Below are 144,179 nucleotides of genomic sequence, written 5' to 3'. Positions count from 1 at the left end.
TATTGATCCATTGCCAAGTCTCTCTACAAGCTTCTAGCCGTTATCAGTATCCGTTTCCTTCCGGCAGATCATCGATTTTCTGGGACTCACCTTCTTTTACTCTTCTCATCCTGGTGGCTTCCCCTTGAATCGGCTGAGAGGACAATCCGAATATCCAAAATAACCAAGGTAAGAGTTATCGTTTCCCACATTCTTTTGTTCCTATGTAAATTTTCCTTTGTTTACCACGTTTTCTATTTCATTCCTCTTCACTTTATTTGGTTTGAGCACAAAAGGGAAGGTCGACCTGCATATAGCAGAGCTGACTCACCTATTGCCACAGTAATGGAGTATTTTTACTCCTACATCCATTCTCACTTTATCTGTGATTTCTGCCTATGTAAAGGATATAATGCTTCATTTGCCATCATAATCTGGATGCATTATAATACCTCTGTTTTCATGGTATCTCTTTTTTTTTTTTTCATAACCCATGATTGATTCATTATAAGATCCTGAACAGTATTTACCATAGAAATGTTCTGTTCAAGCATAAAGCCAGATCCATAGTTGTTACGAGAAGAACTTTCCTATAAGTTTCTCAGTGATGATCTTCTGTGTTCTAACAATTCCATGTAAGGATCATTCATTTTTTTTTAATCTATTCTCTCTTGTTCTTCACTGGAACCTAGCATTTTATGGTCATATTTTGTTTAGAATACTTTCTTGTCGGATTTTAAGATTTGTAATAGCTATCATTACCTATAGTTCTGAATCAATTTCCTTCCCTTCTCCTTTGTAATTTTGTGTTATATACCTGTAAACCAATGCCGTCCAGCTCTTATCGCTGCTCATTAGGAGAGATCTAAGGATCTCTGGTGATATTGGGTATCAACCCATATGCCAATTGGGAGAGGTAAGAATTTGCATCATGACGTCTGCTGGATTCAGGTTTAAGCATCTTAGGCTGCTGCTGTAGCTCAAGTCCCAGAGATCGATAAGATCTGATTACGGTCTTGTGGGTATTACCTATTTTTGGGTATGACACCAGTTTTCAGCATGAGGGTGGTCTTTGAAGTCCACTCATTTCAACTATTACATCTTCACGCTCAACATACCCGTGCCTCAGCCGTATCCCCTCTTCACTTACCAGTGGCATTGTCTATATTCCAAGTCCTCCCATCTTTCATAATGTTACTTTCTTTTTTTTTTTTACTGAACTCGCCAAGCAGCCTCCCCTCTGTAATCACGTTTTCCTTTCCTGCAAAAGTAAACTAGCTTATCGACATGAGGAGGTGGCATGAATAACCAAGAGAGGTATGTTGAAAGGTAATAGAAGGATATTCGGATAACATTATTTGTTCAAGTGACTTGATTAGGGAAGCATATAAAGAACAGGATTTCATTGGCAAATTTGGACAAATAACACTTCTCAGGCTTCCTGGCTCATGCTTCTGAAGGTACAGTTTAACTAGGGTCGATCAAGGCTCTTTCCCCCAGTAATATTGCTGAAGATGCAACACTTACCATAACACATCCAATGAGTGTTTAAAGGGACTTTGCTGAAGATATTATTTCTAACACTTTCTGAGGATGCAACCCAAAACTTTGCAGGAGTTTTAAGAAGGCAGTGGCAATGGCTGTAAGAAGTTACTCAGGCAATTAACATTGCTATTTGTGATAAATTTTTTTTATATATATTTTGAAGGTGGTAAATTCAAAAGCAGTACCTACCGCAACAGCAGGATTTGTGTTCAGTACCTACAAAGACAACAAGATCAGATCAGCATCCAAATCCTCATTTAAACTTGTAGGTACATTTGTCCTTTCGGTGATTTCACACAAATAGGTGTTTTTCCATAATTTCAGGCTGGGAGTTGATGAAACCCCCAGTCATTGTAAGACATTGACAGATGATTCCATGAAAATTATTGCGGCAAGATGTTGTAAATTGTGTATTCTTAATCCCAAGAACTCATTGATATCAGCCACCTAGTTGATGGTTGTTTACCAATCCAAGTGCTTACAATCAACCACTGATCATTCAATGATTTTTTTTGTCACCATATTCTAATTTCCATCCTGTTTAGTTAATCTAATATATCCAGTTTTCATTCGTTTGTGTTACTTCGTGGTTAGTACCTGCCCTACAATAATGTTGTTATAACTGATTTGGCAACATTTGGTTTAGTCTTTTAGCAACATGATAGAGCCAAATAGGGTCTTACACCATCCCAAATTGATTTCTCTGATTATATTGAGTAGTCTTTTCACTTGTTTTCCTTACAGCATGTTTCTTTCCGGTTCAGGATAGTCTTTTATAATCTTGAGTGATAGGGCTTCATAGGGCCAGACGATTTAATCCCCTGGTACTATTTGAATCATTCTTGTTGAAGTTATACGTTAATAGAGTTGCTTTGTTATATTGACATTTAGCTGGGGTAGTCATCATGCACAGGTTGCTATATTTGTTTTGTGTGATTAGTCACTCACACCCTCGCCGCAAGCAGAATCCCCTACATGTCACAATCGATTAGTTTTTGCATTCAGTATTTACCCCTGCCATTTTCCGTGCCTACATCCACTGTTACTTACTTGCAACTCCATTCCCCTGTTGCCCCGTTGCAGTCACACTCAGTTACCATTGCGCATCCACAACCCTATGCACCACAACACATCTCCATGCCATCCATTAGCATATGTGGTATTAGTAAATGCCTCCCTTACCTACCGTTACACAGCATCCTCCCCCCTCATTACCCTTCATTCCCATTCAGCACAGTCATGATCTTGACTGTTGCAAGCATCCCTAATGATGCTTACAGCTGTCCAGCAGCCCATCATATGTGGCCATCTCCTGCTACAAGCCATCAATGTTCCATCATCACTAGCTATGACAGTGTCACCTCAATGCCCTGCATCATTGCATTTTCATTACAAACACAACGCCACTACCCCTCCACGGTTGCTGCAAAAATCACCCACCTTGCTCTAGACTTACAATAATGTTTTATTGTAAGATAGTCTCACTACCACATACATCTCACCAATGTGTATATATATCTTCAGCACGGTTTACACTCATTCACCACACTTATGTTTTTTTTTTTTAGCACCCTGCTGCATCTGTGATTAACATTTGTAGCTCATCTGATGCTCACAACCCCATTCTCTGTGCACATACATTCCCTGTGTATCACTTAGTGTATGCTAATTATATGTCAATCTCCTTGCATATATACACATGTCACTTTCCTTAACTACTGCATGTTATTTCCTCAGCCTATGTACATTTCCCATGATTTCTCAAGAAAAGCATTTTCACATACTTATAGCTACGTTTTGCATTGTCTTAATCCTCCACTATATCATCCCATCTCCCGGGCCATTGTATATTCCTTATACATGTGTATATATCTATATATGTATATATATATGTATATATACACATCCATGTATATATATATAGATATGTTTATACATATAAGAAAATACGTATACATATACTTATGTATATAAGTATGGGTATGAGTGTATACATCATTTTCTATCTTTCCACCATAAAAGCTCTGACTCATGGGTAATTTCTCTTGACATTAGCATCCTTTTGACATATGTAATTCTCTTCCATTTTTCATACTAACCAAGTTGTTTTGCAGGAAATATGTGGATAAAGTTGACATTTGAAGTTGTAAATTTGATTTTATCTATTTGTAATAGTTAGATTGGAATGAGAATTTACATTTCCTGCTTTAGGTAGAATGAATAAGCATTATAAAATATCATAAATTATTTATTCTCATGCATTTTTGCCTTTATTTCCCAAACTCTCACCATGGTGAAACACGGATGGCACGTGCACCATTTGGTAAGAGGTAATTGATACTAAGTTGACGATCCACATCAATGGCCATAGTCAGGGTGTGGACAAAACTTAGCATTTTTACCTTTTACAAAATAGCACTGGACCCCCACTGGATCCATTTTCAAAATTCATCACACTTTCCTTAAATATTTTCTTCTTTTACTAGAATTTAACTTAAAATTAATTCAATATATATACCAATGGCCATAGTCAGGGTATATTGAGGGTTAATTTCATTTTAAATTCTATAAAAGCACAAAATGTATTTTATTCTTCGCTTGAATTTAAATGTGGTTATTATATAATATATCCAATGACCATAGTCAATGATATATTATATCTTCAACCCCATTTTTAATTCATTTAAAGAATGAAATAGCTTTTCAAATTCCAACTTCAAACTTATTCAAATTCATTCATCATATAGGATAGAATTACATCATATTTTTCAAAATTCTTTTCCAAAATCCAAGTGATCTCAAATATCTTTCTTAAGTCTATAACTTAATTCATTCTTCTATCTTATTTCAAAGATTTAAATTCCAAGTCCAAAGTCCAATTTGACTTTGAAATTTCAAAATTCAATCTTTATATTCTTGATTCATTCCAAATTCAAGCTCCAAATTCAAAGTCCAAATTGACTTCGAAGTTCATTTATAAATTCAAATTCTCAAATCAATTTTAAAAATTCCAAAATTCCAACTCAATTTAAAATCCAATTTTAAAGTTCAATTTAACTTTGAAGTTTCTGATTCATCCTCTGATTCAAAATCAAGTTTTCTTCAAAGTTTTAAACCAAAGTTTTAAACCAAAGTTGAGATTGACTTTGAATCTCAAAATCCAAACATTCCTAAGTTCAATCTGGGTTTTCAAAACCTAGATCCATCTTCAAAAGTCCCATTTGGACTTTCAAAATCCAAATCAAAAGATCAACTTGGATCCAGTTTTCTGAATACAATTCTACTTTTGGATCTTAGACTTCCGATCCAAATTGCATCATGAATTCCTAACTTCAGGTCCAAATTCCATTTAGGATCTAGATCCTAATGCTACTTTGGATCTCAGACTTCAGATCCAAATCCTTCTTAGGATCCAGAATCCCATTCTACTATGGATCTCAGACTTCAGATCCAATTCCATCTTAGGATCCAGAATCCAACCCTATCTCGGATCTCAGATTTCAGATCCAAATATCATCTTGGATTCCAAATCTTGAATCTAATTACATTCCAAATCCAAAATTTTATTTTAAATTCCACTCCTTAAAACCAATTCCATTTCATTTCCAGATTTCAAATCAAGTTCCCATTTCAGATCCTAAATTCAAAATTCAACTTTGAACTCTATTCAGATCCAGACCTTGGATTCAGATTTCATCTTGAAAATTCCAGTTTTAAATCAATTCCATTTTCTCAATTTTATTCAAATTTTCCAATTCTATCTTTTCTTCTGATTCAATTCCATTTTCATTTTTATCCTGATTCAAAGTCCATTTTATGACTTTGAAAATTCCTTTTATCTCAAAAACTTCAAAAATCATTTTTTCCCAAAATCCAGATTCATTTTCCCAAGCTCTTGATTATTCTAAGACTTAGAACTTTAATCCTAAGTTCTAAGTTAGAAATCATTTCTTCACTTTATCAGATTTATCTAAGAAACACTTGGGAATTCTTCAAAATATCTTCAAAAGGAGCATACATTTTCACAAGCATGATTCTTTGTGCATTTAGACTTAGAATAGATTCTTAGATAATTTCTTAGCAAAGCAAAAGGCATGAATTCGATCCTTGGTTCGATTATCCTTGGTAAAGGCGCCAGGAACGATCGAACCTCGTACCGACGAGCGGATCCTGTCTCCCAATTTTCCCGCAAAAATTTTAAAAACGGAGGCGAGTTATTTCAAAAAATTTCAAAATTAAGGTCAAGTGAGACCCGTAAAAGAGTTCATCTTCTCTCCTTTTCTCTTCTCTCTTCTTTTTCTGTCTTTTATTCTTCTCCCTTCAAAAAATGAGGAAAATAGAGGTTAGAAAAGGAAAAGGGAAGGAAGAGAGAGAAAGATACAAGAGGAAAAATTTTGCGATGATCACAGTTTTTGCGACTGAGATGAGACCCGTCTCTGTCTGGTCGAATTGATGCCTTTGCTTTGCTTAGACATTATCTAAGCCTTTATTCTATAAATGTCTGCTACATTTCTATGCAAACCTTAGGAGCCTAGATTTTGTCCTAAGCTGACATCATTGCATATAAGATTTAAGTATGGTTTGGTAGGACCATATTGAGGAGATGATTCCATGTTCACATTAAACTTAGGTCTTAAATACAACTCTACTCAATTTTAGGGATTGAATGCAAAACAATGTATGCAAGTGTATGCTTCCCTTCATTTTAATCTATCTCTTTAGGACTTGCATTAGAGCCTTCTGATTTCTTGCATGTTGCACATATTTTGAAAACCTCCTTACCTATATTGCCCCGGTCTTCACGTTGCTGGGCTGTCTCACTGAACCATAGTTCGGGAAAGAGCCTCACAACTGGACCACTTATTTGGGTTCGCGCCCCCTTACCACGTACCTAAGGGCCATAGTCCGAGGTATATCGGTAGGTGCTCAAGGATGTTGGGAAGCCATTACCTTAGAACCGAAGAAGTATTTCTATGCCACGTACTTCGAGCTTCGGCTTGGGTATATCGGCGTATCTTGATTGGAATCAGATGATCTGAACCCTAAAGTTAGGATTAAGGTCCTACAAGTCATTTCAAATATTGCATTTAGAGTCAGCCTTTAGGGAGTGTTGTGTGCGCATCCTTGTTTGTGCAGCTTTAGTTATATGATAATTCTCTTATTCTCTCATATATATATGTATCAAACCTTTTTTCGAAAACCCTGGGTGTATTATTTAAAACTTACCCTTATTTTCAAAAACCCCAGGTGTATATTTCTATCTACCTATATTTCTTTTTTTTCTTTTTAGATCAAATTTTCTTCAAAAATCCTGGAAAATTCCTTTAAAAATTCATCAACATTTTCAAAATTTCCAGGTTTAATTCTTTAAGAAGTCTGTCCGTAAGTCCTGCATTCTATCTAACTCTCCTTATTTTCTTTACCCCAGTATCATTTCAAATGGCGTCAAACTCTCTCGATGATGTTTTCCCCCGAGATCATGTCTTCTATCAGATTCAGGATGGACCTCCGGATCTGCGGGTCATCCAGTCTCGTCCTTTCTTCCCTCGGTGGTATTATTCTTGGTTCGCCACCTTCTCACGTATGTTCCCAGACCACTTGGATGACTGTGGGTTGGAGATGGCGTCGGCGGCAGGCAAACGAATCATCAACGGAGCTCTGATTCAGGCTATGGCAGAACGGTGGAATCCACGTACCTGCACATTCTGGTTTCCTTGGGGAGAGATGACTCTACTGATGGATGAATTCAACGATATCATGGGATTGCCCGAACCAGCCGGTCAGCCAGACGATCCTGTCGAGCAACAATTTTTGATCAACATCAAAGGGGTGGATGTTCGAGAAGCCTTGGCCAGAGCAACAGGGAGCAGATCTTGGCCTCTCAATGAGATTGGTGGGAATCAGTTCATCGACCTATTCGAACTATTTCAAAAGTACGGAGCCTACAAAGAGGTTGACACTTTGTCTCGAGCGGCGAAAGACCGAATTCAGCATGCCATGATCTTGTGCACAGTGGGGTTAGCTTTCTTCTAAGATGGCCAGAATTTTATAGATATCAGAGTTGCTCAGCTCTTTCGAAGATGGGGAAGCAAGCAGACCTGTCAACTTTCAATCTCCATGGCCGCATTAGCCTTTCTTTACAGCGGCTTGGCTCGATTTACCCTCGGAGAGACCATTTTGGTAGAAGGGTGCACTTATGCCCTGTAGTCATGGTTCCTACGTCACGTTCCCTCGAAGGCCAGTTCTTTCAGGTTCAACAGTAAGCAGCCGAAGACAGTCATTCAATGCCGAGCTCTGATCGAGAAGCTACATCATGAGGAGATTACCTGGGATTTTTTTGACAAAAGAGAGACTGTTCCTCGATACACCTATGCACGTGACAAGCGCTACAAGTTGATGGTCCCTTTCTTTTGTGTTGATTATCAGCCGGAACGATGTCTGAGGCAGTTTTCGCAGTGGCAGGTTTGTGCCAACGCCCGTTTCTTGACAGGCAACATGCCAGAATTCAACCTGCAGTCGGATCAGTGGTCTGGGGCATATCATGTCGCCAAATATACCTGGGATTCCTTTATTTCTCTGTCTGTATTTCCTGGGCCAAATGTATCATCTGAATATCGAGAATGGTGGCAAACTGTCTGCCCACCCTCTCTTTGTCTTTGAATGTTAATATCAATAAAAATTACTTTTTGGCCAAAATTTTATTTCTTGTATTTTGTTTATAGCACAAATAGTCACAAATTTTGGGTGACGACCTTATCCCGGGTAAATGGGGCATTCCTTTCACATTTTCTCCAATATATTTCCTCATGGTTGACGACCTCGCCTAGGTAACAAGGCACATTTCTCTGTTATCATCAAATGGTAACACAATTATCACAAATCGTGTGATGACCCAATCCCGGGTAATGGGATAATATCTTGAAACTGTCTACCAAATCCCTTCATTTCTTGCTTTTTCTCAAAGAAAATGTGATTTAAAAAAAAAAAAAAAAAACTTCTCCATACTCTAACCATTCCCATATTCTACAGGAAAGCTTTGGCATCTGAAAATGGTTCAGACAAGGGCTGATAAGAGGGCTGCTCAACAACACAGTGACAGCGAATCAGAGGAGATGAATTCTCCTAGATTATCCAAGAAGAATAACTCCGGGGATGAAAGCGACGTTGATCCGGCCATGTACCGGATCTTCCAAAAACTGATGACCAAGATGATGGCTGAGCAGGCCAAAGTTGCTCCCAAGAAGGCAGCTTCTAAGAGCAAAGCTAAGAAAAAGCCCATGAAAAAGCCCGTCAGGATCAGCAAGCAGAAGAAACAACGTGACAGTACTTCTGAGGATTCCGGGTCAGCAGAAGAAGTCTCTGAAGAAGAAGAGCAGTTGATCTACATTCCGAAGCACCTGCGGCAGTCCAAGAGGCCAGTGGAAGAGCCAGTGTCAGTAAACAAGCCCAAGTATGGGGCCCCCGCAGAGGATTCAATTCAAGCTTTGACCAAGATAGTCAAGGATCTGCAAATCCGTGACAAAGGAAAGAGGTCATACACCAGGCAGAACTTCTATCTCGGCTTAGAAGGAGACAAGGATCTGGAGAACCTCCCCCGGAAATTCATCAAGTTTGATGGAACCGGCGATCCAAAAGCTCATTTGGCAATGTTCTTCGCAGAATGCGCCCGGTTCAGTGAGGATAACTGCGCCCTTTTCCTTTGTTTTCCCCGCAGCCTAGACGGGATAGCGGCCAAGTGGTACGCTGAGCATGTCAATCCCATCGAATTGAGGGATTTCGACAAAGTTGTTAATATGTTTGTTGAACGCTTCCTGTTCAACACAGAGGCTCTGTCTACCCTAAACCACTTATGCAACCTCAAACAAGAGCCCAATGAGAAGGCCAGAGATTTTATCCATAAGTGGAGGAGCATTTGTAATAAGATGAGGAATCCCATTTCTGAAGAGCATGCCCTTCAAGTCATCCTCAACAATTTTTGTCAGCCTCTAAAAAGTCTTCTTTTCCCATATCCCTCCAAGTCCTTTATTGAACTGATGGAGCGAGCAGAATGGCTCGAAATGGGGGTAGAGAATGTGATGTATGAAGGTGTTTCTTCGGCCAAGAACATCCTGGACCCAAAGAAAAAGGCCCATTTTACCTACTCAGCTGACATTCCTGAAGATAATCAGGGCAGTAGCAGCAGAAATGACAATGGTAGCGGGTCGAGGCCCGAGCAGAATAGAGGCAGAAAGGGGAAGTTCTTCAAAAATAATGACAAGTCTCTCCCAACCGGTCCTCAACAAAAAGGGGACTTTCAAGAAAAACCTAAACACATCAATTGGAGCAAAGATAGGAAGTTCACTCCTTTGGACCAGCCTCTGGAGAAGGTGCTGGAATACCTGTTGTCCCACGGGATGGTGAAATTGCCCAAAATTGCAGACCCTCCAGTATTCATGGGGAAGTACAGAGAGCAATACTGCAAATTCCATAGAGCCATGAGACATGATACAGAACACTGCTTCGTCTTAAAGCATTTGTTCCAGGACTGTATCGATAAAAGCATCCTCGTAGAAGATGAAGAGGAAGGCAAAATGAAAATTTTATCTGCTCCATTCCCGAAGCATTCAGCATCAACCATCTCCGAACACTCTTTCCTTCCACAGAGTCATATACATCCATGCTCTAGTGAAGAGCTAAAACTCCAGCATCAGGTAATGGTTCTACATCAGGATCAGCCTATGTCTCAGAAAATGGATATCTTCTCACTTCTAGACCAAGTAAGTGTACCAGTCAAGGATGAAAGAATTCCAATCTTCCCAAAGAGCTTTCTTAAGAAAGAAGCCTGCGCAGAGAAGGCAGAAACCTCTAAAGCAGCAGAGGAACAGGCTGATGATTTCCAGAAGCCAATTACGGCACTCTCCAACATTTCCATCTTCAAATTAACTCATGATTCTCCCAAGCATCAGGAAAAGTTGGATGATCTATTAAGAAAGATCAAGGTGAAGCCGGACACCACGCCCGAAGACATGGCACAGATTGTAAATCAGGCGATGACAAATGCGCCTATTACTTTCTCTGATGAGGACCTGCCGAAGCCTCATTCATTCCACAACAACGCGCTATACATCGTAGTCAGGACCAGGGGCATGACTGTCCCGCACGTACTGGTTGATGGAGGTAGTAGCCTCAATATTTGCCCAGAAATGACATCAAAAGCCTTGGGATTTAAGGAAGAGGAATACGTGCCTGACCCCATCACCATCTACGACTTTGATAATCACGGGCAGACTGCAAAAGGCAAAGTCTTTTAGAGATTTTTATCAACTACTCAATGCATACGGTGCTATTCCATGTCGTCAATGTGCCGCCAACTTATAATCTTTTGTTGGGACGAACATGGATCCATAACGCCAATGTCGTTCCATCAACTCTCCACCAGTGCATCAAGTGGTCCAAGGGTGGAATGATCACTACCATTTTGGGTGAAGATCCTGAAGAAAGGCTGCCACAACCTATGATCCCTCGTCCGACTTTTACAGCAGATATTCCCAGCATCCGGGAGGCAGACGAGATCAATCTCAGTGACAGCCTAGAGATGCTGAAGTTAAAAGATATCATGGAAGAAGAGAACGTTGCAGCCACGGTCCAATGACAGGGACCTTGTTTCTTCAAGTTAGGAGGACACATTAATTACACCTCCTTCAAAGATCATCCCCTATTTCCCCAGTTCTCTAAAGCAAGAAAGGGATTCGATCTGTTGATCAAACATGGATATCAGTCATTCCGAGGCATGGGGAAAGATGAAGACGGCATGATAGAGCCCATCATTCCAGTTCGGCATGCGGACAGTTCAGGGTTGGGGTTCACCGGCCAGGATTCCAGCAAAAAGACAGTTTTCGTCAGGGGAAACAAGTGAAGATGATGCCTTAGTTTTCCTGCTTTCTTTTCTTATCTCTTGTTTAAATCTTGTAGGGACAACACAATCTCATCTTTCGTCAGAGTCTTGTAAATACTTTACTTCAATCAATGAAAGATCAATCTTTTTTTCCTCATATTCGGGCATCTATCATTTTCTTCTTATACTTTGTTTATGTCATTGTTCTTTACTTTATACAAAAATTTGATTTGGCTCGTACTTTCTCTCAAAACAACCTTTATTACATTTTCAGGACTTTTAACTTCTGAATCAATGACAAGATTTATTATCAATCCCAAGTATCTAAAATTGGCAAGGTTTTCTGAGATAAAAGACAGAGCAGAAGTCAGTCAGGCAGCAGAGCAGACTGAAGAGCCAACCGAGTTTGATTCCACCATTCAGGATTTGCCAGAATTTGCTCACATTCAGAAGCAGGATGAACCTTCATCTTTGGTTCAGGATCCCACTGAGGATATCAACATTGGGTCAGAAGATGATCCAAAAATTCTCAAAATAGGGTCGAGTCTAAGCGAAATTGAAAAAGCTAGACTCATCCAATTCCTCGAAAAGCATCAGGAAGTATTTGCCTGGACTTACGAAGATATGCCAGGATTGGATATCAAGCTGGTTGAGCATCGACTCAAGTTGAAGCCAGAAGCCAGACCAATCAAGCAGAAATTGAGGAAATTAGACCCTCGAATTGAGCAACAAGTCAACGAAGGACTTGAAGATTTACTGAAGGCAGGTTTCATCCGGGCCATCGATTATCCAGACTGGTTAGCAAATATCATGGCAGTCCCTAAAAAGAACGGAAAAGTTCGGATTTGCATTGATTTCAGGGATCTCAATAAGGCCACCCCAAAAGATGATTATCCGCTTCCTAACATTGACCTATTGATCGATAGCACAGCAGGTCATGCCATGTTTTCCTTTATGGATGGATATTCAGGATATAATCAGATCAAGTTGGCCGTTCGTGATCAGTCGAAAACTTCATTTACTACACCATGGGGAACTTTCTGCTATACTGTAATGCCATTTGGGCTCAAGAATGCCGGGACAACCTATCAAAGGGCAATGGCCGTTATTTTTTATGATCAAATGCACAAGAATATGGATGCATATGTGGATGACATTTTGGTTAAGTCTAAAGAAGAAGAGGATCACCTTGATGCTCTTAGTCAAGTTTTTGAAAGACTCATTCTTTACAAGTTAAGACTTAATCCTTAGAAGTGTGTTTTTGGAGTAGAGTCCGGCAAACTGCTCGGCTTCATAATCAGTAAGAAAGGGATCGAGGTGGATCCGGCCAAGGCAAAAGCCATTATTGACATGCCGCCTCCAACTAATCTCAGGGAACTGCGAAGCCTTCAAGGGCGTATTCAGTCTATTCGCAGGTTCATCTCTAATTTGGCTATGAGATGCGAGCCTTTCAACCATTTGCTAAGAAAAGGAGTTAAATTTGAATGGGGATCAGAATGCCAACTCTCGTTTGAGCGTATCAAGCAGTATCCCCTTAATCTGCCAGTCTTGAAGCCGCCAAAGCTGGGAAAACCTCTTCTACTATACATTTCTGTCAATCAGAATGCCTGTGGTGGATTCCTCGCACAGTATGAAGAGGGTAGCCTGATAGAGCACGCCATCTACTACGTGAGCAAAACTTTCATTGATTATGAAAAGAAGTATTCCCAGATGGAGAAAACTTGTCTAGCTCTGGTTTGGATGTGCCAGAAATTAAGACATTACCTATTGGCTTCTAAAATCAAATTCCTATCGAAACTTAATCCTCTCAAATACATTTTGGAACAACCCTTTCTCACTGGACGGATTGCAAAGTGTCAAGTCCTTCTAATGCAATATGACTTAGAATATGTTTCTCAAAAGTCGATTAAAGGCCAAGCGATCGCAGATCAGTTGGCAGATTTCCCCCTGACAGAAGAGATTAAAGCAGAAGATGATTTTTCTGATGAGCACATCTGTAATGTCCAACAGCCCCCAGTTTAGAACATGTTCTTCGATGGCTCTAAAAACATGTTTGGCATAGGGATTGGAGTTTTGTTAATCACTTCAGAAAAAGAAATGATCCCTTATTCCCTCAAGCTTGGTTTTCAATGCACTCATAATATGGCCGAGTATGAAGCTTTAATACAAGGCCTCAAAATCTTGCAAAATTTTGATGTCAAGAGAGTGCACGCCTTTGGCGACTCTTTACTTGTTGTCAGTCAAGTTAACACTGAATGGCAAGTGAAAGATTCCAAATTGATTCCGTATCAGAAGATCGTCTTAGCTCTTGTGGACAGCTTCGAAGAATTTCAGCTCAGTCACATCAGAAGAGAGCATAATCAGATAGCTGATGGTTTAGCCAGTCTGAGCTCCATTCTATCCTTTAAAGATGGTGAGTCATGTCGTTCTTTCGAAGTTGGCAGACTTGAGCAATCTGCTTTCGATTCAATTATGCAAGTAAACCAGGTCAATCAGAAGGAGAAGCCTTGGTATCAAAATATCAAGAATTTCATTGAGACTGGTGAATTTCCACCAGAGATGCCAAAAAGGGAGCAACGTGCAATTCAGCGTATGTCTACCCAATATTTCATTCTTGCCAATGTCCTCTACTGCCGTGGGTTCAGTTCTGAGTATTCAAGGTGCTTAGACAAAGAAGAGGCTATGGAAGTTATCCAAGAGGCGCATGAAGTGATTTGTGGTGGCCATGTCGGCTATCAAACTCTCGTCAAACAGATCGTCCGAGCAGGATACTACTGGAACACCATGCAACAGGACTGTCATCGATTTGTGAAGAAGTGCGTCAAGTGCCAATTACACCCGCCTTACATTCATGCTCCGGCCGCATATCTACAATCAGTTGTTTCTCCTTGGCCATTTTCTATGTGGGCCTTTGACGTCGTCGGCCCGATTACTCCTCCTGCTTCCAACGACCACAAATACTTCCTGGCTGCGACAGAGTATTTCACGAAATGGGTTGAAGCTGTTACTCTACGCACAGTAGAAGGCCGCCATGTGGTTTCTTTCATTCATAAGAACATTCTTTGCCGCTTCGGCATACCACATGACATTGTTTCAGACAATGGAACCCATTTCAAAAATGAGAGGATGAAAATATTTGGTTCTAAATTCAGAATTTCCTATCACTTCTCAGCACCTTATTATCCTCAAGGGAACGGCCAAGCAGAGGCTACCAATAAGATTTTGATTCGTATTCTGGAAAGGACTGTGAAGACAGGTCGAGATTGGCATGAGCAAATTCATGACGCACTTTGGGCATACCGAACCACCATTCGGACCCCGACTAATGTCACTCCTTCAGAACTTGTTTACGGAACTGAAGTGGTGTTACCTCTCCATGTCCAGAAGCCCGCTCTCAAATTTGCTTCTCTTATAGAATTGCCACTTGATCAGTACCAGCAACAGAGATTGGTACAGCTAGATTTACTGGATGAAAAGAGGCTCAAAGCAGCAGAACACGCTCAAGCTTATCGGCAGAGGATAGCTCGACATTATGCCAAGTCTGTCATTGAGAGAAAATTTCGAGTTAACGATTTGGTACTCAGATCAACGGCTCATCTCAAGCATCGACCACGGGGCAAGTGGTCACCCAATTGGGAAGGCCCTTATGTGGTTAAGGAAGCACTGTCTCGCAATTCATATCGTTTAATCAATGCAGACGGAGTGGAAATGCCAGACCCTATCAACGCTCTGCATCTGAAGAAGTTTTACACCTGAAATGTTCATTTTAAAGCCTGTGTACTCTTCAAAGAGTCATTTTCAATAAAATAATGATCTTCTATCAATTCTTACATTCCTCTCTATGATACTGGGGCATTTTATTTTAATTTTAATCCATGATCATCTTCTTTCATCATATGCAGGCAGGATTAGACAAAAGTTTCTTTTTCTCAAATTTTGTTAATTCTCATTTGATCTTATGATCTTTATTTTCATTTCATTTGATTTACTTTTTAGAAAAAATTTCTTCAAGCTATATTGCTCATCTCTGTCAAGTTTTAACAAATTTTTCAATCTTATTAAAATTTTCATCTACCTTTATCTTAAAAATATACCCCTTCAGGTTAAGGGATAAACCTGATGCCTCCTTTCAATGAGGTATTCTTTTTATTATTTCCCCCGTTCAGGACAAGGGGACAAAATCCTGAAAGTCGACCACACGCAATTAAACTATGATGGCCCATTAATTTTTACCAAAGAATCTTTATTCCCTGAAAAATTTACTTTGTTTAGCTCATCTTTACAACCCAGTCCTCGCACTAGGGTATTTTCTTCAAATACACATTGAGCTCATTTAGAGGATCCGACCCTCGCACCAATAACTTTCTACATTCAATCTTCTGATCAAAATCCTTTCTTCTACAAAATTCAAGTTCTGATTTAAAATCTCCCAAAAGTTGATGTATTTCAAACGTCCCAGTTTTACTGGTCAGGTATTTCAAACGTTCCAGCTTCTTGCTGGTCAGGTATTTCAAACGTTCCAGCTTTTTACTGATCAGGTATTTCCGAAAAGATCCAACACTCGTTGGTTATATATTTCAAACGTTCCAGCTTCTCGCTGGTCAGGTATTTCAAATGTCCCAGCTTCTGCTGGTCAGGTATTTCAAAAGATCCAACACTCGTTGGGCATGTATTTCAAACGTTTCAGCTTCTTGCTGGTCAGGTATTTCAAACGTTCCAGCTTTTTGCTGGTCAGATCCAACACTCGTTGGTTATATATTTCAAACGTTCTAGCTTCTCGTTGGTCAGGTATTTCAAATGTCCCAGCTTCTGCTGGTCAGGTATTTCAAAAGATCCAACACTCGTTGGGCATGTATTTCAAACGTTCCAGCTTCTTGTTGGTCAGGTATTTCAAACGTTCCAGCTTTTTGCTGGTCAGATCCAACACTCGTTGGTTATATATTTCAAACATTCCAGCTTCTCGTTGGTCAGGTATTTCAAACATCCCAGCTTCTGCTGGTCAGGTATTTCAAAAGATCCAACACTCGTTGGACATGTATTTCAAACGTTCCAGCATTTCGCTGGTCATGTATTTCGAACGTTCCAGCTTTCGCTGGTCAGGTATTTCAAAAAAAAAAAAGATCCAACAACTCTTTGGTCATGTATTTCAAATGTTTCAGCTTTGTCGCTGGTCAGGTATTTCAAACGTTCCAGCTTTTTGCTGGTCACGCATTTCAAACGTTCCAGCTTTGCTGGTCATGCATTCCCAAAAAAAGAGACTCAGCTTTTGGTCGTGTATTTCAAAAGGTCCCAGTTCACAATTATCGAGCTCCCAAAATCAACCTATTCCATAAATCAAACCTTCAGGTTGCGATTTTCTCCATTCTCTCATTACTAAACCTTCGGGTTTTCAATCTCCAAAAATCTATCATTTCCAAAACCTTCATATCTCCAAATTTATCAAATTTATCAATTCTCCAACCTCTGGGTACAATGTTTTCAAAAAATTCACAATTTTCTCAACCCTCGGGTTATAATCTCCCAATTTCAATCATTCTCAACCTTTTTATTAAAACCCAGTGTTTCATAACCATTCGTGTATTTCCCAAAAGACCCAACACTCGTTGGTCATGTATTTCCAAAATGTTCGAGCATTATTGTTGGTCATGTATTTTAAATGTTTCAGTTTTACTGGTCAAGTATTTCAAAAGGTTCCAGCTTCTCGTTGGTCGCGTATTTCAAAAGGTTTCAGCTTTCGCTGGACAGGTATTTTAAAAGATCTCAACGTCTATTTGTCATGTATTCCAAGAGGTTCCAGCTTTCGCTGGTCATGTATTTCGAAAAGATTCCAGCTTTCGCTGATCACGTATTTCAAAGGTTTCAGCTTTCGCTGGTCATGTATTTCAAAAGTCCCAGCTTTTTGCTGGTCATGTATTCCCAAAAATCGAAGATAGAACTCAAGTTCTCATCAAAATCTATATTGAGTGATTATTTCACAAAGAATTCGTGAAAACTTTGCCAACTTGCTAAAAGCACTTGTTGATTCTAATATTCTTACTGTACAAAGAGAATTTCCTCATACTACCTCTAGTATTTCTTTCCAAAAAGGTAAAACTTTTTTGCAAAAAAGAGGCAAAATTCAAATATTTTCCTGTTGATCAACCAAAAGGATGTGAGAAATGTCCTCGATATGATCAATGAAAGAAATCTTCAATGATGTTGAAAAGCCGGAAGCAAATTGATATTGATCTTGGCTATGGCGCATGTTTAAAATGACTTTCTGGCAATCAAGCAGTGGAAATATCTTGAGCTATAAAAAGAATCCACTCAACCCATCTCTTCTCATTTTCGTTTAAAAGTTGCAATCAAATATCCGCAAAAGGGATCTCTCAATTGTCGTCAAGATGAAGGCGAATTAAGCGAGTAGATCCCCGAGGCTAAAGAAGATTTGAAACATCTCCAAGATGACGGAGTTTGTGACGGATCCTTCCAGGGAAAGTTCGGATCACTGTCAAGATGAAGACAGATGCGATGAACCTACCGACAAACCCTAAAAGATATTTGATTTCAGCTACATCTAAAGACCTTTTTGAGCCAATATCATATAGAATCCCTGAGATAAAAGAAGGATCAGAACATCTCCAAGATGAAGGAGTTTGTAACGTACCCTTCCCTGAAAAAGAGAAAAAAGGTCAGAACATCCAAATGAAGGATGATGTGAAAAACCAAGAAAGCCCAATGACTCAAAAAGAGTGCAAAAAGATCATCGTGGGAAAACACCCAGATATCAAACTGCCAAAGTAGCCGAAAGTCATCTTTTCTCATGCAAAATTCTTTTATCAATATCTCTTCATTTCCTGCTTTTATGAAATTAAGAATATTTCTTCTATTCTCATATCAAGGAAATAAAAAGCTTCCTTGAAGAAAATCATCAGCGTTAAAATTTTGAATTTAACTCTTAAAACTGAGGAGTTAACCTCATTGGAGGAAATACTCTAGGTAAAAGAGGGAATATCTTCGCACATACGTGCACATTTTCAAGCATTCGAATCAACTATAATTTTATCTTATTGACAAAAACTTTCTAGCTATTCCAAGAATGAAATAAACATTCGATATCTATTCTGATGCAACCTAGCGTTGTTTATATCTTCCAGAAGAGTTGTCTCATCCAGTTGAAGTATCTCTTCCTGTCCCATCGTGGTTTCTTCAGTCAAGGATTCTGTATGGTATTCCCACTCAGGTTAAGGGTCAAAACCTGAATTCTCTGCGAGAGGTCATTGATTTCAAAAAGCTATTTCAGTCTCAGCAAATGAGACACCCAAAATCATTCCTTTTTCCAAGCTTTAAAGAACCCTATATTTTTTCCAACTTTCACAAACCCCTTTCGGATTTGTTCATCCAAATTCCGAAGGTCCCATTATGGTTTCTCCATTTGAGAAATCTGTATGGTAGATTTCCTATCCAGGTTAAAAGTTAACCCGGAACCTCGCTTCGCGAGGTATCTTCCTTGCAGGTTTGGGTTAAACCTGAGTCTCGTTCCAACGAGATTCCTCGTTTGGATGAGATGATTTCTTCTAGTCCCATCATGGCTTTTCCCATCAAGGAATCCATGCTTTGTGTATCCATCCAGGATAGGATCCTACTTAAGCTTCATTTCACGAGGTATTTTTCCAAAAATGTCCCATCAAGGTTCTCATGTATTCCTTTCCTCATTCAAAACACTTTTTGATATATCTTCGTCCCATCCAGGTTAAATGCTAAACCTGAATCATTCTGATAAGAGTATCTGGTCTCACCCATAAGACTTGATCAAAATTCTTATTTCCCACCATTTCAGAATTTCCATCTAAAGTCCCATCACGATTTCCTCATCTTTTACTCAATCATATCATTTTGAGGATTTCGTCTCCCCAAAACCATTCAGGATAAGGTCTTAAGCCTGAAGAGCCATATTTCCAAAATAATTCTTCCACACCCAGTTCAGATCTGCTGATTGGGGCATTTTCAAAATTTGAAGTGTTATCTTTGCCACTAAGCTCGGCTTTCAACCGGCTTAGTAGCAAAGAGGGGCATCTGTAAACACCCCAAATTTTTCAAAGTTTTGTAAAAATAACCCTTTTGCCCCTAACCCCATTTTCTGAGAAAATCAAAGCAGTTTCAAAGCTCATTCTTCAGATTTTCTGAATTAAATTCCATATTGGTATATTCAAAGTTAATTTCGGATCCGAATCCAGGACTTTAAATCCATATTTCCTCAAAAACTGGATCAAACCCAGTTCTGAAGAAATTTTCTCAAAAATAGCTTTTAAAATTCTTAGAAAAATATTTTACAAAAACACAAAAAAATTAGTTTTAAATCTTTAATTTCTCGTAAAGCTTTAGGATTTTGTTCTAAAAATACAAAAAAAAATATATAATAGGAAAATAACATAAAAACCAAAAAATCGAGAAAAGCTACAAAAAATTCGGATGATTTTCAAGCTTTTTGAGACATTTTTACCAAGAACCTCATTCCTTAACCGTTTTTTTAGAAAATTCTTAAAAGGGAAACCACCTTTTTAAAAATTTGGGAAAAATTCTAACGAACTCTTCCCGTGCCCCTCCTCTCCTCTTTCCATCGCTGATCTCAAAACGGCCTTCTTCGCTCTTCACCCTCGATCTTCAACTGACCTTCCTCTCGAACCTTCGTTCTTCCCCTTTAAGAGCAGCACTCGGGGAAGAACGAGGGGATCCCCATTTTTTTTGTTTCCCGCATCATCATCCCTTCTCCCCCTGGTGAATATTGATCCATTGCCAAGTCTCTCTACAAGCTTCTAGCCGTTATCAGTATCCGTTTCCTTCCGGCAGATCATCGATTTTCTGGGACTCACCTTCTTTTACTCTTCTCATCCTGGTGGCTTCCCCTTGAATCGGCTGAGAGGACAATCCGAATATCCAAAATAACCAAGGTAAGAGTTATCGTTTCCCACATTCTTTTGTTCCTATGTAAATTTTCCTTTGTTTACCACGTTTTCTATTTCGTTCCTCTTCACTTTATTTGGTTTGAGCACAAAAGGGAAGGTCGACCTGCATATAGCAGAGCCGACTCACCTATTGCCACAGTAATGGAGTATTTTTACTCCTACATCCATTCTCACTTTATCTGTGATTTCTGCCTATGTAAAGGATATAATGCTTCATTTGCCATCATAATCTGGATGCATTATAATACCTCTGTTTTCATGGTATCTTTTTTTTTTTTTTTCATAACCCATGATTGATTCATTATAAGATCCTGAACAGTATTTACCATAGAAATGTTTTGTTCAAGCATAAAGCCAGATCCATAGTTGTTACGAGAAGAACTTTCCTATAAGTTTCTCAGTGATGATCTTCTGTGTTCTAACAATTCCATGTAAGGATCATTCATTTTTTTTTTAATCTATTCTCTCTTGTTCTTCACTGGAACCTAGCATTTTATGGTCATATTTTGTTTAGAATACTTTCTTGTCGGATTTTAAGATTTGTAATAGCTATCATTACCTATAGTTCTGAATCAATTTCCTTCCCTTCTCCTTTGTAATTTCGTGTTATATACCTGTAAACCAATGTCGTCCAGCTCTTATCGCTGCTCATTAGGAGAGATCTAAGGATCTCTGGTGATATTGGGTATCAACCCATATGCCAATTGGGAGAGGTAAGAATTTGCATCATGACGTCTGCTGGATTCAGGTTTAAGCATCTTAGGCTGCTGCTGTAGCTCAAGTCCCAAAGATCGATAAGATCTGGTTACGGTCTTGTGGGTATTACCTCTTTTTGGGTATGACACCAGTTTTCAGCATGAGGGTGGTCTTTGAAGTCCACTCATTTCAACTATTACATCTTCACGCTCAGCATACCCGTGCCTCAGCCGTATTCCCTCTTCACTTACCAGTGGCATTGTCTATATTCCAAGTCCTCCCATCTTTCATAATGTTACTTTCTTTTTTTTTTTACTGAACTCGCCAAGCAGCCTCCCCTCTGTAATCACGTTTTCCTTTCCTGCAAAAGTAAACTAGCTTATCGACATGAGGAGGTGGCATGAATAACCAAGAGAGGTATGTTGAAAGGTAATAGAAGGATATTCGGATAACATTATTTGTTCCAGTGACTTGATTAGGGAAGCATATAAAGAACAGGATTTCATTGGCAAATTTGGACAAATAACACTTCTCAGGCTTCCTGGCTCATGCTTCTGAAGGTACAGTTTAACTAGGGTCGATCAAGGCTCTTTCCCCCAGTAATATTGCTGAAGATGCAACACTTACCATAACACATCCAATGAGTGTTTAAAGGGACTTTGCTGAAGATATTATTTCTAACACTTTCTGAGGATGCAACCCAAAACTTTGCAGGAGTTTTAAGAAGGCAGTGGCAATGGCTGTAAGAAGTTACTCAGGCAATTAACATTGCTATTTGTGATAATTTTTTTTTATATATATTTTGAAGGTGGTAAATTCAAAAGCAGTACCTACCGCAACAGCAGGATTTGTGTTCAGTACCTACAAAGACAACAAGATCAGATCAGCATCCAAATCCTCATTTAAACTTGTAGGTACATTTGTCCTTTCGGTGATTTCACACAAATAGGTGTTTTTCCATAATTTCAGGCTGGGAGTTGATGAAACCCCCAGTCGTTGTAAGACATTGACAAATGATTCCATGAAAATTATTGCGGCAAGATGTTGTAAATTGTGTATTCTTAATCCCAAGAACTCATTGATATCAGCCACCTAGTTGATGGTTGTTTACCAATCCAAGTGCTTACAATCAACCACTGATCATTCAATGATTTTTTTTTGTCACCATATTCTAATTTCCATCCTGTTTAGTTAATCTAATATATCCAGTTTTCATTCGTTTGTGTTACTTCGTGGTTAGTACCTGCCCTACAATAATGTTGTTATAACTGATTTGGCAACATTTGGTTTAGTCTTTTAGCAACATGATAGAGCCAAATAGGGTCTTACACCATCCCAAATTGATTTCTCTGATTATATTGAGTAGTCTTTTCACTTGTTTTCCTTACAGCATGTTTCTTTCCGGTTCAGGATAGTCTTTTATAATCTTGAGTGATAGGGCTTCATAGGGCCAGACGATTTAATCCCCTGGTACTATTTGAATCATTCTTGTTGAAGTTATACGTTAATAGAGTTGCTTTGTTATATTGACATTTAGCTGGGGTAGTCATCATGCACAGGTTGCTATATTTGTTTTGTGTGATTAGTCACTCACACCCTCGCCGCAAGCAGAATCCCCTACATGTCACAATCGATTAGTTTTTGCATTCAGTATTTACCCCTGCCATTTCCCGTGCCTACATCCATTGTTACTTACTTGCAACTCCATTCCCCTGTTGCCCTGTTGCAGTCACACTCAGTTACCATTGCGCATCCACAGCCCTATGCACCACAACACATCTCCATGCCATCCATTAGCATATGTGGCATTAGTAAATGCCTCCCTTACCTACTGTTACACAGCATCCTCCCCCCTCATTACCCTTCATTCCCATACAGCACAGTCATGATCTTGACTGCTGCAAGCATCCCTAATGATGCTTACAGCTGTCCAGCAGCCCATCATATGTGGCCATCTCCTGCTACAAGCCATCAATGTTCCATCATCACTAGCTATGACAGTGTCACCTCAATGCCTTGCATCATTGCATTTTCATTACAAACACAACGCCACTACCCCTCCACGGTTGCTGCAAAAATCACCCACCTTGCTCTAGACTTACAATAATGTTTTATTGTAAGATAGTCTCACTACCACATACATCTCACCAATGTGTATATATATCTTCAGCACGGTTTACACTCATTCACCACACTTATGTTTTTTTTTAGCACCCTGCTGCATCTGTGATTAACATCTGTAGCTCATCCGATGCTCACAACCCCATTCTCTGTGCACATACATTCCCTGTGTATCACTTAGTGTATGCTAATTATATGTCAATCTCCTTGCATATATACACATGTCACTTTCCTTAACTACTGCATGTTATTTCCTCAGCATATGTACATTTCCCATGATTTCTCAAGAAAAGCATTTTCACATACTTATAGCTACGTTTTGCATTGTCTTAATCCTCCACTATATCATCCCATCTCTCGGGCTATTGTATATTCCTTATACATGTGTATATATCTATATATGTATATATATATGTGTGTATATATACACATCCATGTATATATATAGATATGTTTATACATATAAGAAAATACGTATACATATACTTATGTATATAAGTATGGGTATGAGTGTATACATCATTTTCTATCTTTCCACCATAAAAGCTCTGACTCATGGGTAATTTCTCTTGACATTAGCATCCTTTTGACATATGTAATTCTCTTCCATTTTTCATACTAACCAAGTTGTTTTGCAGGAAATATGTGGATAAAGTTGACATTTGAAGTTGTAAATTTGATTTTATCTATTTGTAATAGTTAGATTGGAATGAGAATTTACATTTCCTGCTTTAGGTAGAATGAATAAGCATTATAAAATATCATAAATTATTTATTCTCATGCATTTTTGCCTTTATTTCCCAAACTCTCACCATGGTGAAACACGGATGGCACGTGCACCATTTGGTAAGAGGTAATTGATACTAAGTTGACGATCCACATCAATGGCCATAGTCAGGGTGTGGACAAAACTTAGCATTTTTACCTTTTACAAAATAGCACTGGACCCCCACTGGATCCATTTTCAAAATTCATCACACTTTCTTTAAATATTTTCTTCTTTTACTAGAATTTAACTTAAAATTAATTCAATATATATACCAATGGCCATAGTCAGGGTATATTGAGGGTTAATTTCATTTTAAATTCTATAAAAGCACAAAATGTATTTTATTCTTCGCTTGAATTTAAATGTGGTTATTATATAATATATCCAATGACCATAGTCAATGATATATTATATCTTCAACCCCATTTTTAATTCATTTAAAGAATGAAATAGCTTTTCAAATTCCAACTTCAAACTTATTCAAATTCATTCATCATATAGGATAGAATTACATCATATTTTTCAAAATTCTTTTCCAAAATTCAAGTGATCTCAAATATCTTTCTTAAGTCTATAGCTTAATTCATTCTTCTATCTTATTTCAAAGATTTAAATTCCAAGTCCAAAGTCCAATTTGACTTTGAAATTTCAAAATTCAATCTTTATATTCTTGATTCATTCCAAATTCAAGCTCCAAATTCAAAGTCCAAATTGACTTCGAAGTTCATTTATAAATTCAAATTCTCAAATCAATTTTAAAAATTCCAAAATTCCAACTCAATTGAAAATCCAATTTTAAAGTTCAATTTAACTTTGAAGTTTCTGATTCATCCTCTGATTCAAAATCAAGTTTTCTTCAAAGTTTTAAACCAAAGTTTAGATTGACTTTGAATCTCAAAATCCAAACATTCCTAAGTTCAATCTGGGTTTTCAAAACCCAGATCCATCTTCAAAAGTCCCATTTGGACTTTCAAAATCCAAATCAAAAGATCAACTTGGATCCAGTTTTCTGAATACAATTCTACTTTTGGATCTTAGACTTCGGATCCAAATTGCATCATGAATTCCTAACTTCAGGTCCAAATTCCATTTAGGATCCAGATCCTAATGCTACTTTGGATCTCAGACTTCAGATCCAAATCCTCCTTAGGATCCAGAATCCCATTCTACTATGGATCTCAGACTTCAGATCCAATTCCATCTTAGGATCTAGAATCCAACCCTATCTCGGATCTCAGATTTCAGATCCAAATATCATCTTGGATTCCAAATCTTGAATCTAATTCTATTCTAAATTCTAAATCCAAAATTCCATTTTAAATTCCAATCCTTAAAACCAATTCCATTTCATTTCCAGATTTCAAATCAAGTTCCCATTTCAGATCCTAAATTCAAAATTCAACTTTGAACTCTATTCAGATCCAGACCTTGGATTCAGATTTCATCTTGAAAATTCCAGTTTTTAAATCAATTCCATTTTCTCAATTTTATTCAAATTTCCCAATTCTATCTTTTCTTCTGATTCAATTCCATTTTCATTTCTATCCTGATTCAAAGTCCATTTTATGACTTTGAAAATTCCTTTTATCTCAAAAACTTCAAAAATCATTTTTTCCCAAAATCCAGATTCATTTTCCCAAGCTCTTGATTATTCTAAGACTTAGAACTTTAATCCTAAGTTTTAAGTTAGAAATCATTTCTTCACTTTATCAGATTCATCTCAGAAACACTTGGGAATTCTTCAAAATATCTTCAAAAAGAGCATACATTTTCATAAGCATGATTCTTTGTGCATTTAGACTTAGAATAGATTCTTAGATAATTTCTTAGCAAAGCAAAAGGCATGAATTCGATCCTTGGTTCGATTACCCCTGGTAAAGGCGTCAGGAACGGTTGAACCTCGTACCGACGAGCGGATCCCGTCTTCCAATTTTCCCGCAAAAATTTTAAAAACGGAGGTGAGTTATTTCAAAAAATTTCAAAATTAAGGTCAAGTGAGACCCGTAAAAGAGTTCATCTTCTCTCCTTTTCTCTTCTTTTTCTGTCTTTTATTCTTCTCCCTTCAAAAAATGAGGAAAATAGAGGTTAGAAAAGGAAAAGGGAAGGAAGAGAGAGAAAGATACAAGAGGAAAAATTTTGCGATGATCACAACATGCTCGATTTTGGTTAGAATTTAAGGGGTTTTATTTTTTTCAATTAACATATATGTGAATGATTTTTATTATAATTTAGGGTTTTGATTTAGCTTTTTTATAATAACATAAATATTTGGTTTTAGTTTTAGAGCTTTTTAAAACTACCACTATGCATGAATCTATGAATCATAAATGCTTATTTTAGTAGAATATTAAGGGTTTTTTTATCAAACATTATAAATCCAAAATTTATGATGTGTATGAATTAGGTTTTGATTTTTTTTTTAAATTTTTATGAATATTTAATTATGGTTTTAAGGTTTTTATATATATTCTTTATTAATTAGCATGAATCCAAGAATAATGAATGTTTGATTTTGGTTAGAATATTAAGATTTTTATTTTTTTATTTTTATATCAATTAGAATAGATGAGAGGTCCATGATTTTTATCAATTGTTATTTTTTTTACAATTAATAATGAATCAATTATAAATTGCTTTTCAAATATTAAAAAAATTGATGATGTCAACTGGAAAAAGTATATTTTAGAACAATTGTTTTTTTTTAATATATTATTATTATTATTATTTATTAATAAAATTTTTTCTTTTTATTATATATTTGCGCCCACCCAAGTTTAAATTCCTGACTCCCCCTCAGACTACGACCACGTTTTTTGCTGAGGCCAAACCAAAACGGGTCTTCACTGAAACATCTTTCTCTCTCTCTCCTTCTTGCGGTGGCGGTGATCGGCCAACGTTTTCTTCATCGCCATGAAGGTCAAGGTCATCTCTCGGTCCACCGATGAATTCACCCGCGAACGAAGTCGAGATCTCCAGGTCCCATCCCATACCCTTCACTCCGTTCTTTCTTTTCTTGTTTAGCAATTGAATTTCCTCATGCCCTCCATGCTATTATTTCCATGTTTTTTTTTTCTCGTTTTCCCCTATTCTCCGTGGTCGATGGCTGCTTCTTGATGCGCGGAGGCTCGTTGTTTTTAGTGGTACCGTAAGATGTAGGGTTTAAGCCGATAGCCCGGTAGGTTAGTGTTCGTCGAGTGGTTTGTTAAGTTTGTAAATCAGGTTCTCGTTCGGCCGCGCCTCTTCGTTTGTTAGAATCCCTCTATTTTGATTTTCCCTTCCTTGGTTGGTTGATGTTTTTCATGCCCATAGGGGAAGAAGTTTCCATATATTGGACATTAGTTAAATCGAACAAGGCAGCTGGGGTGCCGAAACTGTGCTTTTTTAACCAAGGGATCTTGGATTACGGTTCAGCTAGTGGTTGTCTTCCTGTTGCGATAAATAGATAATTTAGTAATATGGTACCACAGAAAGCAAGCTTGGATGATTCCGTCTCCTTGATGAGTGATGCTGGGCCAGGCCCATCATATGGTGATGGTGGATTCAATAGCTTTGAATCTTTGTTACTTCTAGTTTCTTTCTTGATTGTGGTGTGAATTTCTTCGCTTCATCGTTACAGTTGTTCTTCTCAACAGAAAAACAACTTACTGATTGATAGAAGTGGTTATAGAATTCTATTCTATCCTCATTGAAGAGCACCAATGACAAAAAAAACTGATAAAAAAATTTAATACCAATTTATTGGGCTACTAATTGAATAATTTTGTTTGGCTCTACTATTCAGCAGATCCAATCGCTCCTTATTTGAAAACGTAGGGTGCATAATAAAAGGAAAAAGGAAAAGATCAGGACTACTTGTTAGGTATCTTTAATGACAACAGTCATTTTTTCTAGGAAATGAGTTGTATACTTAAATTATTGCCCATTTCTGTGATGCCTAAAAGAATCTTAAGATGCATTGAGCCAAATGTGGAACCCTTTTGTAAAAAGCTGATGGGGAGCGACACCATGATTTGTCCTGCTGGGGAACTTGTGATGCAACATACATTTGGAAACCTGTGATTCCAACTTGTTGTTCTCTCATGTGCATTACGTTCCTAATAACACCTGAATACCCTTAACTCAAACCAAAAAGAAAGCAATTTGATCTAGCATGTCCATTGCTTCCTTGCCCACAATGCTGATTTAGGAGCTCCTGTGGCTTGAACTCTTACATGGCTCTTTGCACCACCTTCGATCTCTCTGCTTTTGGATTCCTTCTTCCTATGTTTGCTTCCAATTCTCAACTCTCATTTGTTTCTATCTATTTCTCATTGAAGCTACTAGCTCTCTATAATCTTTTGTTAGTGACAACCACCTTTATTGTTCTACATTTAGGTTTTATCGTTCCTTTTTGTGCTAATAAAAGCTGTAACACATTTGACAGTTGAGTTTCTTATCAAGAAATACATGGTCTTGGTAACTTGAAAATATGGTTTTTGGTTAACTTCTTTAGATCATTTTAGGTGTTTGACAGTATACATTCTTTTATTGAGAAGATTGTGTCTTTAAGTTTGACAAGTGGTTTTGTAGGCTAATTGTTTAATTTGATTCATCTGATGCTTAAAATGTGCAAACTTTTTCAGGCTATTAGGAAATCTGGATATGTCTAACCTCTTTTTATCAATCTTTAGTACTGATTCCCTCTGTATGACTAAAATCTTGGGGTCACGTGGATAAACCATTTTTGCTCCCACACCATATCCCCTTATATACTAGTCATATTGGGAAGCTTCATAACATGGGCCATATCCCTGTATCCGCAGCCACATCTATGTCACATAGATCTTGTGTTTTCTCATAAGTGATTTTACTGAATATTTGACTATGGTGATCCATATGATGCATGAAACCTTTGGTATTTGTATGTTGGAATGATCTTTTTTGCATTGGTATGTAAAGTTTGGGTCATATTTAATCTTTATTGGTTCCTCTGTTTTTCTTAACAGAGAGTATTCCGAAATTTTGACCCCAGTCTTCATCCTCAAGAAAAGGAAGTTGAGTATGTCCGGGCTCTTAATGCAGCAAAGCTGGATAAGGTAATATCCCATATGAAAGTATGGCTCATTGCATGTTTGTGTATATTTCTTATTATGTTGTCATCTTGCTCTGGACATTAGATATTTGCAAAGCCTTTCATTGGAGCTATGGATGGGCATGCTGATGCTATCTCATGCATGGCAAAGAATCCAAATCTCTTGAAAGGAATCTTTTCAGGATCAATGGATGGAGGTACGACTTTTCACTTTTTATTACTGACTTAAAATATTTTATTTCTTGAAATGCTTTCCTTTTAAGAATTTTTAACGTCATCCAGCCTTCCTTAGGTGATTCATAATTCTTACATTTTTGTCTTATTAAATGAATTCATTTTTGCTGTAGCTGTTCTGCTATATTGATCTTCATATTTTAAAGAGTCCGCAATATGCATTCTCCAAATTGTTCTGTTTACATTGCATGTTTCAAAGCTATTCACTCAAGGTTGCGTCTTCATATCAACAAGATTATGTAAGTAGAGCTGTGGAGGTGCAGTCCTTTCTGCAATAGAAAAGTTTAACTGTAAAAGATTGCCATGAAACAAATTGTGTACTGTACAGAATGTGAAAGCACATATGATAAAAAAAATGCAAGTGCAAGATAAATGCAAGAACTGAGCAATAATATGATTGTGTCCAGAAAATAACAATAGAAAAGCTAAACAAATATATAAGAACAAGGAAGTCTGGAAAGATATGACAGTGTCAGGTATACAAGGGTTGTGGCATGACAGTACATGGGTAGAAGTCCTCAAGTCTCAACCAAAGAGGAGCACAAGGGGAAAAGGCAACCTATTGAAGAGGCTCTACCATGTGTGTAAGTAGTAGATGGGGTATATAATCATACAAAGCGAATGATGGGGCTAAGCCTGCTACAACATTTGCATATTTGAAGAATCTAACTTTGGCTTTCACTACTTCAATCCAATCCAGGTCATCATCTTCATTTGGTAAAATATCATAGTACCAATCCAGTTGTGAGTCAAACAACTTTGAACCTGAGAGTCTGGATATCCATCATGCTTGAGAAGTTTAAAGCTTAGTTACCAGAAGCATTTGCAAAAAATTTCCATGCTTCAGCAGCCAGAAGCACTTGCTTCCTATGGGAATGCCAAGGGGTTGTGCTTTCTGCATGTGAGAAGTGCAATTCCCATTATATAGGAATCATGGTTTTATTGGTATTCCTTTGAGTTGGTAACCTCGATCCCAGAACTAAAATTCCTAGTAAATCACCTTTTTCTAACATATAGCATGTGTGTGTCTATGAGCAAAATATAAGTGTCTAAGATTTATATTAGCATTTGTACATTTACTTTCTTGTCTAGACATGTTGAAAATAAGTGCCTTTTGCCAATTCAGAAAGAGGAATAAATTAACGAATAAAGGAGAACTGATGATTTCTTCTAATATGTTGGCATTGATAATGTTGATATAGGCAACTCACTTGTAAGAATTTTCTTTTCATTACTCTAATAAAATATCAAAGACTTGAATTTCAAATTTATGCAAAGGCGCTAAATTGGTTTTACTTGATTCTTGGTTGTCGAGTAGTTACCGCTATTTATCCAAGATTGGATTGATTTGGTCAAGCTTATATTTTGTCAGTAAAAATAGATACTTTCTTGGGCTTTCCATAGAGACAGGGACTTTAGTTTATATTCTTCATAAGTAATACGCCTCCCATTTTGAGTTTTTTTCCTTTTGTTTTATTTTCTTTTTCCTTGCAGATATTCGACTGTGGGATGTAGCTTCCAGGTAAATATCATAACTTGGCTTTTGCAAGCTTGTTTCCTCATACAAAGCAGCTTTGTGTCTGCATGATTTATTTATTTATTTTAATTGGGATCATCAGCTAGCAACATTAAAAGGGTAAGTCAAAACAGGAGTAGAATGTTGACAAATAGGAATGAATTTGGAAAATGCTATTATGCTTATATTGCACCACTGTTTGTTAGGTATCCATCACCATCAACTGAGATAAGAATGTTGAAGAGCATAACTCGCAATGTCCATAACAGCCATCCCAAGAAATATCATGTCATTAAATTTTAAGATACACCAGTATTATTTTGATAATGAGATCTCCCAATATGGTCTTTGAGAGAAAAATGAACCTGGAACATTTTACCCAAATATTAACATATGTGCCTCAAAATGCCCTATGTGTCCATGTTGAAATATGTACTGCTAGGTGCTTTTGCATACTGGGGGCATTGGTCCCATTTTTTTTAAAGTGCCATACAAAGACATATATAATATATAAGATGCATTATATACTTCTATTCACGTTTTGTACTTTTTACATCCTTGTTTGTTATCTCTCTCTCTCTCTCTCTCCACACACACACACACAAACCCACAATTTACATGTAATCCTCTTACTAATGGCAATTGCAAGCCGTGATATAGGGGATTGGCATTAATGATGACCAGCTGTGAAACTTGTCGCATCCTATGAAAATGAGTCCTAAGGTGTGTGTGCATGTGCATATGTGTGTGTGTGTGTGTGTGTGTGTGCGTTCATGTGCATCTGCATGTGTGTGTCTGGCATGCTCATACCTAGGGATGGGCATCAGGCCAGCTTGACTTGACCCATGTCTGATTAAGGGGTGCACATTAGGCCAAATAGAGTGACCCGCCCCGTTAATAGATAGTCTGAGTTTAGACCTTGGCTCCAAGGGGCAGCTCATAGCCCACCTGTTGGCCTATCCCAAGAGAGAGTAAGGCAAAGAAGGAGAGATAGAAAAAGAGGATGAACTGTAAGAGCAAACAGAAACCTCCAATGTCTGTCTACGTGCTGTTATCGCCTCACCGGTTGCTAATTGTTGGCTGCTGTAGATCCATAAAGAATAGGAAGAAGGAAAAGAAGGGAAGGGACTTAGAGGAAGAAAAAGAAGGGAAGGGGGAAGTAGAAGAGGAAGGAACGAGTAATTGCCGGTTGTTGTCACCTTGCTGGTGGCTGGTGGGTAGCAGTTGTGGAATAAAGAAATTCAATCCTGTTTCAAGTTGAAAAGAAGAAACCCAAATCATCATTGAAGCCAAAAAAAAAGATAAACAAGATCTAATTATTGGGTCAACCCAGTCAAGGAATCTGACCCCTTGGCTGAATTAGGCTTAACCCTAGTGGCTTAGGGCCTAAATCCTACCCAAACCCAATTAGGACAAATCCGATGGCCTACATGTTGCTTGCCCTTATCTGCATCCTTCTTTCAGAAAACAGCTGTACTGTACCATGTACGAGCACCCATACCTGTGTGGTGGAGGTACCTGTGTGTTTGATTCGAGCTACCAATGAAATTAGTCACTCTTACTCCTTGGATGAGTAGTTTCCTTAAAACTTAGGCACCCTTACTATCCATGTAAGGATTTGAGGTGGAGTTCACTTGGTCTGTCTTCATTTCAAATAATTCTCTTTGCATGCATTAAGCTTTGTTCACTAGCAAATAAAACCTATGTTCCTTATGACTTATCGGTTTTGTTGGTAAGTTTCTTATGTCTCATTAATAATGGCAGATTGGACGATGTAATTGATGGCCAAAATACTCCAGTTAAAGAGTGATTTGTTACTGAGGCAGTTCTTGAAGCCATTCATAATTTCGCCCTATAGTCTTGTGTAGTATATCTAACTGTTGCTTTTATGCTTGTTTTCTCTTTTGCTATATCTGATCTTTTCCTTTATTTTCTTTAATTCTGATTATCTATCGTATTTCTAAATGTTAATGTTCATGCTCTTAGAAAGAAAAAATAATAATTCATTTGTCCTTTTTTATGGATTGAGGTGTAGTTCTTTCCAGTATTGGTAGTTTGTCTTTGTTATGTATTGGTAGAAGTGACAATCAATCGGTTCATTTGTTTGAAAAAACCAGGCAGACAGTTTGTCAGTTCCCTGGTCACAATGGTGCTGTTCAGGGATTGACAGTATCTACTGATGGAAAAATACTTGTATCATGTGGAAACGATTGCACGTAAGGGTTATAATTTTTTGTTTACTTTTTGTCATAATCATTTCTTGTATATTAATTTTTGAGATCTTTAGAGGTTCAAATGTTACTACTATGGTTTGTATTTATTTGTTTTCGGTCTATTAACAGTGTTAGGCTTTGGAGAGTTCCTGTTGCAAGTCCTATGGAATCATATACTAAACCAGAAAGTGCCATAGAGGTCAGTTTGTCTTACAGATAAAAAAAGACCATCTTGAGTTTGAGTACCTTCTCTTAGTGCCAATTTGAAGTATACTGAATTGATAATTTTGTTTAGCAGCCTATCTCAGTATATTTATGGAAGAATGCCTTTAGGTAAGGTTTTAATGAATGTTTTCATAGTTTGGTTACTGTATTGTCAGTTTCTCTATTTGTTTAGTTATAATTATTGACCTCAACTGGCCGAAAAGTAAAAAAGTGTTCAGTTTTGATGCTGAAACTTGGCATCCAGTTGTCTTCATTTTTCGTATTGATTGTTTCACTATGTTTTAGAGGGGTTGATCATCAGTGGGATGGCAGTGTCTTTGCTACAGTTGGTGCTCAAGTTGATATATGGGACCAAAACAGGTGTTCATCTTGTACTTTCATCATTTTAGTAATCATGCATCTGATTTAACTCGCTTTTTCCCAAAAGGTCAGAGCCTATAAGCAGCTTTGCATGGGGGAGTGACACTGTGGTTTCTGTTCGGTTCAACCCTGCACATCAAAATTTGTTAGCAACATCAGCTAGGTATGAACTGAGTTGCTAAATTAGTATCCTATAATTTAGAATGAGGAATAGACTGAGTTCTTTGCACTGGATCCAATTTGTTCTGTTTCTTTGTCGATCGTTTGCCTGTTTATTTTTGTAATTTCTCTTTTTATGACAACTCATCACTTGTTAAATGAAAGTTCTTCAGTAAAATTATTCATATATTCTAACCTAGTGACATTGCCCTTCGGTCAAATTTTTAGTCTGTTTCCATATTTCTTTTGGTTTATACATTTGCTTACAAATTCACTGAACCCATTTGTCTGGCTTTTTGGGACCGTCTATACACACATGTGCATGCACATGCACACACATGTACGCATGAATGCATATATTTATGTATGTGCATGTAATTGATTATGTATGCATGTATTCACCTATGTATGTCCGATGACCTCTATCCCTAACATGTTAAAAATTTCATGCCCATATGTACTATGTCACTGTACAAGTCATGGTAACAAATACAAGAGAACCATTTGTTGATATATTGTGTTGCTCCATCAAAATGACATGCAACACATTGTTGTCATGTTTTAGTGGTGCACTCTCTACCTCTTGTAATTTGACATGGAACCATTGTAGTAGCTATCACATTTATAAAAACTTAACATTTTCATGATTTTAGTATAATCTGCATGCAAATGATAAATTGGACCACATTGTTGCTAAAACAATATGATAATGCCAATCTACTTTTGTTCTTTTCGCTTCATGCTTACTGAAAGGAATTTGATATATCTCTAACAAGATCCTTGAAGTGTCTTTGATATTTAGTGTTTTTTGTACATGAACCTTGATTATTTCTTCTTGCAGTGACCGTAGTATAACCTTGTATGACTTGCGCACTTCAACGCCATTGAAGAAAATTATAATGCAGGTATTGCAAGATATCAATTGGCATGCTTGCTATCTAGTTTACTGCATGCATGGCAGATCAACTGCCATTTTAGTTATGAATATAAATTTCAAAGAGTTCTCTTTTTATTTTTAATTTTTGTGACAGATTACATCACAAAATTTTATAAGAGAAAATAATCATTTTAGAGCTACTCTTTCCTTTTCACCTGCAAAAGTTTCACCATTTTTTCCAGAAACCAGTTCTATGATTATCATTTTCTATGGGTCACTTTTGCTTTTTACAATTATTTACCATTAAGTTCAATGATATTATTCAGAACCCCTTTAGAATATACACAAATTACATATTGCCATTGTTTATTTCTCATCTCACCTTTCAGCATGGAAAAAGAACTTAAAATGTTCCTTCTCACTTTCCAAACTCTTAAAACGTCCAAGCCCCTCTTTTAGTTGTTCATATTGTTTTTTATTTTAACCAAAGAAATCTCTACTTCCAGAATCCACTCTATTCAAAGACCTAAATTGAGTCGGAAAATATTCATATTATAATTCTGCTTGTTATCTCTCTTCATGAATCTCCAAGTTTTTGTATCTGATGTATGTTACATTTATATTAATTATTTATTGGTTACATTATTAACTACCTACATGATTTCTTTGACAACCTTATACTTGTATTTTCTTTTTTTTTATGTTCTTCGTAGAGATATAAAGTGTTTCATGCATGTTTTTTGTAACATAAATTGTATCTTTTTGCTGCAGACGAGGACTAATGCACTTTCTTGGAATCCAAGGGAACCAATGAATATTACAGCAGTAAGTTTTCCTCTGTTTGTGTGGTTTCTATAGAGAGCTCACCTTAGATTCACCCTCATTTTATGTATGTCAGGAAATTATCTATGTAATGTGGGTGCTTCGTGACGTTCAGTGTTCCATGAACACTAATACTTTTGGGTGCTGGTGCTGGGCTCATACACAGACGGAAACAACCAGCCCCACCCATGCCATACTATATAGCTGTACCGATGTCCATGTGATGTAGGAGATTATATGATTCGTTCAAAAAAAAGATTTGTAAAACTCAACCTGCTTGGATGTGTTAGCCATTTTTCAGTTCTGGATCAAACCTACTGTTCTAGAGCTGAAGCGCATCAATTTAGATTAAGGAACTCATTAGCCTGCTTGGACTCATTTGTATTGATATACTCTGAATGCAATCCGAGTATAATCAAGGTTCTTTTTGTTTTTGCCTTGAGATAATGTTGGTTCTGCAGGGTATCATCAACTGCTTTATTGAATTTCCATAATGAAGCATATTTTTCATTTCAGGCAAATGAAGATTGCAATTGTTATAGTTATGACATGAGAAAAATGGAAGAAGCAAAATGTGTGCACAAAGATCATGTTTCTGCAGTGTGAGTGGGATACCAGGGACCTAACAATCATTTTTTTGGTATCTACAAACTTATGGTGCACTCTACTTATCTGAGTTATACTATATTTCTTCAGGATGGATATTGATTATTCGCCAACTGGTAGGGAATTTGTGACTGGTTCTTATGATAGAACAGTGAGTCGATCTTCTGCCACATCACTTTGTCATTTGTTAAGTGTTCTTTTCTTCTATAGAAGAAGCGCAGCATTGGTACTATCACCATATCATGTTTAAACTTCACAACCAACAAAAAGTCTTCCCGTTTTTTTTGTCCAGGTGAGAATATTCCAATACAATGCCGGACACAGCAGGGAAATCTATCATACAAAGAGAATGCAAAGGTTTCTTTTATTTGAATGTTTCCTACTCATGCCAGCGGGGACCTGGTTATGTTCTTTTTTCTTTATTATTGTCAGTATACACTTTACTGGAGTTTTCTTGTTTCTTTCCTATGTAGAGTATTTTGTGTAAAGTTCAGCTGTGATGCTTCTTATATTCTGTCTGGAAGTGATGACACAAATATTCGTTTATGGAAGGCAAAAGCATCAGAACAACTAGGAGTGGTAGGATTTCTTGTTCCTCCTGTTAAAAATGAAATTCAAATTCATGAACAAACTCTGTTGCTTTTCATGCTTGTGGGATTGCCAATAACACTGTGGTGCAGTTTTATTCCATTTTATTTATTGTATTTCTGTGGCATATATGACAGATTTTGAAGGAGATTGTTGATGCTAGGCTTGCTTTTGTTCATACATGATTATTCTGATGACTGATGGCAATTGATATTCGTTCTTTGCTTTTTAAGTTTCATTAATAAGAGTGTTTAACTATCCGTTCAGTTTCCTTGTATTTTGCCATTTCCTCATGTGATCGAGTGGATTTTTGTGCACATGTATAAATTATTTGAAGTTGATATTGAAGTACAAAACCGTTATAAATCAATTCTATAGATAAGTTGTACTTCAGCTGCAAAATGCATTTTCTATTGAAATCCTCAAGTGCCCTTGTTTTGTTGCTTTGAAATATGTTTCACTTTTCTAAAGACTTTCATTTCGTGTATGTGTCCATAGTGTCTTCTTCAATGTTGAGAAGCATGTAATTTCTGGTTTAATTTAGGTAACGCTAGGTTACCTCTTCTGATATGCTAAAACGTTTGTGTTTCAGCTTCTTCCAAGAGAACGCAGAAAACAGGAATATCAAGATGCTGTGGTAGAGCGTTACAAACACCTGCCAGAGATTAAGCGAATTGTTAGGTAAGTAGACATTCCTGCATTACATTGGCCATCCTTTAATTACCTTAACAGTTGGTGCATGCGTTTTGCAGGCACAGGCATTTGCCAAAACCAATATACAAGGCTTCTTCTCTTAGGCGGACCATAAATGATGCTGAAAAGAAAAGCGAGGATAGGAGGAAAGCTCATAGTGCACCTGGAGCTGTCGTCACAGTTCCACTTCGTAAAAGAAAAATTGTGGCATCAATTGAATGAGAATGATCACAACCCTCTTAACAGCAGTTGTATATTCCCAGAAAAAATTCGATGCTTGGGATATGATGTATTTTCCTGTAGCAGTCACCAAGATATCAAAACTGGGATGCACAGAGGAGAAGTCTGCTGCCTGCGACAAGAATGTGTGGCACGATGGAGACTGTTGGCTAGCAATTATTATCTAATCTTTGAGCATAATGTTTTATTTTTAGATTAGCGTTGATCTTCTATAAGTTGCAACTTATTGTGTTATTTTGACCGTCATTAAATGACTTAGATGTCAAATTTTGGAAACTACAAAAATGGTCAGATGCTCGAAGTGCATATTACAACTTGTGTTATTTTGACCGTCATTCTACCGCAGTTTTAAGTCACGTTCTATTTTTCAGAGTTTTTCTTTCAACTTGTGTTATTGTTTTTGTGATCAAATGGCTTGGATGTGAACTTTGGAATTTATACAATAAAATTTGGATGCTCAAACCGTGTTATATTGCACTGCAGCTTTTAGGTATTTGTAACGTTCATGGTGATCAAATGGATTTTTTTTGGATAATCCAATGAGAAGACCCCTATCACGGACCACACATTGGCTGGTAAAAACCCTTGAGGTCACCCCTGCCCACCACAGATTACACCCATCTTCGAACTTGCGGCAAGGGACGCCACCTTCGAACTTGTGACATCCTGTTAACTTGGTGACATTCACAAGTTACCCCCCCTACATGATGGGCGGAGCCCTTGTGGTCGGCTTTCAATGTATTTTAACAAGTACACAAAAGCCTTTTTAGTCTTTGACCAATTTTGAAATACCACTATGGTTCTTGATATTCACTGTAACAATAGCAACGTTTTAGTAAATTTAACTAGAATTGATGCCTCACTAGAGTGCGAAGTGTGGCACTTATCATGTGTAGCTCTCATCCTTAGTAATAACTAACTACTAAATGAATATGATAAAAAATTTCAAGGGCAACCAGAAAGAGGATGGGGAATCTCGTCATCTGTTTTGGTTGTATTTTTTGTCCCAGCAAATGTCAGAATAAGGAGCCTTTAATTTTATATTCTTGATTAATGAAATATCACCATATTTCTGGCCATTCTCTGTGACGATGATCCATAGTACTGACAACTTAGACAATCATCGTGATGTTTTAACCGCTTATTGTGAGCGCAAGTTCAACCAATTTTTTGCTTGTAACACTGCAAAATGACATGTTGCTTACCACTTTATCAATTTGCACCTCTACCTAGTGGACCGCTTGTTATAAATTAACCTTTTCATAATAAGAAAAGGCTTCACCATTATAACTCCACACATACTGACGTCAAAGAATGGGTTTCACATTGTACAAAGTTGAGTTTGCTAACTGCTCTTTGGTAAGGCAATATGGCAGCTGGGCTCTTGTTGATCTTTGCCAGCTAGTTACCAATACATATGTGAGAAGGTAAAGATAAGCGTATTTTTTGTGAATCACACATCAGAACGAGTGGTGCGAGCACGTGTGCACAAAGTATGCACTCTTGCACATTTGTTAATCTACTTTGATGTTTTACTGCAGTGAAGATCTTCCTTTAGGAAATGGCGCAAAAATAGTATGTATGACAAGCAAATATAAACAACAAATCGACTGCCCAGATTAATTGCTAGGTCTTCCCTCGGGAGCATCAACAGCTTGTTGAAAAAACTCTTTTGAAGCATCTGCACATTTGACAAACACCAGCTTAAGTTATTAAATTATGCTAGAATATTTGTTAAAAATAGTTTTAGAGCGAAGCGCATTAAGTAATCATTAGAAACTTGTCAATGCTTAAACAATACCATGCTCCATTGTAAGTGATGGATCTCTTCCTTGTAGATATCCAATCACCTTCGCAGGGATGCCTGCAACTATGCTAAACCAACAGAAGTAAAGAACGTCAGACTAATTGATACCATCTTCTAAATGTGAATCAAATGTGCAGTCGATGTCACATGTTTCCAAGAATGAAAATTCTTCTAAATGCAATTCTATAATCCTGACAAAGTGCATTTTGCATGAAAGATGACCATGAATTATAGAAGCTTACAATATCTTCTGCACAGCAATACCTTCACTCGAAAGAAAAATGGTCATCCAAAATATGTCTTACTATTCTACAGAATTTTTTTGGGCTACATCTGGAAGCATACTTCACTTTCCAGGGTGGAAGTGCCACAAGCCTATAGGAACCTGGAAGTGTACTTCCTCTTTCCAGTGTGGAAGTGCCACAAGCCTATTGGAACCCAAACCTGTATGTTTTGCATCAGCAGAAGTGGGTAAGATCTATTTCTCTTGTTTCTTTTGAGATCAGAGAGATGTTTGTCATTTTCTATGAATGTGAAAGTGAGAGCATCTCATTGAGGCATTTCAAAATAGACATTATCATCACTACCTTTTACATGTAGGAAAGAAAGATTCGGGTTATCAACATGGATTCAAGAATATTTAAATTTCATTACAATAATTTCTAGCATTTATGCAGGAAAATGCAGATTGATACTGATGAAAATCAAGATTAATTTTTATTCTTAGTGCTGGTCATCATCATCAAGCCTTATCCAACCACATGAATTGGTTTTACAAGTTATCCTATTGTCAAGAAAATTTGATCAACAAAAAGCAATCCGAATTCAAGTAAACTTCAAAGGACAACTTTAAACCTTTCCATGTTTAACTCTACAAATGTGAGATTTTAAGAACTGAAGAAAAAAAAGGAACAAAATTTACAAACTTAAATGACATTAGGAGAGCTCTAACATAAAATTAAGTTGCATACAACTCAATCCAATGCACAATGATGCACGAGTCTTGGGCCAAACAAGAAACACAAGCATTCACAGATCTCTTTAGTGCAAAGATGGCAATCAAAAGTTAGACAGCCTTCACAAATGCAAGATAACTACATCTGAAACAAGGGAAAGACTTTATAATCTAAATTCTGGCGCAACTTTGTTGTTTGCAGGAATTGAATATCTTTCCCTTTTCATTCAACACATTGGCCACAAAACACGGGTAAGAATGAATAAGATATACTGTATTAATTGAGCAAAGCCTACATGGTAATTACATGTCTACTCTTAACATTTCTTTTATTTTTTATTAGAAGCCATGTGAAACTTTTCTAGGTTGGTTTTGTTTATTTGACACCATACCCTCAGTTCCAAGAACAATGTATATCTTTCCTAACTTACCCAAGCCAAAAAAAGAACAACAATGTGATAAATATTCAATGAAGTGATCCAAAGTATTAAGATAAAAGTCTACAAGAGACACTGTTTTACTATACTAGAAATACTGCCCATCTAACCTGTGTGCAGGAACATCCTTTAGCACCAGTGATCCAGCAGTCACCACAGCACATTTACCTACTCTGATATTACCAAGAATTGTAGCACTAGCTCCAATAAGAGAACCATGACCTATTTTAGGATGACGATCACCAATTTCTCTCCCAGTTCCTCCTAAAGTTACACCCTGCAAGAATAAGAGATGATAGCATAAATAGAAATCCACACAAAGAACAACATGCATTAGAGAAAACTGCTTAAATTACCATCAAAGAGAATATTCATTTTTGTTAAATGTTCAAGCCACCAGAATAAGGAACTCAAACCTATAATAGGGGTGAGGTCCAGCTAGCTTTGGTGTGTAATGAAATAGGCAAAGTAACACGAGAGTGCCTCTTATGGGCTTACAAGAACACAATAGCAAATAGCACAAAGACCTCTTATGAGTCAATACAAGATTACAATCACATAAGCCACTTAGGGGCCAAACAACAAACATAAAAATATAGGATTTTATTGAGAAATGCTCGAGAAAGCATTACATACAAGAGTGGATTTATCCCTTATTTATACACAAAAAGAAGCAACTAGAGCCATTGGGAGTACTCCCAATGGCTAGAAATATAGCCGATGGGAGAACTCCCAACAGCTCTATTTCAAGGGCATTATAAGGTCTATAATGCCATTGATAAAACGAATAAAATACAAAAATAAAAAAACCCTAAAGTGCCCCTAATGAGCATAACTAATTACATAAGGCAAATTGACTAAAATACCCTTAATGGGTTTTACTTATTACATTAAGATATATATATATATACACACACACACACATCATGGTCACCTGTATCGTTAAAGGTAATTTCTCGGCGAGGGTATTTCTCGAAGAGATTTTCAAAAGTTGATAAATCTCGAGAGTCTAAAAATTTTAAAAAAATATAAATAACAACAAAAAACCTAAGAAAATAATAAGTTTTGTATTATTTTTCTTTCAAGAATATAAAGAAACATGTTTTAAAGGTGCTAAAATATAAAAGAAACAAAAAAATAGGAAATGCAAACTTAAATTTAAAAAAAAATAAAAAAATATTGCAATATTTGTTAAATTATATGTATGTAATTTTTGTTTTTGAGTAAAGGGTATTTTGGTTTTTTCTTCCTGTAATAAAATATCTACTAGGGATAATAGTTTTTAGTATTTTTTTTCTTTTGTCTTTTATCTAAAGACTAGGGGCTCTTTGGGCATTGACCCAAAGAGCCGTCGGGGGTACCCAACGGTTATAAATATGACCGTTGGGAGCTCCCAACGACTCTTTGGAGCTCCCAATAGCCCCTCTTATATAGGTCTTTTTGTGTATAAATAGGGGTTAAAAATCCCTTGTTCTTTAATGCTTTTTGTTAAGCATTTTGGTGAATAATATCCTATATTTTTTCACTCTTGTTATTGCCTTATTAGCTTTTGTTTAGTTCCATAGTGAACTTATGTATGTGCACGTGTAAGTGTAATATTGTAAGCCCTTAGTGGCTAGCATTTGTGCTTCCACATATTTTATTACTGTAATGAAATGGTAGGCTCCACGAATGCACTTGAATCTACTCAAAAGGAAGTATCTAAAAGATACTTTAGATAAAGACCCATAAAAGGGTATAAATGGAAAAGCATAAAAATAAATAACACTTTATTTATGAGAGCAAAATGCTTAAAAAGCATTTAGAGGAATGATTTACACAAGGGGATGCACCCCTATTTATACAAGAGTATTAAGGAGAACTCATAAGGAGCTCTTCCTTTCTAGCTGTTGGAACTTCCAACAACTAGAATTCTAGCCATTGGACTAGTTCCAACAACTAGAAAGTTGGTCAAGTTCCAACTGGAACTTGACCAAACTAGATGTATCTAGTTCTAATAGAACTAGATACCAAAAACAAAAAGAAAAATTACAAAAAAATTAAAAAGTATAAATACAAAAATATATAATAATAATATTATTATATATGTGTTGTTTACATTTTAACACTCCCTCTCAAACTTACGGTACAATGAGTGAAAGTTTGTCTAAGAGGAAGTGAAATTTGGGAGCTGCGAGAAGCTTGGTGAAGAAGTCTCCTAAGGTAGATCAATGGTTTTATGCAAGTACTCTCTAACATAGTGACAATCCATCTCAATGTGTTTGGTGCGCTCATGAAAAGTCCGGTTGCTTGCGATGTAGATTGCACTCTTGTTGTCACAACACATTCGTGAGGCCTGTGTTGCTTCAGCTCCCATATCAGTGAGCAGTGGCCTGAGCCAAACAACTTCTATTGTGGTGGTTGCCATGACTCTATATTCAGCTTTAGTGGAGGAAAGAGAAACCTTCTGCTGCTTCTTACACCTCCATGATATTAGTGATTCACCTAAAAATACATATAAACCAGTGGTTGAGTGCCTATTATTAGGATCACATTCCCAGTCAACATCATTATAAGCAATTAAATCTAATGACGACAATGCAGACAAGAAGAGTCCTCGTGAGAGAGAGCTCTTTAAATATCTAATAATACGAAAAATCGCTCCCATGTGAACAGAAGTAGGAGCATGTTGAAACTGGCTAGCTGTGTGTACAACATGTGTTATGTCTGGCCGAGTGATGGAAAGATAGGAAAGTGCTCCAACAAGTTGTCTGAACGGAGTGGGATCATCAATACGCTCTCCATCATCAATTTTCATTTTAACATTAACCACTTCTGGAGTGTCCACCTTCTTATCATCTGTAACGCCAGACCTGAAAACAATATAAAAAACAAATTTAGATTGAGATATCAAATACCCACGAGGGGAATAAGCAACTTCTATTCCTAAAAAGTATCTCAATAATCCTAAATTAGACATTTCAAAATGAGTTTTAAGAAGAGTTTTGATATTGGTAACTCCCTTTTTGTCGTCTTCAGTGATGATCATATCATCCACATAAAGAAGAAGGATGATGATACCTGCATCGGATTGCTTAATAAACAAGGCAGTGTCAGTCAAACAAGAATGAAATCCAATATTAGTCATAACATGACTAAATCTGTCAACCAGGCTTTTGGTGCTTGTTTGAGGCCATAAAGGGCCTTCTCAAGACAAAGTGTTTTACCCTTAGAAATACTAATACCAGGCGGAGCTTCCATGTAGATTTCTTCAACAAGACTCCCATTTAAGAAAGCATTTTTTACATCCATTTGAAATATAGGTCATTTTTTGATAGAAGCTAAAGCAATTAAAGTTCTAAGAGTGGTCATATGGGCCACAGGGGCAAAGGTTTCTTCGTAGTCAATGCCATACTCTTGAGCATAACCTTTGGCAACGAGTCGTGCCTTATATCTTTGTAGGATCCCATCACTTTTGGTTTTGACTTTATAGACCCATCTACAACCTATACTTTTTTTTCCAAGAGGAAGGTCTTAAATGGACCAAGAGTTGGCCTTCTCTAATGCATCCAATTCTATTTTCATAGCTTCAACCCATTTTTCATGGTTGTTGGCTTCAGAATAGGAGGAAGGTTCAATATATGATTGGATTAATGCAAGGGCTGCCCTATACGAGGGTGAAAAAGATTCGCAAGAGACAAATTTTTTGGGAGGTCGAGAAATTCTAGAAGTCCTACGAGGGAGAACTTCAGAAAACCTTTCTGATGCACATGGTGGGTGTTGCTCTCCAACTCTTCGTCTTGAATATTGCAGACCAACATCCCTATTGGTTTGGTCTTCGCTATCATTTTCAAAAATAATAAGACTTTGATCATTGTCAAAGTTATATTCAAAATCCTCTTCATTGAATTTTGAAGTTAAATCGATTAAAAAAGAATATTCAGTAATATCTTTGGATTTTTCACTTTCAAAAGAACTTTCTTTTTCTAGAAAAGACACATTTCTTGATACATATAATTTGTCATTTTGAAGATCATAGCACCTGTAGCCTTTTTTATTTTCAGCATATCCTAAAAAGGCACATGGGATTGCACGAGGGGAGAATTTATCATTTTTGTTTGTAAATACAAAACATTTGCAACTAAAAACTCTTAATCTAGAGTAGTCTGAAGCTAAATCATAAAGTTTTTCAATTGGAGATATATTTTTTAATGAAGAGGATGGCATTCTATTGATGAAATAGATGGCAGTTAGAGCGGCTTCAGCCCAAAAACCTTTTGAAACTTGACTTGCAATTAGTAAAGTCTGAGTAGTTTCCATAATGTGGCGATACTTGTGTTCTGCAAGACCATTTTGTTGAGGGGTGTGTGGCATGATCGTTGATGGGTAATGTCATATAGATTAAAATAGTTTTTAAATTCTCCAGACATAAATTCTCTCCTTGAATCGGTGCGAAAAATGGAAATATTACTTTGAAATTTGTTTGTGACCATTTTATGAAATATTTGAAAGTGAGCAAAAACTTCAGATTTATGTTTAAGAAAATAAATCCAAGTGTGTCTAGAAAAATCATCAACAAAGATGACATAATACACATAACCACCCTTAGAGATAACTGGTGCGGGTCCCCAAATGTCTGAATGTATTAACCCAAGAGGTTTTATAGAGACAAAGGTTCTACTAGAAAAATGTAATATTTTCATTTTACCAAGAATGCAGTATTTACAAGCAAAATTTTCATATTTACAAAATTTTCACAAACTTAGAAAGTATTAGATTTTTGACATATGAGGATGGCCAAGTCTTTTATGCCATAATTCTTTTTCTAATTTCTGAACATTTAAACAAAATACATTCTTTGGTAGTTTCAAAAAGTCCATGTAGTCCTCCTTCTCTATGGCCTTCCCCAATAAGCTTCTCTGACTGACGATCATGTATCCAGCAACCATCAGAAGAGAAGGATATATTACATCCATAATCAAAATTTTGTGAAACAGATAAAAGGTTCAAATTTAATTTTGGGATATATCTAACTTCTGGAATACAAAAAGTTTTGGATTTTTGAAAACTTTCAAAACATCCTACTCCTTTTATTTCAAGAGATGTTTCATCTGCTATAAAGACTTTTGATATACTTGAGTTATTTTTAAGACATTCGGATAAACATTTAGCATTTGGGGTCATATGAAATGAAGCACCAGAATCTAAGAGCCAAGGAAAGTTACCTGGATCGGATACAGATGCAACTGCCGTTCCAATTGAGGCTTCAGTCGAAGAGGATACCCCTTTGAGAAGAGGTTGAAGAATCTCCATCAGTTGAGCCATGGAAACAGGTGCATCTTGATCTTTTGGCTCGGTTTCAACAGATGCTATCCTCTTTTCGTCTCTCCTTTTTAGCTTCGAACATTGAGGCTTATAGTGCCCCGGTTCATGACAGTGGTGACAAATAACTTTTCTTTTGTCAAACTCACCACTCTGTCTCCCAAAATGAGGTGATCTATAAGTGCGAGTATGATTCTCTGGTCTAGACACAGCTAGAACTGAATCATCAACTTTTGAAGTACTCTTCTAAGACGATTTTCCTCCATAGTTAGTTCTTCAATAGTATCCACAATAGTAGGGATTTTACCACGATGAAGTAGAGACGATTTGGTGGATTCAAATTTCGGCCTTAATCCATTCACAAATTGGTAAAAGTGTTCCATATCGAGTTGTTTTTGACGAAGCTCGATATCTTTGGCACAATGTCATTTTGGCTCTAGAATAGCCAACTCTTCCCAAAGTTCGGACAACTCATTATAATATTCATGAATAGTTTTGTCATTTTTAGTTAATGTCCGAACTTTTTCTTGAAGATTGCACACATGGGCAATATCTTTAAGGGAATACATATTTTTGAGGTATTCTCATGCCTTGTTGGCATGTTCAAATTTAGCGAGGCTAGAACATTTTTTAATGTCTATGCTATTAATAAGCCGTGACATTATCTTTGCATGCCCCATCCTCCACTGTTTTCATTTCTTTTCATAAGAGGCTAGAGCCTTAATCTTCTCCTCTTCCGTTAGAGGGACTTCCTTATCACCCTCTTTTTTGGTGAGAGATAGTTTAGGTTCCGAATAGGAACCATCCACTATTCCCCATAAGCCTTTTCCTCATATGTGGTGCTTCATAATTTAAGCCCACATCACATAATTAGTATCATTCAACTTCATGGGTACGATGGTAACCTTATCATGGTCATTCATCATTTACAAGGGTGTGAAGAAGACGGTACGGAGAAGAAAAAAAAAGGAAAATGGAGAAAAAGGGAGAAAGGGATACAATACAATGTTGTTGCTCAAGTCCTTTTCTCCAAATGGATCCTCTTGTAGTCGATAGAAGAGTGATAAAACACTCTTTTGGCAAGTGATGAAACACTCATTTGCAAGTGACGAAACACTTTTTGTAAGAACAAGGTAATAACACACCTTTACACAAAGGGCACAGAAATCGAGGCAAAAGTTTTTCAAGATCTAAGAGTTTCGTAGCTCTGATACCATGTAATGAAATGGTAGGCGCCACGAATGCACTTGAATCTACTCAAAAGGAAGTATCTAAAAGATATTTTAGACAAGACCCATAAAAGGGTATAAATGGAAAAGCATAAAAATAAATAACACTTTATTTATGAGAGCAAAATGCTTAAAAAGCATTTAGAGGAATGATTTACACAAGGGGATGCACCCCTATTTATACAAGAGTATTAAGAAGAGCTCATAAGGAGCTCTCCCTTTCTAGCTGTTGGAACTTCCAACAACTAGAATTCTAGTCGTTGGATAGGTTCCAACAGCTAGAAAGTTGGTCAAGTTCCAACTAGAACTTGACCAAACTAGATGTATCTAGTTCTAATAGAACTAGACACCAAAAACAAAAAGAAAAATTACAAAAGAATTAAAAAGTATAAATACAAAAATATATAATAATAATAATATTATTATATATGTGTTGTTTACATTTTAACAATTATATGGTATCAGAGTCATTGTGTTATTGGACTTGTGGAGGGTTGCTATCAAGTGTTTGTATTTGTGACAAAGTTTGTTAAAACTTTGTGCTCTCATTTCCTCTTTCGCTTCTTCTCATCAATGGAGACCAAAATTGATCTCTCGTTCAAACTCAAAGGAAAAAACTACATGATGTGGGCCTCTGCCATGGAGAATAATCTCAAGGAAAAAAAGCATTGGAGTTATGTGATGGGCACAATCCCCGAACCTTAACTCAAGCTCACCAAACTACGAGGTCAAGAGAAGGCTCTAGAGGGAAATGCTCATGTCAAAGCCATTGAGGATAATCATGAGCAAATGAAAGATTGGAAGAGCAACCATGCAAAAACTCTTGCATGGTTCATAAATAATGTCGAACTTAAGATATGTGTTAATATTGTTAAATTTCGAAAAGCGAACGAAGCTTGGTTTTTCATTAAGGGTATGTATACCCAAAAGGATCTTGCAAGAGCATATTTTTTGCAAGAAAATGTTAGGACTACCAAGCAAGGAGATTTAAGTATTCAAGATTTTTATAGTGCGTTGAATCCTTTATGGGATGAACTTACACTTTTGGAGCCTAAGTGGGTTGTCATTGAAGATGTGGAACTTACGCAAAAACAAATGGAACAAGAGAGATTCTTTCAATTTTTGTATGAGTTTCGTTTCAAATTTGAGCAAGTTAGATCTTCTCTTATACATAGATCTAATCCTCTCTCTCTTGATGATGCTATTGCTGAAATTGTCCAAGAAAAAACTCACCTTGGAATGAGTAAAAGTTGCGATGAAGTGTTAGTGGTATCTAAACTCGGTAACAATATTAAGGCTTATAAGCCTCCACACTTTGGGAGGCAAAACAACTATAGTAATAATAATAACTATAGTGGTGGAATAAGGATGAAGAAAGTAAAAGTGAGGGTAATCTTAAAAATACTCTTGCGCTTCAACAAATTCTTAAAGCCACATTATCTACATCGGGTGCCACCATTGCTTCTTCCTCTTTACCCGGTACGTATTATTGGATTCTAGATTCGAGAGCATTTTTTCATATGACCCTTCATGAGAATGTTTTATCCGATGTATGCACCAATTCAAACTTATCTTATGTTTCTACCACCTATGGAACCTCTTTGGAAATAAAAAATATAGGAACTTTTTAAAACTTTCAAAATTTTCTTGTTCCAAAAATTAGGGTTGTCCCCAAATTGAATTTAAACCTTTTTTTGGCCTCTCAAATTGCCAACTATGGGTCTAAAATATCTTTTTCATCTAAGGGTTGTGTCGTGCGAGATCTCTGATGCAGGAAGCGGATTGGGCAAGGCCATAAGAAGGGAGATCTTTATTTTATGGACTCTTTGTTTATTCCTCTAAAATCTTTTGATAACTATGTCCAAAATAAGATAATTAAAACTTAGCATAAAAGACTTGACATCCAAGCTACTCTAAAATGTATCTTTTCAATTTTAGAGAAAAAAATTGTAATGAAAAAGATATGAATTGCAAAGATTATATACTTGAAAAAATGAAATCCATTCTGTTTCCAAATAGAACCTTTGTTTTCACAAAACCCTCTGAATTGGTGCACTTGGATGTATGGGGTCCTTCTCCGGTCATATTTAAAGGCGCTTACTCATATTATGTTACTTTTATTGATGACTTTACTACATATGGGTGGATTTAATTTCATAATCAGAAATTTTCTTTTTCTTTAAAAACATTTACATCAAAGTTAAAAATCAATTCCAAAGCAATATAGCTACTCTTAGATCTGATTCAAGTGGTGAATATCTATCCAATGAATTTCAAAATTATTTAAAACAAAATGGGATTTGCCATCAAAGATCTTGTCCTAAGACACCTCAACAAAACGGACTATCGGAAAGGAAACATAGGCACATAATAGAAACCGTTAGAACTCTTCTTATTTCAAAAAATATTCCCAAAAATTTTTGTGTTGAAGTTGTTTTAACCTCTACTTATTTGATAAATAGAATGCCTTCTTCCATTTTAAAAATTGTTTTCCTTGTGAGAAATTGATCAAAATAACACTCAATTTTAATCGTTTACATATTTTTGGTTGCAAATGTTTTGTGCTTTTACACAAAAGAGACAAGTTATCTCATAAAGTTATTGAATGTGTTTCCATCGGGTATGGTGAAAATAAAAAAGGATATAGATGCTTTGATTCCAAAAATAATAAACTTTACATTTCTAAATATGTGACATTCTTGGAAGATGAAAATGGTTTTGAAGATAAATAATAAGAGGAAATAGACTATGTTTTTATATGATTTATCTCCAAAAGAAGATATACATACTAATGATGATTCTTGGAGTCATCATGAAAATATAGATGATAATGTTTTTGAAGATCCCAATATTGGGACATCACCAAGTAGTGATGACATCATTAGTAGTTCTAATAAAAATATTCATGTTTATACCTGACGTGAGCAAAAAAATCCTACTAGTGCCTTAGAAAATCTGGTTATAGTGAACCTATAGAAGAAACTTCAACTAGAAGGTCTAGTAGAGTGTCTATTCCACCAAATAGGTTTGTCTCTTATGAGTCACTATCTCCTAATTATAGGGCTTGCCTAATAGCATTAGGCTCATACCATGAGCCCTCACATTATAATAAAGTTAAAAATGTTTTTCATTGGATAGAAGCTGTAAAACCCGGGATTTCTTATTTGAAATATCTCAAAAAAAAAAAAATCAATTTGGGCATAGACCCACATTACGGATCCAGGACCCATAAAGGGGAGGGGGTAATTAGGATTGATTATTTGAAATCTTGATTTAAAGGGTAATAATAAATAAATGAAAAATTTTTCTAATTTAAAATTTTTATTTTAATTCGAGGATCCACAGTGGATCCATTTGGATCCACTTGTGGACCCATTTCGTTTTGGGGCTGGGTTGCGGGTCCCGGGTTCGGACCCGAGCCCCACCCCAAACTAATAGCCTTTTTAAAACAGAAAGGGGCAACCCGATAAGGGTTGCCCGATACGCCCTAGCAGGAAAGGAAAGGGGGGAAGGGGGGATTACGCAAGGCGTAACCGACCTCCCCCTTCCATCTCGGCGAGGAAGGAGGGGGCCTGGGGTCGATAAAAGGGGGGTGAAGAGAGGGTTATGCCCTCTTCACTCGGGCTCTCTCTTCCCCATCGTTCCCTATCTCTCTCTCTCTCTCTCGCTCGGTGTGCGCACGCCGGAGGGCAAAACCACCATCGTCAGGCAGCGTGGGCTACCGGCTGCCATTGAGGGTCGCGGCAAGCAGCATCCACCCTCCCTTCTTCACGACAGCAGCCTCCAGCCACCGGAAAACCACCGTGAAAAAGGTACAGGTACCTCTTTTTTATTTCAAATGGGGCATCGGTGGAGGTTTGATTCCATGTAGCAGTCGATGGAAAATCTTGGAGAACAGTTCCACTGTTGCTCCCTTGCACCTTCTGTGCTTTGTTGTATATAAGAACAAAAAAAAGAAAAAGAAAATTTAGTTGTGCAAATAGAGTATGCTGTTGATTGCTGGCAGCATACACAGGCCCACACTGGGCCTGTGTATATGCTGCTAAGCCCCAGCCAACAAGATCGGCTGGGCTGGGGCAGGTGTGTGTATGCTTTTGGACCCAGCCGACAGGGTCGGCTGGGTTGGGCTGGGTTTCTTCTCCTTTTCAAGAAAAAAAAAATCAGTTCCTTGTCGCAGCTATGCTGTTCTTTTTGACAGCACACACAAGCCCAAACTGGGCCTGTGCACATGCTGGTGGACCCAGCCGACAGGGTCGGCTGGGTTGGGCTGGGTGTTTTCATCTATATAAAAAAAAATATATATATAATAACAAAGATGCTTAAGCTGTTGGATTATGTTATGGTCAGTAAGAGAAGGATGGGATTTAAGTTATAAGCCCTTTTGGGCTTATTTGTGTTTTCATGTATCGATATGATAATCATGTTTAATCATGTTTTTTTTTTATATATAGATAACAAGTCTCAAGTTGTATTTTTCCTTATACATGAATATATCACTATGATGCATCTGTGAATCATACAGTGTATGTTCTCTTTCAAACCGAATCAAGTGAACTCTCTTTGTGATCCATCCTAATCTTCCATTATGAATATAAATATTTTCTTAGCTTCTGATCCATCCTTGTTGACCCATTTTGCGTTTTCATATATCGATATGAAATTTTATGGAAAAACATTTAGATTTATCATGCTGTTAGGCATTCTTATTTTAATTTGAATGGTTGGACAATATTAATATTGTTAAATGAATCGGCATCAGATTTATTATGCTGTTAGGCATTCCTACTTTAATTTGAATGATTGGAAAATATTGATGTTGTTTAAATGAATTGGCATCAGATTTATTATGCTGTTAGGCATTCCTACTTTAATTTGAATGATTGGAAAATATTGATGTTGTTTAAATGAATTGGCATCGGATTTATCATGCTGTTAGACATTCTTATTTTAATTTGAATGGTTGGAAAATATTGATATTGTTTAAATGAATTGGCATCAGATTTATCATGCTGTTAGGCATTCTTATTTTAATTTGAATGGTTAGAATGAGATGATAATCCATCCATGGTTTAATTCTCATATGTCTTAGAAATTAAAGATGGTATTGAATTTGTGATCCCTGTATTAGTGTTCCGGTGATCAAAATGAATCATCGAGGGTTTGGTAAACCCGAGTTGTGGGAATATTTTCCCTTACTCATTTCAATGCATTTCAAAGATCATGCTTCAAAAATATTTCAGCTTTATTGCACTGTTCTATATGTTTCCACAGGCCAGAGTCCTGTTATGGCTCTCGCGAGGTAGATGTGAGCTTTTATCTTTCCTTTTGCATATTATGTTGCAAAACTTAAGAAATTAAATTTTAAATAAAAGAAATAATAAAGCACAGTGTAATATACCTTCTGGGATCACCCATCTGGAGAATGGGGATCTTAGAAATCCGGTCTTGGGGAGACTGTGAGGATACAAAACTCCGTGTGCTTAATTTTGTTCCCCTGAACCCGATATTGAGGTTCCTTCTCATGGCCACGGTTTTAGGGAGAGTCCGCCACTTTACCCGGGAGTGGTGTGTTTGACACAGCTGTTGTTTTTTGTACCAAGGAAGTGGCACTTGTGGGCGTGGGGTGTCCCTTGTGTCCCCGACATTAGATGTGGAGGTCTAATGTTTCGAAGGCGATTCGGTCGAGGGCTAAGTTGGAACCCAGTAATAAAATATAAATTGTGTGCTAAGCTACCCTGGGAACGTAACTTAACCTCGGGGTTTGTACCCGTTTGGTGTATCCGCGGGCAACGGTAATTAAAAAGAGAAACTTAAAGTTGTATGCATTTAATAGGGCATGCATAAGGAAACAAAAGACTTAAATGGAAGAAAATAAAATGATTCATGCATTGCATAAAAGACATGCATTTTTCCTGTTATGCATTAGATCATGCATACTTTAATGGTTTCCTTACTCAGTACATGAGGGTAGATGTTGAATGTTAAATTCTTGTTGCATGCTGAAATTTAGTTAGATGCTACTGCTTTACTGTCTTTGCGTGCTTAGCAATTATGATTGTTGCATGAATAAATTCTCAATTACTATAAATTGTCTTGTATGTATTTCCATTAATTGTTGCATGATATCTCATATTCATTCTTTATCTCACTTGTTTCATTAAGAAGTAGCTGTGCTCGGGATTTCGATTCTGACACCCTACTTCGTTGGTTTTTCGCAGAAACAGGTGATCAGTGAAGTCGACAGCTACTGCGAGGGCGCGAGAGTCACAACGAGTTTTGACAGTCTTCTTTGTGGACAGAGTGGCTCTTTGTTTTGGTTTTTCAATCTAGTGTTCTTGTTATTTGTTTATTGTCATCAGTAGTTACTTGAGTCAGACACTTTATTTTTGAGATTAGTTTTTAATTCATGAATAAAGGTAATGGTTAGTTATGGATGTTAATTGCAAGTTCCTTTGTGGGTTGTGGCTATCCAGTTGGAATTGGAACTGTGAGGACCCCGGGTCTCTGGAAAGTTTTCCGCACTGTTTTAGAAAAAAAAATTCCGCATTTTCAAAGGGGATGAGTTGGGGTCGTTACAGGTTTGGTATCAGAGCCACCACAAATACTTGCAATTTTATCGTCTTTTAATGTTTAATTCTCATAATTGGTATGTGAGCCCTGTCCTGAAGCGTCAACAAGTTGTGACTCATCCTTCAGAGCAGTCTTCTTCACTGGTATGTTGCTTAATACTTTTGCTTACTTTATATAAGTCCTGTGTGATTATGTTACTTAAAATTTAATGTTCTTTGGTGTGAATTAAAAGTCTGATGTGATTCGGGAACGAATACTGTTCATGATCAACCCTAAAGGGGTAGTGTCAATAATAGTCTAATTTGAAAAAGGTGGTGCATTGTAGATGTTACACTATACCCGTAGAAGTGCTTCGTCTTCTACTGCTGCTCCCACGAACTGGCAGGAGGAAAGAGATTTCATGATGGAGACCATCCATACCCTAACAGAGACTACGGCGGCACAAGCTGCACAAACGGCCCAAGCAGCACAGGCAGCCGTGCAGGCAGCGACTCGTGACCCTCCGGTCAACATCGTTCCCAACGCAGGTGGCGTTTCGTTCGAGAGGTTTCTGAAGTTGGACCCGCCTTCCTTTTCAGGAAAGGCAGACCCGGAGGCTGCCGAGAGATGGGTCGAGGAGATTGAGCGGGTGTTTGACGTCTTACTTGTCCCTGAGGAGAGAAAGACACCTTTTGGCACGTACCGCTTAAAGGGCGATGCCATGAACTGGTGGGACACCCTGCGAAGGGTGAAATTTGCTGATTGGGATGAGATTCCTTGGGAGACGTTCAGGGAGGAGTTTCTGGACGCCTACTTTCCCCCTTACGCCGAGGAGCAGATGCAACAAAGGTTCCTCGATCTGACTCAGGGGACCATGAGTCTAGTGGAATACACTACTAAGTTCCGGAGTCTTGAGAAGTATAGCCCAAACCTCTTCAAGAATGAGAAGGCAAGGGCGGCTAGATTCGTGCGTGGACTGAAAGACGGGTTACGGACTCGTGTGCTCGGGGGTCGTCCTTCTACCCTGGCCGAGGCGATCGAGTCGGCCACCGTACTGACCGAGGACTGGGAACGATCCAAAGGTGTTTTTCAGAAGAAGGGTGGCAGCGGAGGAGGTTCTTCAGGCGGGACTAGGAAGAATCCTCCAACAGGAGAGGGAGTGCAGAACGGGAAGAAGCAGCGGACCTGGGACGGGCGACAGCAGGGCGCGCAACAGGGCCGACCTCAGCCGCGAAGACAACAGGGGAAGACCCAACCGGCATGTCGCAGATGTGGCAAGAATCATCCATTAGGTTTTTGCCCATCGTTTAAGGGGGTATGCTACCAGTGTCAGCAGCCAGGGCACATTGCCCCCTTCTGTCCGAACAAGCCTGCGGTTCCGGGTGGACAGCCGCAACAACCACAGCAGCAGAGGCCTCAACAGCAGCAGGGTCAGCACAAGACCAATGGACAGGTCTACGCAGCGACAGCAACCTCCCAGGATGATCAGGCTGATCTGATCGAAGGTATATTCTTAGTCGCCGAACACTTTGCACGTGTTATGTTTGATTCGGGTGCAACACACAGCTTTATTTCCTCTTCGTTTGCAAAGTTGCTTGATTTGGTTCCATCTAGCCTCGAAAGGGCTCTTGATGTGATGTCACCTATGGGTGCATCCTCTTCCTGCGGGAAGTATTTTCCGTCCGTAGGCGTGGTGATAGAAGGCCATGAGTTGTCGGCCGATTTGGTCATTTTGGATATGACATTCTATGATGTCATCTTGGGCATTGACTGGTTGTCCAAGCATAATGCGACCCTCCAGTGTCGAGGCAGGAAGGTAATCTTGGAGCACCCCAAATTGTCTGCATTGTTGTGCCATTCGACGAGACCAACCGATGGGGTGAAAATCGTGTCAGCTTTGAAGGTCTCCAAGTACCACAAGAAGGGTTGCATGGTATTCTTGGCTAGTGTTTCTGCTCAAGACAGTCAGGCACCGTCCTTGGAGCAGTTAGACGTTGTCCGCGAATTCCCGGATGTTTTTCCCGAGGATTTGTCGGGTTTGCCTCCGCATCGAGAAATTGAGTTCTCGATCGAGCTAGTGCCTGGTACAGCACCAGTTTCACGCGCTCCGTATCGCATGGCACCTGCTGAGTTAGGGGAACTGAAAAAGCAGTTGCAGGAGCTTCTTGACAAAGGATTTATTAGACCGAGTGTATCCCCTTGGGGTGCCCCGGTCCTCTTTGTTAAGAAGAAGGATGGTTCAATGCGACTTTGTATTGACTACCGCATGTTGAATCAAGTGACGGTGAAGAACAAATACCCTTTGCCTATGATCGATGATTTGTTTGATCAGTTGAGAAGGGCCAAGGTGTTCTCGAAAATCGATCTTCGTTCAGGATATCATCAGCTGAGGATTAAAACCGAAGATATTCCTAAGACAGCGTTCAGGTCCAGATATGGGCATTATGAATTTCTAGTGATGTCATTTGGACTTACAAATGCCCCTGCGGCATTTATGGATCTGATGAACCGGGTTTTCAGGTTGTGGCTGGATTCTTTTGTCATCGTGTTCATAGATGACATTCTGATATATTCGGAGTGTGGAAGATCACCGAGAGCATTTGCGACTCGTGCTGCAGACACTGAGAGAACATCAGCTTTATGCTAAATTCTCAAAGTGTGAGTTTTGGATCGATAGGGTGATGTTTCTTGGTCACGTGATATCCGAGAGAGGTGTAGAGGTTGATCCAGCCAAGGTGGAAGCCGTTTTGTCGTGGGAACAACCGAAGACGGTGACAGACATTAGGAGTTTCTTGGGATTGACGGGTTATTATCGTCGATTCATTCAAGATTTCTCGCGTATAGCTGCTCCGATGACTCGGTTGTTGCAAAAAGGAGTGAAGTTCGAGTGGTCCTCTCGCTGCGAAGACAGTTTTCAAGAGTTAAAGAAGAGGTTGACCACAGCGCCGGTTTTGACATTGCCTTCAGGTACAGGTGGTTTTGTGGTATACAGTGATGCGTCGGGGACTGGACTGGGTTGCGTTCTTATGCAGCATGGAAAGGTCATAGCATACGCTTCCCGACAGCTAAAGGTGCACGAGAAGAATTATCCCACGCATGACTTGGAGTTAGCGGCAGTAGTTTATGCGTTGAAGATTTGGCGCCACTACCTTTATGGGGAAACGTTTGAGGTCATGTCCGACCACAAGAGCCTCAAATATATCTTCACCCAGAGGGACTTGAATTTGAGGCAACGTAGGTGGTTGGAATTCCTAAAGGATTACGACTTCTCCATCGCTTACCATCCGGGTAAGGCGAATGTGGTGGCCGATGCACTTAGTAGGAAGGCGTCAGTCACAGCAGCTAGCTTGATTGGACGCAGTTGGGATCTGGTCGAGGAGTTCGTGCGATGGCAACCTTTTTCTGATGACTCTGAACGCATCCTTTGTGCCGGGATGCAGGCACGACCAGAGATCATAGATCGAATTGAGGAACTCCAATCAGAAGATCCGGACTTTGAGAAGTTATGCGATAGTGCTCAGAAACCAGAAGCGCAGTTTCGCCGGGAGGAGGGCGGAACCATTATGTTCGGGGACCGATGGTGGGTTCCAAAAGCGTTACGGGAGGAGTTGATGAGTGAAGCTCACAGGTCGAAGTATTCCGTTCACCCTGGTTCCACCAAGATGTTCAAAGATCTTCAGAGGACTTATTGGTGGAATGGGATGAAACGGGACATCGCGGAATTCGTATCTCGGTGTCTTACTTGCCAACAAGTGAAGATTGAACACCAGAGACCAGGGGGACTTTTGCAACCTCTTGAGATTCCAGAGTGGAAGTGGGATGATATCTCGATGGACTTCATCGTAGGGCTGCCTAAGACCCGACGACAACGAGATGCCATATGAGTGATTGTGGATCGTTTGACGAAGAGTGCTCATTTTCTTCCGATCAGGATTAGTCAAAGCTTGGAAAGCTTGGCCGATCTCTACGTAGAAGAGATTGTTAGGCTTCACGGAGTGCCTCGTTCGATAGTGTCCGATCGAGATCCGAGGTTCACATCTCGATTTTGGCGACAGCTTCAGAAAGCCCTTGGCACTACCTTGAAGTTTAGTACTGCTTTTCATCCGCAGACAGACGGGCAGTCAGAGCGAACGATTCAGACACTCGAGGACATGTTGAGAGCGTGCGCTTTGGATTGGGCCGGTGATTGGGACAAACATGTGAAGCTTGCAGAGTTTTCTTATAACAATAGCTTTCATGCTAGTATGGGCATAGCCCCGTATGAAGCACTGTATGGCCGACCGTGTAGATCACCGGTTTGTTGGGATGAGGTTGGAATGAGAGCAGTAGAGTCTCCAGAAATCGTTCAGCACTATGCGGATCAGGTGCGTTTAATTCGGCAAAGGTTGATTGCAGCTCAAAGTAGGCAAAAGAGTTATGCCGATCAGCGGCGTAGAGAGCTCAGTTTTGAGGTCGGCGATCACGTGTTTGTTCGAATCTCGCCTACTAAAAGTATCTTCCGGTTTGGGAAGAAAGGCAAGCTGAGTCCTAGGTATGTGGGACCCTTCAAAGTCCTTGGACGTGTCGGAGAAACTGCGTATCGAGTAGCCCTTCCTCCTCAGTTTTCGCAGATTCACGATGTTTTTCATGTCTCGATGTTGAGAAAGTACGTGCCTGACCCCTCACACGTAATTCACTATGAGGCGATCGAGGTACAACCTGACTTAACAACGGACGAGAAGCCGATAGAGATTGTGGAACGCCAGGAAAGGGTACTGCGCAGTAGGACGATTCCGTTTGTAAAGGTGCGTTGGCAGCATCATGGGCTAGATGAATGCACTTGGGAGCCTGAGGCGGATATGCGTCAACACTATCCTCTTTTATTTGGTACGTGCTAATTTCGCGGACGAAATTCTTTTAAGGGGGTAGAGATGTAAAACCCGAGATTTCTTATTTGAAATATCTCAAAAAAAAATATTCAATTTGGGCCTAGACCCACATTACGGATCCAGGACCCATAAAGGGGAGGGGGTAATTAGGATTGATTATTTGAAATCTTGATTTAAAGGGTAATAATAAATAAAAAAAAAATTCTAATTTAAAATTTTTATTTTAATTCGAGGATCCACACTTGTGGACCCATTTCGTTTTGGGGCTGGGTTGCGGGTCCCGGGTTCGGACCCGAGCCCCACCCCAAACTAATAGCCTTTTTAAAACAGAAAGGGGCAACCCGATAAGGGTTGCCCAATACGCCCTAGCAGGAAAGGAAAGGGGGGAAGGGGGGATTACGCAAGGCGTAACCGACCTCCCCCTTCCATCTCGGCGAGGAAGGAGGGGGCCTGGGGTCGATAAAAGGGGGGTGAAGAGAGGGTTATGCCCTCTTCACTCGGGCTCTCTCTCTCTCTCTCTCTCTCTCTCTCTCTCTCTCTCTCTCTCTCTCTCTCTCTCTCTCGCTCGGTGTGCGCACGCCGGAGGGCAAAACCACCATCGTCAGGCAACGTGGGCTACCGGCTGCCATTGAGGGTCGCGGCAAGCAGCATCCACCCTCCCTTCTTCACGACAGCAGCCTCCAGCCACCGGAAAACCACCGTGAAAAAGGTACGGGTACCTCTTTTTGATTTCAAATGGGGCATCGGTGGAGGTTTGATTCCATGTAGCAGTCGATGGAAAATCTTGGAGAACAGTTCCACTGTTGCTCCCTTGCACCTTCTGTGCTTTGTTGTATATAAGAACAAAAAAAAGAAAAAGAAAATTTAGTTGTGCAAATAGAGTATGCTGTTGATTGCTGGCAGCATACACAGGCCCACACTGGGCCTGTGTATATGCTGCTAAGCCCCAGCCAACAAGATCGGCTGGGCTGGGGCAGGTGTGTGTATGCTTTTGGACCCAGCCGACAGGGTCGGCTGGGTTGGGCTGGGTTTCTTCTCCTTTTCAAGAAAAAAAAAATCAGTTCCTTGTCGCAGGTATGCTGTTCTTTTTGACAACACACACAGGCCCAAACTGGGCCTGTGCACATGCTGGTGGACCCAGCCGACAGGGTCGGCTGGGTTGGGCTGGGTGTTTTTATCTATATAAAAAAAATATATATATATATAATAACAAAGATGCTTAAGCTGTTGGATTATGTTATAGTCATTAAGAGAAGGATGGGATTTAAGTTATAAGCCCTTTTGGGCTTATTTGTGTTTTCATGTATCGATATGATAATTATGTTTAATCATGTTTTTTTTTTATATAGATAACAAGTCTCAAGTTGTATTTTTCCTTATACATGAATATATCACTATGATGCATCTGTGAATCATACAGTGTATGTTCTCTTTCAAACCGAATCAAGTGAACTCTCTTTGTGATCCATCCTAATCTTCCATGAATATAAATATTTTCTTAGCTTCTGATCCATCCTTGTTGACCCATTGCGTTTTCATATATCGATATGAAATTTTATGGAAAAACATTTAGATTTATCATGCTGTTAGGCATTCTTATTTTGATTTGAATGGTTGGACAATATTAATATTGTTAAATGAATCGGCATCAGATTTATTATGCTGTTAGGCATTCCTACTTTAATTTGAATGATTGGAAAATATTGATGTTGTTTAAATGAATTGGCATCAGATTTATTATGCTGTTAGGCATTCCTACTTTAGTTTGAATGATTGGAAAATATTGATGTTGTTTAAATGAATTGGCATCGGATTTATCATGCTGTTAGGCATTCTTATTTTAATTTGAATGGTTGGAAAATATTGATATTGTTTAAATGAATTGGCATCAGATTTATCATGCTGTTAGGCATTCTTATTTTAATTTGAATGGTTAGAATGAGATGATAATCCATCCATGGTTTAATTCTGATATGTCTTAGAAATTAAAGATGGTATTGAATTTGTGATCCCTGTATTAGTGTTCCGGTGATCAAAATGAATCATCGAGGGTTTGGTAAACCCGAGTTGTGGGAATATTTTCCCTTACTCATTTCAATGCATTTCAAAGATCATGCTTCAAAAATATTTCAGCTTTATTGCACTGTTCTATATGTTTCCACAGGCCAGAGTCCTGTTATGGCTCTCGCGAGGTAGATGTGAGCTTTTATCTTTCCTTTTGCATATTATGTTGCAAAACTTAAGAAATTAAATTTTAAATAAAAGAAATAATAAAGCACAGTGTAATATACCTTCTAGGATCACCCATCTGGAGAATGGGGATCTTAGAAATCCGGTCTTGGGGAGACTGTGAGGATACAAAACTCCGTGTGCTTAATTTTGGTCCCCTGAACCCGATATTGAGGTTCCTTCTCCTGGCCACGGTTTTAGGGAGAGTCCGCCACTTTACCCGGGAGTGGTGTGTTTGACACAGCTGTTGTATTTTGTACCAAGGAAGTGGCACTTGTGGGCGTGGGGTGTCCCTTGTGTCCCCGACATTAGATGTGGAGGTCTAATGTTTCGAAGGCGATTCGGTCGAGGGCTAAGTTGGAACCCAGTAATAAAATATAAATTGTGTGCTAAGCTACCCTGGGAACGTAACTTAACCTCGGGGTTTGTACCCGTTTGGTGTATCCGCGGGCAACGGTAATTAAAAAGAGAAACTTAAAGTTGTATGCATTTAATAGGGCATGCATAAGGAAACAAAAGACTTAAATGGAAGAAAATAAAATGATTCATGCATTGCATAAAAGACATGCATTTTTCCTGTTATGCATTAGATCATGCATACTTTAATGGTTTCCTTACTCAGTACATGAGGGTAGATGTTGAATGTTAAATTCTTGTTGCATGCTGAAATTTAGTTAGATGCTACTGCTTTACTGTCTTTGCGTGCTTAGCAATTATGATTGTTGCATGAATAAATTCTCAATTACTATAAATTGTCTTGTATGTATTTCCATTAATTGTTGCATGATATCTCATATTCATTATTTATCTCACTTGTTTCATTAAGAAGTAGCTGTGCTCGGGATTTCGATTCTGACACCCTACTTCGTTGGTTTTTCGCAGAAACAGGTGATCAGTGAAGTCGACAGCTACTGCGAGGGCGCGAGAGTCACAACGAGTTTTGACGGTCTTCTTTGTGGACAGAGTGGCTCTTTGTTTTGGTTTTTCAATCTAGTGTTCTTGTTATTTGTTTATTGTCATCAGTAGTTACTTGAGTGAGACACTTTATTTTTTAGATTAGTTTTTAATTCATGAATAAAGGTAATGGTTAGTTATGGATGTTAATTGCAAGTTCCTTTGTGGGTTGTGGCTATCCAGTTGGAATTGGAACTGTGAGGACCCCGGGTCTCTGGAAAGTTTTCCGCACTGTTTTAGAAAAAAAAATTCTGCATTTTCAAAGGGGATGAGTTGGGGTCGTTACAGGTTTGGTATCAGAGCCACCACAAATACTTGCAATTTTATCGTCTTTTAATGTTTAATTCTCATAATTGGTATGTGAGCCCTGTCCTGAAGCGTCAACAAGTTGTGACTCATCCTCCAGAGCAGTCTTCTTCACTGGTATGTTGCTTAATACTTTTGCTTACTTTATATAAGTCCTGTGTGATTATGTTACTTAAAATTTAATGTTCTTTGGTGTGAATTAAAAGTCTGATGTGATTCGGGAACGAATACTGTTCATGATCAACCCTAAAGGGGTAGTGTCAATAATAGTCTAATTTGAAAAAGGTGGTGCATTGTAGATGTTACACTATACCCGTAGAAGTGCTTCGTCTTCTACTGCTGCTCCCACGAACTGGCAGGAGGAAAGAGATTTCATGATGGAGACCATCCATACCCTAACAGAGACTACGGCGGCACAAGCTGCACAAACGGCCCAAGCAGCACAGGCAGCCGTGCAGGCAGCGACTCGTGACCCTCCGGTCAACATCGTTCCCAACGCAGGTGGCGTTTCGTTCGAGAGGTTTCTGAAGTTGGACCCGCCTTCCTTTTCAGGAAAGGCAGACCCGGAGGCTGCCGAGAGATGGGTCGAGGAGATTGAGCGGGTGTTTGACGTCTTACTTGTCCCTGAGGAGAGAAAGACACCTTTTGGCACGTACCGCTTAAAGGGCGATGCCATGAACTGGTGGGACACCCTGCGAAGGGTGAAATTTGGTGATTGGGATGAGATTCCTTGGGAGACGTTTAGGGAGGAGTTTCTGGACGCCTACTTTCTCCCTTACGCCGAGGAGCAGATGCAACAAAGGTTCCTCGATCTGACTCAGGGGACCATGAGTCTAGTGGAATACACTACTAAGTTCTGGAGTCTTGAGAAGTATAGCCCAAACCTCTTCAAGAATGAGAAGGCAAGGGCGGCTAGATTCGTGCGTGGACTGAAAGACGGGTTACGGACTCATGTGCTCGGGGGTCGTCCTTCTACCCTGGCCGAGGCGATCGAGTCGGCCACCGTACTGACCGAGGACTGGGAACGATCCAAAGGTGGTTTTCAGAAGAAGGGTGGCAGCGGAGGAGGTTCTTCAAGCGGGACTAGGAAGAATCCTCCAACAGGAGAGGGAGTGCAGAACGGGAAGAAGCAGCGGACCTGGGACGGGCGACAGCAGGGCGCGCAACAGGGCCGACCTCAGCCGCGAAGACAACAGGGGAAGACCCAACCGGCATGTCGCAGATGTGGCAAGAATCATCCATTAGGTTTTTGCCCATCGTTTAAGGGGGTATGCTACCAGTGCCAGCAGCCAGGGCACATTGCCCCCTTCTGTCCAAACAAGCCTGCGGTTTCGGGTGGACAGCCGCAACAACCACAGCAGCAGAGGCCTCAACAGCAGCAGGGTCAGCACAAGACCAATGGACAGGTCTACGCAGCGACAGCAACCTCCCAGGATGATCAGGCTGATCTGATCGAAGGTATATTCTTAGTCGCCGAACACTTTGCACGTGTTATGTTTGATTCGGGTGCAACACACAGCTTTATTTCCTCTTCGTTTGCAAAGTTGCTTGATTTGGTTCCATCTAGCCTCGAAAGGGCTCTTGATGTGATGTCACCTATGGGTGCATCCTCTTCCTGCGGGAAGTATTTTCCGTCCGTAGGCGTGGTGATAGAAGGCCATGAGTTGTCGGCCGATTTGGTCATTTTGGATATAACATTCTATGATGTCATCTTGGGCATGGACTGGTTGTCCAAGCATAATGCGACCCTCCAGTGTCGGGGCAGGAAGGTAATCTTGGAGCACCCCAAATTGTCTGCATTGTTGTGCCATTCGACGAGACCAACCGATGGGGTGAAAATCGTGTCAGCTTTGAAGGTCTCCAAGTACCACAAGAAGGGTTGCATGGTATTCTTGGCTAGTGTTTCTGCTCAAGACAGTCAGGCACCGTTCTTGGAGCAGTTAGACGTTGTCCGCGAATTCCCGGATGTTTTTCCCGAGGATTTGCCGGGTTTGCCTCCGCATCGAGAAATTGAGTTCTCGATCGAGCTAGTGCCTGGTACAGCACCAGTTTCACGCGCTCCGTATCGCATGGCACCTGCTGAGTTAGGGGAACTGAAAAACAGTTGCAGGAGCTTCTTGACAAAGGATTTATTAGACCGAGTGTATCCCCTTGGGGTGCCCCGGTCCTCTTTGTTAAGAAGAAGGATGGTTCAATGCGACTTTGTATTGACTACCGCATGTTGAATCAAGTGACGGTGAAGAACAAATACCCTTTGCCTAGGATCGATGCTTTGTTTGATCAGTTGAGAAGGGCCAAGGTGTTCTCGAAAATCGATCTTCGTTCAGGATATCATCAGCTGAGGATTAAAACCGAAGATATTCCTAAGACAGCGTTCAGGTCCAGATATGGGCATTATGAATTTCTAGTGATGTCATTTGGACTTACAAATGCCCCTGCGACATTTATGGATCTGATGAACCGGGTTTTCAGGTTGTGGCTGGATTCTTTTGTCATCGTGTTCATAGATGACATTCTGATATATTCGGAGTGTGGAAGATCACCGAGAGCATTTGCGACTCGTGCTGCAGACACTGAGAGAACATCAGCTTTATGCTAAATTCTCAGTGTGAGTTTTGGATCGATAGGGTGATGTTTCTTGGTCACGTGATATCCGAGAGAGGTGTAGAGGTTGATCCAGCCAAGGTGGAAGCCGTTTTGTCGTGGGAACAACCGAAGACGGTGACAGACATTAGGAGTTTCTTGGGATTGACGGGTTATTATCGTCGATTCATTCAAGATTTCTCGCGTATAGCTGCTCCGATGACTCGGTTGTTGCAAAAAGGAGTGAAGTTCGAGTGGTCCTCTCGCTGCGAAGACAGTTTTCAAGAGTTAAAGAAGAGGTTGACCACAGCGCCGGTTTTGACATTGCCTTCAGGTACAGGTGGTTTTGTGGTATACAGTGATGCGTCGGGGACTGGACTGGGTTGCGTTCTTATGCAGCATGGAAAGGTCATAGCATACGCTTCCCGACAGCTAAAGGTGCACGAGAAGAATTATCCCACGCATGACTTGGAGTTAGCGGCAGTAGTTTATGCGTTGAAGATTTGGCGCCACTACCTTTATGGGGAAACGTTTGAGGTCATGTCCGACCACAAGAGCCTCAAATATATCTTCACCCAGAGGGACTTGAATTTGAGGCAACGTAGGTGGTTGGAATTCCTAAAGGATTACGACTTCTCCATCGCTTACCATCCGGGTAAGGCGAATGTGGTGGCCGATGCACTTAGTAGGAAGGCGTCAGTCACAGCAGCTAGCTTGATTGGACGCAGTTGGGATCTGGTCGAGGAGTTCGTGCGATGGCAACCTTTTTCTGATGACTCTGAACGCATCCTTTGTGCCGGGATGCAGGCACGACCAGAGATCATAGATCGAATTGAGGAACTCCAATCAGAAGATCCGGACTTTGAGAAGTTATGCGATAGTGCTCAGAAACCAGAAGCGCAGTTTCGCCGGGAGGAGGGCGGAACCATTATGTTCGGGGACCGATGGTGGGTTCCAAAAGCGTTACGGGAGGAGTTGATGAGTGAAGCTCACAGGTCGAAGTATTCCGTTCACCCTGGTTCCACCAAGATGTTCAAAGATCTTCAGAGGACTTATTGGTGGAATGGGATGAAACGGGACATCGCGGAATTCGTATCTCGGTGTCTTACTTGCCAACAAGTGAAGATTGAACACCAGAGACCAGGGGGACTTTTGCAACCTCTTGAGATTCCAGAGTGGAAGTGGGATGATATCTCGATGGACTTCATCGTAGGGCTGCCTAAGACCCGACGACAACGAGATGCCATATGAGTGATTGTGGATCGTTTGACGAAGAGTGCTCATTTTCTTCCGATCAGGATTAGTCAAAGCTTGGAAAGCTTGGCCGATCTCTACGTAGAAGAGATTGTTAGGCTTCACGGAGTGCCTCGTTCGATAGTGTCCGATCGAGATCCGAGGTTCACATCTCGATTTTGGCGACAGCTTCAGAAAGCCCTTGGCACTACCTTGAAGTTTAGTACTGCTTTTCATCCGCAGACAGACGGGCAGTCAGAGCGAACGATTCAGACACTCGAGGACATGTTGAGAGCGTGCGCTTTGGATTGGGCCGGTGATTGGGACAAACATGTGAAGCTTGCAGAGTTTTCTTATAACAATAGCTTTCATGCTAGTATGGGCATAGCCCCGTATGAAGCACTGTATGGCCGACCGTGTAGATCACCGGTTTGTTGGGATGAGGTTGGAATGAGAGCAGTAGAGTCTCCAGAAATCGTTCAGCACTATGCGGATCAGGTGCGTTTAATTCGGCAAAGGTTGATTGCAGCTCAAAGTAGGCAAAAGAGTTATGCCGATCAGCGGCGTAGAGAGCTCAGTTTTGAGGTCGGCGATCACGTGTTTGTTCGAATCTCGCCTACTAAAAGTATCTTCCGGTTTGGGAAGAAAGGCAAGCTGAGTCCTAGGTATGTGGGACCCTTCAAAGTCCTTGGACGTGTCGGAGAAACTGCGTATCGAGTAGCCCTTCCTCCTCAGTTTTCGCAGATTCACGATGTTTTTCATGTCTCGATGTTGAGAAAGTACGTGCCTGACCCCTCACACGTAATTCACTATGAGGCGATCGAGGTACAACCTGACTTAACAACGGACGAGAAGCCGATAGAGATTGTGGAACGCCAGGAAAGGGTACTGCGCAGTAGGACGATTCCGTTTGTAAAGGTGCGTTGGCAGCATCATGGGCTAGATGAATGCACTTGGGAGCCTGAGGCGGATATGCGTCAACACTATCCTCTTTTATTTGGTACGTGCTAATTTCGCGAACGAAATTCTTTTAAGGGGGTAGAGATGTAAAACCCGAGATTTCTTATTTGAAATATCTCAAAAAAAAAAAAATTCAATTTGGGCCTAGACTCACATTACGGATCCAGGACTCATAAAGGGGAGGGGGTAATTAGGATTGATTATTTGAAATCTTGATTTAAAGGGTAATAATAAATAAATGAAAAAAAATTCTAATTTAAAATTTTTATTTTAATTCGAGGATCCACACTTGTGGACCCATTTCGTTTTGGGGCTGGGTTGCGGGTCCCGGGTTCGAACCCGAACCCCACCCCAAACTAATAGCCTTTTTCAAACAGAAAGGGGCAACCCGATAAGGGTCGCCCGATACGCCCTAGCAGGAAAGGAAAGGGGGGAAGGGGGGATTACGCAAGGCGTAACCGACCTCCCCCTTAAATCTCGGCGAGGAAGGAGGGGGCCTGGGGTCGATAAAAGGGGGGTGAAGAGAGGGTTATGCCCTCTTCACTCGGGCTCTCTCTTCCCCATCGTTCCCTATCTCTCTCTCTCTCGCTCGGTGTGCGCACGCCGGAGGGCAAAACCACCATCGTCAGGCAGCGTGGGCTACCGGCTGCCATTGAGGGTCGCGGCAAGCAGCATCCACCCTCCCTTCTTCACGACAGCAGCATCCACCCTCCCTTCTTCACGACAGCAGCCTCCAGCCACCGGAAAACCACCGTGAAAAAGGTACGGGTACCTCTTTTTGATTTCAAATGGGGCATCGGTGGAGGTTTGATTCCATGTAGCAGTCGATGGAAAATCTTGGAGAACAGTTCCACTGTTGCTTCCTTGCACCTTCTGTGCTTTGTTGTATATAAGAACAAAAAAAAAAAAAGAAAACTTAGTTGTGCAAATAGAATGCTGTTGATTGCTGGCAGCATACACAGGCCCACACTGGGCCTGTGTATATGCTGCTAAGCCCCAGCCAACAAGATCGGCTGGGCTGGGGCAGGTGTGTGTATGCTTTTGGACCCAGCCGACAGGGTCGGCTGGGTTGGGCTGGGTTTCTTCTCCTTTTCAAGAAAAAAAAAATCAGTTCCTTGTCGCAGGTATGCTGTTCTTTTTGACAACACACACAGGCCCAAACTGGGCCTGTGCACATGCTGGTGGACCCAGCCGACAGGGTCGGCTGGGTTGGGCTGGGTGTTTTTATCTATATAAAAAAAATATATATATATATAATAACAAAGATGCTTAAGCTGTTGGATTATGTTATAGTCAGTAAGAGAAGGATGGGATTTAAGTTATAAGCCCTTTTGGGCTTATTTGTGTTTTCATGTATCGATATGATAATTATGTTTAATCATGTTTTTTTTTATATAGATAACAAGTCTCAAGTTGTATTTTTCCTTATACATGAATATATCACTATGATGCATCTGTGAATCATACAGTGTATGTTCTCTTTCAAACCGAATCAAGTGAACTCTCTTTGTGATCCATCCTAATCTTCCATTATGAATATAAATATTTTCTTAGCTTCTGATCCATCCTTGTTGACCCATTTTGCGTTTTCATATATCGATATGAAATTTTATGGAAAAACATTTAGATTTATCATGCTGTTAGGCATTCTTATTTTAATTTGAATGGTTGGACAATATTAATATTGTTAAATGAATCGGCATCAGATTTATTATGCTGTTAGGCATTCCTACTTTAATTTGAATGATTGGAAAATATTGATGTTGTTTAAATGAATTGGCATCAGATTTATTATGCTGTTAGGCATTCCTACTTTAGTTTGAATGATTGGAAAATATTGATGTTGTTTAAATGAATTGGCATCGGATTTATCATGCTGTTAGGCATTCTTATTTTAATTTGAATGGTTGGAAAATATTGATATTGTTTAAATGAATTGGCATCAGATTTATCATGCTGTTAGGCATTCTTATTTTAATTTGAATGGTTAGAATGAGATGATAATCCATCCATGGTTTAATTCTGATATGTCTTAGAAATTAAAGATGGTATTGAATTTGTGATCCCTGTATTAGTGTTCCGGTGATCAAAATGAATCATCGAGGGTTTGGTAAACCCGAGTTGTGGGAATATTTTCCCTTACTCATTTCAATGCATTTCAAAGATCATGCTTCAAAAATATTTCAGCTTTATTGCACTGTTCTATATGTTTCCACAGGCCAGAGTCCTGTTATGGCTCTCGCGAGGTAGATGTGAGCTTTTATCTTTCCTTTTGCATATTATGTTGCAAAACTTAAGAAATTAAATTTTAAATAAAAGAAATAATAAAGCACAGTGTAATATACCTTCTAGGATCACCCATCTGGAGAATGGGGATCTTAGAAATCCGGTCTTGGGGAGACTGTGAGGATACAAAACTCCGTGTGCTTAATTTTGGTCCCCTGAACCCGATATTGAGGTTCCTTCTCCTGGCCACGGTTTTAGGGAGAGTCCGCCACTTTACCCGGGAGTGGTGTGTTTGACACAACTGTTGTTTTTTGTACCAAGGAAGTGGCACTTGTGGGCGTGGGGTGTCCCTTGTGTCCCCGACATTAGATGTGGAGGTCTAATGTTTCGAAGGCGATTCGGTCGAGGGCTAAGTTGGAACCCAGTAATAAAATATAAATTGTGTGCTAAGCTACCCTGGGAACGTAACTTAACCTCGGGGTTTGTACCCGTTTGGTGTATCAGCGGGCAACGGTAATTAAAAAGAGAAACTTAAAGTTGTATGCATTTAATAGGGCATGCATAAGGAAACAAAAGACTTAAATGGAAGAAAATAAAATGATTCATGCATTGCATAAAAGACATGCATTTTTCCTGTTATGCATTAGATCATGCATACTTTAATGGTTTCCTTACTCAGTACATGAGGGTAGATGTTGAATGTTAAATTCTTGTTGCATGCTGAAATTTTAGTAGATGCTACTGCTTTATTGTCTTTGCGTGCTTAGCAATTATGATTGTTGCATGAATAAATTCTCAATTACTATAAACTGTCTTGTATGTATTTCCATTAATTGTTGCATGATATCTCATCTCCATTCTTTATCTCACTTGTTTCATTAAGAAGTAGTTGTGCTCAGGATTTCGATTCTGACACCCTACTTCGTTGGTTTTTCGCAGAAACAGGTGATCAGTGAAGTCGACAGCTACTGCGAGGGCGCGAGAGTCACAACGAGTTTTGACAGTCTTCTTTGTGGACAGAGTGGCTCTTTGTTTTGGTTTTTCAATCTAGTGTTCTTGTTATTTGCTTATTGTCATCAGTAGTTACTTGAGTCAGACACTTTATTTTTGAGATTAGTTTTTAATTCATGAATAAAGGTAATGGTTAGTTATAGATGTTAATTGCAAGTTCTTTTGTGGGTTGTGGCTATCCAGTTGGAATTGGAACTGTGAGGACCCCGGGTCTCTGGGAAGTTTTCCGCACTGTTTTAGAAAAAAAAAATCCGCATTTTCAAAGGGGATGAGTTGGGGTCGTTACAGAAGCTATAAACACAGAGCTAGATACTCTTAAGAAAGCAAAACCTTGAGAAATAGTTTTGTTACCTTTGAAAAAAAACCATTGGATATAGATAGGTCTTTAAGGTCAAAACCAAGAGTAATGAAACTCTAGAATGACATAAATCTAGGTTAGTAGCTAAAGGATACTCCCAAGAATACGGAATTGACTATGAGGAAACTTTTGCACCCATAGCTAAAATGACTAGTAGTAGAATTCTAATAGTTGTTACATCAACAAAAAAAATGGCCCATATATCATTTAAATGCTAAAAATGTCTTTCTTAATGGAGAACTAAATGAAGAAGTTTATATGGATCCTCCGCCGATATTTGTTATTGAAAAGAGAAAATCACTTAAACTTTTAAAAGCCTTGTATGGTCATAAACAGGCCCCTAAGGCCTAGTATAATAGATTCAATAATGTTATGATTAATTTGGATTTTCATTCCTGCTATATCGGCACTGCTCTTTTTGTTAAAAGTACAGGTACAGGCATTGTTATTCTTCTACTTTACGTAGATGATATGATAATAACAAGAAATGCCAAACAGGGAGTTAGTGATGTTAAAAATGTTTTGAAAGAAAATTTGGATATGATTGACCTAAGATTCTTAAGATATTTTTTAGGAATTGAAGTTGCTTATTCCCCAAGAAGGTACATACTTTCTCAAATAAAAGTGAATGCAGATGTTTGTGCTAAATTTGAAATTTCAGATGATAAGAAAGTAAAAACTTCTGAAGGGTGAATGCTAAATTAAGACTTGAAGATGGGAGTTTACTCTGCTAGTCAATTTTAACATGCTTCAACTATTGTGCACATGAGTGTTGTTCTAAGGATCGCCAGATACGTCAAGAACACCATAACTAAAGAGCTATTTCTATCATCATCCTCTCTTATATTTATGTTGATTGAGGATGAAATCCAAATGATAGAATCTCCACAAGTGGTTTCTATGATTGCCTGGAGATGCAATAAGCAACATAAGGTCTCATTATCTTTTATTGAAGTTGAATACAGAGCTATGGCAACAACAACTATGGGACTTTTGTGGCTACGAAATCTTCTCAGAGATATGGGCATCGACAACTCCAAACCCTCGAAGATGTGTTGTGAAAACAAAAGTGCAATATATATCGCCAGCAACCACACCTTCCATGAGCGCACCAAGCACATCGAAATGGACTGTCACTATGTTCGTGATGAATTCTTGAGAGAAACTATTGAGTTACTGTGAACACCCCAAATTTTTCAAAAAAATCAAAAATTCTCTTTTTGCCCTTTGCCTCCCATCTTCTGAATAATTGGGTCAACCTTTGATCAAATTCTAATCATTTTCATTTGAAGATCCGAAATCCAAAATTCAATTTCCATATCTGACCCAATCTCGGATCCTGATCAAATATCCAAATCCAGTTCTGAGCTTGATTCTCCGTTTTTCAAAATTCAAAAATACAAAATCAATTTTCTAATGGCTCAGACATTTCATCTAATATCCATTTGGATCCACTGTTCTCTTTTCCTCAATTCGAGATCCAAATGTTTTTCTCAAAATCTCAGATCCAGGTCCATTCTAAAAACTCAATTTTTAAATAAATTTCACAAACTCTCTTTTTACAAAAACCTCAAATTTTAAAAAGCAAATATTTTATAAAAATTTCTAAGAACCTTGTATGGACCCCATCTTCTTTAAGTCCCTCTTAAAATCCCTTGTAAAATTAGGCTTCTCTTTCAAAAATGCAAAAAAAAAAATTATAAATAGCTTCATCTCCTTTTCTGAAAAAACTTTGTAAGTAGAACTATCATTTTTAAAAACCTCTTTCAAAAATTGCCTTTCTGAAATTTCTTAAAAATAGAGGGACTACATTTGAAAAATCCTCAACGGCTTCTTGTTATAAAAGAAACCCCAGGGGTCGATCGAAAGACCACCCGTTCTCACCCCTCCATTTGCCTCATCCGGCTTCACCCCGCCAAGCTTCGATCATCCCCTTCTCCTCTTCTTCTTCTTCTTCTTCCCCTTCTCTTCTTACCCCTTCTGGTTTTCTTCCCAATCGATCGAAGGAGGTCAGACTTACAACAATAAACCACAGTAAGTAACTATTTCATCTCCTTCTTTATCGTTCTGTAAACTTGTGTCTTGAGCATTTTTTTTTATTTCCCGGATTTCCTCATTTTCTTTTTCTTTATATACGTTATTTTCTTCCTGTCATTTTCCATTATCATTAAAGCATGATATGCAACATCAATCTGCATATAGCAGTATTGATATGCATCGTGCAATAGAAATTTTAGCCCCTTTGTTGGCTACATCCCTTCCGTCGTTGTTTTTAGCCCCTTTGTTGGCATCCTTACATTTCATTTTTTTTCTGTTACTCATTATTTAGCAGTATGCAATTATAATTTTGTACACCTCTGCATTTGATTCCTGTAATCAACTAAAATAGAAAAACATTAAACCATTTCCGCATTCTATGCATTTTATTAGATCTTTGTAATTTGTCGATTTAACTGTTTCTTCTGTTTTAATCAGTTTTCCTGTTTTGAGTTATTTTGATCTGCACCATCTATACCTCACGCTCACCTATTCAACATACAACACTTCCAGGCTTTGCTGCCACTCCATGTGAATCCACAACACTCTTATGAGTTGACGTAACTTAGAAGTTCACAACACTCGTATGAGTTGTGATTTCGTATGTACCCACAGCCTCCCTATGGATTGTTGTAACTTGATATGTTCATAGCCTGCCACCTGGCCTCTCATGGCACATTACTTGATATGTTCACCTCGCCCTGTGTATATTCATTGTGGGTATATTTATTAAAGCATTTCATGGTTCACCATGTTACTGTAATGAAGTGTCAAACGAGAGAGGCGAAATCTCCAAGAGTAAGCACGGAAGCACGCACATACACAAGAGGCCACTAATGGGCAAAATAAACCACAAAAAGTGGTCAAACACACAAAGAGGTAAAAAAATATATTTCACTCATAAAATGCTTCATAAGAAGCTTGAAGAATACATGAGGCCATGCCCCTTATTTATACACAGCAAGGGACCCAAGGAGGGGCTCCCATAGAGTCGTTGGAGCCCCGCCAACGGTCATATTTATGACCGTTGGAGGGGTCCAACGACTCTATGTGGACCCCTCTCAAACAATAAAAAAGAAAAAGTAAAAAAGTAAAAAGGAAACAGAATAAAAGGAAAAAGTAAAAAGGAAGCATATCTAGGATATGCGTGTACAAGTGAAATGACAGAATTACCCCTATCGGGTATTACAAAATAAATATATATATTTATATATGTAGATAGACACATAGACATATATATGATAATATATATGTGTATGTGTCATAAGCAATATATATAGATATATATATACATCATATTTTAACACCCCCCTCAAACACACGGTGAAATCACCGAGAGTTTGCTAAGAAGGAAGTAGAAGCGAGGCGATGGCAAAGCTTTGGTGAAGAAGTCCGCCAACTGATATTCGGTATGAACATATGGGAGTTGAATGGTGCCCCGTAGGAACTCATCACGAACATAATGACAGTTCATCTCAATGTGCTTTGTTCGTTCATGAAAGGTGTGATTGCTAGCAATATAGATAGAGCTCTTGTTGTCGCAACACAGCTTTGAAGGAGTTGAGAATGAGACACCCATATCTTTAAGCAAGCTTCTTAACCATACAATCTCAGTTGTGGTAGTGGTCATCGCACGATATTCTGCTTCGGTAGACGAGAGAGAGACTTTATGTTGCTTCTTACACCTCCATGAGATAGGTGACTCACCAAGAAACACACAATAACCTGTAGTAAAAATACGATCATCGGAGTTACCCCCCCAATCAGAGTCAGTATACGCAAGTAAAGTAAGAGGTGAAGAAGAGGCTAAGAATACTCCCTTAGTTATGAAATTTTTCAAGTATCTGATAATCCTCATTACTACTGCCATGCGAATAGTAGAAGGAGCAGTCTGAAATTGACTTGCACTATGAACTGCATGTGAAATGTCGGGCCTGGTGATAGATAAATATGTTAGAGATCCAATCAATTGACGGTAAGGCATGGGGTCTGCTAAAGGAGTGTCATCACTGACTCTCATCTTGGCATTGATCACTTCTGGAGTCTCCCCCCTTTTGTCATCTGTCAGCCTAGACTTAGCAATAATGTCAGAGGCAAGCTTCATCTGAGATAGGACATACCCCTGGGGGGAGTATGCAACTTCAATTCCTAAAAAATACCTTAGAAAACCCAGGTCAGACATATCAATTTTTTTCTTAAGAATATTTTTAATAAGATCAATACCTTTCTTATCATTACCTGTGATAATCATGTCATCAACATATAGCAACAAAATTGTTATGTATTCATTAGAAGATTTAACAAACAAAGCAGTATCTGTGTAACATGAGGAAAAGCCATTATCAAGAACTACTTTGCTAAAAAGATCATACCAAGCTTTTGGTGCTTGTTTAAGACCATAGAGAGCTTTGTTCAACTTTAGAATATTTCTTTTCCCAATTTCAAGACCTGGCGGAGGGTCCATAAGAACTTCTTCACACAGAGTTTCATTTAGAAACACATTTTTAACATCAAGTTGATATATCGGTCATTGCTTGATGGAGGCTAAAGCAATTAAGGTTCGTACACTAGTCATTCTGGCTACAAGAGCAAAGGTTTCTTCATAATCAATCCCATATTCTTGGGCGTAGCCTTTTGCAACCAAGTGAGCTTTGTATCTTTCTAGAGACCCATCATATTTGGTTTTGACTTTATATACCCATCTACACCCAATTGCCTTTTTTCCTAATGGTTGAGGAATAATGCTCCAGGTTTGGGTTTGTTAAGAGCCTCTAATTCGATTTTCATAGCTTCAATCCAATGTGGATGATCTTTAGCTTCCTTGAAAGAGGTAGGCTCATGATACGAATGTATTAACATGAGACAAGTCCTATAATTCGGAGAAAAGGATTCATAAGACACAATTTTTTGTGGTGGCCTACTGGTACGAGAAGATCTCCTAGGTGGATTGTTGTCAATAGGTTCTTCTAAAGAGAAGTCTTGAGAGTATCTGTCAATAGCAGGTTGATGTTCATTTCCTAACCGCCGGGTATATACATTTATATCATTAAGGTTTTCATTTTGGGAAACATTATCATGTTGTGGTATATCATTATAATGTAAGATGCCATCACAAGTAGTATCACAAATAATTGCCTCAGGGGACTCAATTCTAGGAGCTAAGTCAAATAGAAAAGAATAATCGATGTTTTCCCTAGATGTGTGGATATCGAAACCATTTTGTTCTTCAATAAAGTTTACATTTCTTGACACATACAGTTTATTGTTTCGAACATCATAGCATCTATAGCCTTTTTTATTCTCACCATAGCCAATGAACACGCATTCAAGAGCTTTAGGTGATAATTTATTTTGTCCTTGACTAAGTACAAAGCATTTGCATCCAAAGATTCTTAGTGTATTAAAATCTGGAGTAATTTTAAATGATTTTTCAAAAGGTGAAACATTTTTTAAAGAAGAAGAGGGCATACGATTTATAAGATATGTTGCAGTAAGAAGAGCTTCGGCCCAAAAGTTTTTAGGAATATTTTTAGATACAAGAAGAGTTCTTGTGGTTTCGATTAAATGTATATGTTTCCTTTCCGCAAGACCATTTTGTTGCGGAGTTTTAGGACAAGATCGTTGGTGCAAAATTCCATTTGTTTTAAAATAATTTTGAAAATCTTTAGACATGTACTCACCTCTCGAGTCAGATCTAAATATAGCTATATTGTTTTAAATTGATTTTGAATAAGAACGTGAAATTCTTTAAAATTAGTGAAGACATCGGATTTATTCTTAATAATGTAAACTCATGTGTATCTAGTAAAGTCATCAATAAAAAAAACATAGTAACAATAGCCCCCTTTGGACATAACGGGTGTCGGTCCCCATACATCGTAATGCACAAGTTCAAAAGGCCTTTTTGACACGAAATTACTTTGTGAATATGAAAGAGAGTGAATTTTCCCAAGAATACAATCATTGCATGTAAATGTATTTGTATTACAAAATTTTTCCAAAAACGGAAAGAGGTATAACTTGGAAATACTAAGGTGTCCAAGTCTCTTATGTCAAGTCTCAATATCTTTAGATTGAACATGATTACAAAATGATTTGGATGGCAAAGACAAAAAATCCATATAATAAAGGTCCCCTCTTCTATGGCCTTGCCCAATATGCTTCCCGGACCGGAGATCCTGCACATAACAATGGATTAGTGAAAAAGAGACATTACACTCAAAATCGGTAATTTGAGAAACGGAAAAAAGATTTAGATTAAGTTTTGGAATAATTCGGATTTTGGGAACAAAAAATTCTTTGTTTTGGTCATAAGTTTTCTCAAGATTTCCAATGCCTTCAACATTCAAGGATGTTCCATCGGCGGTGGATACATATGATTTGAATTTATTGAGACTTGGTTTTGACAAAAGTGATGCATTTGGAGTCATATGGAAAGAGGCACCCGAGTCAAGAATCCAAGAAATCATACCTGGAAAGGAGAAGATGGCAGCACCGGAAGTGGAAGGTGAAGAGGATGATGTAGAGGAGTTCATCTTTATAAATTGTTGAAGAGTTTCGGTTAAATGAGCGATGGACTCCTTTATGTCACCATCCTTCTTTGAATCTTCATTGATGATTGTAGGAGTTTCACCCACGGAAGCCACCTTCCTTTTGAATTTAAGGCAATCCGGACGAATATGGCCCGGTTCATTACAATTATGACAAGTGATTTTTCTTCCTCCACTGCCATTATTCTTCCAAAAATGTGGTGGTTTATATGATCTTACATTGTTGCCGGGTCTAGACACGGCATGTACTTCATCAACATCTCTTTTCAAGGCCAAACAAGTTTCATCTTGACATAAGTCGGCCAAAATGTCACTTAGAGGAGTAGAGGCCCTATGAAGAAGAGATCCTCTAAGTTGCTCAAATTCGGGACGAAGCCCATGAATAAATTGAAAGAACCTCTCTTTTTTCATTTGCTCTTGTCTCATGACAATAGCACTTCCTTCCCATTGCGGTTCAAGAAGAACAAGCTCATCCCATAAAGAGGATAGAGCACTATAGTAGTCCCTAATACTCATATCACCTTGCTTGGTAGCTCTTACCTTTTCTTGTAGAAAAAAGTGCCTAGCAAGGTCTCTTTGGGTGTACATGCCTTTCATAAAAAACCAAGCTTCATTAGCCTTCTTGAATTTTGCAAGATTTGCACAAATCTTCAATTCGACATTATTCATGAACCATGCTAGAATTTTAGCATGCTCACTTTCTCAATCTTCCATTTTAGAAGCGTAATCAAGAATAATATTTTCTTTTTCTTCTTAGTTCAATGCTTTTTCCTCATCTCCTTCAAACTTAGTTAACTTCAATTGTGGTTCCGGAATGGTTTCACATACGTAACCCCAAAGTTTTTTACCTTTGAGATTATTTTCCATAGCGGCCGCCCACATGCGGTAATTGGTCCCATCCAATTTGAATGAGAGATCGATTTTTGCATCTTTGTTGGTCATTTGTAGAAAAAGAATTTTGAAGACAAGAGAGAGGAGAGATATTACTTGTCAAGAGAGGATCCGATGAAGCCTTCTCAACCAAGGCTCTGATACCATGTAATGAAGTGCCAAACGAGAGAGGCGAAATCTCCAAGAGTAAGCACGGAAGCACGCACATACACAAGAGGCCACTAATGGGCAAAATAAACCACAAAAAAGCGGTCAAACACACAAAGAGGTAAAAAAATATATTTCACTCATAAAATGCTTCATAAGAAGCTTGAAGAATACATGGGGTCATGCCTCTTATTTATACACAGCAAGGGACCCAAGGAGGGGCTCCCATAAAGTCGTTGGAGCCCCTCCAACGGTCATAAATTCATAAGAAGCTTGAAGAATACATGAGGCCATGCCCCTTATTTATACACAGCAAGGGACCCAAGGAGGGGCTCCCATAGAGTCGTTGGAGCCCCTCCAACGGTCATATTTATGACCGTTGGAGGGGTCCAACGACTCTATGTGGACCCCTCTCAAACAATAAAAAAGAAAAAGTAAAAAAGTAAAAAGGAAAAAGAATAAAAGGAAAAAGTAAAAAGGAAGCATATCTAGGATATGCGTGTACAAGTGAAATGACAGAATTACCCCTATCGGGTATTACAAAATAAATATATATATTTATATATATAGATAGACACAGACATATATATGATAATATATATGTGTATGTGTCATAATCTATATATATATATACATCATATTTTAACAGTTACTGCATACCATTCCTTATATTTTACTACATGCGCATAGCATATTAATTTTGCAGTTATGTGTTGATTTTCTGCATATTATCTTATCATGTTTAGTTTGATCTGCATCCTATCATATCACCCTCACTCCCTGTAATCCCATCCACCTGCTGCACACTCACTTCCCCACAAGCACAGCATCCAATCCACAATTGCAGCAACATCCCTTTGGGTTTTCAGTTATTCAGTCTCACAACAGCATTCTGCATCATCGCTGCATTCTCTAGATGCATTACCTTCATATGTGAATACCCCATTCCTAAGTCACATTGATAGTGAAGAACAAAACTCACCATTTGAAGCAAGAGTCACGACAGGAAATATGGTTTATAATCCTTGGTTATTGAAAGATCCTCTTCATGTTACGGATATCGACTATTTGCAATTATCCAGAAAAAATGAAAGGGTCAATTGAACTAACATATGCTATTTGGTGTTGTGAATTCAAAGAACAGGTAAAAATTTTCATATATCAAACTTCTGAATTTGATCTTGAACCAAGGTTGCATCAGCCATGTATATTATGGTACCACCACCCTTCAAATGATAGAGCTGCTGTGACTCAAGTGGTTTTCCATACTTTTGATCATTGCCAATGCCCTCAAATGTTGTTTGAGAAATCTACTGCATTTTCCTCTGATCATCAACAACTAGCATGATGGCAGCAAGCCTCAGCCACAATTTGATTTAACAGAACTTATGCCATCCTTACGTTTGTTTCATTTCCTGTTTTCATTCTCATTTGCATCTCTAGATTTTAACTTGCATCTTCTATATTTATGTTGTGGCTTCATCTACAACATCCCCAACTGATTGTTCTGCATATTGACACCCTGAGGTGCTGGGTGAAATCACCCTGTTTCCTGCATAATGCATCTTGATGATGTTGTGTCTTCACCTTCCCGCACCCTGCATATTGGTCCCCTACACCGTATGGCTTACATCACCTGCATTATGGGATTAGAATAAAGGGTCTGATGGAATTGCTGCACTGATAATGATTGACCCACGTTGTTCCTACCAAATTGGTGCTTCTGTACACTTGCACATCAGCCATACCCTTCCACTTCAGCACGTGTAACCAGAATCTGCATGTTCATTGTTTTAGGTTTCTGCCTTGCTTAAATTTGTCTAAGTGATTATTCTAAAATCCTAAAAATGCACATCGAATCATGGTTGTGCTTATGAAAATGCAAAGATGTATGCTTTTGAGAAATGCCTTAGAATGAATGGGGCTGTACAGTGAACATGCAGATTACTAGAGATGGGGCTGATATGAGATGGGGCTGTACAGTGAACATGCAGATTGTTCTACATTTGTGAAACTCTACCTAATATATAGGGATTCTAGAAGAGCCCAATATAGTAAAAAGTAAAAACAATAAAGTAATAAATTTGTTAAAAAGTAAAAAAGAAATCAGAGATAGAGTTCTACCATCTCCAAACCAAATGGGTGAGAAACTCAAGAAGGGACGTCACCTTCTCTCTATAAGACTAAAAAAAATTATAAAAGGGTCTAACTCGCCCCTCTCTCTAGATTTCGTTTTCTAGAGAGAGAGAGGAAGGAGGGAAAAGAAAAAAAAGAGAAGAGAGGAAAACGAAAGGAAAGAAGAAGGAGAAGGAGAGGATCACCTTCCGTTCATATTGTCTGACGTATGCTTCTGGTTCTTTTCCATTTCTCAACTAAGGTATGGGTTCTTTTATCGATTCGAACGGGGAGAAATAGCCTAAGTTAAGTTTATGTGATGTTTTTTGTGGAAAAAGAAAGAAAGAAATCTTATATTTTTATGAGTACCTAAGTTAAGTTTATGTGTGTGTGTGTGTGCAGATTTATTTTTATGGACGATTTTCTTTGTGCATCAAAAATATGATTTTTTCTCTTTGTATACCTATCGATTTTTCTATATATGCATAGCAAAAATACAAAAGGATCTAATGTACATGTTCTTAAGTTCGGATCTACCACATGTCCATGTGGACAGATCTGGACGACTATGCATATGGACAGATCTGAACAAATCTGTCAATTTTCACAAATGCGCAGATCTGGTCCAGATCTATTGATTTTAAATTGTTATCAGACTGTACTTAAAACTGCCATCAAAACAATCTTTATATAAATGCTAAAAAATCGTTGGCGGTTAACAGAATGGAGTTCTGATTTTCTATTAAAATGTATATACAGTTTCTGTTTAAGAAAGCATGTTTAGATTTAATGCATATGCAGTTTTTGATGTTTATCATGTATTGTTTTCATTAAGGAAACATGTTCCGATTTAAATGTATATGCAGTTTCTGTTTAAGGAAAGCATGTTCAAATTTAATGTACATGCAGTTTTTTTATGTTTATCATGTATCATTTTCATTAAGGAAACGTATTCAGATTTAAATGTATATGCAGTTTCTGTTTAAGAAAGCATGTTCTGATTTAATGCATATGTAGGTTTTGATTTTTATCATGTATCAATTCCATTAAGGAAACATGTTCAGCATTTTTTTTATTTTTATCATGTATTTCTTTTTACATGTTCAGATCGGTTAACTGTTACATAAATATGCAGCTGAAAAATAAAAATTGTATTTCTGTTGTTATCAGATTTGCCTGGCATATAAGCATGCAGATCTATCTATATATATAAATATATATATATATATATGTGTCACACGGACTCGGCTAAGGAGGTGCCGCACCCGAGTCGACACGCCCCGACACGGGTGCGGACTCGGGTGCGGCTTCGGACTCGACCCAGACTCGGTCAACGCCGAGTCGGACTCGATCAACGAATCCAGGCCGAGTCCGTCCACATTTTGGACTCGGTCAACTTTGACCGAGTACAAAAATGTTCCTAAAAAACCAATTTTTTATATTTTTTATTTAAAAATATATATATAAAAAGAGGCACAGTGTTGTGACAGTGATGCAGTCACAGACTATGACTGTGCTGCAGTCACAGACTGTGACTGTGCACAGTCACAGTGCTGTGGACTTTGCCTGTGACTGTGCACAGTCACAAAGACTGTGCTGTGGCATTTTAAAAATAAAATAAAATTATATATATATATATATATATATATATTTTGCCGAGTCCCCGTGTCCAAAAATTTTAAAATTGTGCCGCACCCGTGTCGCACCCGCACCCATGTGACATATATATATATATATATATATATATATATATATATACAGATCTGACCCAGCTCTGCCAAGACTCTAGCAAGTAGATCAGGTGCCCATTTGCCGAGCTTAGGCTCGCTATCCAGGTCAGATTTGTTGTGTTTTTTCACATGCAGATCTGATGTAGATCTGCCAGGGATTTTGCACATGCAGATCTGGTCTGATCTATCATGTACTTACCCCTCCCCTTTGGCCGGAGAAAGTAAAAATATCTTTAGAGCCGATTTTTCTATTATAATGCATGACAGCGATATTTTATATTTGTCAACCCTGCTAATGTTGCATAGTATAGCTACTTCGAGACTGTAAAAGTCGCTTTTATATCATAATTGCATTTGATGTCATTGGGTTGGTTAAAATTGTTTTTAATGTTGTTTTATGACCTGCTGTTTTATTGTCGAGCTCATAGCCGACCCCTATGAGGGTCATGAGCAAGATGCTTATGCTCGGTTTTGTCTATGATATGGCCATTATGAAGTTGTTTGATGTTGCCATGTGGGCTGGCATCGAAACAACCTTGAAATTTCGATTTTGATCTATGTTATTAGCATTATGTCAGAAAAATTTTCTGTATGTTGCCATGATTAGGCTGAATATTATATTGTTCTTATTGTTGTCATACGATCTGATATAATGTTGTTAAATGAATTGTAATTATGAATTTTGTGGGCTGCTGGGAGGCTGACCAGTGCTGCACATTTGTGTGCAAGATTGTTCATTGTCCACTGCTTTTGGCTGCATGCTAGTGTTGTCTTGTGCATAGAGGTAGCATAGCTTTGGCTCGGTAATTATGTTCGATATCCCGAGCAGGCCCGAATTGGCAAAGGTGTTTAATCATATGCATGTTTGCAACAAGCTGATCATTCACAAAAATTCGATCCTAAATAGATTAGTTTGTTGTCAGCTGATCATATGCATATAACTAACCAGAAATAGATATTTGCATGACTGCTGATCATATGCATAAACCTGATCATATACATAAATCTGATATTGAGTAGATCGTTTGCATGTTTGTTGATCATATGCATAAATCTTATCATGAATAGATAAGTCTGCAAGATTTTTATATGCATGTGTATGTACTTGACTAAATGTGCGTTCGTTTTGTGTTGTGAATGTGCATTGTGAACATAGATTTGTGAAACTGGGTATGTTTTATATTCACTGAAATTTTGTAATGGCATGAATCATTTTTTGAGATTATGTTAGTGGTCATGTGTGAACCACGGTGGGCCTATGTAGGTCAGGGGCATGTGTTGCACATATACTATTGAAATTGTTTATGCATTGCAAAATGATTTCTACAAATTATTGGTTTTTCAAATTAATTACACTATTAAATTGTTAGAGCAAGGGCCCAAAATTTGTTATTGCACGTGGATTTGCATAATTGTTCTTTTGTAAAGGTTTTTAATTTAATTAAATAGTAAAAGAGACAAACAGTGTAATAATACTCTTCCTAGATGTCTTTTCTATAGTGTAGGAATCTTTAATGACAGTCATAGGGTACCGTGAGGATACTAAAACTTTGTGTGCAATTTTGTCCCCAAGAACTCAACGTGAGGTTCATGTTCTCGAAAACGACCACGGTTTTAAAGAGTTTTTAGCTACCTTGCCTGTGAGTGGTGGTGTTGACTTAGCTGTAGTTATTGCTATACCAAGAAAGTGACATAAATGATTGAGGATTTTTATTGATGTCCCGACATTAAGTGAAGATTCCTAATGTTCCGATGAAAGGTGAGGATTCTTGATATCGGTTGATGAACAAGTGTGGAACCCGATAATTAAATTACAAATTGTGTATTAAGCTATAACTGAGAACTATCTTGAACCTCGAGAACTTTAGCCGTTTTGAGTGTGCGGGTTTTAAGAAAAAGTGAAAATTAAATTTATATGCATTTAATAGGGACATGTATGCAAAAGCAACTCTGATAAATAACTTAAGAAGTTATTCATGCATGTGCATTGAATCATGCATTCTTTACTGTTCAGCATTAGTTCCATGCATTTTTTAATATTTGAATTAGCATGATATTGTTGTATGTTTTAATGGTAAGTTAATTTTGATAAATTTGTGCATGATTTAATTTATGATATTTTCTTTACTGTTGGATTTTTAGAGGAATTTGTATGAGGACTTCGGTTCTTGTTTTCTAAAACTGTTTTTCAGGCACAGAGGCTCAGTGATATGTATGACTGGCTGGCTGGAGGACTCGAGGCTTGTAACTTGGTGGCTTGGGTTTTGACCTGTGTACAGGATTTAGATAGAAGCGATTTTACATTTTGAACTTTTAACTTATTGATCACTTAAATGAAGTTCAATTTATTATTTTTAATTGACTTTATGAACGGAATGGTTTATGGAATGGATATATTAAATTTGTGATGTACCTGGGGTCCTTGTGAGGTTTTCCGCAATTGTTTTGAAAAAAAAATCCACTATTTTTCGAGGGTCAGTTGGGTTCGTTACAAAGAAATGACAAAAGATAAGATATAGAGAGAGAAGAGAAAAAGAAGGGACAATGAAGATGAATGCCCACTTTTCAAGGCAATAAAATTCACGATCTCACGTTCCTCCTCCACGTATTCTTGAATGGATTCTCCTTCACTTCAAATGTACCTCTTATAGGCTTACAAGAACACAATAGCAAATAGCACAAAGACCTCTTATGGGCCAAATACAAGATTACAATCGCATAAGCCACTTAGGGGCCAAACAACAAACATAAAAATATAGGATTTTATTGAGAAAGCAATCCATACAAGAGGGGATTCATCCCCTATTTATACACAAAAAGGAGCAACTAAAGCCATTAGGAGTGCTCCCAACGACTAGAAATATAGTTGTTGGGCATTATAAAGTTTATAATACCCTTGATAAAAAGAATAAAATATAAAAATAAGAAAACCCTAAAGTGCCCCTAATGAATAGAACTAATTACATAAGGTGAAATGACTAAAATACCCCCAATGGGTTTTACTTATTTAATCAAGAAATATGTGTGTGTGTGTGTGTGTGTGTGTGTGTGTGTGGTGGTGGTGGTGGGGGGGGATACACAAAACTACAAGTATATATATATAGAGAGAGAGAGAGTAGAGTGAAGGAGCTTGATGAAATATGCTTAATGATACGTGATTAATGGGTTTTTCTGCTCTTTTGGTGTTTTTTTCGCAGTTCTGACCCCATAAATGTGTTGGGCATGGTCGATTTACGAGGAATCCACACCTGGATCATGTGTTTTCGATGAAAGAAATGATATTTGGAGCCTCGAAAATTTACAAAGATTTTAGACCATTGATTTTTCGAACCTTATAAAAACCCACCCATGTGTCAGAGTCAAACACTTCAAGAGCTGATCCCTATAAAATCAAGTACATAGATCACATCTGTACACTCAGAATTTAAAAATAAAACAAAAAAAACCTGAAAAACCCATTAAGCATGTATTATTAAGCACCTACCCTTCACTATATATATATATACTTTAACATGGTACACCCAAAGTTAGTCTGCAACATGAGCCACCAGTTCATTTAAATTAAGGGTGTCAATGGGTTGGGTTTGACTCGGACCCGACCCGTACCAAACCCTATAGGGTAAGGTTGGGTAATAAATGAGAAGGTCCAATTATTATATGGAGACTGGTATGGTTTGTGAAATTTCATACCAGACCCGGTCCCGACCAGACTTCCGACTAAGATTCACAATTTTTCAATGTAACAAAGACAAAAAAAATATTATTTTACCAGGTACAGTTCGGGTCTGGTTTATGTAATCCTTATAGTATCTGGGTATGGTTTCTCTTATGGTGGGTCCGATTGGACCCAGACCAGACCCGGTACCATCATCTTAAATCAGGCCTGGGTCTGGTTCCACCTGGGTCCGAACCAAACCTGACCTGTTGACAACTCCAATTTAAATGGCATGGAACCACAAACCGTTATGATCTATTCATCATTGTTCATATTGTAAATTTGTAATACTTATGTTGTTAGCTATGTCACGATTATTCAACTTGCCCTCGTGTTGTGTCCCTTTGTATACTATTTTTAATAGAAAATTGCAAAATTGGTGTCTTGTGTCCTTTTACCCATGTCCTTGTGACATAGGTTGTTAGGTTCAAACTTATTTTGGCTTAGTAGAGTTTGCTATCAAGGCTAACCATTTATCTCGCTGAAAGAAGACTTTAATAGCTCAAGTCCATAGTACTAGAAAAGGATATGTTGTTGCACATCAACCAAGGACAACTGTAAGTTGCTCACGCTTACATCTGGAGACTAAATATACATCAATACATAAAAACATGCATATATTACCAATTTTCAATTGGTTTGTCTGATGCCACACGGGTATCACATTATAGTTGCCAGGAACAAAAGTGTCGAAGGCTAACAGGGAATATGCACATGGAGAAAGAGGAGGAGATGAAGATGCAACCAACCATACATAGAGCATCTATGACAGCATTTGGGTTGTTCTGACAGACTCAATTAGATGGTTCATATTTAATCTTAAGATTTTCATAAATGGTAAGTTGGTAACCCATTCATGATTGTTATTTAATATTTCGGCCATGATTGGCACCACTCTTGTACCATCATTTGTAGACTACCATTTATGGTTAAAGAAGGCAGCAACATCAGGCCTCTCAACCCAGCACCTTTGGTAAAAAGAGAAGGGAAATAACTTGTTTTTGTTGTGGCTCTCTCATTTTTGTTGTGGCACTGCAGGCTGCAACAAATGTGATGTTTGACATGGCTGAAGCACAACCTTGTGAATAAGTCTTCAAAATTCTCTAACTACACGTGCATATTCTATTTAATATTGTATGTTTTTCATTTCAATGATGTAATGGATGCTCACATTTAATAGGGGTGAAGTCATGTAAATCTCAGTAAGCGACATGTATGTAGGTAGCACAAACGATTTCTTAGTTAATAGAATATCATTTATCTCAATCAGCAACAATTATCTTGAAAGAATACATTTTGGTCCAAACAATGATTTGCCACAAATGAAAGGTTTCCAAGAGGTGTGTCAAAACACGACTCTATGGCATTCATGCATATATAATTTTATATTAATTAGTAAGTCTATGGCATCTAAAGAAGTCTGTAATGGTGAAACCTTTATCCATAAAGAATCAGAAAATGGTAGGTGCTCTCCAATGATCTACACTAAAAAAATAGAGAACCTGCCTGCATTATTGAGACTCTGTTCCCAACAATAGCAGTTTCACCAATGACGACACCTGTTGCATGGTCTAACAAGACTCCTTTCCCAATTTTTGCAGCTGCAAGAATAATTAGGATGAATTTAAAGTAATGAAAAATATTTAAGAAAACATGGTTCTTTTAACAAATGAATTAAAGAAATTTGTTCATCTTCCCAACTGCCCGAGTATGGGAAACATAAGCATGGGCAACGATAAAAGTTAGGTCCAATTTTCCATCAAGGCATGATGACCAAAATAATTCATACACAATCACCAGATTATGTTGTCATGGTGAAAACTAGCATTCATATCATTAATTCATAGTCTTCATAAAAAACTTGCTTATGTAAGTGATAGGAAGCCAACCAAATGTAGAAACAACTTAACTGATCCAAGAAAATAAAAATACCTGGGTGTATATCCACTGCAAAAACCTGCAATACATTATGAACCGGTGCAACAAAGGTTAAAGGAGGAGCGGATTACCAGTCATAGACAATCAAATATTAAATTCTCACTCACATACATGTCACATGCAAAATATATTTAAGTTAAGAAATGGATAACACCTCACTTATTCGACTCTGAAATGCCAAAGCTAAAACTTTTTGCCCTCGAGCCCAAAGTGCATGTGCCACACGATAGGACTGAAGAGAATGGTAACCCTGAGGAAACAAGGAAAAAATTGATCACTTATGTACTTCATAACTTTATTATGAATATGATGGGCAATCATCTGATCAACTGGACCCTTTTATAGACCAGTCGACAATAGACCAATGAGAGTAGGCAACTGATTTGTTTCCCTAGTTGGTTCCTCAATGACCAGATCATCCGGTCCCCTGGATGATCCGAGATCCTCTTGACTCTAGACCCTAGATTTTCACTTGGAGGAAAAGGGAAAAAAAAGAAAGAAAAAGCAAGTCATGTTTTCGAGAATCTTATAAGACTTTCAATCTCCTGTACTTCTGTTTCTTTCTGTTATTCACCTTTTGGAAGACTGTTTTACAGCTATTTTAGTAACTTCAGCATTGATTCAAGGTTTCAAGGTAGTCTGCTTGGTCTATCATGGCACCACCACATACTAAGTATTAGTTTAGTGTTTCATAGTTTATACATAAGAATTCTTATTTACTCCTTAACATTCCTCCTTGGAGTCTCTTTGACTTTTCTTTAACGTTGCTTATGGTGTTAGAAGAAGAATGTTATGCTCAAAGCAGAAACCAAAATAATCCATTTGGCTGACATCATTATGTTTTTCATGCAATATGTAACAAGTAGTAGCATCTTAGAAATCGTTCTTTTTCAGTGAGTAAATGTGATATATCATATTACAAACTACAAAGCAGTGAAAACCTCATAAACAACATATGAAAGACATGAGAAAACATCTTCACTATTTGTTAGCTATCCATATCATTTTTAAAACTGGAAATTGTCTAATTAGGTACACAATGAAAAATAAAAAGACCATGTAACACAGCATTTTAAATGTTTTTAGCAGTTTCTAAACATCGCTTCTTCAATAAAGAGTATTTCTTGACAAGTGCAACGGTTAAATATCATAATGCTATAAAACTCACCTTAAGATACAACAGAGCCCAGCTATATGACCTACATGAAGGATCCCTATCTTTAACTGCCTGAGACAGTACAAAGACAAAAACCTTAAATGATAAAAGTCAAGAAAGAACATATATTATCACATAAACTGTCAAATATTGGATATAAACAAAAAGTCTATTTGACATGTATAAAAGGTCAACTATTAGGCATGAAAAGAATTCGTATTTTGACTCTTGAAAACATGATTACCTGGACATCCAATCGGATAGCGTGCCTAATACCTGCGTCATGGATCATTACATCATCAAAGATATCCATTAGCTGTGAAGCTAGGAGCGTTGGATTCTGGAGTCGATTTGCAAGGACAAACCCTAATGCTCTCTCAAAGCAAGAATGAGACAAGATACTTGCATACAGGAAGCTACTCAGCAGTGGCTCCTTCTCTGCCTGATAGAGTCACGAATAAACATACAAACACCCCGTTAGAGGATTATAATCATCATTTTCCACCTTCTTGCTTGAATATATCTCATTGATATAACAAGTTATAAAATGCATCAGGAAAAAATTACTTAAATTATCACAACATGCTATGGCCATGCTGAGAAGTGTAGGTAATATGGGGTTGTACCATACGTATTCCTAGCCTATTATGCTATTCTCACTTATGTTTGTACATATAATTATTTGAGGGGTAGTTTTGTATTTTTGTAGGAAGTTAAGGTAGTCAACTAATTTTGTCTTGTGTAACCAAGAGGGATAGTCCCCTAAAGTTTGATTGCTCTCTGATTTTGCAAACTAATGAAGCAAGGGTCTTCTCATTGTGCATCTTTTCATTCTTGAGCTATCTTCCTCTCCTTTTCCATATGGTATCATAGCCAAGAAGGGAGGAATAAGATCAGTGTGAGAGACTCATCAGCCTTCATTCAGTCATCTAAGGGTGTTACAACAGTGCTCTTGCAAGGAAGGTGATGTCAGCAGCCTCTGTATGGACTTTTTGTTTTCAGCAATCTAAGGCAACAGCATAGTAGTTCTTGATTTTAGAGAGATTTAGAATCAAGAACCGATATCATCAGGGATTCAGGATTATATTGGAATTTCTAGACATTTTATTGGATTTTTTGTTTTTGGGCGTGAACAGTGTCCAGATTTGTTTTCCTTGCTTGCTGAAAGCCCTATCAGTGGGTTTGGATACCTCTGTTAGGTATCTTTGAGGTTGTTTTTGTGTTTAAAGTGTCAGAAATATCGGAAATATCAGCCTGCAGGTGTTAGATATGAGGTAAAGAAAAAGAAGAGAGAGAAGAGTAGTCGGCGGCAATAGGGTTTTCCCTTTTTCTTAACATTTATAAGTGGTACAGTACAGGGCATAACTTTACACAGGTAATAAGAACTAATTACAAACATGCCACCGCTGTATCTCGAGGTGGATCGGGTCGGATCCATGATCCAAACTAACAGCCTCCCTCAAGTTGAGTATGGTCTTTGATCATGCTCAACTTGTCTTTGAGTGCCCAAAACTGATGAGTGGATAATCCCTTGGTAAAAATGTCAGCAACTTGCATATCTGACCTAACATATGCAGGTTCAATTTCTTTTTCTTCCACCTTTTGTCTAACAAAGTGTTGATCGATTTCGATATGCTTTGTGCGACAATGAAGAATGGGATTGAAGGCAATATTAATAGCACTCTGATTATCACAAAGAAGCATAGAGGACGAGATTGGTTCTTGTAATTCTTGCAGTAGATGTCTCACCCACGTAACATCGGTTGTTCCTGCTGCCATTGCACGATACTCGGCTTCAGTACTAGATCGCGCCACTGCCTTTTGCTTCTTGCTACTCCATGTTACAACATTATTGCCGATAAGGATGCAATACCCTGAAACTGATCTGCGCTCATCAGGATCACCAGCCCAGTCCGCATCTGTGTAGGTGAATAGTCGATGTCCTGACGTATAAGTTGTGTCTTTGTTATACATCAAACCATCTCCAATCGTACCCTTTAAATACCGAAGGATTCTTTTTACCGCTTCCATATGTGCATCTGTAGGAGCATGCATAAACTGAGAGGCCTGATTGACAGAGTATGCTATGTCAGGCCTAGTGAATGTTAAGTATTGTAACATTCCTACAACTCGACGATACAAAGTTGGATCATGATAAGTAGTGCCTTCTTTAGCACTTAACTTATGATTTAGAAGACAAGGTGTGCTAATCGGTTTACAATTCTCCATCCCCGTAGCGAGTAGAATATCAATAGTGTACTTATGTTGGCTCAATGTAATAGTCTCATGTCGACTATCAACTTCCACACCCAAAAAATATCTCAAGGAACCCAAGTCTTTCATCTTGAATTTAGCCATCAGCATAGACTTAACCCAAGATATGTGATCCTCATCACTCCCGGTAATAATGATATCATCAACATATATAAGCACCCAAACAATAGTTGAACCACTTTTGAAGATGAACAATGAATGGTCTAGAACACTTTTATTGAAACCATGACGCTGGATCTCTGTGGAAAAACTTTCAAACCAAGATCGAGAAGCTTGTTTTAATCCATAAAGAGAGCGTCGAAGTTTACATACCCAATTTGATGAATCATGCATGCTATATCCAGGTGGTTGCTCCATGTAAACTTCTTCCTTTAGTTCACCATGCAGAAAAGCATTTTTAACATCAAGTTGACTGAGTGACCATCCATGTTGTAATGCCAACGCAATGACAATCCTGATTGTGCCCAGTTTTACTACTGGGTTGAACGTTTCATCGTAGTCCTGCCCATATTGCTGTGTGAAGCCTCGTGTAACTAGACGAGCCTTATAGCGCTCAACACTGCCATCCGGTTTGTGCTTGATCTTGTACACCCATTTGGATCCTACAACATTCTTGTTATCTGGCCTTGGCACAATTTCCCATGTGTTGCATTCATGCAATGCTTTCATTTCCTCATTCATCGCCTCTACCCAGGCACGAGAATTTACAGCATCATGAAAAGAGGAAGGTTCTGTTTCTTTGGACACTCTGGTTAGAAATGTTTGAAAATCCAAAGAGAAATTGTTATAACTTACCCAGCGATCTATAGGATGTCTAACCCAAGTGGAATGTCGTAGAGGAGTCTCAGCATTGACTGGGTGAGTTCTACGAGAATAAACAAGACCAGAAAAACGTGAGGATGTTGTTGTAGGAGGAATGTCTTCCATATGTGGTTCCACATCAAAAGTATAGGGTTCATTGTCTGTCAATAAAGATGAATCCTCATGAGGCAACGAGTCATATAAAAGTGAGTCACTGAGCCAAGGATCATAACTGTCCTGTGTATCTGTGGAAGATGAACCCAGAGTGTCAAAATTTTCATCATCAAAAACAACATTTCTGGATACCCGAATTTTGCCTGTATGAGGATCATAACACCTGTATCCCTTATAGTCATCTGCATACCCAAGAAACTTGCACTGTACAGCTCTGTCTTGAAACTTATTCCTCAATGAATGATCAATATGAACATAACATACACAACCAAAAGGATGTAGTTCTTCACATGATGGATGACAATTATAAAGAACAAAATACGGAGAATTATCTTCAAGAATGGTCATGGGCAACCTGTTGATAACGTAAACAACTGTGTGGAAAGCCTCAGTCCAAAGGGAAAAAGAAATGCCCACAGTATGCATCATGCTCAAGGCTGTTTCAACAATATGCATGTGCTTTCTCTCAGCAACTCCATTTTGTTGAGGGGTATGAGGGCAAGAAATGTTACGTGTAATGCCATGCTCCTTCAAATATTCACTAAAATCATGGGATATGTATTCTCCCCCCATCACACTGAAAATATACAACATTGGTATTGAATTGGTTTTGGACTAGTGCATGAAACTGTTTGAACAACTTGAAAACTTCATGTTTGTTTTTCATGAAGTAAATCCAACTAAAACGAGTGTAAGAATCAAGAAAGAGTACATAGTATCGAGATCCAGAAAGAGAGGCAGTGGGTGCAGGACCCCAAACATCTGAGCATATAATCTCAAAAGGCTTTGTTGCTCTTTTATTGATACTATGAAAAGGAAGTACATGACTTTTGCATAAATGACAACTTGGACATTTTGACTCTAAACTGACTGCGGGTATTAGACCTTTAGCAGACAACTTGTCAAGAAAAACTTGACTACAATGACCCAAACGAAGATGCCATAAGTTTGGCTTATTAAGTTTCAAGACTCTAGATGAAGAACTATGATCTGTGGATCGACTCAAAAATGTTGGAAAGGAAGGAGCTGAAGAAGCCACGGCTACGGAAGACGACGTCTTCAAAGGCACATGAGATTCTTCAAAGACGTACATGTTCCCGCGCCGTTCACCTTTAGCAAGCGTCTTCTTGGTGTGAAGATCCTTAAGATAAACAGAAGGAGTAAATTCAACGGAAGAATTTGTTTCATCAACTAATTTAGACACAGATAGAATATTCTTTTGAATAGCAGGTGTGAGTAAGACATTTGACAAGGGTAATTGAGATTCAGGCAAAGAAAGTGAGACATTTCCAGTGTGAGAGATGGGGTGGTGAGATCCATCTCCTATGACTATAGTGCCATTTCCAGTGTAAGGAGTCAAGTGAGAAAATTTACCTGCATCAGAAGTAACGTGTGTTGCTGCCCCTGAATCAATATACCATATACCTTCCTCATTTTGGCGCAAATTCATCTGATTGAAAGTAGTCATAAGGATATTTTGTACGTCCTGTGGAAGAACCTGTCCCTGAGGAGTACGGGCAAACTGATGAGTTGCCTTCTGCCCTGGCCTACTATCTGGCCTCCCTGATTTGTTCTGGTTCTGAGGATTGTACCAGCAGTTTGCTTTAACATGTCCCCGTTTGTTGCATAGAAAACAAGTAGGAACACGTCCTCCTCGTGGTACACTGCTTGAACCAATACCTCCTCCACCTGGTGTAGGCAGTAATCCTCCTTTGTTCATAGGTGTTCCATTGTGGCGAGGGGGAGTAAATGAAACTCCTGTTTGAATAGGCGTATGTGTCATCATCACAGGATGAGCATCCTCTGACGCGTGTTCCTGATTTAAACTGACCTCATATTGCAAAAGCTTAGATTGAAGATCATCAAAACATGGAAGGACTGAGACAACCTGAAGTGTCGTGCAAAACATACGATATTCAAGTCCAAGACTACCTAATACTTGTTGTACCATATCCTTATCTGATACAGGACTTTCAATGGCAGCTAACTGATCTGTAATCACTCTGACATCCCCCATGAACTCTGTAATGGATTTGTTTTCTTTTCGCATGGATTGGAATTTCCACTTGAGTTGCAAAGCCCGAGATTCGGAAACCTGAGAAAAAGAATGAGCTAGTCCATTCCATAACTCGGCAGCGGATTGGTCATCAGAGATAGTTTGTAAAACACGATCAGAAAGTGTGGAGGTTATGTAAGCAACTAATGTCTGATCCCGTTGTACCCATATGTCATAAGCTGGATTGGTGCTTCGAAGTTGACTCACCTTCCCATCTTCACCTGTTATTTCCTGCATGATATGTGTAGGTGGGGCGGGTGATCGCCCATCTAGATGCCCATAAAGACCATGACTGCGAATAAAAGGCACAATTTGGCGTTTCCAAAGCAAATAGTTATCATGTGATAACTTGTGGATCATGAGGTGAGTAAGAAAACTAGGGTTCAATTTGGAATCCATAGATTTTATGAAGAATGAGAGAACAAACTGTATTTAACAGTGTATTAAGAGAAGAAGAACAACAATACTGTGTGCTGAAAATGATATCAGCAACACATTGCACAGAAATATAGTGACGTGTAACCCAAAAAATAATCTTCACACACACACGTTATTCAAAAAAAAAAAAAATTACAATGCTGTGTAACGTGTGAACCAGAAATAGCAATGCTGTGTGCACAGAGAAATAGCAATGTTGTGTAACGTGTGAGCCAGAAAAAGAATTGGAAAAGAAAAGGAATCGAAATAGAAATAAGGATGCGCAAAACTGGGATGCGTGAAATCAGATTAGGAAAAGGAGAAACTGGAGAAATCTGATTAAGGAAAAGAAACAGAGAAATAGGGATACGTGAAACTGGGATGATGATGCGTGAAATCAGATTAAAAAGAAAACTGGAGAAATCTGATTTGAGAAAAAAAAAACAGAGAAAAGATCAGAAGATCAGAAATAGATTTAAGGAAAAAAGGGATAGAGAAAGCCTACATCCTTTCACGCACTGGTCCTTATAGGCCTTCCAGATGATCGATTTCCGCGCCTGTGCTTTGATACCATGTCAGAAATATCAGAAATATCAGCCTGCAGGTGTTAGATATGAGGTAAAGAAAAAGAAGAAAGAGAAGAGTAGTCGGCGGCAATAGGGTTTTCCCTTTTTCTTAACATTTATAAGTGGTACAGTACAGGGCATAACTTTACACAGGTAATAAGAACTAATTACAAACATGCCACCGCTGTATCTCGAGGTGGATCGGGTCGGATCCATGATCCAAACTAACAAGAAGTGTGTCGTGGGTGGTTTTGTGATGAAAAAAAGCATATTAGGTGTGCTATGAAGAAGTTTAGTACTCTATGCATGTGGTGGTAAACTGAAATAGGGTACTCTTGCCATCGACTGCCTTTGTTTGTGCCTGGGTCAGCATGTTGATGTGTTATTGTGCCACCTCTATCTCAGTTTTATTGAGTTTTGTGTTTGCAGCACAGTGAATACTAATGTGTTTTCTCAGTTTATGGGTAGAAATTGGTGTATCAGCTGCTAGTTTTGTTTGTTACCTGGAGTCTTGTTGTGAAGAAGAGCCTATTTGAAGTGTGTTGCGGTTTCATTTTGGTGATTTAGCTTGTTGAATCGTCCTGTTACTATATCTTGGTGTTTCCATATTGTGTTCTCATGATTTTTGCAGCCTGATTTGTAGTTTGGGGGTTGGAAAGTATAGAGAAAGAAAATATTAAGATTATTCCCGTTAAATTTGATGGGACAAACTTTGCATATTGGGCAGAGTTTATGTGAATGGTTATAAAGAGGTATGGATATATTTGGTTCTTGGATGGCACCAAATCCAAGCCTAAGAAAGAAGATGCCAACTATGAGACGAGCAGAGTAGAATGGGAGAGGGACAATGCCAAAGTGAAGCCATGGCTCTTTGACTCAGTGGAGTAAAACATTTCAGTGAATATCATGATGTATGAAAATGTGAAGGATGCTTGGGCATATTTGAAGCAAGTGTATAAGCAATTTAATTGCCAAAGAGATACCAATTAGAATAAGAGTTGAAGTCTCTCAAGCAGGGTAATGAGTACTTGCTATTGTTGTTAGTTCTGGTTGGGTTATACACCAACAAGATGTCAATAATGCCTTCCTACACAGGTACCTCAAGGAAGAAGTTTACATGGCATAACCACCCGGTTTTGAAAGTAGACAAATTCCTTATTATGTGTGTAAGTTAAATCGAGCTCTCTATAGGTTAAAACAAGTCCCACAAGCATGGTTTGGAAAGCTGAAGCTCTATTTAGAAAACTTGGGTTTTGAGGAGTCTATTTCAGACACTTCCTTATTTATTCGTCTTAATCATGACGAAAATTTGTATGTGTTAATTTATGTTGATGATATCATAATAATCGAAAGTTCATGTGAAGAAATTAATTGAGTCTTTTGAAAAAGAGTTTTCTATAAAAGACCTGGGTTCTCTACATTATTTTTTGGGTGTTGAAGTCGTCCAAGAGTCTTCTGGAATATATTTGACGCAGAAGAAGTATATTATGGATTTGTAGATAAAAACAAGCATGGTTGAAAGTAAACTTGTTATTGCTCATGTTGCTGCTAATGTTTCTCTTTCTAAGTTTTCTAGTGAGTTAATGGATGATGCTACTCAGTACAGGAGTGTGGTTGGAGCATTGTAATATGCTACCTTTACCAGGCGAGACAAGCCTAGACTGTAAATAAGGCATGTCAATTTATGCACCAGCCAACTCATGATATTTGGGCCCATGTTAAACACATACTTCGATATCTAAAGGGAATGATTAATCTTGGTCTGCATATTAAGAAGTCAGAATTTCTCAGGCTTGCAGGGTTCACAAATGCTAATTGAGTTGGATTCCCGGATGACAGAAAGTCTACCAGCGGGTATCTTACCTTTTTGGGGTCAAATCTATTGTCATGGAGTTCCACTAAGCAACATATTGTTGCTTGTTCAAGCACTGGAGTTGAGTACAAGGCCATAGCAAGAGATGTTTCAGAGATGACGTTGATTAAATCATTAAACAGTTATTAAGAGAACTTGATGTTTGTTCTAATAAAACTCCTATCTTATGGTGTGATAATCTGAGAGCCACATACTTAACTGCTAATCCTGTATTTCATACTAGGATGAAGCACATCAAAATCGATTATCACTTTGTCAGAGAGAAAATTGCTAGAGGCGAGATTCATGTCCAATTTGTTTCTTCTCAAGATAAGGTAGCTGATATTCTTACAAAGGCCTTATCTGGACCTAAGTTTAATTTCTTCAAAAACAAGATCAATTTCTCAGAGATTGGCTTCAAGGGGAGTATGAAGGAACCGTATCCAATGACCATTCAAGGAAGAGAATCCACTGACCCACGACAACAATGCAAGTCTCCATGTCAAGATGGCAAGTCCAACTCTAAAGATGAATCTGGAAGAACTTCAGCAAGCATGGGAAACAGCCATGCCTGGTCGACCCATTGATATTGCTAAAGATATGGTTAAAGTTCCGAAAGAGAGTTTCCAAAATTGAATGTAACTATACAAGAGCAATGAGGGTTGGCCTTTCTTAATTGTAGCAGCTCTTCAAGGGCATGTAACTCTTAACAATTTAATAAAAAGAGAGGAGAAGAGGCTCATCCCTATCGTGAGTTAGAGAGAGAGCTAGAAAATCTTCATAGTGGACGTCTGTCTTGACCGAACCACTCTAAATATGTGTTCTTTAATTGTGTGTTTGTGTTTTGAGAGTTTTCAGATATGAAAAAAAAAACTTGATGGTGCTGTTTAGCGCCAAATCCTGAGGGGTTCTTTTTTTTAGAAGAAATAAAAATTTATTCGTATAAAATAAGGGTGACGAGTAGTCACCAAAGATCAAGGTACACAATCAATTAGTAAGAGAGAGGATCACGCCAGAGGCACCTCTGACGGTAACACCGTTCAGAGGTGCCTTGGATGTCGTTCACCTTAAAAATGGATGGCATCCACCAAAACAGTGAATAGGCTCATTCTGAGACGTTCATTTTAAAACCATTCTGATGCCGTCCATCTGAAACACGAACGGACACCGTAAAGGTTTTGGATGCCGTTCATCTTGAGATCAACAGCATCTAGAAGTGCTCTGACGGAATCTGATCCCATCTCAATTAGCAAGGGGAGAATTGATTCAGCGCACCCTAGATGGCCCGATTCTTGAGGTGGCTGTGTCAACTTAAGAGGTATGAAGCATGTATACTTGTGTCTACCAAGTGTTTGTTTAAACTCCTAAGAGGATCACATCAAGAAAGAGCTTTCCAAATTTCCACAACAAGTCCTTTCAAGAGATTATACTCACCAACCAAATTTAATTCAGCAAAATACCCTTTTCTTATCAAAATCCGAAACCACTACACTTTAACGTTTCTCATCCAAGAAAGCAACACCAGAATCTAAACCATCTTTTTTTATTTTATTTTTGAAAGAAAGAATCTAAACCATCTTTCGTGTTGCCAAAATGAATGATCGCAATCAAAAGCCTCTCGTATCATAACTCAACCGATTCTTTTGTTCCATTATTAAATCATAAAAACAAAACAAGAGTTGCAAGTAGTGACAAGGGAGTGGTGATGGCCGTAGAAACTACGCACCTCTAACCTCGCTTCGGCTCTCATGGCGGCCCATATCGGATCGACCAAAATGAGCTCACCCAGGCTCTTGGCCCCCTCTTCGAGAGGCTTCGCCGAAGAGCAAGGAGGGGCGGCGAGTGAACCAGAGACGGAGAAATCGACGGTGGACTCGAGCTCTCTGGCCAGCTTCTCCGCCGCGGCCGACGCTACCTCCTTGTAGAGCGGCACGGCGGAGCTGTTATCTTCGGAGCGCCAAGCGGCCGGCAACTCCTCGTCATCGTCTTCCTCTTCCTCCTCTTCGTGAGAAGAAGGAGCGGAAAACGAGCAGTTGCAGAGCGCCTCCGAGGGCGAAATCCTCGCGCCCGCCTCGCTGTCTCCCACCATCATTGCTCTCTCTCTCTCTCTCTCTCTCTCTCTCTCTCTCTCTCTCTCTCTCTCTCTCTCTCTTATCTCCCAAATCGGCAATCTACGGAGACGAAGGAATGAGTCGTTGCAGTGTTTAGGTTTGAGGCGGATGAATGATGATGGTTTCCCTTCCAGTGCAGTTCCACTTTGATAAGGCGGCAAGCTTGAGCGCCGGTGGCCACGATGATGATGAGTCCTCTCATTAGGGACTCCCTTTTGTGTTTTTGTGGTGTGTGTGTGTGTGTTTTCTCGAGATATGAGAGGGATCCGTGGACGGTCCCATGGATTTCTACTTTCTGCGGGCCTCACAAAAAAAACTTTTTCCGGGGGATTTTTTTTCTGCTTTTTGCGAGAAGACGTGGGCTTCACGTGGGGGCGGGAAGGAGATCAGGTCATGCTGAACATGAGCGTTTTTGCTCATGCAGACATCGTGGCCGTCTGTTTGCATTCTGGATGAATGCCACGTGGTTTTGTTGACTTTTGAGCTTTTTAAAATGCAAATCGGATGGCCACGATGTCAGCATGAGCACCTGATCTGCTTCCCGTGGGGCGGCCCATTTTTCTCATGGGCGCTGAAAACCTTTTAGGCCTAAACGGGACGATTAGTTTAAGAGCGTGTTTGCTTGCGTCTGGTGTGATTCAAAAATCATATGGTACCAAATCACAAGATGATAGGAAATGTGATTTGGAATCACACGAAGAAAATAGGCGCAAACGCGACTTCTCGCTCTTTTCATTGTTTTTTGTGTTTGCATGCATGTGAGAAATGAAAGAATGATTTTAGTTTTTTTTCTTTGAAAGGTTTAGACCGTCTAGAATGATTTTCGTTTGCTGTGAGCAAGCAAACTCTCTCTCTCTCTCTCTCTCTCTCTCTCTATATATATATATATATATATATATATGTGTGTGTGTGTGATAATACATATGTGAAAAATGGACACTGTGTTAAATGGAATATGCTATTAGATTTTCGGTGTTTTATGTTCACAATTTCAACACATAGATGTGTTAGGTGTGGTTGATTTACTAGAAATCCATACTTGAATCTTGCTTTTTGAATATAAATTTTTTTATTTAGAACCTTGAAAATTTATGAAAAATGTAGGCCATAGATTTTTTGAAACCTTATAAAAACATATACATGCATTATAATCAAATGTTCCAAGAACTTATTCTTATAGAAACAAGCATATTGATTACATTTTTACAGTCAGAATTTAGAAGAAAACTTGAAAAATCTAATAGCAGCATGTTTCATTTTGCACAGTGCCTATTTAGCCCAGATGTATTACTTTATATATATACTCAATCTAACATAGTAAATGTGTTCAGCATGCTCAATTTAATGGGAAACCACCCTTGGATCATGTTTTTCAATGATAAAAATATATTCAAATTTGATGCATTTACAACTGTCTATTTTTGCATTGCCAAAAAAACTTGCATTCATGTCATATTCGGGGATGCAAAAGCCAGTTTCCCAGTAAAAGCAACATGTAAATCACATCCATGGGGTCATTTGAACTAAAAATAACAAAAAAAAAGTTTACTAACTCATTTGCACATAAACTTATATTATAGAGAATATTGGCTATACTCTGGAATATCAGAGGTGCAAGTTTTGTTTGAATAACTTGACTTATAGACGTATTCAGCGTGATACATTTACTGGGGAATGCGCTTTTAGTAGAGTGGTTTTAACTTAAAAACATATTGTTTTTCAACCATGAAATTTTGACACATGGTGGAAGTTGAATTTTGAAGCCCTCGAAAGATCACTGAATAAACCATATTACATCATATTCATAAGGCTTGACCCTCATAAAAAATTCAAGAAAAAACATTGATACAGTCTAGGGGTGGCAAAACCTCACACGACCCGCCAACCCGCCTCTTAGGTGGGTTCGGGTTGGGCAAAAATAAACCCATTTAATAAACGGGTCGACCCGCCTAACCCGTTTATTAAACGGGTCAGGTTCGTGTTAGGGGTATGCCAACCCGCCAACTCGGCTGACTCGTTTAATAAACAGGTTAGGCGGGCCGGTCAACCCGCCAACTCGCCGACCCGCTAACCTGCCAACCCGTTTACCCGACCCAACCAGTTTATTAAGTGGGTTGGTGGGTTGTGTCGGGTTACCCGTTTAATAAACGGGTCGGGTTCGTGTTTGCCACAGTCGACCCGTTTAATAAACGGGTCAGGTTTGGGTTGAGGTATGCTGACCCGCCAACCCGACCCGATTGCCACCCCTAATACAGTCTATAGTAGTTTTAACGTATCCATAAAAAAGAAAATGCATAAAATCAATGGTTTGTACTTTGTGTTTGTGTTCTAAAGTTTTAAACTAGGCGACAAAACGTACACGGGTCCACATATGCTTTTTTAAGGGGATAATCAATTGGTGAGGAGAACGTACCTTTTTTTAAAGTCAACCTGGGGTTAGACACCCTTACCAGTTATACAACAATTCCATTGAGTTTTGAACATGCAGCATCCGGAACCTCAGTAGCAGCTCTTAAAGGCGAAGCTGGTTATATGTTTGCCCCAAAAAATGCAGGTGGATGTTCGGGGTCCGAATAAGCACCACGTATATAAGCATGTGGGGCATGTATCTGTGTGTGTGTCGGCATCACTTAGCATGGGAGTTCGGTGTGATTGCAAAGACTTAAGTACCCTTTCCCGCCATGAAACGATGATTCAAGAAAATGACAAAAATATCTTCCGTCTAGAAAAGTGAAATGCTTGTTCAAGAAAAGGATAAAAATGTTCATCCAGAAAAGAGAGGATGATGTTAACTCTTCAAAGTCCAAACGTTTCGTTTTCGCCCTAAGCAGTAAACGTTTGCACCATCTACTCTCTCTGACAACGTACCCATTGCCATCGTCTACTATCATCGAAGCACCTTTTACTATCGTTTATTGCCATCGGAGCACCCTTTACCGTCGTTTGTTGCCGCCGGAGCACCCTTTGTCATCGTCTGTTGTCATCGGAGCATCCTTTGCCGTCGTCTACATAGTAGAAGTATCGTTGCCACCATCAGGTGCATCTATCTTCTGGGTGTTTCTCCTCCATTGTCGGATTACCAAAAGTCATGTCATTTCGGTGAGTTTCGTCTAAGGTTTTGTTATGTAAATAAATTGATTTGTAAATATGAATGCTAAATCTTACAACTGGTTGTATTATTCATGCTAAATAACACCTATTTTCATACTAAAACAAATTGATTTGTACCTATCCACCTTCTGGGCGTCAAAAAATAATTAGCATGATCTGTTCTTATAAAGGCCAAACATTACAGCGATATGTACTTGTGAAGGCTAAATTTATACAAGGATTTGTATGTTTGAATGCAACAATGATTTATACATTTAATGCAGTAGTGATTTATACGTTTGATGCAGCAACGATTTATACGTGTGAAGCAGTAGCGATGTGTATTTATGATTTATGAAGTTACCACGATTTGTCCTTAAGTTCGCTAAATTATACAATGATGTTTACTTATGAAGCTCAATCGTTACGACGATATATATTTATGAAGGGTGGGATTTCTACAATGATTTATACGTTTGAAGCATGAATGATTTGTACATTTAAATCAGTAGTAATGTGTATTTATGAAGTTACCTCGATTTGTACTTAAGTTTGTTAAATCTTACAATGATGTTTACTTATGAAGCCAAATATTGCGACGAATTGTAATATTGGTGATTGTTTAACGAATGTGATCATTTATAATAATATGTACTTGGGGAGGTGGTTGTAACATATAATGATGCAGTTAAATGTATGTGTTGTGCAGGTTAGCAATGACTAAAGTTCATAAGACAAGAAAGCCCCTGTCGTTCGATGGGATGACTATTGAAGAAATTATCCACCAGTCCCATATATATGAGCGTTATGAAAGGTATCAAAATATAATGAAGATTGAGAATGATAAAGACAGGGACAAAGCATAGAAATTGTATAATACGGAGCATTATCCATCAGATATTGAGGCTGAAGAGCAAAGGAAGAAAGATGAGGAAGAACTAAAGATGAAGAAGAAGAAGGATGGCAAAAAGAAGAAAAAGCAAAGGAAGAAAAGGCAAATGAAGGAGGCGGAGGAGGAGAGGGAAAGGTAAAGGAAGAAGGAGGAGGAGAATGAAAAGCAAAGTAAGAAAAGGCAAATGAAGGAGGTTGAGGAGAGGAAAATAAGGAGAAGGAGGAAGAGAAGGAAAGGCAATTTAAGGAGGAAGAGAATGAAAGGCAAAAGAGGAAGAGAAGGAAGAAGTAGGAGGAGAAAGAGATGGAAAGAAAAAAGAAGGAATAAGTAGAAAAGTAGAAGAGGAAGGCAAAGGAGCGAAGGAAGGAAGAAGTAGAAAAGTAGAGGAGGGAGGCGGCAAAGCGAATGAGCAACAAGAAAGGCAGAGGAGAAGAGAAAGAGGAGAGAATGAATGGGGAACAAGAAAAGCAGAGGAGGAAGGAGGAGGAGCGAATGATGGAGAAACAAGAAAGGCAAATGATGGAGGGAGGGGATGAAGAGGAGAAAAGTATGACCACGGTACGTAAATCGCTCATGTCTGTTATGATTTACTGTGATAGGTATTATTATATATACTGATTACTGTGATAGCAATTACTATGTATAGTGATTAATATGATAGCGATTACTATATATAGCGATTACTATGATAGTGATTACTATGTATAGTGTTTACTGTGACCTATGTATAGTGATTACTATGATAGTAATTACTATGTATAGCGTTTACTGTGACCTATGTATAGTGATTATTGTAATAGCGATTATTGTAATAGCGATTACGTAATGAATTATTGTGATATGTATTATTATGTATAGCGATTACTGTGATAGCGATTACTATGTATAACGATTATTGTGATAGTGATTACTTTGTATAGCGATTATTGTGACTTATATATAACAATTAGTACATATAGCGATTACTTTGATATCGATTATTGTGTATACGATTACAGTAATAGCAAATGTGCAATGATTATTATATATAGCGATCACTGTGTACAACGACATCTAGAAGTACAAATTGAACTGATTTTGATTTGATATGAATAATATATTATTTTGTGTTATAGGGAGGTCAGAAGAGAAGTAGAGCACCAGGTGAAAAGCTCAGAGGGTGGTGTCAGTGGCCTGTAGTTTTGTCGTGGTATAGACAGCTGGGTGAATATCAGAAGGACCGATTATGAAATATCACTTCGGCGGCCTTCTGGACCAGCATTATTTTGAAATGTACTGAAACACCATGACCCACCTGGTTAATAAGTGGAATCATAAGACGAATACATTCCAGTTTGATTATTTTGAGATCACTATGACCTTAGAAGATGTGGCACACACTACAAGAAAATACGTTGTTAGCGACAGACTTTAGCGACAAAATATTTCCGTCGTTAGTTAGCGACGGATTAACGAGCGAAAAACATTCGTCGCTATAATGAACGAAGCTTACGAAAATAGTGACGGAATATAGTCCGTCGTCACGTCCATCGCTAATTAGCGACGGCTTTTGCGACATATTATTTTGTCATTACGACCGCACCATTTGGCGATGACGTTTGCGACAAAAGTTGTTCCGTCGCTAATTAGCGACAGACTTGGCGACGGAATATAGTTTGTCACTCGTTTCATAAATTTGATTCACGTTGGCTTAGCGACAGAATTAATCCGTCGCTAATTTTCGAATAACCCTAATCCCAGACAACTTTTCCTTTTCTTCTTTCGCTGCTCCCGTCGTTCGTCGTTCGCCGGTCCCACTCCCGCCGTTCGCCGGTCCCATCGTCTGGAGACAAGTAAATGACATTTGCGACACTGCGTTTTTCGGCAGGGGGTCGACCCCCTGCTGTTCCGGTAGGGGGTCGACTCCCTGCCGAAAACGCAGGGGGTCGACCCCAGTAGGGGGTTAACCCCCTGCCTTTCCAGTAGGGGCTTAACCCCTTGCCGGAACAGGCAGGGGGTCGACCCTCTGCCTGCTCAGGCAGGCAGGCGATCCCCTGATGTTCCGGTAGGGGGTCGACTCACTGGCGGAAAGGCTGGGGGTCGACCCCCTGCCCGAACAGGGGGTCAGTTAACCCCCTATGTTCTGTAAGGGGGTTAACCCCCTATGTTCCGTAAGGGGGTCGACCCCCTGCCGGAATAGCAGGGGAGTCGACCCCATGACGGAACAACTTCTTTTCTTTGTGGTGACTTCATTTTAAAACAACATTTTTTTGTGCAGATTTTTCAACGGAACCAGCTCGTGCTCAGCCACCTGTGGTAAGTAAGTGACAAAAATAATGCAAATCGGGTAAATACCCGTGGTGAGTAAGTGATGCAAGCGTATCACATGTTATTTAATTTATTAGATGTAACACTTTATTGTTCACACACTCACTTAGTTGTTGATATTTAGTGTTGCTTTATTGGAGTTCGGAGATCATGATTTTAATGTATGAATATGGAAGTGTTCTTATTTTTGGAGTACGGAGTACATGCTAGGCATTGTAGTAGTTAGTGAGATATTGAAGTGTGCTTGCTGCAGGTACATATTTGCCATTTGTTTGATATGAATGATTACGATGTATTGCAATGTTTGATGTAATTGTATCCATACTTGCATGTAGTTACTTTCAATTTGATTATGACTTTCATGTGAAATTGTATAATGAAAGCATGCTTCAAATGATTATATTCTGTCATTAATAGTTTGCACATGAAAATATTAAGTTATCAATGCATGCATCAAAATTCTTGTTATTGTATGACATCATACATTGCATGATAAATTTGATATTTTCTTCATCGTAGCATTCTGATTGTTCTCTTTTAATTCGTTAGGCTATTATTCGTAACATCATAAAAAAATGACTGCAAACCGTGAATGGATATACCGTAGGATAGTGGACAATGAGTTATCGCATGAATATATGGATGGCGTTGAAAGTTTTATTGAATTTGCAACGGCAAGTGTTAGTACAGTGGATCCCACCGGTCAGATTAGGTGTCCCTGCAAGATTTGTAAGAATAATCGATTTGTAGAACCTCATAGAGTTAGACATCACCTATACAGGAAGGGTTTTGTGAGTGATTATCAGAATTGGACGTTTCATGAAGAAAAATTTAGAAACGATTTTGATGCACGGGTGAATGTGGTGCACGATAATCCATATACGGATTTGATATTTGATGCCGCAGGAACAGAACTGGGTTCTGCTATGAGTTCTAGTGATGTAAGAACTGCTGTAGATGAAGAATCACCAAACGATGCAACTAGTAGATTTTATGATTTACTTAGAGATGATGATGAGCCACTTTGGAACGGTTGCGAGAGTCACACTATCTTGTCTGCAGTTCTTCAACTAATGAATTTGAAGTCCGAGTATAATTTGAGTCAATCATGTTTTGACCGTTTGTGCATGATTGTGAAGAGTATGTTGCCCAAAGATGAGAAATTGCCACAAAATTTCTATCGTGCAAAAGTTATGGTCAACGCTCTAGGTATGAGTTACAAAAAAATTGATGCTTGTCTAAATCACTGCATGTTGTATTTCAAGGAGCAGGAAAACAACATATCATGCCTGTCATGTGGGCATCCTCAGTTCAAGCCAAAGACGAGAGGCAATGGTAGCACGAGATCAAAGGAAGTTTCATACAAGTCGCTCCGCTACTTTCCTATCACTCCTAGATTGCAGCGATTGTATATGTCTTCAAGGACAGCTAAACACATGAGATGACATGCAAATAAAGTTCGACATGATGAAAACAAGATCACACATCCTGTTGACGCTGAAGCTTGGAAGCACTTTGATCGTACTCATCAGAACTTCACAATGGAAGTGTGAAATGTTAGACTCGGTCTATGTACAGATGAATTTAATCCATTTGGGGGTAGATCAACTCCATACTCATGCTGGCCAGTATTTGTAACTCCATAAAACCTTCCACCAAGCTTGTGTATGAAACGTCCAAATCTTTTCTTGTCTCTGTTGATCCCTGGTCCGACCTCACTTGGCCAAAATCTTGATGTATATTTAAGGCCATTGATTGATGAACTAAAAGTACTGTGGGATGACGATGTTACCATGTATGATGCACACAAAAAACAAAATTTCAACATGAAGGTCGTTGTTCTATGGACAATCAGTGACTTCTCTGCATATAATATGCTATCTGGTTGGAGCACACATGGGAGGTTGGCATGTCCGTACTGCATGGAGGATTCCAAAGCTTTTAGATTGAGGCATTGAAGGATGCCTTGCTGGTTTGAGTGCCATCATCGATTTCTACCCAACGATCATCCGTTCCGACGACAAAAGAATGTGTTTAAAGCAGGCACAACTGAAACGGAAGGTCCATCCTCAAGATTGTCTGGCATAGAGATTCTAAGAAGATTGTGATACTTTCCAGATGTATTAACAGATGCCCGCAGTCCTACACCCTTCCGTGGATTTGGGAAAGATCACAATTGGACGAAGAAATCTATTTTTTGGGAATTACCGTATTGGCTGACCCTATTGATACAACATAATTTGGATGTGATGCATGTGGAGAAAAATGTGTTTGATAATGTATTTAATACAATAATGAATGTTAAAGGAAAAATGAAGGATAATTCGAAGGCCCATATGGATTTAAAATTAATATGTAAAAGACCAGAATTGGAACTCAAAGAGTATAATGACAAAGTACTGAAACCAAAGGCAAAGTACGTGCTCGGACCTGATAAAATAAAACATGTATGTCAATGGTTGAGACAATTGAGATTTCCAGATAGATATGTCTCCAACATTGCTCGGGCTGTGAAGATTGACGATGGACAGTTATATGGGTTGTAGAGCCATGATTATCATATCTTTATGCAACGATTAATACCCTTAGCATTCCACGATATGTTAGACAAACCTATATGGGGGGTATTGTCTGAGTTGAGCAGATTTTTCAGAACATTGTGCGCATCGGAGGTCGTAGTATCAAATGTAAAGAATCTCGAGGACTCTGTCATCACCACTGTTTGTCTGGTAGAAAAGATATTTCTGCCAACATTTTTCAATGTTATGGAACATTTGATCATACATTTGCCATATGAACTAAGGGTTGGTGGCCCTGTGCAATATCGATGGATGTACCCATTTGAAAGGTATATATTTTTTTATATTTCTCTTTAATGACAGATATTTAAAATTTGAAATGTATATTTTTGTCAGATGCATGTTTGACCTCAAAAAAAATGTTTGTAATAAAGCAAGAGTAGAAGATTCTATTTGTGAGGCGTACACTTTAGAAGAGATTTCAAATTTCTCATCTATGTACTTCGAACCTCATATTCCAACATGTTACACATGTCCGCCCCGTAACGATGATGGAGAACAAGTAATTGTAGCTGACAAGATGTCGATATTTCAACCACTTGGGCATGTATTTGATAGTTGTCGATCAAGGCTCTTGACAGATCGAGAGCAACATGCAGCACACATCTATATTCTTTTTAATTGTTCAGCGATCGACCCATACATCGAGTAAGTATATGTAGACGCAACACAACTATAAATCCTTTTATGTTTTATATGTGGATACATGGCTCAGTAATATAAGTATTTGTGGTTTGCAGAAGATTTGATCTGGAGTTGCAATGAGAAGTTTCACATCTCACTGATGTAGAAGTACAAAAAGAACGTGAAACTAAGTTTGTGGAGTGGTTGAAACAGTTGGTAAAGAAGCTAACATAAATTTTGTACTTGTAAACAACCCTAAGTTACTTAATTGATCGTGATCACAATCATTGTTTATGTCTGTGTGTAGGTCCGCCATGGTGATGTTAAAGATCAAGGAATATGTGATTTAGAAAATGGTCCGACCAAAGTTGTGCAATGCTATAACGGGTACATCGTAAATGGTTATCGATTCCATACAAAAGATTATGGTATAAACAAATCAACGATGAATAGTGGCGTGTGTGTCAAGGGTAGCAGCTATGGTAAAAATGAACATGATTACTACGGTGCTATAGAGGAAATAATGGAGTTGACTTACTTAGGCATAAATAGCAGGGTAACTTTATTCAAGTGTCATTGGTTTGATCCAACTGCAACAAGACTCGACAAAGCTCTAGGCATTGTGGAGATGAATCATAAATCCAGGTTTGGAACATATGAACCATTCATATTAGTCTCGCAAGCTCAACAAGTTTATTATACTTCATATCCGAGTATAAAAAAGTCAGATAGAAATGAATGGTGGGCAGTTTGCAAGGTGAAGTCCAAACTATACCCTGAGTATGATCAGTTACAGGAAGATGAGTTAGCTGAAGACAACGATTACTATCAATCAGATGATGTCTATGACTTCGCTTATGATCACGATGTTACGCATGATATGCATGTCATATCTTCATTGGCCGATGAAACATTCATAGAGGAATGTGATCCAAATGATGTACCAAGTGGATGGGTAAACAATGAAGAAGAAGAAGAAGAAGAAGAAGAAAGTCAAACAAGTGACGAGGAAGAATTCTCAAGCTAGTGTGTAAAATCTTGTAATACAAACCTCTATTTAAATGCATTGCAATACTTGATGTGAATGATTTGAATGTATTGTAATACTTGATGCGAATGAATGAGTGGTATTGCAATACTTGATGTGAATGATTAAAAATTTTATTTGTATGTATTGTAATATTTGATACGAATTATTTGAATGCATTGTAATACTTGATGTGAATGATTTGAATTATTTGAATGTATTGTAATACTTGATGCGAATGAATGAGTTGTATTGCAATACTTGATGTAAATGATTTGAATTATTTGAATGCATTGTAATACTTGATACAAATGATTCGAATGCATTGCAATACTTGATGTGAATGATTTGAATTATTTGAATGTATTGTAATACTTGATGCAAATGAATGGGTTGTATTGCAATACTTGATGTGAATGACTAAAAATTTTATTTGAATGTATTGTAATACTTAATACGAATTATTTGAATGCATTGTAATACTTGATGTGAATGATTTGAATTATTTGAATGTATTATAATACTTGATACGAATGATTCAAATGCATTGCAATACTTGATCTGAATGATTTGAATTATTTGAATATATTGTAATTTATGCAATGAATGATTTAAATTATTGCAATACTTGATGTGAATGATTTGAATTATTTGAATGCATTGTAATACTTGATGCGAATGATTTGAATGCATTGCAATGCTTGATGTGAATGACTTGAATGCATTGCAGTACCTGATATGAATGATTTGAATGTATTGTAATACTTGTTGTGAATCAATTAAATGTATTGCAATACTTGATGCGAATGATTTGAATTATTGTAATACTTGATGCGAATGACTTGAATGTATTGTAATACTTGATGTGAATTATTTGAATGTATTGTATGACATATGTTATTTGTTAGAATATGGTTCGTGGAGGTTACAGTGGTTGCTCATCCAGTAGTAGTCAGGCCCAGCCTTCATCTTCACGGGCTCCTGTGATAGGTATATCATTTAACTAATTGGATGTTTGATTAGTTCAAATGCGCATTCTGAGAATTTCTAACATATTTTTTTACAGATGATGTTTTGTCTGCACACGACCCACCTACACCAGTTGATCACACAAGTCATGAGCCAACACAGAAAGCAGAGTCTTCTCAGTCTGGCACAAGAAGACTCATTCGAATAGTGTATATCGATAATCAATAGTAAGTATTTTGTTTTCAATTATTGCATATCTTATAAATATTTTATATTGATATTTATTGTGTACCAATTCATGTGCAACACGAGGTTTGAGCCACAAGAAGTAGTATGGGAGATTAGGAATTCACTTCTTCAACATTTACCAGGACCGGTTGCTCAATGAAAAGAGTACCCAAAGGAGGTGTTAGACAGATTGTGGTCCTCATTCACGGTATATAGTTGTTCCCCATAGTTAATGTGTTTCATATTTAATTTTTTTAAGTAATGTCTTCTAACTTTCTAAAAATATTTGTAGGCTCTGAATCGCTTCGCAACTACGATGGAAGAAAATGATGCAAGGAAGGTGTGGCAAAAGGTGGCTGCCAATCGATTTGCAGACATGCTACACAATATGAAGACTGCATCAAAAAAAGCATCTGGCGTAATAGATGATCCACTACAGTGGAAGGGCCATGGCCCTATTACTATCAGGAGAGATTATTGGGATGAAATGTGCGATAAGTGGGCGGGAGATGCATTTCAAAATTGCTCTGCGAAGGCTGCACAAAATCGAGCAAAAATGTCTGAAGCCCATCTACACACAGGTGGATCTAAGACATTTGGGAGCCACCTAAAGAAAATGGTAACTCATCAATATATAATATTAATTTTATAAGTATTGTTGCAAACTTGTGAACTAAATCTTTTGTCTTTTAACTTCGCAGGAAGCAGAAAAAGGAGGCATTGTACCATATAAGGATGTGTTTGTTGAAACACATAAACGGAAAACCATGGGAGTCTTCGTATTAGAGAAGGCAAGAACGACAACGGTATGTATTTATTCTATTAATAATTATTGCAATATGCAAGTTATCATAATATTATCATTAATTATTAATGCATACTTTAAACATTATTATGTAGGAGGCATATGAGCAACAGATGGTAGAGCGATATGACGATGACGCTACTCAGCATCCATCATTTGATCCTGCAGCAGGTGAACCCAAAAAAGGTCGCATGTTCGGGTTTGGGAGTAATATGAACACTTCACCAGTTATTGCTTCTTCCAGTTACGGCTCACAGACTTCTTCCGCCGACATAAGCTCCAAGCAACAGCCTATTCTTTCCAGTGATGATGTACACCAGATCATTAAGGACACACTGGATGACTACTTCCATGACACTGTCGCCCCCTTTCTCCGAGATGAGATCAACAATCTTGTGCTGAACAGGGGATCTTCGATTGTAGGTCCCTCTTAGGTATAATCATATATTCAGTTTTTTGTCTGCCTTAGAACACATATGAGCATAATCAAATCACATATATAACTTTTTGCCTGCCTTAGAGCACATATGAGCATGATAGAATCACATATAGAGTTTTTTGTCTGCTTTAGAGTACATATGAGCATGCTATAATCACATATAAAGTTTTTTGAATGCCTTAGAGCACATATGAGCATGATAGAATCACATATAAAGTTTTTTTGACTGCCTTAGAACACATATGAGCATGCTATAATCACATATTCAGTTTTTTGACTGCCTGAGAACACATATGAGCATGTTATAATCATATATTTAATTTTTTGACTACCTTAAAACACATATGAGCATGTCAAAATCACATATAGAGTTTTTTTACTGCCTTAGAACATATATCATTCATGATAGAATCACATATAAAGTTTTTTGCTTTGCCTGCCTTAGAGCACATATGAGCATGATAGAATCACATATAGAGTTTTTCTGTCTGTTTTAGAACACATATGAGCATGCTATAATCACATATTCAATTTTTTGACTGCCTTAGCACACATACGAGCATGATCGAATCACATATATAGCTTTTTGCATGCCTTAAAGCACATATGAGCATGGTAGAATCACATATAGAGTTTTTCTAGCTGCCTTAGAACTCATCTGAGCATGATATAATCGCATATTAAAAATTTTTAATGCCTTAAAACACATATAATTCATGATAGAATCACATATAGAGTTTTTTGCCTATCTTAGAGCACATATGAGCATGATAGAATCACATATAAAGTTTTTTTATTGCCTTAGAACACAAATGAGCACATGATAGAATCACATATAGTGTGTAATTTATTTCATTATATTTTGTTTATCAATATTGATTGTTCTTTTCTTGTGTAGGCTGCTAGCGATAATCAGCGTAGCGGAGCTGAAGGGACAGATAAAGGCAATGAACAAGAAGACACACAAAATCTTGGCGATGATTAGAGAACTGTGTTGAAGAAGTTCTATTTTTTATTGTTTCCTAATTGTAATTGTTGAATTGTAAATAATTAAACTTGTTAATTTTAAGGTGGAACGATTAATTGTTGTAGATTCCTTTTATATGGATTTTTTTGTGTAGTTTGTTTTTTATTTACAGGAAATATAAATTGTACTGTTCTTGGTATTTAATTTTCAAATATTTTTTTTATTTTTTTTCGTGTTTGCGACGGAAACATTTGTCGCTATGCATATAAACCTAGCGACGGCTTAGCGACGGACGTAAATTCGTCGCCAAGCCGAGGTCGCCGTTTAGTACCGGCGGAATGGCGATGGAATACATCGCTCATTATTCTGTCGCAATTAGCGACGGACCGGGCGACAAATTTATTCCGTCGCCAGTTAGCGTCGAAAAATTCACGATGTAAGCATATCGTCGCCTCGTCGTCGCTAATCCGTCACTAAGCCGGTTAGCGACGGAATGTGGCCGTCGCTAATCCACTGCTTTGTTGTGGTAGATTACGGGTCTTAAGTGCCATGAAATTGTTGTCCTAACACGTGATTCAAACTATAACGCAAGGGACAAGTGCACGACTCTTCTAGGAATGTTGATGGAGGACTGGGGTCAATGTATTTTTGGTGGACGCAATTCCACATCGATGAAAGTTTCTTTTTTTCGTAATAAATGAGAAGGTTGGTCTGCTACATGTGCATCTGAAAAAGTTGACCAAGAGTTGTGCGACTTTCTTATTTATTTTTTTGGACTTACTTTATTTTTGGATTTGTCTAGTTCGAGGTTAAATTACCTATGACTGCAGTTCTTGGAAGACTTAGATGAAGTCGACAAGTATGCATGGGGTGCTGCTATGCTCACACACTTATACAAACAACTTTACTGCGCGAGTAAGGGTACAAAAACCGTCAAAGGGTTTTAGTCATTTATCCAAGTAATTGTTTATTACATATTTGGTAGTTATAGACTAAGATCGTTGAAGGTTATTGTCTTATACATTGTTTTTGTAGGCTTGGGCGTGTGAGCATATTGTTTCCTTGCATCCTAAGTGTGACCTTACGATTTATGGTTTTCCCAAGATCGGTTGGTGGGCTACAATAAATGTCAAGGAGGATAATGCTAAGTTCATTTTAGATGATCTGCAATTAAATGAGGTAAATTTTTTAAAATCATTTATAATTGTTTTATCATTTATCATTCATTAGTATAAATCATTGAAATATTTAGTATTCTTGAGTAATCATCGTTGCAGGATTTTGTCTTCATTAGTACAAATCGTTATCGCATTAGCATTTAGCATTCATTAGTATAAATTGTTCTAATGTTTAATATTCTAAAGTAATGATCGTTGTAGGATTTTGTATTCCTTAGTACAAATCGTTATCGCTTTAGCATTTAACTTTCATTAATATAAATCTTTGAAATGTTTAGCATTCTTAAGTAATTATCGCTGCAGGATTTTGTCTTCGTTAGCATAAATTGTTATCGCATTAGCATTTAACATTCATTAGTATAAATTGTTCTAATGTTTAACATTCTTAAGTAATAATCGTTGCATAATTTTGTATTCCTTAGTACAAATCATTATCGCTTTAGCATTTAACTTTTATTAGTGTAAATCGTTGTAATATGTAACATTCATTAATGTAAATCATTTTAATACAAAGCACTCATTAGTAACAATTATTGTAATATATTTAGCACTCGTTATTATAAATCATTTTAATATTTAACATTCATTAGCATGAATAATTATGTTTATACCTAAACCATAATCTCCAATGTACAGGTTGTGTGGAGATCGTATAGAGATGGGGAGGACGAGGATCAAGAGGTTGTTGTTGAAGCTGTGAGACTGTCTGGCTGCGATATTTGGCTATTTAGCAAATCTGAAGCTAAGTTACAACATGGTAGTCGAGTTCTCCTACAAGCTGGCTTGGGATAGTCTACCCCAAAGCAGCCCATGGAAGTGAGAAGGAAGATGAATAGTGGTGGGGCCAGGAACGTGAATTGGCACGAACACTTTAGGATACAATTGGATTGTAAAACCTGCCAAATTTCGATAATTATCAAAATAAATAAATATTAAAATTCTTCAAAATAAATATGGTGATGTGATATGGATTTGATCCAAATGGATCTTGAATCCAAACAGAATCAAATAGATCTAGTATTTGGATTCAGATACAACAAATAGATTCAGATCATGGATGGATTCAAAACTCAATTAGAATCCAATTGGATCTTAATGGATCCAAATATGGTCGAATCTCAATCAAGATCCAAAAATCTAGTTAGAAAGTTCAGAAGATCTAAAATATATTTTTGATCCAACTCATACTTGAGATTCGTCAAAAACCATTTCGTATATAAATGAATTAATAAAGATGCCATATACGCTTAAAAGAAATAGACGGCGAACAAAGAGCAACAAGTGACAGAGTAGTAATGTGGTGGAGCACAACGTCGAACGAGGAGACAACCCAATTTCGAAACTCTATAGCACAAGAATAAGAAGTGTTAAAAAAATGTCATTTTTGAAAATTCTGCCAAACCGTTAATAAAGGTTAAATACAATAACGTTGCAAGAATATGCAACGAAATACAAAATAGTGCACTGGTGGGGTTTGTTGCCCCTTAGGGAGGAGGACTGTGCACCGAAGTCTTTTTGCAAAAGAAGAAGAAGAGAAAATTCAATTCATTTTTTTTGAATTTCGTAACTCCTCATTAAAGTCGGTTTTAAATGAAAGATCGGTTTCAGGGTGATTTTCCTAAGAGGGAAGCCCAACCAAGGACATTGAAGGTAGGAAGACATTTTTTTGGGGGAAGGCCTCCATTCCCACGAAATTCGAAATGAAGGGAGGAGTTACAAGGAGTCTTGAATGGGGATGACACTTTCAAGAAAGGAAAAAACAGAAAGGTGAGGGAGGTTTACAAAAAAATGATTTTTTTTTTTTGGATTCACCTTCCTTCCTCTTTCACGTTTTCTCTATCCCAGCCATTTCTCTCTCTTCCCTCTTATTCCCCATGATTTTCCTCCCTTCCCTTTCTTCCCTACTACCTTAGCCCTGCCAAGCCATTAAAACTGGGTGGAGTGCTAGACAAGGCAGCCACCGGAGGAAAGATTTCGAGCTTAGAACTGGTCACGCCGCACAAGCGTACTCAATGATTTGAATCGTCAGAAGAGGTAAGGGCACAATGTCTTTATGCACATGCAAGGTGCCATGATGCACACGTATAGTGTATACCATCTGAATATAGGTATGAAGGAACCTATATTCAACCATGGGTCATAGCCATGGCTAAATAAGGATCTAATCAGTCTGTGGTGGGTGTACAATAAGCCAACATATACAATAGTTGGATCTCATGTCATTATGTGCATCAATCTGCCCTAAACAGAGAGATTGTAGGCATAACTCAGGTAGCCGGATCATGCTAATAGACATGTATCATATCTGAAAATAAATAAATACATATGCTCATGATGCTATATCTGCATTTTTTCTGTCATTAATTGGATTAGACTGACGAGGAATGCATGGAATTCAATTAACGACAACATAAAAATAAAAATAAATAAATAAATATATAAATAAAAATACAGGATCGTGATGGGATGAATGTCAATATGCAGATCGGTCCCATGTAATGGCGAGACCAATAGTATATTGTACATGAACCGGATCACACCCATATGCGTGAAGACTGGATGAATGGAAAACAAATAATAAACTAGTTTGTTAAGTAAGGAGCTAGTTTTTCTTTTTGTTTGATTTCACCAAATTCAAACATATCCGAGTATACATTATCTTTTTATTCCTTCTAAGTAAATCTTATCATGCATGAGATATAGTATTATCTATTCATTCATTTTTTTATATGCAAACCATAAAGAAATACGTAGTTGTATATTTATAAAGTTCATTGTGGTTCTTGACTTTCAGACCTGTACACATGCACTCAGCTGTGAGTATTAGTTATGGCTGATTTGAGATAAAAAAAATTCTGATGAAAAGTTTACAAAAACAAAAGGGAAACAAAGTTTGAAACTAACGTTGGGAAAGACTCAGATGCATTAGGTTTTCTTTTGAAACAATACATGTGTTTCTTTGTGACACTAGGCTATATGCTATTTTGTTTGGGCATATATGAATTAATATCATATGTTAGATGTTATATATAAAGATATAAATTTTCATATTGTAATTTGGTGCATTCCCTTTTGCCATATATGTACCTGTGAGTTTATTTGCATATTAATATAATGTTGAAAATGGTTTTGCATGCACCTATACACTTAAATGTGTTTCCAGCATGTGAATAACTTGCTTACATGACATGTAATATGGTGGAGCTTGAGAATGTGATCTGAACCACATGACCTGCATACACGTCATCGAACCTGTTTGAAAAAAAAAAGGTTTTAAGCATGTGAATAACCTGCTTACAAGATGTGTTAGTTGGGGGATCTTGCGATTGTGCAGATCAGCCTATACGATCTGTATGCACATCATTAAATCAATAAAAATAAATAAATAAATTCTAGATTTCAAATAGTTGAAGCAAGTGCGACTCCACAATGAACGAAAACCTGTCATAGGATTCATGATAGCCACATTATAGTACATGTGAACCCGCTATGGACATATAGTTGCTATTGAATTTATATAACTATCATGTGGTAGCATATGCAAATTCTCGTAGTATCATATGGAAGCACTTACGAAAGAGTCATATGCCATGAAGGCGTACGAATAGTGGGGTACAAAAGTGTACACCCTAGTCTAGAGAGAAAATAAAATACAGAATATCAAGCATATATATATTCAAGATAAAATATATTTATATAGGTCTCAACGGCCATTGCCAAGTTATCACAAACAGTGATTGTTAATTTGTCGCATATAATTGAATATGCATACATATCAAGAATGCACGATCTTGACCATGACACAGAGAAAGGTGAAAAATATGATAGTATAGAGTATCATTTTATTTGAAATAATAAATGCGAGAATATGTTCACAAAGTTAGTCCATTTACTAATTTCAAGAGAAAGCATTATTTCATTGAATGTTTGTTTTTCGGAATGCGTAACATATGAACTATAAGGATATTTTCATTGCATTTACTTTAGAAATTTATAAAGCAAGATCGAATCTCACTGACTCTGATCCATCAAACACATGAGATTATTTATCTTCCACATGTAAAGGGCATGACCAAGGTTCCAGTTATAAAACGTTCATTAAATATAAAATGGGTTATAGGATTGGAATCCTTAAAAGAGGGTCTTGCGTACTCAACGGGGTGGTTGCTCCATTTGGAAACTCAGTAAAATGATACAAGAACGTTATTTTATTGTTTTCCCATTTGGTTTTGGAATGGTTGTGCCGGTGTATGTTGTCGCCAATGCAATTTTTATCACATGCGCATGAACAAAATGTATGCTATTACTAAGCTTTGCGAAAAAATGAGATATCAATAATGCTATTTGTTCACTGGTAAATTTGATATATGATTCACATTTGAATGTCATGACCATGTTCAAGGCATAAACTGCCTATTGTTAAATGCATGTATTTGATATTTGGAAAGCATGAAAATTTCAGGGTCATGAGTATACTAAAGTTCCAAATTAAGCATGTGGTTCCACAGAACCTTTGTAGTGTCACACGAGCACTTATGAGATTTCTACGTGTGGAATGTTATGCATGTGCTATAATGCAATGGTGTGATACCTGTGCCTGTATGTTTTACCCATGACTAAGCATGCAGTAGAAAAAGACCAATGGGGTACGATATGTACACATAAACTTATAAAATTGAATATTTCATGCACAGGTGCTCAGCTCATATATGAGCTTATGATTCTGAGAATTTTTGTTGGTGTTTAATGTGCACTATCTTGGTAATGTGCATACACTTGATCACCCCGAGTGTGGGTTTGGGATTTTGGAAATCCCTTATGGTGCAATGACTCGTACAAATGAAATAAAGACAATGTAATATATGCACATATAACCTAACTGTGGGATTCTGGGTATACCTGAAAGACGACATATATTACCTGTTTCTCGAGATTCTGGGTATACCTGAAAGACGATATATGTTAACGGTTTCCCAGGGTTCTGGGTACACCTGAAAGATAGTGTATGTTACCGGACCCATGGTCTACCTTGGAGAGGGTAGATGGCACAAGCTCCGTGGGACAATTTTGTTTTGTGAGAGTGAGGCGTCTCACCCGGTCTTCAGTCCTAAGAGTTAGGGGGCCGGAACTACCAATACGTCCTAGGTGGTAGATCCAAGTCTTTTGCAGAAGTTAGAGGGTGCATCCTAATTCTAGTTCTAGCCATTGGGGGTACTCTCTCAGTGTGAACTGTCTCCTTTGGATATCCGACAGCTAGTCATACGGGGTATTAATTTAAAAAGAATAATAGACCCCCGTATGGTCTTGGTCTGCTACAATGTCGAATGCCTGTGCGTACCCACAGGGTAATTAACAAGAGAAAACATAAAGTTAGTACACTTCTCAAAGTCTTCAAGTATTCACACAATGCTTGATGTTGTATTTGTTAGATTATGATTGTGATTTACTCATGTATTGCATAGCGCATAGCTTAGACTTGTTTTCCTTTACATGCAAAATGTGAGAACCTAAATGTGATTCATTCATATGATGTGTTGTTCATTGATGTCTTTCTTTTGTGTAATAGATCATGAAATGTTTGAATTTAGTGAAGTGCACATTCTGAACTTGTTTAAACGTTTGTTATTTTTATATAAATGTGTTGCACATATATTTATACACATGACACTGTGCACATTCATATAGATATTATGCTTTTTACTCAGACGGGGTAGTCTGATCCCTTCTAATTATTATTTTCAGGAAACAGATAAATACGGGCAATTGCGGTTGTCGCTGCGGACAATGCCATGTGACCATATCTTCTGTGGATATCATGAGAAACTCTGACTTTAAAAAATTCATTAAGTTTGTAATTTATAACTTTTTAGATTCCAAGGCAAGGTTTTAATTCGCCTAATGTTATTGAGTTAGTGCTATCACCTATAACCCGCCCAAATTATTTGACTGGGGGATTAATAAAACATTTTCGCTGTGGTTTTAGAAAAAAAAATGTATTCCAAAATTTTGAGTTAAATATTTGGAGCATTACAACTATGGTATGAGAGCAAGACAAGAATATATGGTTCTTGGCTTTCCAACGACCCTGCAAGAGCTCTGTAAGTATATAATATTTGTTTTCTTGTTTGAAGGAATTAAATTATCTGTTGCGGGAGTATACTGAACCTAAGTATACTGTTAGGAACACTATTAAACCTGTGTTGTGGTCAAGATAGATCGAAAAACTTACGATATTTTATTTGCTCGATTAGATGGCTTGGGAACCAAGACAAATATTTTGATTTAAATTTCAACTGAATGATTCTAAGTTTTAGTACTTGGATTTGATTAATTTGAATTCTTATAGACTTCACTAAAAAAAAAACTAATCCAGAATTCTACACCAGACTTTAATTGAATTCAATCAGGAATATAGGATCTGATGACTCAAGATTTAATATGCATTGAACAATGAATAATAATTGATCCAATTGATATATTGAGATTATATATCACTTCCTAGTAAACAAAGACTATGCCACTAGGAATTCAAAAAGGGATTGTTGATATCCTGAATCAGACTCTAAACAAGACATAAGGTTTAAACTTCAATTGGTTTTGAAGTTTTCATTTAGTATAACACATAGTATGATACCCTAGTCTAAGTACCTAGACCTTGAAATGAATTTTGAAGACAATTTTTTTTATGTAAACCCCAAGAATTGTCGATAATTTTTTAGAAGATTATTCATGGAAAGAGGGACAACTTTCTTTTATCGCAGTGTCATAACTAATGATATAAGGTGAATAAATTAGGATTTTTGACTCGTAATACTGCCCGAAAAGACTATTATAAAAAGAACATATGAAAAAAAAAATTTGGAAACTAGAATTCAGAAAAGATACCCTAATCTATTTGTTCAATTCTTGTAACGAAATTCGAGAACGAAATTCTTTTTAGAAGAAAGGATGTAAAACCTGCCAAATTTCGATAATTATCAAAATAAATAAATATTAAAATTCTTCAAAATAAATATGGTAACATGATATGGATTTGATCCAAATGAATCTTGAATCCAAACAGGAACAAATGGATCTAGTATTTGGATTCAGATATGATGAATAGATTCAGATACTGGATGGATCTGAAACCCAATTAGAATCCAATTGAATCTTAATGGATCCAAATATGGTCGAATCTCAATCAAGATCCAAAAATCTAGTTAGAAAGTTCAGAAGATCTAAAATATATTTTTGATCCAACTCGTACTTCAGATTCGTCAAAAACCATTTCATATATAAATGAATTAATAAAGATGCCATATACGCTTAAAAGAAATAGACGGCGAACAAAGTGCAACAATTGACGAAGTAGTAACATGGTGGAGCGCAACGCCGAAGGAGGAGCAAACCCAATTACGAAACTCCATAGCACATGGAGAAGTGTTAAAAAAATGTCATTTTTGAAAATTTTGCCAAACCATTAATAAAGGTTAAATACAATAACGTTGCAAGAATATGCAATGGAATACAAAATAGTGCACTGGTGGGGTTTGTTGCCCCTTAGGGAGGACGACTCAGGTTTAAGTCCCCCTGTGCACTGGAGTCTTTTTGCAAAAAAAAAAAAGAAAGAGAAATTTCAATTCATTTTTTTGAATTTCGTAACTTCTCATTAAAGTCGGTTTTAATAGAAAAGCTCAATTTCAAGGAAAGAAGGAGGCTGAGCGATTTTCCCAAGAGGGAAGCCCAACCATGGCCATTGAAAGTAGGGAGACATTTTTTTGGGGGAAGGCCTCCATTCCCATGAAATTCGAAATGAAGGGGGGAGTTATAAGGAACCTTGAATAAGGATGACGGTTTCAAGAAAGGAAAAAATTGAAAGGTGAGGGAGGTTTACAAAAAATCTTTTTTTTTGGATTCACCTTCCTTCCTCTTTCACGTTTTCTCTATCCTAGCCATTTCTTTCTCTTTCCTCTTATTCCCCACGATTTTCCTCCCTTCCCTTTCTTCCCTACTACCTCAGCCCTGCCAAGCCATTAAAACTCGGTGGAGTGCTGGACGAGGCAGCCACCAGAGGAAATATTTCGAGCATAGAATCGGTCATGCCGCACAAGAGTACTCGGTTATTTGAATCGTCAAGAGAGGTAAGGGCATAATGTCTTTATGCATATGCAAGTTGCCATGATGCACACATATAGTGTATACCATCTGAATATAGGTATGAATGAACCTATATTCAACCATGGGTCATAGCCATGGCGAAATAAGGATCTAATCAGTCTGTGGTGGGTGTACAATGAGCCAACATATACAATAGTTGGATCTCATGTCATTATGTGCATCAATCTGCCCTAAACGGAGAGATAGTAGGCATAACTCAGGTAGCTGGATCATGCTAATAGTCATGTATCATATCTGAAAATAAATAAATAAATACATATGATCATGATGCTATATCTGAATTTTTGCTATCATTAAGTGGATTACCAAAGACTGATGAGGAATGCATGGAATTCAATTAATGACAACATAAAAATAAAAATAAATAAATATATAAATAAAAATACAGGAGCACGATGGGATGAATGTCAATATGCAGATCAGTCTCGTGTAACGATGAGACCGATAGTATACTATAAATGAACCGGATCACACCCATATGCGTGAAGACTGGATGAATGGAAAACAAATAATAAACTAGTTTGTTAAGTAAGGAGCTAGTTTTTCTTTTTGTTTGATTTCGTGAAATTCAAACATATCCGAGTATGCATTATCTTTTTATTCCTTCTAAGTAAATCTTATCATGCATGAGATATAGTATTATCTAATCATTCGTTTTTTTATATGCAAACCATAAAGGAATACGTAGTTGTATATTTATAAAGTTCATTGTGGTTCTTGACTTTCAGACCTGTGCACATGCACTCAGCTGTGAGTATTAGTTATAGCTGATTTGAGATAAAAAAAATTGATGAAAAGTTTACAAAAACAAAAGGGAAACAAAGTTTGAAACTAACGTTAGGAAAGACTAAGATGTATTATGTTTTCTTTTGAAACAATACATGTGTTTCTTTGTGACACTAGGCTATATGCTATTTTGTTTGGGCATATATGACTTAATATCATGTGTTAGATGTTATATATGAAGATATAAATTTTCAAATTGTAATTTGGTGCATTCCCTTTTGCCATATATGTACCTGTGAGTTTATTTGCATATTAATATAATGTTGAAAATGGTTTTTCATGCACCTATACACTTAAATGTGTTTCCAGCATGTGAATAACTTGCTTACATGAAGTATAATATGGTAGAGCTTGAGAATGTGATTTGAACCACATGACCTACACAGACATCATTGAACCTGTCAGAAAAAAAAGGTTCAAGCATGTGAATAACCTGCTTACATGATTTGTTAGTAGGGGAATCTTGCGATTGTGCAGATCAGCCTATATGATCTGCATACACATCATTGAATCAGTCAAAATAAATAAATAAATTCTAGATTTCAAATAGTTGCAGCAAGTGCGACTCCACAATGAACGAAAATTTGTCATGGGATTCATGATAGCCACATTACAGTACATGCGAACCCGCTATGGACATACAACTGCCATTGAATTTATATAACTATCATGTGGTAGCATATGCAAATTCTCGTAGTATCATATGGAAGCACTTATGAAAGAGTCATATGCCATGAGGGCATACGAATAGTGGGGTACGAAAGCGTACACCCTAGCCTGAAGAGAAAATAAAATACAAAATATCAAGCATATATATATTCAAGATAAAATATATTTATATAGGTCTCAACGGCCATTGCCAAGTTATCACAAACAATGATTGTTAATTTGTCGCATATAATTGAATATGCATATATATCAAGAATGCACGATCTTGACCATGACACAGAGAAAGGTGAAAAATATGATAGTATAGAGTATATATCATTTTTTGTGAAATAATAAATTTGAGAATATGTTCACAAAGTTAGTCCATCTACTAATTTCAAGAGAAAGCATTATTTCATTGAATGTTTGTTTTTCGGAACGCGTAACATATGAACTATGAAGATAGTTTCATTGCATTTACTTTAGAAATTTATCAAGCAAGATCGAGTCTCACTGACTCTGATCCATCGAACACATGAGATTATTTATCTTCCACATGTGAAGGGCATGAGCAAGGTTCCTGTTATAAAACGTTCATTAAATATAAGAATGGGTTATGGGATTGGAATCCTTAAAAAGGGTCTTACGTACTCAACGGGATGGTTGTTCCATTTGGAAACTTTGTAAAATACAAAAACATTTTTTTATTGTTTGCTCATTTGGTTTTGGAATGGTTGTGCCGGTGTAAGTTGTCGCCAATGCAATTTTGATCACATGCATATGAACAAAATGTTATGCTATTACTAAGCTTTGCGAAAGAATGAGATATCAATAATGCTATTTGTTTACTGGTAAATTTGATATTTGATTCGCATTTGAATGTCATGACCATGTTCAGGGAATAAACTGAATATTGTTAAATGCATGTATTTGGTATTTGCAAAGTATGAAAATTTCAGGGTCATGAGTAGACTAAAGCTCGAAACTAAGCATGTGGTTTCACAGAACCTTTGTAGTGTCACACGAGCACTAATGAGATTTCTACGTATGGAATGCTATGCATGTGTTATAATGCAATGGTGTGATACCTGTGCCTGTGTGTTTTACCCATGACTGGGCATGCAGTCGAAAAAGGCCAATGGGGTACGATACGTACACATAAACTTATAAAATTGAATATTTCATGCACAGGTGCTCAAGTCATATATGAGCTTATGATTTTGAAATTTTTTGTTGGTGTTTAATGTGGACTATCTTGGTAATGTGCATACACTTGATCACCCAGAGTGTAGGTTTGGGATTTTGGAAATCCCTTGTGGTGCAATGTCTCGCATAAAAGAAATAAACAAAATGTAATATATGCCCATATAACCTAACTGCGGGATTCTGGGTATACCTTAAAGACGGTATATGTTACCGATTTTCTGAGATTCTAGGTATACCTGAAAGCCGGTATATGTTACCGGTTTCCCAGGGTTCTGGGTACACCTGAAAGACGGTGTATGTTATCGGACCCATGGTCTACCTTGGAGAGGGTAGATGGTACAAGCTCCGTGGGACAGTTTTGTTTTGTGAGAGCGAGGCGTCTCACCCGGTTCCTAGTCCTTAGAGTTAGGGGGATAGAACTATCAATGCGTCCTGCGTGGTAGATCTAAGTCTTTTGCAGAAGTTAGATGGTGCATCCTAATTCTAGTTCTAGCCATTGGGGGGTACTCTATCGATCGCGAACCGTCCCCTTTGGATATCCGTACGGCTAGTCATACGGGGTATTAATTTGGAAAGCATAATAAACCCTCGTATGGTCTCGGTCCGCTATGATGTTGAATGCCTGTGCGTACCCACAAAGATAATTAACAAGTGAAAACATCAAGTTGGTACACTTCTTAAAGTCTTCAAGTATTCACACAACGCTTGATGTTGCATTTGTTTGATTATGATTGTGATTCACTCATGTGATGCATAGCTAAGACCTGTTTTCCTTTACATGCAAAATGTGAGAACCTAAATGTGATTCCTTCATATGATGTGTTATTTATTGATGCCTTTCTTTTGTGTAATAGATCATGAAATGCTTGAATTTAGTGAACTGCACATTCTGAACTTGTTTAAACATTTGTTATTTCTATATAAATGTATTGCACATATATTTGTACACATAACACTGTGCACATTCATATAAATATTATGCTTCTTACTCAGACGGGGTAGTCTGACCCCTTCTGAATTATTATTTTCAGGAAACAGATAAATATGAGCAATTGCGGTTGTTGCTACGGAGAGTGCCATGTGACCATATCTTTTGTGGATGTTCTGAGGAACTCTGACTTTAAAAAATTCATTAAGTTTGTAATTTATAACTTGTTAGATTCCAAGGCAAGGTTTTAATTCGCCTAATGTTTTTGAGTTAGTGCTATCACCTATAACCCGCCCAAATTATTTGACTGGGGCATTAATAAAACATTTTCGTTGTGGTTTTAGAAAAAAAATGTATTCCAAAATTTTTTAGTTAAATATTTGGGGTGTTACATGGATAGCTAAAACAAAGAAGGTGTTTGTGCCATAGCATATGATTATAAAGAACGACAATATGATCCCAACTATTTCAAAAAATATTGAGAACCCATGCGTCAAAATCTGGAGATTGAGAAAAAGCAGCGTGGAAATATTGGAAACCCATGCATCCCTTCCGTCCCCTAACATGTCGTCCCCCAACATAGAAAAAACATCCATCATATCCCTTTCGGCTACAACAATGATTTTCTCAGTAGCAGTACACGATGAAGAGCGAACACAACTCACAAAAAAGAAGGTAGTCTTCGCCATATGGTTAGAGATGTTTGAGGGGAAGAATAAGGAGTTACGGAAGCAAATACAGAATTTGAAGAGACAAATGCGGTCACAATATGGTACACTGGTAGAAATGGTTACCAGTGGTTTGAATAAGATCGAGAGAACCAAGAGACCATCGAGGAAAGAGAATCCACCAAGGAAAAGAAAGACATGATTTGTATGTCATAGTCCATCTAAGTCATTAAGTGCCACTGAATAAACATTATGTGATTTTTGTATATCGATAATTATTGGTTGTAATTCTATAATCCTTTGTTGTAATTCTATAATTCTTTTTTTTACATGACATTCTATAAATGTATAATTCTTTTTTTAATAAGTGTAACACACAAGTGTCACTGAACAAATCGTTGCAATGTTCGACCTTTATAAAAAAAATTGAAGAAGTGTTTAGCGTTGTGTACTGCGGAAATTATGATTTACTTTTACGAGCTACCTTCCTATCACAATTTACACAATGATCGATAGAAGGCTGAAACGATTTGTACGTATGAAGGCTATGTGCTATCGCGATTTGCTTGATACTGATTGGCTTGCAACCAGTTGTAATTATTTGTTGTAATGTAACATTCAATAATTATACAGTTCTTTCTATAAGAGATCGTGCTTTATTTTTTATAGAAGAAGTGTTCTATCATGATATGTACAACCACAGATATAAAGTAGAAATGATTTGTGCTATCGTGATTTGCGTTTATGAGCTTTGTTTATGTGAATGATATGTCTTATCACAATTTACACAATGACTGATTTATAAAGGGTGGAAAGGAAAAACAATAAACAAATCGACACGATGTTTAGACTTAGTAAAGTACAAATCGAGGTAACTTCAATGATACATCATGACCAATGGTTTGGTTTAGATACAATACATGACCATCATCATCATCAAAGAAAACATTCATCATCATCAGCATCACCCCCATGTCCAAATAGTGATGCACTTCGAATGCAATCCAGGTGCACATGAAATCCAGCTTGCTAGTGCAGAAAGATTCGAGGCAGAGCTAATGAAACTGTAGAAGGTATGGATCCTAACAGGCAGAGAAGATGCAACCCGCATGACTGTAGCATATTTGTCATGAAGTATATCGAAGATTAGGCAGATATTTTTCTAACTACGAAGGATGGTTTACGAACGATAGAGGGTCCGACAGTACAAATAGATCAAATAGATGGTTATCAACATCACCCACTGTCTATCATTCTGAATATATGTGCTTGCTCTGGTATACAAGGAAGAAGAAGGAAGATGAAGGCAAAGGAGAAAAAAGAAGAAGAAGAAGAAGAAGAAGAAGAAGAAGAAGAAGAAGAAGTTGCGCTGCCGCAGAAAAGAGGAAGAGATGTTAAATAAATTAGGGTTTTAGACCTGGACAACAGGTCAGGTCGGGTAGGGTTTTACATAGAATAGGGTTTTACACATATCTATATTTGGGTTTTACATATATTAGGGTTTTATGCACGTGTACAAAAATTGACATGATATTTAAACTTAGTAAAATACAAATCAAGGTAACTTCATAAATACAAATTGATTTACAACTTGATACCAATTTAAGTAACAGTTGCAAATCGATTTCACTGTTTTGTTCACAATATTTTAGTAATAGTTGCAAACCGATATGAGCAAATCATGATATTACATATCGATATCGTTCACAAAGACAAACAAAGACATATCATTGTCGCAGTAACTTTATAAATACAAATCAACATCCTAATAATTATTTTTTGTAATTCTATCATTCTTTGTTGTAATTCTATAATTCTTTTTTGTAACATGACATTATATAAGTATATAAATCCTTTTTTAATAAGTGTAACACATAATTGCCACTGAACAAATCATTGTAATGTTCAACCTTCATAAATAACAATTGATAAAATTGATAAAAGGTTGAAAACAATTTGTATATATAAAGGCTACGTGCTATCGTGATTTGCTTGATACTGATTGGCTTGCAACCAGTTATAGTTCTTTATTGTAACATAACATTCTATAATTATATAATTCTTTCTATAACAGATCGTGATTTGTTTTTTATAGAAGAAGTGTCCTATCATGATTTGTACAACCACAAACATAAAGCGAAAAAGATTTGTCCTATCGCGATTTGCTTTTACGAGCTTTGTTAATGTAAACGATATGTCCTATCATGATTTACACAATAACTGATTTATAAAAGGAAAAAAAAAACAATAAAAAAATCAACATGATGTTTAGACTCAGTAAACTACAAATTGAGGTAACTTCAATGATAAAATTAAAGTAACTTCATAGATGCAAATCAATATCGTTCACAAAGACAAACAAAGACATATCGTTGTCACAATAACTTCATAACTACAAATCGACGTGATTTACAACCATATTCATTTACAAAAACTATGAGTATTTAGTTACAATACATCATGACCAATGGTTTGACTTAGATACAATACATGACCATCATCATCAAAGAAAATAGACATCATCATCAACATCACCCCCACGTCCAAATAGTGATGTGCTTCGAATGCAATCCAAGTGCGTATGAAATCTAGCTTGCTAGGGTAGAAAGCTTTGAGGCAGAGCTAACAAAGTTGCAGAATGTATGGGATCCTAACAAGCAGAGAAGATGGAGCTCACACAATTGTAGCATATTTGTTATGCAGTATATCGAAGATTAGGCAGGTATTTTTCCAACTGTGAAGGATGGTTTACGAATTATGGAGGGTCTGACAGTAGGAATAGATCAAATAGATGGTTATCAACATCACCTCTTGTCTATCATGCAAAATATTTGTGATTGCTCCGGTATGGTGGCAACGATTGAGGATGATTATGGTCATTATATTATGCATAAACTTCGATATACTTCACGACAAATATGCCACAATCTTATGTGTCATAAATATATTGATGTATACACAGAAGATAACCACCATAATCATTAGCGAAGACTATCCAAATCTTTCCTCATGATATGAAACAACTAGGTTATCAGCAGCAAACCCCATCTATCAAGCATAGGTAGAAGGAACACAAAAGAAAAAAGAAGAAATAAAAATACAAGAAAGAAGAAGAAGGAGAAGAAGGTAGAGGAGAAAGAAGAAGAAGTTGTGTTGCCGCAAAAAACAGGAAGAGAGGTTAAATAGATTAGGGTTTTAGACCTGGACAACGGGTTGGGTCGGGTCAGGTAGGGTTTTACATAAAATAGGATTTTACACAGATCTATATTAGGGTTTTAAGTAGATTAGGGTTTTACGCATGTGTATCTATTCTTCTTCTTCTTCTTCTTTGTTCTTCTTCTTATGTCATTCTTTTTTTTACTTCTTCTTATGTTGTTCTTTTTTCTTCTTCATCTTTTTTTTTCTTCTTTGTTCTTCTTTGATCCGTCTACTTGTGCATGATTGATGGGGGGGGGGGGGGGGTGATGCTGATAACCGAGGATAGATCTGTTTCGTCTACTTCGATATACTTCATGATAAATACACCATGATGTTTATTGGTAAAGTATAAATCGAGGTAACTTGATAAATACAAATCGACTTACAACCACAAGCTACCTGGATCTGAAAGCACAAGTTGGCATGTTACTTGATGACTTTAAAGTACAAGTCAGAAACGATTTCTGCTATCGCGATTTGCTTGACACCGATTGGCTTGCAACTAGTTATACTTCTTTGTTGTAACATAACACTCTATAAATATATAATTCTTTCTATAATCGACACGATGTTTAGACTTAGTAAAGTACAAATCAAGGTAACTTCATAAATATAAATCAATTTACAACTTGATACCGATTTAAGTAATAGTTGCAAATTGATATCACTGTTTCGTTCATAATATTTTAGTAACAATTATAAATCGATATGAGTAAATCACGATATTACATATTGATATTATTCACAAATCAACATCCCGATTAGTTGCAAAGACATATTGTTGTCGCAGTGACTTCATAAATACAAATCAACATCCTGATTATTATTTATTGTAATTCTATAATTATTTGTTATAATTCTATAATTGATTGCGATTTGCTTTTACAAGCTTTGTCTATGTAAACAATATGTCCTATCACGATTTACACAATGACTGATTCATACAAGGCAGAAAAGAAAACCAATAAATAAATTGACACGATGTTTAGACTTAGTAAAGTACCTAAACAATACAAATTTGCATATTTAAATATTTGAAAAGGAAGCCCACAAATTTTTTAGAATTTTAAAATAAATTAAAAAGATATTTTTGTAAATTATTATAGTTAATTCATTAGAAGCTTTTTCTGAAAAGATATTGGTTGACTAATTAGCAAATTCATTATCGATAATATTTTAACATTTATTAAAGTTATTTAATATCTAATTGGAAAAGCAAATAGATATTCTTTAATGTAAAAAGTATTTTAGATTCATTTAGAGACCAAATTGGATCCTACTAAGAAAACAAGATATTGAATCTACTTGAAGACTCAATTAGATCCCCATGATGTAAATTAACATTTGGACCCATTTAGAGATCCAATTGGATTCAAATAAGTTAATAAGGCTTTTGAATCTACTTGAGACTTAGATGGATCTCATAAAGGTAAAATGAATTTGTTTGGATCTGAATTCAATTTGAGACCCAAATAGATCCTAATTAAGAAAACAAGATTTGGATTCACTTATGATCCAAATGAATCTTTTTAGTGTATTGTGAATTTTACTAGAATATAATAAGTTTTGGATCTATCTAAATTCTAAATTGATCCTACTTGAATAAATAGAATTTGGGTCCATTTGATACTCAAATAAATTTAATTAATATATATATATATATATGTATCTATATATATAATAATAATTTAAATTGGATTTAGATTTGATGAGAGCTAAATGGGTCTCACAACCAACCCAATCCAATCACTCCCCCACCTAAACTCATCAATTCAATCGAATGCATCCCGTCCCACCAAATCCGTTTGAATATCCTATTGTGATTTTCCTTTACGAGCTTTGTCTATGTAAACAATATGTCCTATCGTGATTTACACAATGACTGATTCATAAAAGGCAGAAAACAAAAGCAATAAACAAATCAACAAGATGTTTAAACTTAGTAAAGTACAAATCGAGGTAACTTCATAAATACAAATTGATTTACAACTTGATACCAATTTAAGTTTTATATTAAAATGATATTTTAGTAACAGTTGCAAATCAATATGAGTAAATCGCTATATTATATATTGATATCGTTCACAAAGACAAACAAAGATATATCGTTGTTGTTGTAACTTCATAAATACAAATTGACGTGCTATCGTGATTTGCTTGATACCAATTGGCTTGCAACCAGTTATAATTCTTTTTTGTAAAAGGCAAAAAATAAAACCAATAAACAAATCAACATGATGTTTTTTAATTTATTTTTTATAGCGATTTGCAAATGAAACGATGTTTTTTAATTTATGCATAATTTAATTTATTTGCACGTAATTTTTTAAAATAAGCAGTATATAAAACAATGTTTCTTTTATAAATGAATGACACATCGCACAAGTTCAGGAGGAAGTCGCTTCGCTTTGCTTTGTGAGTAAGGAACAAACAAACTGACATTTTCTTTATAAACAACATGTTTGTGGGTCGAACATATAACGTGCTTCATCGCAAAGGGGGTATCAATGGCGAGAAAGAAGATGATGATAGCTACACGGCCAACGACGATGAATTAGGCATATATTTTCTAAACCACGTGATGAGTTTCTTCATAATTTATCTCTTTTATGTCGTATATTCGATTTGTTTTGTGTACTGTAGAAATGAATTGTAATATAATGCGATAGTTCATTTATTGAATATTCTGCTAATGTTAGTGGAACATCCACAAAAAAAAAGTGCTCGAAAACTTAGCTAAGAGCTCCAAGATATAATCAACCGGCTGCAAGATAAATTTGTTGAAGAAAACACTATCAGTAATTTTGTACGTATAAAACCACTATCAGTTATATATTTACGTATGCCATGGGTATGTATGTTAACACGCGCATATTTGTTGCAAATAGACTATATACGATTTCATCATGTATATTCAAAGCAATGCAACAACCAATACTAGATGTGTCGTCGCCCCTTATTTCATGGTATATAGGTTCTCTTATAAATTTATTTTCTTTTTTGATTTACTCTTGTTGCTTCATGTTTTAACCTTACTATTATCACTATTTCGTTCAACAGAATTTCATCTGTCGACTGTCATACGCCATTGGATTTCAAGATTGACTACAATGTTGGGGTAACGATGATCACTGTGGAGACTTTTGGTAAAGTAAAAAGGTAAGTGAAGAAACTTGTTGTCCAAGGTTTATGAGGCATAACAATCCTAACACAATTTGTACTATCAATTTAAGATATTGTTTTGATTCTTAATATTGATTTTTATGCTGATTCTTAATATCGATTTAAGATAGAGTATCTAATTGTGGAAGAGAAAAAAACTCAGATGACAAGAATACCTAGAAGGCAACGAACGATGCGACCCCCCCAAAGTAATATGATATACAAAGATTTATAACAGATTTTATAGACTGTGTATACAAATTTTGTAAGACTGTGTATACAAATTATGTAAATCTATCTGGGTTGAAATAAAAATTCAATTTTACTAAACACGTCAATAATTTGGATTGTTATTTGTAGCAAAGGCAAATCGTTGTCTCCGACATAGACATCATTGTGTAAATCTCTATAAGACACTATCTGGTATAACGATTCAAATACAGTATATGTACAATGATTTGTCTTATCGCGATTTACACAATGACTGATAAAAGGTGAAAAAGAGAAAGAAAAAATAAATCTACACGATGTTTATTGGTGAAGTACAAATCTAGGTAACTTGATAAATACAAATCAACTTACAACCAATTTTTTTTAAGTTTCATACTATAACAATATTTGTCCTATCGTGATTTGCTTTTACGAGCTTTGTCAATATGAACGATATATCCTATCACAATTTATACAATGACTGATTCATAAAAGGTGAAAAAGAAAAATAATAAACAAATTGACACGATGTTTAGACTTAGTAAACTACAAATCAAGGTAACTTCAATGATACAAATCAAGATAACTTTATAAATACAAACTGACATTATTCACAAAGACAAATAAAGATATATCATTGTCCCGGTAACTTCATAACTATAAATCAACATGATTTACAACCACATTCATGTACAAAAAATATGAGTATTTAGTTACAATACATCATGACCAATGGTTTGGCTTAGATACAATACATGACCATCACCATCAAAGAAAACATACAACATCATCAGCATCACCCCCACGTCCAAACAATGATATGCTTTGAATGCAATCCAGGTGCACATGAAATCCAACTTGCTAGTACAGAAAGCTTCAAGGTAGAGCTGCCAAAACTGCAGAATGTATGGGATCCCATCATCATCGATATGTTTTTATAGGCAGAAAAGATGGAACCGCACAACTATAGCATATTTATCATTGTTATATTCTACGTAAACTTCGATATAGTTCACAATAAATATGCCACAATCATGGTCTCATCGTTTGTTTTAGATCGAGCACATATAAGGCTTCACATGACCAACAGGCAACCAAGCCCTTTGTTCATGCCTGCAAGCATCGATTTAGGGATGGCGATTGTGCCATATATGTCATGAATATATCAATGTATACACAAAAGATAACCATCATTAAAGATGATCCAGATCTTTTCTCACGGCGTGAAATAATTAGGTTATCAGCATCAAACCCCATCTATCAAGTACAGGTAGAAGAAACACAAAAGAACAAAAAAGGAAAAAAAATACAAGGAAGAAGAAGGAGAAGAAAAAGAAGAAAAAGAAGAAAAAGAAGATGAAGGCGGAGGAGAAAAAAGAAGAGAAAGAAGAAGAAGTTGCGTTGCCACAGAAAAGAAGAAGAGAGGTTAAATAGATTAGGGTTTTCAACCTGGACAATAGATCAGGTCAGGTAGGTAAGGGGTTTACATAGAATAGGGTTTTACACAGATCTATATTAGGGTTTTACATATATTAGAGTTTTATGCACATGTATACAAATCGACATGATGTTTAGACTTAGTAAAGTACAAATCAAGGTAACTTCATAAATACAAATCGATTTACAACTTGATACTGATTTAAGTAATAATTGCAAATCGATTTCACTATTTTGTTCATAATATTTTAGTAACAATTGCAAACCGATATGAGTAAATCGCGATATTACATATCAATATCATTCACAAAGACAAATAAAGACATATCGTTATCGCAATAACTTCATAAATATAAATCGACGTGATTTACAACCACATTCATTTACAAACAATATGAGTATTTAGTTACAATACATCATGACCAACAATTTGGCCATGAAACGATTTGTAGCAATACATCTCTGACATAGACGTTATTTTATAAATCGCTATTGGACACTATGGTATAACGATTCAAATACAGTTTATGTACATCAATTTATATATGTGAAGGCTAGATGAGATAATGATTTTTACTTTTAATATAGTTTATTCACAAAACGACTTTATGTGCAATGATTCAACTACAGTATATGTATAACAATTTGTATATGTGAAGGCTAGATGCGGCAACAATTTTTACTTTTAATAAAATTTATTCAAAGAACAACTTTTTGTTTAATGATTCAAATATAGTATATGTACAACGATTTGTATATGTGAAGGCTAGATGAGACAATGATTTTTACTTTTAATACAATATTTACAAAATTATGTAGCTGAAGAATTTACACGTGATTCCTATGTTCCATTACTCACTTTTGAATTGAACTAAGCCTGTCATGAAACAGAACAATATAAGACACTACATTACGTTTAACAAGAAATGCAAACTTCCTCCCAACATTGATTATATACCAAAAAACTTGAAAAACTAATGCCATCGTTCCACTCAACCTGGTCGAGAGGACTGAAGGTTCCAACGTTGTAGTGCACGTCTATAGGGTATTGATGCTGTAAGGCCTACACAATTTTTGAAATAATATAATATATGATGTACTGCAGTGGAAGGAATTTTTAGTATAATTACGAGAAATTTTTGTAAAGTCGTGTATATACGTATGCACTTATGGTTATACGAGGTCCTAAATCGCGTAATTGAGATGTACAAAGCGATTGAGGGCAAACCACGATAAATTAAAATTTGATATTTTTAATTTAAATCTATAATATATCTAATTAGTCACTCCCTAAATTTGGAACCCAAATGAGGAAAAAATATCATTATTTTATGTGAATTAGCGGTAAACGACTATCAACAGGATACGAGTCGTAACGAGGACAAATTTCGTCAGAAATAAAAATCTAAGTAAATAATTTCAACACTTAGGTTTTACTTCATGAAATGTAAGTCAGAAATAAGACGTCTAAATATTTGAAACCTAACTTTAAGATAAAAAGAAATTAAGGTTTTTGAAACAATCAAATTGGAATTTTTCAAAATCAAAGTGAGGTTTTTCAAAAAAAATTCAAGAAATAAGTTTGTTTTGGGGTATTAATAGAGGTAATTAGCATGGGGCCCACATGAGCATGAGCTGAGCCCATGCTACATTTATGTGTGTTAAAAAAAATTTAATTAGTCTTTTAGAAAAAAAAGAGTCAAAGCGAAATTTTACAAAAAACAAGGAAGGTTTTCAAAAAACTTAAAAAGGAAGTTGTTTTGGGATTTTTAATAATATGGTTAGCATGGGGCCCACGTGAGCATGAGCTCAGCCCATGCTACCTTGAAAAAAAATTTAATTTCAAAGAATGCATTTAATAGAGGTTTTTTGAAAAAAAATAAAAAAGCAAGATGTATTTGGAAAAAATTAAAACAAAGGTTTGTTTTGGGGATTTAAAGAAAGTGGTTAGCATGGGCCCCATGTGAGCATGAGCACAGCCCATGCTACTTCAAAAAAAAAATCGAATTAAAAAAAAAGGAGTTTGAAAGGTCAAAAAAGTAGCAAGGAGACCAACTCCCCTTGAATTAAGGGGAGTGGTTGGGGGTGGTTGGCCTCTCAAGGTCTAACCTTGAGGGTCAACCTTAGGACCCATAGGATGGGGCATGGAGATGGAGATCCCTCCATCTCTCCCTCCAAAATCCCATCCCTCCATCCTAGGGTGCTCTCTATTTAAGGTTTGAGGGGGGGGGGGGGGTGAGGAGAGAGAAAGGTTCCTCCCTCTTCCACTTCTCCAACATTTTATCTTCTTCCCAAGTGTGTGTGTAGTAGAGTGGGAGCTTGAAAGTGTGGAGAATATTCAGCACAAGCACAAGTAGCCCCATCTCCAACCGAAATCCCTTCCTCCATTTCCAACCGAAGACCCCAAGGTGAAGTCATCAACCTTGTGTCTTCATTTTTTTTTTCGGAAAAATTCATGTAGTATGAAAGGTGAAGTGTGTAACTTAGTTTTTCATGTGGTTCATTCTGGTTCTATATCAAAGGGGATGACACTTTAGCATGTGCACACACACACCTTGTGTTTGGCACGAAATTGCTTGCTTTTGTATTTTCGGAATTCTGTGTCGTCAGAGGCACCTCTGATAAAATGACCGTATCTCCATGGATACTGGTAGGATTGGAATGTTCTCAGACATTTTAAAAAAGTTAGACGTAGCCCTTCAACTTTACTGTTGATGATTGTCTTTGGTTCAGTCTGAAACACCTTTGAAAATCTCTGTTTTTGGCGAACAACAGGATTTTCGTCAGCAGTCCATAAAGTCACGAATAACGTCCGGTGTTTCAGCAATATTTCCCGGAGCCCTGCATAAAATTCCAACTTCTTTGATTCTGTAGAAAGATAATGAGTAGCTTCACATATCTCGTGTTCAACATCTTTGCTGAAACAATACATAAATACCCCAAAAATGGCAACCTTTTGGTTGCTGCCTGGACAATATATATATATATATATATATATATATATATATATATATATATATATATATATATATATATATATATTTCGTTGTTTTTCATCCTGAAACGTTGCATCTGATCATTTCTTTTTTCTATTGTTCCTAACATATTTTTTGTTAGGGTCATGCTAGTCGTTTGGTCTGCACCCATATATGACAAACCTGACTAGGTGCACACTGGTCCAAGCACATGCTTGACCAAGTGTACCCAGCTGGAACCGTTGGCGTGACAACTGGGCCGCTGGGCGCTAGCCTCACCCGGCTAGTCCAGTCGGCCTGGGTGTCTGGCTGTGAGCTGGTTGCCCCCAGTTCCAACTGGTCTAAACCATGAGTTCAGACCAGAGTGTCGACCTGGCTTGGTAATCTAGCCCAACCTACCAGACCCCAATCCGTTTTCCCTTTTTGCCTTGGTGCGGTTGTGGGCACCGGGTGCTAGTGCACCGGCCGGGTAGCCTAGCCGACCCCTTCTTCATTGACCTTGACCACACTGCACACTGGGTGCAGTGCCTGGTTTGAGCCTTGTGGGCTCAGACCAGGGGTTGTATTGGCCCCGTGGTCTGGTCCAAAGGACCAGACCCCATCCCTTTCGCAATTGCTTTGGCGCAGTAGTGGGCACCGGGCGCTTGTGTGTGCCCGGGTGACCCAGTCGGCCACCACTTGGCCACAGACTGAGCTGCACCTAAGTGCATCTTCTGGTCTAAACCTTTGGGTTCAGACCAGGTCCCTAGGTGACCCTCGTGGTCTGGTCTGACAAACCAGACGACATGGTTCAACCCATTTTGCCTTCCATCCTTGCCACCAACCTGCAAATTGAGGTAAATAAAGTAAGAAACAAAAAGAGAGAAGAAAGGGTTTTTAAGAGTGTAAACCTAGTAACTTAGGCGTTTCGTATACGCGGTCCAGCAGTCCCGGTCATACTTTTGGCACTGATTGTGCATTGTTCGGACCCACAATGATGGCCTAACGAGTCGTGGTTAGAGTTTTGGACTCGTCGGCACTTCGTTTGCCGCTTTGGATTTGCCTAGCGCGTGGTCGGTCCGGAATGACCACCATGGTCTTCGCTGCCCCCGTCTTGGCAGTATTAAAGTGTATAGTGTTGCGAGCGGCACGCTGCCCACATACCTATACACGATTCCTACAAGTTAGGCTTTTTCGACCTCCTTATCAAAAACCATCATTTTGGCATTTTTGAGTTCCGCGAGCGCGGCGACACATCGTGGATATGCTAATGTAATTCTCGTACACATGGGATTACGTTTAATTTCATTCTTAACACTCGTGGGTGTTGACATCGTGAATTTCCTCAGCGAACGGTCTCGCTACACGTAATGAGCCAACGTATGGCGTTTGAAATGCACGTACTTGGGAAATTCATATTCAAAGCTTTGGACACTCATTACACGTGAGATCATGATTGAATATGCATTTTGAGCCTCGTATCGCTCAAAAATATTGAAATGTGCCTTTTCATAAATATGTGTTTGTATCATTGCTTTCGTTTTGATATTTGTGCAAAAGGCTTGAAAATGTGTGGCTTATGCGCGTTGGCACACCCTGACACATTGATTTATTTAGTGCGTACCTCGTATGATACACTATTGTCTCATGCTCGAGACATCGAAAAATGCACCAAAGGCGTGCTATACACATGATGTGACAGATCAATGAAACTGAACACCATATGGGTATTGGCACAGAAACCCTCGTGAGGGTTGCGACTCGGCTGGAGTCTTTGGGCGATGGCCCCATGATCGTGAGAGAGCTCATATACTGTGATACCCTATAAACGGAAATGGAAATGGTGTTAGATCACCTTTACCGACAACGTGCTCTTTCTTGGGTCGTATGAGGCCGAGCACGTGAATGAAATGACTAAGACCTCGTTGCGTACCCCACAGGGGACTACGAGGTGTGTGTATTTAAACATCTCTGCTAAGTTTAAATTCGTGCAGAGGGGCACGAGTTTGATACACTTGCATTTTCATAATTGCCAATATCATAATGCATGCACTTGTTTACTGTTATGGTTGAATGCCAGTTGACATTTGTACATATCCACACGGGAATATAAATGAGATACGTAAATATTAATATTTACGTTTGATGGTTGAGCAATTACACTTCGCACTTGAACATTTTGACATGATCATTCTATGGATCGTATGCGACATCGATGTAGATATATATATATATATATATATATATATATATATATATATATATATGTGATAATTCACTTCTTGGCATTAAGCTAATGCAAGTCGCACATTTCGTATCTGACATGTCCCGACAAAGGTTTGGAATCAAAACACTACGTTAAGATATTGGCATATTTTCCAATTGATATTGTTGAACTCTATACGAGTTAAGCATGGGAGATGGACCCATCTCGTGAGTGAAGTTCACTTGTTTAAGTATGTCGCATCCCTGATTGTTAATATACTATTATCAGTTTCGACAACATAGTCTTCTCTGTGTGCTTGTTGTGTTAGAGCACGTAAAGGTTGAGTGTGACCTCGACAATTTGCTCGTGTTGCCCTGCGGGGAACACAAGGCCGAATGGGTCTAAGTATCTCAAAAGGAGGAATTGTGACTGGATAAGCCTAATTAAGGTTAACTGTTGATTAATGAATGCGATGATTTCTAACATCGTAATTGCTCCATTATTTAATTATTTTACTGCTTAAATGTCTGGATATTTTTTTGTACGTTTGCATTGGTTACACGGTTTACCCTTGATACATGATTTGTCTCATAAGTACAAAAGGGGAATTGAAGCGCATTATAGAAATATATGCTTGTCTTGAGACTGGATTGAATGCTAAAAACTCTGTGGCGAGTTAGCATGGGCAATAGACCCATCTCGTGAGTTGAGCTCACTTGTGCTAAAAACATGTGGTTACACGTATCTTTCTTTGTAGTATATCATGTGTGCATTGGATATACAATTGATGAAACATTCATCGTTGCCCTCGAATGCAAATGCTAATTCCATAATCCTACTAATCGTTTGATCATGATAGTATTGCTTATCTTGGAACATGATGCTAGAGTTATATCTTCCTTGCTCACTTGCTTAGATGCTTGATATTATTCTCTGTGTTAATGCTTGACATTGTCGCTTATCACTTTAGCATTATCTTTACTTCACTGTTGGTGTTAGTACTATTCTTGTGCTTGTCTTGCTCGTGGTTCCTTAAACACTTATCGTTCAACAATTGTTTAGCTTAGTTCCTTGTTTTTGCTAGTTTCCTCATTGTACTTGCTATTTTCACTATTGCTTAGACTTATAGCATGTGCACTTACCTGACATATGCACATATATCTGTCACTTTGCCTTTACATGCTATATGCTTTTTCCCTGATAAATGGATATACAATGTTGATGTTCTTAACCAACTCGCAAGATTACTGACCCCATTTTATGGGGATGCAGGTGACTGACTTAGCATGGTGCGATCGAGCTCGATGTGCGGCAGAGGACTGAACCCACATTGTAGAACTTGAGATCTTGGCAGTGGTCTTTTAAAAAGAAAAATGATATATATTCCTCATGTATCAATTTATAATAAATAAAATATTTCTTTTTGTTGTTTTTTCTTGTGACCCACTCAGAATTTCCAACACTTTTCCCTTGCCAGTTTTCTGCTTTGCGCAATGCTTTCAAAAAAAAATTTACTCTGAAAATTTAAGGATTTTTTAATTTAGGATTTCAGGGCATCATAGATGCATGTTAGAAATTACACATGTTAGATATTGATAAGCTACACGTAATGCAATTTACATTGTAAGCAATATAATGTATTATATACCTGTTTACATGAAGGGCTTGGTTGCTTTTGCTTAGGGGTTGGTTGTTTCTTAGACCTTTTCTTGCCAACCAATTCTAGTGCACCCTTTGTCCTCCGATGACTGCGATCAGAGGCAGGTGTCCTTTTGATACCCTTTGCTAGATGAATTTGTTCATCATAATCTACAACGTTGACTCCTGACTTGTTGAAGATGATGTTTACGCTTCAGCGCAACTTCTCATGCGGGTCAGAAGAAGCATGATTTTCACCTTCATTGGTCACTCCCATTTTCTTAGTCTGGTCTTCACGAGCTACAACCGACTTATGGTGAATTAACTGCATATTTTTAAGTAACTCCCTTGACACTTTTCTCATGCATACATATGCTTCTTCAATTTTTGATGTCAAATCTGCAACATGCATAAGTGACCTATATAGTTGTTGGTAACGAGAGACTATGTGACACTTCTCATAAATACCAAATGCACTGACATTATCTGTATCCAGCAGTTCAATATTTGCTTGTCTTATCCATCTTCGCATTAAATATAACTTAGGTATTTCTTGTATCTTTTCTTGATTAAGTGCCATTAATGCATGATGACATAAAATATTTTTAAATTCATACATTTGCATGTATATTCAACTATTTTGATGTTAAGATTGTACGTAACATGTGCTTCTTGCCTTTTCGGATGCTCTCTGCCCTCCCATACAATATGGTATTTGTGCATATTCTCAGTTTGCATATGTCCTTCTATGTTGCAATTCATGACTTGTATAACCTCCATCTGAATTCATTCAAATACAGTTAGTGTATACAGATATGCAAGTCACATTAATATTTTTATGTCCAAAGTTACAGGGCGTGTGTTGAAGCATTTCACATCTTGTTGAAGTTCATTCTGTCTAAGACCGTCTATAAATAATTTATATTATTCCATGAAGCAAAACATTGTTAAACATGAATACAAGGTTTTCTTCAGTGTGACATGCATAGATTCGGCTCATTGTGTGCTTATCATACCTGCACAAAAGTATTGTCTTTCATATGTCAATGCCCACTTCTCTTTGTTTGCGTACAGATTTTGTAACCATACATAGTCTTCAAGCTCGTACATCTGAATCATTTCGTCCCAATCAGATATAAAGGTGACCTCGTCTACACTCTCTAGTACTAAACTTTTTATCAAACCATGTCTTCTGATTAAATATGTGTCATATGTTCTTTGTTGCATTTTGAAAGATATGCCACAAACATAGGCGATGATGTGCATCTGGCCATACATGAGACACTGCAGCCGCAAGTGTGTGATCATCATCTGTAAGTACAACTTCAAGTTGCTTCTCATTCATTGTCTGTGTAAATACTCTAAACCACCACTCAAAGATTTCCTTGGTCTGGTCATACAAAAAAATGCCACCTAATATGCAACTCTATGAGTGATGGTTCACTCTGCCAAACTGCGCAAATGGCCACTGTTCTGTATTAATCTCTACTGTCGTATAAAAAATAAGCACATCATTGAAGCATTCATAATCTACTCTTAACTTTGAATCTGCCCAAAACATATTCATAACATATCCATCTTCATCCAGTTGCATTGCACTAAAGAAACCAGGGTCATTTTTTGATTTCTTTTGTAAGTAATCAAGCAAAAAATATATTTCTCCATTCTTCATGTTATTTGTCATCTTCTTTCTCAAGTGGTTTCTTAGATCCATAGGTGTGAATGACATATTTTTGCAACCACCATCTATGTGCGTGCATAAATTGTATGTCTTCTTTGGTGTAATGTCGGTGCTATCATCTATTTTAGCAATTGCAGCATGTGCTTTAGTTACTTTACGATGAAACCTTAATATAAGAGTCATAAATGAAGTTGCTAATTCATGGTTATGATCACTAATTAAAGTATGAACTACATATTTCTCATTCAGAAGTCTTTTTAACACCATTCTCGTTGGACAACCACATCTTGAATTTGGCTTGCTCCTTGTTGGATTTCCACTTAACTTCTTCCAACCTTCCTTAGAACAAACATATGTCTTTCTCACCGCAACACCCTGTGCATTTTTTGACCAAGAATACCTTCTAACACTGAAGCCAAGTTTAAAGGCATAATCATTGTAAAATTTGTATGCAGCTTTCTCATTATTAAATTGCATTCTTTCTACAGGAACAAAGTCAAGTGTACTGTCATGATCGTTTACCTCATTATCGAATTGCATTTCTTATGCTGGAACATTCAAGTCAAGAGTGAATCCAATGCCTGCACTCTTCTTATCATGTGCATCATTAGTGCACATGTTCACTTCTTTAGGTGTGTCATTAGTATAGATGTTCACTTTTCCGTAACTTTCCAATGATTCAGATACATCATCTTCACTGCAACTAGATGATAAGCTCGTCACTGTCATAAGTAAGATATCAATTTACGTTAGGCAGCGCATACGTTTACTATGATTTATTTAAGATACATATAACAATGAATACCGATTAGTTAAGCAAGTCAAAGAAACGATTGAATGAATCACAGTATAAAAGCAACAACGATTTATTATTTGCTTATACTATGCATCGAGTTGTTATTTACCATTCCCATAAAAGAAATAATTTAACGTATATGTGTGTTGATGATAGTGATTCCCATGACAGTGACAGAATTATATCTATGACGCTATGAAGTGATTTCAATAGAAATCGCTAAATGAGTAGCAATTTGAATACGCAAATCGCCACTGTAAGCACACAATAATATAAATTTTTCACGCACACGTTTTAAAATCATACTATAAATATCTTACAAATTG

General features: G+C 37.7%; 2 protein-coding genes across 7 annotated transcripts; one reads left to right on the top strand and one right to left on the bottom strand.

Moving 5' to 3' along the window:
* Positions 1-26,785: 26,785 nt before the first annotated feature.
* On the top strand, positions 26,786-37,990 carry LOC149832636 (uncharacterized). Of its 4 annotated transcripts, none has more exons than XM_090012532.1 (17): positions 26,786-26,906; positions 28,916-29,005; positions 29,087-29,198; positions 30,730-30,757; positions 32,869-32,967; positions 33,094-33,163; positions 33,260-33,297; positions 33,475-33,549; positions 33,617-33,712; positions 34,550-34,613; positions 35,357-35,410; positions 35,924-36,009; positions 36,104-36,164; positions 36,306-36,370; positions 36,487-36,592; positions 37,194-37,282; positions 37,354-37,990. In XM_090012532.1, exons 1-17 carry the CDS (start codon positions 26,841-26,843, stop codon positions 37,514-37,516), a joined length of 1,362 nt encoding a protein of 453 aa, XP_089868658.1. In that variant the 5' UTR covers positions 26,786-26,840; the 3' UTR covers positions 37,517-37,990. The 4 variants fall into 4 exon arrangements, with proteins under 4 accessions (XP_089868658.1, XP_089868659.1, XP_089868660.1 ...); XM_090012533.1 differs by having other exon boundaries at positions 26,787-26,906; positions 33,263-33,297; XM_090012534.1 differs by lacking the exons at positions 26,786-26,906; positions 28,916-29,005 and adding an exon at positions 32,516-32,615 and having other exon boundaries at positions 29,094-29,198; positions 37,354-37,988.
* A 1,029-nt stretch (positions 37,991-39,019) lies between these two features.
* Positions 39,020-99,299, bottom strand: LOC149832635 (serine acetyltransferase 2-like). Of its 3 annotated transcripts, none has more exons than XM_090014619.1 (9): positions 98,686-99,299; positions 89,064-89,261; positions 88,832-88,915; positions 87,818-87,913; positions 87,658-87,682; positions 87,232-87,326; positions 40,844-41,010; positions 39,336-39,409; positions 39,020-39,215 (listed from the first exon to the last, which is right to left on the bottom strand). In XM_090014619.1, the coding sequence occupies exons 1-9, from the start codon at positions 99,049-99,051 to the stop codon at positions 39,154-39,156; spliced, it is 1,167 nt and encodes a 388-aa protein (XP_089870745.1). In that variant the 5' UTR covers positions 99,052-99,299; the 3' UTR covers positions 39,020-39,153. The 3 variants fall into 3 exon arrangements, with proteins under 3 accessions (XP_089870745.1, XP_089870748.1, XP_089870747.1); XM_090014622.1 differs by having other exon boundaries at positions 39,336-39,404; XM_090014621.1 differs by having other exon boundaries at positions 88,832-88,891.
* Positions 99,300-144,179: the final 44,880 nt, after the last annotated feature.

The sequence above is a fragment of the Nuphar pumila genome, chromosome 7 (genome assembly GCF_984573655.1).
Source record: "Nuphar pumila chromosome 7, dmNupPumi1.hap1.1, whole genome shotgun sequence".
Lineage (NCBI taxonomy): Eukaryota > Viridiplantae > Streptophyta > Magnoliopsida > Nymphaeales > Nymphaeaceae > Nuphar > Nuphar pumila.
This window is presented reverse-complemented; position numbering and strand designations above follow the sequence as displayed.

Excerpts from the sequence above, each read along its gene's own strand:
- LOC149832636 (XM_090012532.1), top strand. The coding sequence starts at position 26,841 with ATGAAGGTCAAGGTCATCTCTCGGTCCACCGATGAATTCACCCGCGAA. Across the intron at positions 33,164-33,259 it reads AACCAGAAAGTGCCATAGAG|CAGCCTATCTCAGTATATTT; the intron begins GTCAGTTTGTCT and ends AATTTTGTTTAG. Across the intron at positions 35,411-35,923 it reads AACCAATGAATATTACAGCA|GCAAATGAAGATTGCAATTG; the intron begins GTAAGTTTTCCT and ends TTTTCATTTCAG.
- LOC149832635 (XM_090014619.1), bottom strand. The coding sequence starts at position 99,051 with ATGATGGTGGGAGACAGCGAGGCGGGCGCGAGGATTTCGCCCTCGGAG. Across the intron at positions 87,914-88,831 it reads GGGCTCTGTTGTATCTTAAG|GGTTACCATTCTCTTCAGTC; the intron begins GTGAGTTTTATA and ends TTGTTTCCTCAG. Across the intron at positions 87,683-87,817 it reads TTCAGAGTCGAATAAGTGAG|GTTTTTGCAGTGGATATACA; the intron begins GTGTTATCCATT and ends AATGTATTGCAG.